We start from the raw sequence: 121896 nt of genomic DNA on the forward strand, positions 1-121896 counted from the left end.
AAAGTTTACTCTCCTGTATTAACGTTATTTTAAACTACACCCAAGCAAAATTTCAGTTCGCATTGAACCACCCACCATAATGATGAGTCAAAAAGTAAGAGAAGTTAAACCAGTATCCTATTCAAAGCACGGACGTTGTCGCCCCCCTGTGGCCACATATTGTAACTACAAGCATGTATAAAGCTAGACGCAATCACGCAAGTAATACTCCCGGTTAAACCTTTCAAAATAAAACGTTATAACACTAGACATATTTACATACAAGCAATACTTCCGATTGCCTGCCACTGTGTGTGTGTGTGTGTGTGTGTGTGTGTGTGTGTGTGTGTGTGTGTGTGTGTGTGTGTGTGTGTGTGTGTGTGTGTGTGTGTGTGTGTGTGTGCGTGCGTGCGCGTGTGTGAGAGAGAGAGTTTGTTAACGTGCATTTAATGCAATTTGTGTTCTTTGGACATTGTGCACGAGATGCCTTGAGCATTCTGACTGTAGGGAGGATAATTTTTTTTTTTTAATATAAAGATGTATACAATTAAAATGTACTTCTTTTTTTCAGTCCATTTATATCCCACATGTTTGGTCGATGTGTACTGTAAAATAAGCCATGTTTATATTCCAATTGGTGTGTGACCTGTTTGTATCAAATGTGTGTATAAGTGGTACGCATAATTTTTTAATATGAAATTGTATGCATGGTTGGGTCTTGAGAGACGCAGCGGTGCAATTGAACTGTTGCTGTTTTTTGGGTAAATTCTGGAGTAATGCGCAAGCTCTGTGTTCATAATTACAGCAATTATGACTATGACGATGCAAACAATAAAGGTGCGAACACACTAGGCATTTTACACGCGTAAGATTTACGTGCGTAACGCAGCTAAAATGTTGCTTGATCATTTTGTGTCAAAAATGGTTATACGCGCGTAACGTGCCTAGTCTCCCTCCCAATATTGTATTTGTATTGCTGATCAGACCCGACACAACAGCGTGCAGGTCCGCACAAAAACAACAACAACACGGTCAACAACTGTGCCAAAAGACAAACTGAACAGCACAAATAGCCTAGCATTAAAACAGCATTGCATATTCACGGCAGCTACATAACAAACACAGTTACAGCAGCATCGGTGCACGGCGGCACAATATAAAGGCAAGTAGCCAAAATTACCCTACCTGGCTGTGACAGGGGACCGTGGCTGGCGTAGATCAACACCGGTGCTTCGCTCTACTTGTCGTGAAAGTCCCGCGGACAGTCGTCATGTTTGGGTTCATAATATGAGGCGCTAGCCGCCCGCACACAACAGGGTGAGTTAACTAATGCTATACGGCGCTAACTTTGTTTATCGGCTAAAGCACAGCCGCACATATTCACTGAATTAACCAGGAAGTCCATTCTCCTGGTTTACTTTCCCCACGTCTTCTAACCCCGAGCGGCTTCATACAGCACCGGCCGCCCGCAATACATTTTTCTCCTCGGTGTCTCTCATCAGCCTCTGTGTACAGTACACTGTTCTCCGATCCTGCCAATGTATGTGACGTCGGGTCAAGCTCAACGCTGATTGGCCAACGCGGCTAATCGTCTCGCGTAGGAGCAACAAAAGTTACATTTTTTTAACTCCTCGCGTAGCTGCGTAATATATACGCGCGTAATATATACGCACGTAATATATACGCGCGTAAAAATGTTGCTTTAGTGCGAGTGAAAATGTTGCTTTAGCGCGAGTGACGCATTTACGCGCCATGTACGCGCGGCCGATTTCATACGCGTCTGTACGCGTGTAAAGTGCCTAGTGTGTTCGCACCTTAACAGATAATTATTTCACAATTGGGCAATTTTTTGTGAGTGCTTTTGTTACATGCAAAGATTTCAGCTCAGATGTTAAAGTTGTAACAATCTGATAAACAGAATAGATGGATTATTTTTTATTTTAAATATTATCACAAATGCTATATCTAAAGTATTAATAGTTCACTTAACACACACCCACAGAAAGAAAGAAACACACACACACACGTTTTAATTTGGAAGATTTAACCGGGAGTATTACTTGTAGCTATATGAATGCGTCTGGCTTTATACATGGTTGTAGTTACGGTATGTGGCCACAGGGGGGCGACAACGTCCGTGCTTTGAATAGGATACTTGTTTAACTTCTCTTTTTATTTTTTGACACATCATTTTATGTGGTTCAATGCGGACTGAAATTTAGCTTGGGTGTTGTTTAAAGTAACTTTACTACAAGAGAGTAACCTTTGAATATGTATAAGTTAGTGGCAATAGTTCTTGCTCGACTAAACCTGATTAGTAGCCAACTGCAATACAAACCGTTAGCTTAAGCTAGTGAAGCTAACAAATGTAGCCTACTCCTCCTTCTAATATAAAGTTTCTAACGTGTGCTCTGTCCAAATAAAGGTGTTGTGTTGTCCGCTTTCATTCACAGATATTAGACGGCTCTGTACATTGATGCTTTGAAACTATACATTTTACAACGCGAGTTTAGTAACACAACCAACACATGTTGTTTGTATGTAATTATGCCTGGCGACCAATTGGTTGTAGTAGCCTAATGATTGATGGCCATAGGAGGGCGCCTGCAATCACGCTCTCGGATTTAACCATAGATAGTATATAAAATGTAATCTATGAGGGCGCCTTTAGCTCAGTTGGTAAGCAGCAGACCCGGGTTCGATTCCCGCCCGCGGTCGTTCTCTGCATGTCACTCCCCTCTCTGCCCCATTTCACCTCTGTCTCTCTGCGCTATCAATAAAGCATAAAAATGCACAGAAAATATCTTAAAAAAAAAAAAGATTTAATCCATAAATTTCCGTAGGTGTAGTAATTAATTGTGACCACAGGCGGGCAGTATAGAGGCGTAATTATAAAAATATTTATGTCTTATAGAGACAAGTTCCCCTCTCTGAAAATAGACAATAAACAGTTCTTAAATATCCGAAAAGTAAGAATAGATATATTCATTTATTTTTCCTTTATAGTTTTTCATAAAGTTTAACTAAAGATAAATTAAGAAGTGCATTTATTTTATTTTATTACATTTGTCTTTGTATAGTGTGTGTGTGTGTGTGTGTGTGTGTGTGTGTGTGTGTGTGTGTGTGTGTGTGTGTGTGTGTGTGTGTAAAATGTTATTGTTTTTGATTATTCATCAGTTTTCTATCTTTTATCTATGGTTTCTATACGTGGTACACTGCCATCTAGTGGCCAAAGGGGCAAACAACACAAGTCACCTGTCAGCTACTACTTGACAAGTAGGCTACTACTTGACAAGTAGGCTACTACTTGAGATTGTGTGGACAATTTCCTCTCAATAAGTGAGCGGGATAGCATACAAAAAAAACATATATGTCAATAATGGTAGGCTACCGTAAATCCATATTATTCATTATTAAGCCTAATTCATTAGATATATGCTGTGATGGGGTGGGGTTTTTCCTCTCTTCCATTGATTGTAGGGTTTATGAAGTAGTAGAACTCAGTTGTATTCGCCTCAGGAGACGTGACATCTGTACGTCTTCAGGCGCAAGAATCCCAGAAGTTTTTGCCCAATCTGCGAGGTGTAATTTGACCGAACCTCAATTGTAAGGAGAACCAGTGATGATGAAAGAATGAGAAACTGTAGCGCATTTGCGTGACAACGTGGCGGTTGAAAGCCAATGGGAATTCGCAATAGTATTTCAATGCCGCTGTCCTACGTTTTATTGGTTAGAATTTCCTTTCGGGCGTTGGTGATTGGCTAGCCGAAGAACGAGGCCCGCCCCGGTGACGCTGTTATTTAAAGGTACAGAGTGCCAACGCGGACCGATCTGCTGTTCAAAAACCCCAGAAGGAGGTGTCGCGAGAAACTAAGGAGCCGAGCAAACTGGTGAGTTAAGTTTTTATATTGCCTCTAAAAACTTGTTTTAGAAGTAACACTGGCTTACGGTGTGTATTGAAGCGGTCATATCATGCATGCAGCGCAGCAACAGCAACATGTAGGAGAACGTTTGACTGTTATAATGATGGGGATCATAATCTGCAGGGTTTACACTTTGCTCATTCTCATCACTGTGGTATTTTATGACTTTAACTGCATTCTAATACCCTTAGGAAGTACTTTCATACTATTTAGTATACCAGAAAAGTATTTAAGATGTCCCAATAGCCTACATGCATGTCAAATGCAGTATGCCAAAAATACCCAGATTATCTAATAAATCAAATTCCCTTTTTCAGTATGGAAACTAGCATGTAGTGTAGTAAAAAATAAAAAGTAGGCCTATGTAATTTTAAAGGCAGGGTTGATCTCATTGAGAATGCCGTTGAGAAAAAAATGTCTTAGGCTAGGTTTGAGCTCAGATTGGAACTCTATGCGCACACACACACACACACAGAACATTTTGGGGTTGGTGACCTGCTTTTGTGGATTAAAGATTTTCTTCCAGTAGACCACAGGCAGAGTCACAATCAGAGGGCTGGTGTTATATTGTATATTAAACTATATGTTATTTTGGCTACACGTATAATCAAAGAGCAGGGAGTTTGTCAGTTGAGGTGTGCTGCTGACATGGTTCCATTTTTTTTCAATTAAAATACTAAATTTAGTTCAATTTACTGGGGGAAAAGGAAATGTAAAAAAAAAAAGTAATCTCTTCTGTAACCTCAACATAGTCAGATTGAGTCATCTGAACCTGGCATGATTTGAGTAGTTGTCATGGGCAGCAGAATGATATGCGTTCAGCCCAGATGAATGTGGGTACATGTGTGAACTGTTGGGGAGGAGAAGCTCTGCCCTTTTATTCCATCAGTTTTGACTCTGGCCTTTAGGAGGCGCTGTAGTAGGCCTACTTAATTCCATCAATTCCAGCACATGTCAGGCAGCAGTGGACATGATGCTACTCTGCTGTATTTCATCTCATATTGTGTTAGGGCTGAAAACCCTACTTGAGTAAGTAAGAGTAGAGATATCTACGCCTACTAGAAAAATGACTCTGTTACAAGTCACCTATTACAATTCAATGTAAGAAGTAAAAGTCCTGCATTAAGAACATTACCTTAGTAAAAGTATTGGCATGATATTTGAATTAAAACTGACAATTATCAAAACAGTCAATAGAAGATTTATTTTGTCTATCAACTGTGTGATTTATGGCCTAATGTTTCATGTGTTTGCTTATAGGCCTGGATTCTGTTGGATAGTATATAATATTTTATATCAATAAAGTTGTGTTGTGCCCTGCAGCCCGTCACCATGCTGTTGTCCCTAGCAACGCTGTGTCTCCTGGTTGCCGTGTCCTTAGCCGTCCCCGCTCAGGAGAAGCGCGTCCATCACCATGCCGACCTGAGCGACCGTCCCCATGACGATGCCGGCGGCTTCCAGTACGACCACGAGGCCTTCCTGGGCAAAGAGGAGGCCAAGACCTTCGACCAGCTCAGCCCGGAGGAGAGCAAGGCTAAGCTAGCGTAGGTTTATTATGCTAACAACACATTGTACCAGGATGACAGACATAAGCATATATATTTATATTTCATGTTGACTATAACCCTGAGCCCACAACCCATCTCTCCCCCACAGGAAGATCGTTGAGCGCATTGACCTGAATAAAGACGGCTACGTGACCCACTCTGAGCTGCACTACTGGATCAAACACAGGCAGAGCAGATACATCCAGGAGAACGTCAACAAGCACTGGGACGAATACGACCAGAACAAAGACGGAAAGATCTCCTGGGAGGAGTACAAGAACACCACCTATGGATTCTACCTGGGTAAAGAGCGTTTACTGTTAAGGTCAGGGGGAGGCTGCCTCTTCAAAAATAAGTTACAAAAGCAAAGTAAAACCAGGTGTATTTCACTTGAAATAAAGTTTAACATTTCACTTGGTAAGATTTACTGAAATAAGATGCAATATTTAAGCCTTTCAAGATAGAAGAGATCTTGTCATTATCTGGGAAAACTCATCTTGAAGTATATTTTACTAGTATTAGGAAGTGTCATGTATCATAATAAGTCTGTAACAAAAAAAAGTATCTTACCAACATATGTGGTAAGATTTTGAATTTGTTTGCAGAGTGTGAGTGTAGATCCCTCTATCTGATTTCTTCTCTGTCTGCGTGGCTGTATTGTTGAATAACTAAAAGCTTGTTTTTTCAGGCGATGAGTTTGCCGACCTGGAGGATAAGGAGACATACAAGGTCATGCAGAAACGTGACGAGAGGCGCTTCAAGAAGGCCGACAAAGATGGAGATCTGATCGCTACGCGGGAGGAGTTCACGGCCTTCCTCCACCCAGAGGAATATGACTACATGAAGGAACTGGTCATACAGGTGGGAGCTAACTGGCTAGCTAAAATACACCTTTATGTTTGTCACAGTGCCATTGCTGAATCTCCTCTTTTCAGCCTTTGTCTGAAACGCTGCAATTGAGTCTGTCTCTTTAAGCCCCGCCTTCCAAAGATCCCAGTCTGCTCTGATTGGCCCTTAATCTAAACTGCTGGTTTAAATTTAACTGCGAGATTCAGAGGGTTAGTTTTTGCATAAAAGGTGATCTTTTAAAAGTAACTGTAAAGTAATGTTTCTACACTAAATCATCAGCATGTTAGCATACAGTAGCACCACTGTACCTAACAACCAGATACTCTTGTCATTTAGGAAACGATGGAGGACATCGATAAGAACGGGGATGGAAAGATCAACTTAGCTGAATACATTGGTAGGTAATTCCCACTGTCTCTACTAGCTCCACTCCTGACCTGGAGGCCATAGGTCCTCAACGTGTGTGCGTGTGTGCGTGCGTGTGTGTGTGTGCGTGCGTGCGTGTGTGTGTGTGTGTGTGTGTGTGTGCGCTCGTGTGTGTGCTCTCCACAGGGGACATGTTCTCACCAGATGAAGGGGAGAGTGAGCCTGAATGGGTGCAGACAGAGAGGAAACACTTTGACGAGTTCAGGGATACCAACAAGGTAAAAAGGCTTCACAGACTGTTTTTGCTGTTAAGTGGCGTACATGTGTTTGTTAGTGTGTGAGCTGTAGCCATATGCTGCCATTAGATGGTGGTGACCTCATGTGTCAAAGAGGGTCCTCCTCAGTCATGTGTCTGTGTGTTGTACAGGACGGCTACCTGGATGCTAATGAGGTAACGCAATGGATTCTACCAGGAGAGGTGGACCACGCTGACAACGAAGCCAAACACCTCATCTATGAGACGGACACAGACAAGGTAAGACCTGCATCTGCTCACACACTCAAACACACTGCTCTCCTGGCAGATAACTAAAACCCATAGCAGAGCACTGTCAATACATTTAATTACATTGATTTATTAAGAGGTCAAATGTATACTACTTGGTATACTACTACATACTCAAGAGTTTTTTGGAGCTGATAGGCTTAAACAACTTTGTGTCAATGAATTTTTTCAATATCTTGAATGTAACATACATTAATTTATATGAAATAGTTACGCACTATAGCTCTAGAAGCAGAACCAGCCTTCACTCTCCAGCTCTAATACAGTACGTATTGAATAGGCACTGGGCATGCTGCAGAGTATAGTACAGATAGGTCAAATACTGTGCACTACACAGCACAACTATGTGCAGCGTGTTAGTGTATTAGATAAAATGGTAGAAATAATTGGGTTAATTGTGGTTTAATTATTCTCTGTCTGTCTCTCTCTCATTCTCTCTCTCTTTCTCTTTCACTCTCTCTCTCTCTCTAATTTTTTCTCTCTGTCTCTGTCAATCATCTACCAATAACCAATGTTGGATCAAAACAACAGGACGAGAAATTGACCAAGAAGGAGATCCTGGCCAACTGGAACATGTTTGTGGGCAGCCAGGCCACCAATTACGGGGAAGATTTAACCAAGAGACACGATGAGCTTTGATGAGCCAATCAGGAGCCTGTCTGGGTTGATAGGTCACTACTGTGGAGGGTTCAGGTCCGCTGGTTAAAGAATGGGGGGGTTGGGACTTGGTACAGTCGAAGCACATCCACACACAGACACACCAATCTATTCAAATTCAGCATGCGTTCACAGTACGCACACATACTGTGTATGTGAATACAGAATACATGAATGAGTTTTGTTTACATATCCATTGATTTGTTTTGATGCTTATTGTTGTCATAGATGGCATGTTGCTGTTGTGAAGTAAAAATTGTGCATCTTTTTTTATACAAAATTACAAGCGAACAAAAGTGGATAATGTTTGAAAGGTGAAACAATGCTATTGTTCTATGAGCCTCATAGATATGAAAGTGGTCCTTTAAAAATTAAAAAGCTGCCATATATGAGCCTGAATATTTTCCGCCCTAATAATTTTATTACACTATAGTGAGTCATTAATTTATGGATTTAAGGGACAATTGCTTCAATGCGGAGTGTAGTATCAATAAAAGTATTTTTTCAGCAGTTTTAATGTAATTCAAGGCTCAAATAGTACATAGACACTATGGGCAAAAAGGGTATGTTTTGGGCTCAGCATTTTATTATTACATTATGGGTCGCTGTTACATTTCAGGCTATTACAAGCCAGCATTGAGGATACAGAGTTTTTACGTGAGCATTTGACAACTGCTGTCTAAATGTGTATGAAATGCACCATTGGGAGGAGGGGACAGAGGTGAGTTGGTGACTGTGTTACTGAGTCTGACCATCAAATAAAGTCCTGTTTTTTCTACCAAGTTATTTTGTAACTAAATGTCCATGAAGTTTCTGTCATATTACTGTGTATTGTATTGATGATATTTCTGTGAATTGGCATCATATAACAGTGTAGCTCTTGCACTATAAGGGAGGTATCCATGTTGGAACCATAGATAGGCCTAGTATATAGTTGGAACTTGCTGTATCAGTGGTAGGGTGAGTGGTCAATTCAACATTAACAGTTACATGTAGAAGTAGTCCAAATGAATCATTCCAAGCATTTGACCTTTAGGAAGATTAGTAACGTAGCTGTTTTACACATGTGGAAACTTTGCATTCACTGCTTTAATTTGCTATATAATGATATCTTGTGATAGCTCTGATCATATCATATTATAATATAATGCCTTCAAGCCATAACCTCCAGTGGATTCCTGATCAAATTTACACTTAACTAGCGTTCAGTCAAAACAGCTCGGCAGAGAAAACCTCCTCAACCATCATGCAATATGTCTCCTTTAGGGAGAGTGAGTCGCTGATCCTTTTCATATTTTTACAGAAGCCTCATACCAGCAAGTGACACAAATTGTCCTTTATACAACCATATCATTCATAGTGCGACAAAATATTAAAGCTGCCAATATTCTTTAAGTTAAAATTCAAAAGCAGAGTTTCAGTCATATTCAAAATGAAATAAAGAAAGATTGATACCATTTTCTATAACTAAAATTTTGGAAAATTGCAGCACTTTGTAACTGTTCATGAGTTGCTCTGTGAGGGAAAAGTGTGTTACCCTTGAATGACATGTAGAATAATAGAATGTGTATTTCTTTGTACTGTGCGTGTTAGGACGGTCGTCTCACACTGTCTGAGATGATAGACAACTTGGACTTCATCAAGACCAGCACCATCACTGACTTTGGAGGCATGAGTGAGGACGAGCAGCATGATGAACTGTGAAACACTGTTATATTATGTATATTCAAACATGTGTGTAGCTCAGAGAAAACAATAGGACGTCCTATCAACAGAAATCAGTTAGGAGCCGTTTAAGAACCAAGAGGCTGAGAAAAGAACTTCCACAAGTAACACACTCTGTCTGACACTGCTGACTGATACCGAATTGTAACAGGGACACATGTACATATAATAAAACAGCCAGCTATTGGTTTTCCAAATGTTTAATGTTAACCCACGTGAAAGTGTCTTGGAAAAGAGATCCCTAACATCAGACATTTTGTATTTAAAATGTTTTATTTCCGTCCCGAATGCAGTCAAAGGAGTGGAATCAAGACATGCAGCAATGACCTTGCTATGGTCAGGTTTAATAAAATACTGGCTGCAAATCCTGTAAGAGAATAAATCCTATAGTTTCTAATTTAATAACATTTTTCATATGTTCTTTGCATTGTCAATAATTCTATGAAATCCAATAATCAGCTCTGCAGAAATAATAGATGGAATATTTTTTATCAAATCGTTTATAGACAAAGTCAGTCATTACCAACCTTTTAAGAAAACACTGACAAAACATATTTGCTAAGAAAGAAAAAAATGGAGAAGCTGTAGACAGAGTCTGTTACAAACACACACCAGCCTTTTACACAACAAAACAGTGAAAAAAATAGAAGTATTATTGACAGCGCCGTGCCCTCCTTACACCATCATCACTGGACGAGCCTCTTTGGCACTGAGGTCCACACCGGACGCAGCAAAGCCAGTTCCACCCTGTCAGAGCACACAGCAGACCAACACTTTAATACAATGTCATGATCACATTAACAACAATGAGGGGTAACTTGTAAAGTGCTCTGGGGAAAATGTGCTGTATAAATGTGTGGATGTGTGAAAGCATTAACTCCAATTTGGAATTGATTGAAACCGTTTGAAGAGCGCTACATACCCTCTGCATTGGTATGATGTCTCTGTCCGTGAGTTTGTCTCCGGTCAACGGGTCCAGCATGTCCTTCTTGATCAACTTCTCCACACATTCCATGGTCACCACGGCGCCCCTGCACACAGGACAGAGGGTTTTCAGAGTGCTTACAGCTAAGCTAACATTTAAAATGGCCCTATCTCACCGGGCTAGCAAGAGAAAGAAAATTGCAAGAAAGTATGCAAATTAGCATAAAGTTGCACGTGGAATCACACCGAATTGGTACTGATTTGGCATGATTGCGAATGTTGCACAAACTTCCCGTCAATTTTGGACCAAAATTGTTTTTCAATTTGTCGCTAACAGTTGCAGCCCAGTGAGATAGGGGCTTAACAGATAAACAGCTAACAAGAGACAGACAGTGTGGAGATGGATGTGGAGCTACTCACGAGGGCCTCAGGACAGCACAGGGAACACTGTTGCCCAGGGCGTCTCTGGTTACTGCACACACATACCGGTCCTGAAGAGAGAAGACTTGGTTAGTCCATGTGCTAGCTACCAAACACAGGACACAACCAAACCAGACCAGACCCCCACACATGGAGAAGGGGTCTGATGAAGCCCCTCTAAAACATGAACTCCAATTCAGAAGAATTTATTTCATTCAAACTGTCAATAATACTACGTCAGCATCATAGATAGTATATAAAAGGTCAGCATGAGGGTATTGGGGGGGAATCAGTTTTGTGTAAGTGATACAGTATTCTATCATACAATGTGGAGATTTTTTCAGTAATGTTTTCAGATTTTAAACCTTGAAAACACAATTTTAAAACAAGCATTTTCCAAACTTTTCCAGACTCTGTACAAAGCCTGCTAAATGCTAAATATTTATTCAAACAAATATGGTCTCAGCTATCAGGCTATGGGTGCATTATGAGATGAGAGTTCACTTGACTAAAAAGAAAAAGTATTTTTTGCCGTTGAACAGACCTGGCGTGTGAGCAGGGACGTGCGAGTCAGGCTGGGGTCCAGTGGGGTGAAGCGCACTGTAATCAACTCATTCATCTTTATGGGACGTCCTGACATGGGACACAGCACTGTCTTACTCTGACACACACACACACACACACACACACACACACACACACACACACACACACACACACACACACACACACACACACACACACACACACACACACACACACACACACACACACACACACACACACACACACACACACACACACACACACACACACACACACACACACACACACACACACGGACAAGAGGACAGCGGTTAGAACACACAATACATTCACATTACATGACCTCAGACAGTCCAGTGTCACGCTGCCTTTCAAACACTGTCAACAGTCAAAACAGAGAGATACACTAAATAAACAGGAGCTCAGCGTTCAAAGCCAACAGATAAGATGGCAACACTTCAACATGACTCACCGCTAAAGCCATGCACAATGCTCCAGGTTTAATATCAAAGGAATATAAAGTGTGATGCTGCAGTGGAAGAGCACTGGTGAATTTCAAGGACACTTTTCTTGCTGTATTGTCTGGTCTCTCACACACTCACACACACACTCACACACACGCCGAACCTTTTACCTTTCTAAAAGCTATTACCTACAGTAAGTTACATGAATAAACATTTATAAAAGTGGCTTTTGGGGGGAGCATTAAGGTTTTGGGTTTGAGGAAGAAGGCAAGGAGAAAAAAGTCATTTTCAGACTCGCTCACGGAGGTCAGTTTTACATTACTTTTTTTTTTTAGAGACATAATGCTGAATGTATCAACTTGTTTAACTTCTGCAGCACACGCCTCCCCTTCTCAGTCATCCATGTAAAGAGGTGACTGTCTGAGAGTCACCAACATGTGCTCAGTTTTTCTTCCCCTAGCCTTTTCATAAAGCTTTGCAGACAGTGTAATTTGGTGAGAAACAAGTAGCACAGAACAATGAATGAGGCTCCTCACTGGTTTCTTGATCTGCGTGGGCTTGGCCTCCGGTGTGAGCGAGGGGATCCAGAAGCTGGGCAGACTCTGGCTGGAGGTGGAGGCTGGAGCAGAGGTGGACGGTTCCTCTGTACTGCTCTTCTCTGGCCCTTTGGTGAGACCTGAAGAGGATCAAAAACACTTGTAGATATCATTTCTACTGTCTTTACATGGAATATACAATGATAAAAAGGCTGTATCCAAAATCTGTTATATAATAAACTTGACACAAATATGTTTTAAAGATAGAATAAATGTTTGTATGTGTCTTTATCCAACATCTATATTTTAGATTTGTAAGGAGATGCAAATGTACACATAAATGGTTAGATATTGCCAAATTTGCATATGTATTCAAACATTTCAGGGGAAAGAGTGGAAAGAGAGGGGAAGAGTATGTGATTTGGTACACAGAGACGGTGTGGCTCTCACCAGTTGTGAATGGATTGATGGGTTTGGACACGATGCTGTTCTCTCTGGTCTTGAAGCTCTCCACTCGCTCCCTCTCCTCTGACTTGGACTCCAGCTGGCTGCTGCTCTTCTGCTTCTGTTTCTGCTTCTCATACGCCTGAAGAAAAAACACACAGCGCAGACATGTCATGAAATAAGACACAAGTTCATTTAAATGGATCTAGATTCATCAAAGGAGGAGGAAAAATTGAAGAGAATTTATCCATGGAACAAAAACAAACTTTTTTTCTATTATCAAAATACACACATCGATTGTTAAATTGAAAATTACAATAAAGTTGCAGTGCTGATATCCCACTAATGCCAACACTGTAAACCTGGCGCAGTTACTGCTAACTACAATCTACGTTACTTTCCTCCACCTACAGTCCTACACCAACCTTACGTTCCAGTATGAGCAGCCAGTATTGGACGGAGCATACAGCTGCTGATGTTAGAAGTGCAGTGCTTACCTTCATTTGCTTGGCGATGTCTGTCTTCACGTGCAGAATGTATTCCAGAATGGCCTGTTTTTCATACAAGTATCCATCTGGACTGAAGACAACAACAGAACAGATATACAAAGCTTTCTTGTGTGCCCACATGTGCAAAGTGGAGTCAGGGATTCTGGATAACGCTTGCTGTCAAAATCCATTTTTGTCAAAATCCATGAATATCACATCATGATTTGCTACCTATACGTGATGTGTGTGCGATGAAAAAAACACAGCCTAGGCTCTGTAAACGGGCCCTACCGTAGCTAGCAACATACTAGTTTACAGAGCCTAGGCTGTGAATTAACACTGTATTTTCTTTCAGTGCACACACAGTACGGGCAGGTAGCGGATCGTGATGTGATATTCAATGATTTTGACAAAAGAAAATGTATTTTGACAACAAGCGTTCTCCAGAATCACTAAGTCCACCTTTAAAATAGTCCATTTTGTGTGAGTGTGAGAGAAAGAGAGAGAGACATACGTCATAACAGGATCCTGACAGGTCTGCAGGGACAGACAGCAGCAGTCAAAGTCTTTGATGGCGTCTTTGCCCAGGCGAAGTCTCTGTGTGCCATAACCAGATGCCGCTGAATAGGAGAAGAGGACAGACATTTCACATTTTTTTGTCCAAAAATTATGGCATTTCGATATTTGGGACAAATACAAACACTGATACCACATATTATATAGCATGGCTTTTATCACTTGTTGATGGTTCTACGAGGAACTTTTAAATATTTCTGAAACGCAACACTGTTGTGCAAATAAGGCGAATGAGGAATGCTGGCAAACATTTGCTAAATTAATATATTTATTCTACCACACAATGGTCTCTCAAGAGACAGCTGGACACATAAACACAGCATCATTAAAACCATAACGCCACGTGACATGTCGGAATAACTTTATAAGTAGTGGAATGAATTGTATTGATTGAATGTTATCTGTGATAAATAATTCATTTAAAAGTCAGTGCTGTGTGTGGATCTGTGAGTGACAAAAGTGGCCTGGCCTTTAAAGTGGTAGGCTACTATAACTCGAACTCTGAACCCTCCTCACCTGTGTCTTTGCGCTTCTCGTGGTACGTGTAGACAGCTCCGGCCGTGCAGTTCTTCCCGTGGCGAGTCATTGTTTATCTCCTTTATTCCCTTTATCTGCAAATGTTGAGAGAGGACTAACAGTGGCGTTGGTGTGTTGGTGCGAGCGCTGATGCTAAGGAGCTAACATTAGCTGCTAAACATACACACAGAAAGTAAAGGGTGACGTAAGAATTAGAGATAACGTGCTGTAGTTAAATCTCAATGGTGAAACAACTACCTGTGCTGCTGAGAAGGTATCAGAGGAAACAATGTGTTGTTGACTGTATAAAGAGCTTTACAACAACAGACAACAAACCATCAACACAACTTCTCCTACTTCCGCTTCTTCTTATTCGTTGGTGTTTTACGGAATCTTGCATCTATAATGTTGCACTATTGCCACCTCCTGGAGTTATTTCCCTGCTGGAGATTTTTTTCTGCCACCACCATCTAACTTTCTTCACATATAGATTGCTACTACAGTGAGACACATGTGTAGCCTTGTTCCGTTAAAATACTATGTTACAGTCCATACATTGCACCATTCTAAATCATTCTTACCTTTTAAAGAATATACGTTACATTTGTATTGATTTCCGTATTAAAAGTTAGTTCAGGGTTTTTTTTTTCAAAACTATCTTTAGACATGAATGAAGTGCTAATGATAATAGGTACATTGAAATAGATTTGGATCGCTGCTGTGATTGCTCTTCCTGTCCGTACTTTTTTATCTTCCAAGGTTATACTTTTTAATGGCCTACAAAGTAGGCTAGGAGTATGCTACATCCAGATTTCCCTTGCCGTGTCAGACGAATTGAAACACAAAGTGGGAATTTGGTAGGCCTATTCAAATTTTAATTTCAATCGCAATGAAAGGAGTTGATTCTGAGGTTTTGACCACTATAATCTGTGGACAGTCATGTTTAAAGCCATGTTTTGTATATTTCAGTGCAGTGGTATTCAAAAGAAGTGTGAACTATAGTGAGCAACAATGAGTGTATCTGAATGATTTGTGTTGCTATATATTGAATAAAGATTTGAACATCTTGTCTAAGGTCCACAAGAAAGCAATGAATCATTCCTTTAAGGAGACCATCAAAATGCTATTCTATTCTTTATTTATTTTATTTTTTATTTTTTTCAATTCAAACAGGTGTTTCATTGAGGTGAGACACTGCCGGTGGATAGGTTAACACTTCTAACTTGTAGATATATGTAAGTGTGTAGGCCTACTGTATGTATGTATGCATATATGTTTCATGACTGACAGTGATGTGCAGAGCAGTGCCTGTGTTTCCCTCGCATGTCTTGTGAACTTGTGTGTGTGAACAGCAGCATTTCCTGCCTATGTGACTGTGGATTTCCTGTGAGCAGATCCCATACACACCCAACGCAAATGAAGCTCCTGCTATAATACATGCATAGAGTGACATGTTGCCGGCCTACAGAAAAAATAAACTACAGCAGAGTGTCACTTCCCAATACTGCCGTATGAGGAGCATTCATAGCTAAACTGTTTTTTTTTTACTTACAGTATACAATAAGAGGTGTAACGAGTAACGGAAAACCAGACTTGAGTAAGCGTAGAGGGACCTTACTAGAAGACTGACTTTGTTTCAAGTTACAGGTCACCTACTACAATACCACTTGAGTAAAAGTACAAAAGTATCTGATTTTAAAAGCATCTAAGTATCAAGGGTATTTAGCTGGTATGGATTGTACTATATGCTCAAACATGCAAAAGTACAATTATCAATCTGTAAAAATAATCTAGTTCAAGGAACAGTCCTGCATTGCAAACAAAGGTAATCAGGAAAATGTACTTATAAAGTTTTTTAAGTAAACGTGACTTTAGTACAAGTCTATATGAGATCATTTTTACTCATGCATTAATGTATTGAGTTAAAGCAGGTGTGTAGCTGGATGAGGTGGCGCTCATTCTGTATGGGACGGCAAATACATTGGATTTTCATTGTTGATTTAAGTATGTATTCTTTTATTCATTAATTGATAGTTTGTTTGGTAAACATTATAATGATTATAAGGAAAAGCAGCAGATTCTTAAATTTGAGAAGCTTGAACCATGACATTTAGGCATATTTGCATTAAAAATTACTATTGTCAAAGCAGTCAATAGAAAATAAATTTTTAGTCAAGAGATAATCGATAAATTGACCAATGTTTCATGTGTGCTTGTAGGCTTACATGGGGTAATATACAACATTCTATAAGCTCTTCATGTGTTTTGTGTGCTAGAGTCAAGTTACTTAACCCATTGATGACGGCTGCTGCGCGATGCCACATTGCCTCTCCTGCCTGATGCTGCATCGTGCAGCATTGTTACTTTTTTTCTCCCCCATCTAATTTTGACGATTTTTAGAAAAATGTGTTGGTGTGTAATCGCTAAGGGAGCATGTTTAAATAAAACCTGTGAACCTTAACTTTTAAATGTATTTTATTTCATGTTTCTATGTGCTACACAGGCTTAGATATTAAGGTTTTGGTAGACTTGACAATTCGTACTATTTTTTCAGAAAACCCTCAGGCATTAAGGACATGCATCCTAGATTGCCATAGTCATCAATGGGTTAAGTTATCAGATGAATGTAGTGGAGTAAAAAAATAGAATATTTCCAACTGAATTGTAGTGGAATACAGTAAATAAAGTAGCACGAAAATAAAGTATTCAAGTAGAGTACAAGTGCCTCAAACTTGTATTAGAGTAAGTGCAGTACTTGAGTAATTGTACTTGGTTACATTAAACAAATGAATCCTTGATGTGCGTGAGCAGGGAGGAGCACACGGATGATAAACACTGCACAATTGTAAACACCCTGTTGACTCTAAAAAGTTATCATCTCTTAGTTAGTTCATAGCATGCCTTGGTCCAGACCTGACCATATTAGGTCAGATATTGTTGGGGTTGCCACGGTGACACAGTTAATCATCTCGGTGTGGGGTTAATGATGTGGTGGAGGATGCTGTGTGGGACTGTAGACCCTCCTTGATAAACAGCTGTATCCCCCATGGAGAGCAGCGCCCAGCCCCTTATCAGGAGAACTGCTCTTTATCTGAAACCATCACTATCACTCCATCACAACCCTGCCCCTCAGCGGCACAGCGCTCCCATCCTGACGCCTGACAAACATTCTTCTGTCTTCAACATTAAATGATTTAAAATCTTCCTTACACATATTTTCACATTACATTTAGCAGACACTTTTACACAAATCAGCTTACAACTGGAGGTAGGCAGTGAGCATTGTCAACTGTACGTACTGATGCTCTGCACAAATGAAGTTCATGAATGTTCATTGAATTGAAGCATTGAGGGTCAAGCACTTGCCAATTTTGAGATTTCTGTCTATATTGCTTCTACCATGTATTCTTTCATACTAGTATATATCAAAGGTCCAAAATGTATATTTACGTGTTTATTTGACTAACCCAAAAATCTCAACTTACATCAACTACATTTTCCATAATCATTCTTAGCCGATTCTTTTTTTATTAAAGGTTCTTGTTAATTGTCTGATCTATGAGACATTTTCCTCATGATGAGAAATGATTTTTAAGAACTGTAGATAGTGTCTTTTCATTTATGAAATGAATAAAAGGCTGTATACAAAATCTGTTCAGTAAAAACATTTCACACTAATATGTTGTAAGAATGAAATGAAGATTTGAACTCAGGCTTTCTCTTACATCTATATTTCTTCGTCTTTTTAAAGAGATAATACACATAATTAGACAGATATTGCCAAATTTGTATTTTTATTCAAATATTTCTGTCAAAAAATCTAATGCAATAAAAAAAAATCAATGTGGGTAGTCAACCGGCAAAGTTTCATGATGATACCTATAAGTTAAACATTTGACCATGTTCACCTGCAGTGTCTCGCCTTAATCAGTTGTCACTCATCCAAGCTAAAAACGTAAAAATGACAGATCGGTTCAATTTGAAGATTATGAGAATTATGTAGATCTTGGGTTAAGGGCTTGCGCAATACACTTTTTTGCATTGACCTTTCCCTGACCCCAGAGCTGCATTTTTAGAGCCAGCAAACATGGCTAACATCTGCATCTCTTTATATCTCCACATCTCATCGACCCCCCCTCCCCATTGGTTCTGTGGCTTCTGGGTGTTTGTTGTTTAGTTTCCTGTCACACAGGAAGTGCCTCACCCTGCCGCTTGGCCCCTGATTGGCTGCAGATTAACACTGATTCTTTATGGGGGGGTGAGACAGAGTGGATAGAAAAGGGAGGCCCGGAAGATGGGATTGGGCAGAAGGGCACATGATTCGGGGCAGAAGACTGAGAGAGAGAGAGAGAGAGAGAGAGAGAGCTCCGGTTAGAAGAATGAAGAGCTGGAGAGAAAGCACACACATGCTTCACTGCCTATAGGGAGGAAATGGCTTTGTGTTTGCAGGAGGTAAGCATGCATTGCACACACAAACACACAACTAAATTAACTCTACTGTACACTGCAAAAAAATTCTAAATCTCACCAATTATATTGTTCTAATTTCTTGTCAAAATATCTCATGACGACGCTTAATATATAAGGACACAATCGCCTAACAGGCAACATTTCAGTGAGCTATAGCAGGGACTATAAATTCAATGTGCTTGAATTGAAAATGAGGATTACGAGGCTTGCTTACTATGACACAAAAGCTCTTCCTATAGTGGCAAATCCTCAATATGATTATTTCTGCTTAGCTACAAGATCATTTTCATCTTAAAATCTAATGTAAATTTTTAACATATTTTTAAAGAGGCATTTTATTTTCCAGCAACTTCAAGAAACTCATTGAACTGTGAAGGAACAGCAGAGGGTTTAAATATCCTGAAGGTAACTTGTTGCAAGCATGTTTTGACTATACTGCCTTTCTCAGGAACTAAACATTTGACTAGTTTGGATAAATTTGTTTTATGTTTAAATATATAGCTATATATATATATATATATTTGTAGCGATAGACCCAATGACCCAATATAGTGTTCTTCCATTGGTGGTCGCTGCCATGTCTTGGTCTGGTCACTCCCAATCCTTGTACCAGTGTCTTCATAGCACTGTGACGCTGGACAGGTTTGGGGGGGGCTGTGCTAAGAACTGCTGCTGCTATCTGTGCTTGACCTCTTTTCAAGTCTATTTTTCTAGTAACATTAAAAAGCTTGTTTGGAAACATGTCTTTGTGATAACTTCTGTAATGCTCTTAGAATTGTTGTATATTCCAATAACTCAATGCACACAAAGACTTAAACAGGTCTAAACAATGGAGAAGATGACAGCAAGTCTACAGGGGAAAATTTTAATTTTTACTCGAAGGTGGAACTGCTTTAAGAGATACTTGGATGTCTGAGGAAGTGCAAAGGGATGTTGTAAATGAGCTGTTATAACTGTACAATAAACAAACAATTTCCCTGACATTGACCCTGCTCTGCTGGAGATGTCTGTCCCTGTATAAAATGCCTATTTGTTTAAATATTGTATAAACTGTATATATTTATATATTTTACCATTATATATATATTTTTTAATCATTAGATGTTCTTATTTTTTATTAAGATGAATTATTGTATGACTTATCTATTAGTTGACTATTGTCTTATGTCTGTGTATGTCTTGTGAACATTGTGAAAATAAAGAGTAAAAGAAAAACTTTTGTATATCGTTGTATTCTTGCTGCGACAAGTGGAAAAATCAACACACGTTAGAATTACATTTGGAAAAAGTTGATTCCAAAGGACAGTGTGGTGCTCAGAGAAATCTCTCTAACAACCCACAATGTTTCAATCTTCATTAAAAAAATTAAAATAACTGAAAGAAATGTGCAAAAAATAACATTTGGAGTGTACATTTCTCCTGACTGACATGACAAAATAAAAAGCTATAACCTGCTTTTTTATGACTGCGTTCATTTTTGTTCAATGGTGACCAGTGTGACCACTGTTATGAGAGATTCCCATTCAAATGTTTCTTTACTCTGATTGGTGCATGCTCAGCATGTGACATCACATTTTTCTCAAACCAATGAATAGAACAATAAAACAATAGGCTATAGAAATTCATCATTCATGTTACACACCATTGTGTTTTATATGAAAAGGTTGGGTGGTCCTCCCTTAAGGAGAGACGTGATGCACATTGGCATATTTTTATATATAAAGCTCTGACTGGAAAGCTACCACTCTATCTGACAGAAATGCTGCTTATTTCAGATGGGCTTTATCAAACCCGCTCAACTGACATGATCATGTTATATGTCCCCTATGCCCGGTCTGAGCTTGGTAAAACCGCTTTTAGCTATAGTGCCCCTGACTCCTGGAACAGCCTACAACATACAATTAAAATAAATACACTCATATCTGTTAACCAATTTAAAAGTATTATTTTGAATCAACCCCTCCACACTTGTAACTGTTTTAATTAGGCTATTATTTATTTCATTCAATTGATCTGAATGTTTTAAATTGTTGTTGTCTGTGTGTGTGTGTGTGTGTGTGTGTGTGTGTGTGTAAACTTGTTATGTATTCTCATTGTATATTGTGTATCTGTACTCGACGTCATTGTAAAAGAGGGTCACCCCTCAATTGATCTTTCGAGGTTAAATAAAGGTTACAAACAAACAAACAAACAAGAATCTGAATGGGAAAATCTTTTTTAATCGCAGCCTCGAAAGGATGACTGATATTTCTCAAAATATCGAACAGTAGTTGTCTGTATATGACCAGTTTCTTATAGCTCTTGACTGAAAATGCACCTGGTTTCACAGGGTCACAATGCCAGTCGTGACTGTAAGTTAACACTTACTTTGCACAGTTCAACTTAACCTTGTCTGTCTGCGTCTTTGTATTTCTCCTATACAACCTGGCCATTATCTCAACATTAGTTATTTTCAATACTTTGAACCAAAAATCTGAACTTCTAAAGCACTCACATCAACTAAACTTTCTATAATCATTCTTAGCGCTTTTCTGAAGGTTATTAGGATTTGCTCAAATGTTGATCACTGAATGATGTATGATACATGTTTCTTCATAAAAAAAACTCTGAAAATGCTTTTGTTTTTAGACCTGTATTCTTAATCAGATTTTTTTTTAAGAAAATCTGTAATCTTTGGACACTAATATGTTTTTGGAAATACATTAAGATTTTGACTCTGGCTTTATCCAACATCTTTATTTTTTAAGAGATGCACATCTACACATAGGCTAATTAGTTGATGATACAAAAATATCATTGTTCTTAGGCCTAGGTCAGTAATCAACTGGCAAAGTTTCATAATGGTATTAGTTACAAATTCGTTACATGTTTTACCTTATTCACCTGAATTCAGTGAATGCATGACAGCCCTTCTTCAGTTGATAAGGTCAACATAAAAGACAACTAATCTACTCAGAGGGAGACATCTAGTGGAGAATAGAAGGATGTGCTACAAACACGTCAGACCTTCAGGTATTTAGCCTACATTGTTGAATGCCAGAGTATTAGTAGCCTAGATACTAGATAAATACACTGACGTTCCTGCCCAGAAGGGTAAACGTCATTGAGCCTTCGGAACCTGTTTTCAGGAATTCACTGATTTGATTTGTAGATCGTGATAGGCTATCTTTTCCATTTTTAGTTGCCTTCATATAGGCCTAAAGAAAAATGGATACACATAATTTTGAAGAGAGCATGCTGGTTTTGTGAAGAAATTAGAATGCTTAATAGTGTCACTGAATACAGGATAGCAAATAATTTATTGACATTCACAATCAATGCGCATAGTAGCCCTGTATATGGACAATAAACTTCGAGGGGACATCTGTGGCAAAACAGCCGCGCGAGGGAAGCTGCTGTCTGGCTCCGCCCCCAAGCAGTTACCACGTTGTGCATAGTAGCGGCGCACACGAACGGGAGACGAGAGGAGAAAGAGGATATCTCGCCGAAACTCATGAAATAGAGGTACGAAAATACGTTTCAATGGACTTTACGTACATCTGACCTTCATTTACACACCATAAAAGTTACTGAAATGTTTTAGTTTTCAATATTAGTTCACGCTGAGAAGGTTGAAAAGTTGTGTCACACGTTCGCTCATTCGTTAAACATTCCTAGTCCAATGGAAGTCTTTATTTAATTGTAATGTGTTTGTAGCCCATTTAAAAAATTAAATTAAATTAACGTCTATGTATGAGCGTTTGACTGCCTACAACAGGTGGTGGTCTCTAAAAATTAATTTGAAAACAGACGGGTTCCACTCTTGTATAAAGTCTTGGAGTCGACTGTGGTTTTCCTCCACCCAGTCTGGCCGGCCGGTGTGGATTCCTCTGTTCGTGTAAAAATACTTATCTCTTCTTCCTCCTGTTATGTCACTGCTGCTGTCCTCTGCATGTTAACTCTGATAGTGTCTAGTAGTTTGTCTGATTTTACTGTCCGTTTCTGTGCAGGAAGCTAACCAAATAGCCTAATAGCCTACTTGCCTGCTTTGGAATCCCACAGTTGTTAGCACAAGTTCCTTTCAAGTTTCTTCTACCTGTCTGTGTTTACCAATAGGCTATAGGATGTATGCTTCCTTCTAATCATGTGAAGTTTGCCTTCCAGATGACCTTTTGTTTTTAATACAGTCATTACTTGATCCTGTTTGTTTGTAGGCTACTTCCTCCACTGTTCCTCACAACACCCACTCTAATGTCTGCCCATTTCCTCCCATGCCACTTTTAGTTTATTCTGGTGTCTATGCTTCTTATAGCCTGCAGCTAGTTTGTTCACTGTCATTACCCAACATGAGTGTGACCTGTGCTGTGCCTATTGTTATTACTCGTTAATACTAACCCACATAGTGTAGACATAACAGCTTTAGTCACTGTTTACTTTTTCTGACAAAAAGTGATTATGACCACACGCATTCTCCAGAATAGCTGACTCCACCTTTAATATGTCTGGCTAAATAAAGTGATTTTTCCCCTGTTAGTGATGTCAGGGACGGCAGAGCGCCTCTCCTCTGTCTCCTCCGTCTCTTCCATCTCTCTGCTGGAGATCAAGGCTGAGACTCATCTGGTCCTCAAGGCTTTCCTTAACCGGACCCTCTCCATCCCCCCCACCGAGAGGCCTGGCACCGTGGGAGGGGCCTATGCAGACAAACACAAGTACAGGTAATATACAGCTCTCTTTTCTAATGCTGTTGTATTCTGTTTGGGGTGGGGGTTTTGTTGCTTTTCTCCAAGCGAACACACGCACACACACACACACACACACACACACACACACACACACACACACACACACACACACACACACACACACACACACACACACACTCACATACACACATCTTCATTTGAACCATCAAGACTAGATGCTGATGTCAAAATCAAAAGTAAAACCAACTCCCAAATCACCACTTCATGTGTAGGGGTAGGGCTAGGTGGCCCTCCAAAACACCTGAATTGTGGTATCCAGGGGATCAACACTATTACTAATAGTGTTGATCCCCTGGATACCTTCCCCATAGCAGCAGCCCTGTTCACCATGGTCTCTTGCTTTACAGCTCAAAGCCACAACCTAAAAACACAGAGGATGGGTTGGATTCTCAGGCGGATGAAGTGGGTTCAGGGGACGAGAAGAAGACTGGATTCAAGGACTTCATAAAGCAGCTACGTCACAAAGATCCTAAAGGCTCATTGGAACGGGAGAGCAGGCCAAAACCCTTTAACGTCAGAGACCAATTAGAAGTAAGGAAGTACTCATATATGTATATAGTATACTGTATAAATGTTTCTCAGACATGTTAAGCTATTCAAACAGCAACATTAAGACAGTAAGAACATCTATCTCTATCACTATTTTATTGGTACTTCTTGATGCATGTTATCTGTCCAAAATAAGTATTTTATAGTATATTTAATATACAGGTGCATCTCAAACAATAAGAATATAATGGAAAAGTTAACTTTTTTCCAGCTAGTTTTATTTCAAAGTGAAACTATAACTTTATATCTTATATTATATTTATATTCCTGATTTTTTTTTAAACTTTTCAATTATATTCTCATTGTTTGAAATGTATACTTAGAGAACTTTATTTTCATGTTATCAGTATGGTATTAAAGTGACAGTCAGACTCTGAGTCTACACATGAGAGAAGAAAGAGAGAGATAGAGCTATTTCAACCAAACTCACTTCAGAATCACAACACTCTAATGTTCCCACAGGATGGTGTCATCTCGCCCTCGTCTACATCAGAGGAGGAAGATGGCGAGGGGAAGCAGAAGAAGCTCAACCCAAAGAAGATTAAAAGAAAGCTCTCCAAGTTATTCAGGATACGCTCTGACAGAGAGAAAGAAAGGGACAAAGATAGAGCTACTCCGCAGAGGCCTAAAACATTGCCAATTAGTATAGAAGTAAAACCTCCGCCGGCCATCGTCTCTCCAAGTAAGCTCATCTGTCATTGCACTGTAAACTACACGGACCAGTTTTATCTGTAGTTCTCCTTTATTGACAGATTGAAGGTACATACTAATGATGTTTTGCTTTCGTGTTTATATAGACCATTCTCCTGAGTTCTATCATGACGTAGCAGAGAAACTGGAAAAGATCGCCCAGAGGTCCACCAGCATAAAGAAACCACGTCCTGTAGTCCTGCCGAAGCCAGGTAATCAAACACAGACACACAAACGTTCGTACGCCTGTACAAGTGAGGACACTCATTGACATAATGCATTGCCTACCTAGACCCTTACCGTCAGAACTTAATGTCTAACCCCAAACCTCACACTAACCCTAACCTATTCCTATTTTATACCTGAACCTTACAACCTAAATCTGAACTCTCGAACAGCCTATTGAAGGCCTGTCCCGAAGTGAGAATCAGCCAAAATGAGCCCACACACACATACACACACACACACACACACACACACACACACTGTTATTGACTTATTGACTGTTAACCTATTGATTTTTTTCTTTTAGCTGCAAGTGAGAAAGAGACAGTGGTGCGGCAGCTTGTTGAGGTGCTATCCTTTGAGGGAGATTCTATGAACACTAAGGTAGGTACAGGTTCATCATAACCTGTGTAAAGATCCATTATACAGTTGTCAAATATTCTTTAAAGATTTATCTTTTGGCATTTTAAATGTTGTATCGATACTGCAGAGAGACAGAGAAGGGAATGACATGCAGAGAGCGACCCAGGTCGGATTCAAACCCGGGTCCGCTGCGACGATGACTGAGCCGTTTCTCACTTTAAGCTGCATCCATGTTCAACCTGGCACTACCTACAGTATATGGCTAAATGCAAACACCTTTCCACAGATCCAGTCGGACGCCTTCCTGCGCACCAACTTGGCCCGTCTGTCCTACGCTTCGTTTGCCCGGCTCCTGGACACGTTCAGCAGCAGTCAGCCTCCAGCGCTGCCTCCCGCAGCTAGCCCCACACTGCAGCGTGTGGCCGTCACCATGGAGGTATCACGCCGGATAGTCACCGCCACGGGGACCCAGCGCATGGAGGGCTACGCAGAGCGCTACATGGAGACATTCGCCCCCTGGGTCAAAAGCCAAGGAGGATGGGTGAGATATTTCATTACTTAATACACATATAGATTCAAACTTCATTGAGATGAATGCATTCATTATCATTTTGAAATCATAGTGTTTTCCTGCAGTGGGGAAAGGCAGGCTGCATAGCAAGTCTGGGCTTTTTTTTTGTCATGCATAAGAAGAAAATATACCTTGTTACACATGGTTTGAGGCATAATGAGCCAAATGTACAATTCTATACAGTATATACATTTTTACTTCCTACACTGTCCCGTATTTTTGTCCTGGCAGACATCGGCAGATTAGAGCTTTATGTTTCTGTGTTTTTTTCCTGACCTCAACCTTTTAATGTGTCTTTAGGAGAATGTAGTGGATTTGGAGGATAATGCAGAGTTTGACTGAGTTGTCAAAGCTCCTGGATGTTTTTTTTTTTTTTATTCCGACGAACCCCTGACAGTGGAAAGGGACAGATGGACTTTACTCTGCCTTTCCTACATATGGACAAGCTTTACCACATCTGGACTGGGACTAGAATTCCAGAAGCCTCTTTGAGCACGTACTGTAGATGTTCTTCCTATCTCACACACACACACACATCATGGACTCACCGGCTGCTGCTATCGACCCATTCTACTCATGGAGGTTCAAAACCGCCAGCTGGAGTTACTACTAGTGCAATGACAAGAACCTGATCCCTTGGCAGCTTCCCACGTACACACACTACCAGGTTTACTTTTATTAGTGTTGTTTGTTTTGTTAAAGGTGCAATCTGTTATCTAATGTGTGGTTGTTGTGCCACTAAAACACAAACCCTCTTAATCAAACATTCTGTCACTGTCAAATAGATTTTTGGTACACAGAAAAAACAAAAGGACCACCTCTATCCAAAGTGTTGATGGTGGAATGTAACATGATTTTTTTTTATTAATGGGACTGGTACAGAAAGGAGATTAAAAGGTGCACTATGTACCTTTGGGTGTGTCAGAGAAGTGAACATTTTCTAAGCTATATTCTCATAACTGACTAAACAAACTTTCCTCACTGGAAAATTGGATCCCTGGAACACTATCTGAAGTTAGAAAGCTTCCTAAAAAGTTACTGTTTCACTGTTTACAGTTGCAGGGCCCACCGTTGTGTTTAAAAACATATTCTAGTTTTACGTTTGGTACCAGATGCCTCGAAATATTTTATGTTTTGATACATAATGATAGTAGGCCTATAATACATTACCAAGAATTACATGTAGAGTAAATTTGTCTTGTGGACTTACTGCAGGCCCCTGAAACAGCACAGTGCACCTTGAACAGACATGGGGAAGCCATCGTTAAGGTCAAATCAACTTGATAAAGAAATGTCCAATCTGAAGAAGTCTATATTTTAAATGTGTTAGCCCTCGAATAGGTTGTGCTTCACTTATAAACTCTGTATCAGGTGTCTCAAAGCCATTGGTGGGCGAGATTTCTGTTTGACGGATTATCCCTTCAATGATAAATCAGGTAGTATTTAAATTCAAACCTCTGTAAAGCATTTCTGGATTGGGAAAACAACAAACCACTCCTGAAATCCTTAACATGGTTTGTCGTAAGGCCATATTTACATGGTATTAAGCTGTATTGAATATACTCTTGACTTGGGTGTTGGTATCTACTGTGTATTTACAAGTTATTTATTACAAAGGGATAGTCTGTTCTTGCTATGTTTCCAAAGGTTAAATTACCTTGGCTCAATGAAGTGCACTAAGTTACAAAGCCAAAGACTGGCATACTGTACACACAGGATATAAGGACAATGAGTTGATGTAAAGTATTGAAATGAATGTGGATGATTTTTATAAGATCAACTGTGATTTTTGAAGTTTTGTAAATGTTTTTCTATAAACATATTAAAAAAAAATTCCTTTGTCTGATGTGACTGTTTTCTATCCTAAAAATAAACCAGCCTGATTATGGTGTCTTAATACCGAAAGCAGACATTTGTGGTGAAGGAATGATTTCCAGTCCTTTAGTTTGGAGGTGAGGAAAAAGCGAGAGGGGCGCATTTTCCATTTTAATTGAAAAAGAGTATGGTCAAGGTCTACCATAGACAATAGATGGCAAAGGAACTAACTCATTTGTTGAGATCCGTCGTTATTTTGACATACTAACAGGTGTAAAGAGTAGAAATACCTTACTATAAAATATACCAATTACAATACCACTTAAGGAAAAGTACAAAAGTATCTGATTAAAAAGTTTTTAAGTATCAAGTGTATTTAGCTTGTGTTGCTCAAATATGCAATGGTATATCAATATCAAACTGTAAAAATACTCTGGTACAAGTAAAGGTCCAGTGGATTAGAAGTATAAAGTAGCACAAAAAGAAAAAATATTATACAGCGTGTCTGAAACAATGACTGTAAACTAAAATAGACAGAAGTCATTTAAGCCGGGACAATGGGTTAAACTCTGTTTTATTTCCTTCATATTTGTTGCTAGGAGATGATTATTGTTGTAATTCACTTAACAGAGATCCGCTGTCAATCAAACATTGTGGGCGGGACTTTGACTTATCTGCTCTCATAAAGCCTATAATGTCTGGCTCCTCTTCCTGGAATGAAGCAAAGTTCGATAAACCCTCCGGCTCCCTCTTGTGTCTGCTCTAAAACACAGCTAGCTTTAATCTGTCCACATATTTCCCTGTTCCCTCCTCTTTTAGATCTACAGTTTGAAAATGGGCGGACCCCAGCTGACACTTGCACTAGCACATGTTCAGATCGGAGCTCAAACTAGTTTCGGTTGTAGTGAAAAGAAACTCAGACAGTCGCTGACACAGAGAGGTGAAATGGCGCAGAAAGGAGTTCAGTTGGACCGGGAAACTTTCTCTTGTTCGATATGTCTGGATCTACTGAAGGATCCGGTGACTGTTCCCTGTGGACACAGCTACTGCATGGACTGTATCAAAGGCTTCTGGGATGAAAAGGGTGAGAAGAAAATCTACAGCTGCCCTCAGTGCAGGCAGGCCTTCGATCCGAGGCCTGCGCTGGTGAAAAACACCATGTTAGCAGTTTTAGTGGAAGAGCTGAAGAAGACTGGACTCCAAGCTGCTGCTGCTGATCTCTGCTATGCTGGACCTGAAGACGTGGCCTGTGACGTCTGCACTGGAAGAAAAGTGAAAGCCCTCAAGTCCTGTCTGGTGTGTATGACCTCTTACTGTGAGAAACACCTCCAGCTTCATTATACTGTGGCTCCCTTAAAGAAACACAAGCTGGTGGAGCCCTGCGAGAAGCTCCAGGAGAACATCTGCTCTCGTCACGATGAGGTGATGAAGATGTTCTGCCGTACTGATCAGCAGTGTATCTGTTATCTCTGCTCTGTGGACGAACACAAAGGCCACGACACAGTGTCGGCTGCAGCAGAACGGACTGAGAGGCAGAAGGAGCTCGAGGTGAGTCGACTAAACATCCAGCAGAGAATCCAGGACAGAGAGAAAGATGTGAAGGTCCTTCAACAGGAGGCTGAGCTCATAAATGGCTCTGCTGATAAAGCAGTGGAGCACAGTGAGAAGACCTTCAGCGAGCTGATCCGTCTCATCCAGAAAAGAAGCTCTGATGTGAAGCAGCAGCTCAGATCCCAGCAGCAAACTGAAGTGAGTCGAGTCAAAGATCTTCAGGAGAAGCTGGAGCAGGAGATCGCTGAACTGAAGAGGAAAGACGCTGAGCTGAAGACGCTATCACACACAGAGGATCACAACCAGTTTCTACACAACTACCGCTCGCTGTCAGCACTCAGTGAATCTACACAGTCATCCAGCATCGACTTTCGTCCCGTGAGATACTTTGAGGATGTGACAGCAGCCGTGTCAGAAGCCAGAGATAAACTACAGGATGTCCTGAGAGAGACATGGACAAACATCTCACTGACAGTGACTGACGTGGATGTTTTACTGTCACAACGAGAGCCCAAGACCAGAGCCGACTTCTTAAGATATTCACGTGAAATCACACTGGATCCAAACACAGCATGGACATATTTGTCATTGTCTGAGGGAAACAGAAAAGTTACAATAATGACAAAAGCACAGTCTTATTCTATTCATCCAGACAGATTCTGTGATGTGTGTCAGGTCCTGAGTACAGAGAGTCTGACTAAACGTTGTTACATGGAGGTGGAGTGGAAAGGGGAAAGAGTTGAGGTAGCAGTCGCATACAAGGATATCAGCAGAGCAGGGAATGAATGTGGATTTGGAGAAAACGATAAATCCTGGGCATTAAATTGCTCTCAAAACTGTTTTATTTTTTGTTTCAACAATGTCAAAACTCCTGTCTCAGGTCCTCAGTCGTCCAGAGTGGGAGTCTACCTGGATCACAGTGCAGGTATTCTGTCCTTCTACAGCGTCTCTGAAACCATGACTCTCCTACACAGAGTCCAGACCACATTCACTCAGCCGCTCTATGCCGGATTTTGGCCTCAGGGTTGTGGAACCACTGCTGAGTTCTGTAAATTCAAATAGACAGAAATCATTTAAGGGTCTGTGGGTTAAACTATGTGTTTTATTTCTAACTTTGCCTTTTTTCTGAGGTATGATTATTGACGTATTTCCTTACCGCATAGCATTGAGATCAGTGTTTTTGGCCACAGAGGCTATCACTGATGATGACTTTAGTTTACCTGAACTGAAATTTCTCTGCATGAATGTGTGCATTTCTCTGTGCTCTAAATGATTGTTGAATATTTGTATTTACGTATTTGTGTGTTGTGGGTCTTTAGTTTTGTTTGATAGGCTACATTTTTTAATCAGATAGAGGTAGAATGGGGAATTATGTTCTATAAAACTGAAATTATCATGATCATATAATCAATAGAGAGATTATTTTTATTTTTATTTTGCAGAGCTGAGTTTTAAGTGAAGTGAATCTGTGCATACAATCATTTAATCAACTTTACTGATGGAATGTGTGAAAAAACTGAAGGTTTAAATAAAATATTTGTTTCTTTGTTTTCCAAGAAGGAACAAAGTGTCTTCTTACAAAGCTGCTGGAGAAAATAATAAACTAATACGGGAAAGAACAAATGACAGTGTTAACGTTTAGAGCAGAAGAGCATTTAGTGGCAGACAGTAACAACAGTCTCAAATATTGTACATACAACTTTTGCTAAGAAAGTAAACAGTAATCTTTATTAACCAGGGGAATTAGTAATGATTTGAAATAAAATACCTGATGGTCAGAGAGAAACTGTGCTTTGTGGATCGTCTGTGAAAACACAATGGGAATACTGCTGGACCAGATGTGTTCAGATATGTGCTCATTTGGATCAGGAATAACAAACAAGGCTTGATATCACCTCAACAAAGTGAACCGTGCAACTCAAAAATATTTTCTTCTCTTTTCCATTGTGATGGGCTTACTCGTCAAAAGCATTCCAGAACCATTATTGTTTTAACACACTACTGAACCAGTAGGTAAGAAAGTTAAGGGTCTTTGGTTCTCTTCTTGACATCTCGGATGGATAATGAAAACAGGAATGGTGAGAGAAGACACGCTTTTTCTTGCAGTCCCTAGTAACAGAATGCCTCATTTATAACATGATTTACAACAAAATCCACTTCTTTCTGACGTGGAAAACAGTTCTGACATACTGTATACTATTATATAGTACAGCGTCTCTGTAACCATGGCTCTGTATACTCAAATAGACAGAAGTAATTTAAGGGACAGTGGGTTAAAATCTGTTTTTTTTCATATTTGTTGCTGAGAGATGATTATTGATGTATTTCTTCACTGCACTGAGATCAGCTGTCAATCAAACATTATGGGCGGTACTTCTGCTCTCATAAAGCCGCTCCTCTTTCTGGAATAAAGCAAAGTTTAATAAACCCTCCCTTGTGTGCCTGCTCTAACACACAGCCAGCTCCACTCTGTCCACATATTTCCTTGTTCCCTCCTCTTTTAGATCTACAGTTTGGAGATGGGTGGAACCCAGCTGACAGGCCCAATTCACTGCACAAACACATGTTGTTCAGATCAGAGCTCAAACTAGTTTCAGTTGTAGTGAAAAGAAACTCAGACAGTCACTCACACGGAGAGGTGAAATGGCGCAGAAAGGAGTTCAGTTGGACCTGAAGACGTGGCCTGTGACGTCTGCACTGGGAGAAAAGTGAAAGCCCTCAAGTCCTGCCTGGCGTGTATGACCTCTTACTGTGAGAAACACCTCCAGCTTCATTATACTGTGGCTCCCTTAAAGAAACACAAGCTGGTGGAGCCCTGCGAGAAGCTCCAGGAGAACATCTGCTCTCGTCACGATGAGGTGATGAAGATGTTCTGCCGTACTGATCAGCAGTGTATCTGTTATCTCTGCTCTGTGGACGAACACAAAGGCCACGACACAGTGTCGGCTGCAGCAGAACGGACTGAGAGGCAGAAGGAGCTTGAGGTAAGTCGACTAAACATCCAGAAGAGAATCCAGGATGGAGAGAAAGATGTGAAGCTGCTCCAACAGGAAGTGGAGCTTATCAATGGCTCTGCTGATAAAGCAGTGGAGCACAGTGAGAAGACCTTCGCCGAGCTGATGCGTCTCATCCAGAAAAGAAGCTCTGATGTGAAGCAGCAGCTCAGATCCCATCAGCAAACTGAAGTGAGTCGAGTCAAAGATCTTCAGGAGAAGTTGGAGCAGGAGATCGCTGAACTGAAGAGGAAAGACGCTGAGCTCAAGACGCTGTCACACACAGAGGATCACAACCAGTTTCTACACAACTACCGCTCACTGTCAGCACTCAGTGAATCTACACAGTCATCCAGCATCGACTTCCGTCCCGTGAGATACTTTGAGGATGTGACAGCAGCCGTGTCAGAAGCCAGTGATAAACTACAGGATGTCCTGACAGAGACATGGACACACATCTCACTGACAGTGACTGACGTGAATGTTTTACTGTCACAACCAGATCCCAAGACCAGAGCCGACTTCTTAAGATATTCACGTGAAATCACATTGGATCCAAACACAGCAAACACACAGCTGTTATTATCTGAGGGGAACAGAAAAGCTAAAGTAATGTATCAGCAACAATCTTATTCCAGTCATCCAGACAGATTTACTGGACTGTGGCAGGTCCTGAGTGCAGAGAGTCTGACTGGACGTTGTTACTGGGAGGTGGAGTGGAAAGGGGGAACTGTTTATGTGGCAGTCGCATACAAGGAAATCAGCAGAGCAGGGAGCTGTATTGAATGTGGATTTCGATACAATAATAAATCCTGGGCGTTATATTGTTCTCAAAACAGTTTTACATTTTGGTTCAACAATGTTGAAACTCCCGTCTCAGGTCCTCAGTCCTCCAGAATAGGGGTCTACCTGGATCACAGTGCAGGTATTCTGTCCTTCTACAGCGTCTCTGAAACCATGACTCTCCTCCACAGAGTCCAGACCACATTCACTCAGCCGCTCTATGCTGGACTTTGGCCTCAGCAGTTTGGAGTCACTGCTGAATTCTGTAAACTCAAATAGACAGAAGTCATTTGAGGGACAGTTGGTTAAATCTGTTTTAATTCTTACATTTGTCTTTATGTTTGTTGCTGAAAAACTATTGTTATTGTATTTTGTCACTGCACAGGGATTAGCTGTCAATCAAGCATTATGGGCGCTAGTTTGAAATCTCCATTAGTTTTTCTGTAAAATGTTTCCAGTGTGTGTTTGTCCATTGTCGATTGGATGTTTGAACAAACTGAAGGTTCAAATAAATAACCCTTTTTCGCTGCAGTGTGCGTGCATTTCCTCCTTTGCGTGTTCTTTGTAAATTGGAAACTATATCTTTCTCACTCATGTGCACAAGTGTAGCGGTCGCAAAAGCAGCAAAATCCTCAAGTGGATTTGGCCCTAAGTTTATTCATCTAAGCTCATCAAATTATAAAAGCAAATCAACACAGAACTGCATCCCAAAACATTACACCTGCCCGACGAAGGATAGAAATGCTTTCAATTTGTTGACAAAGTACACTGAGACCGAAGATGTTAACTACATTATATTCTCAAATAAAAAAAATACAAAGTTGGATAAGGCAAATAAAGAATGACAGAGAAATACCATGAGATGCTATAGGAATATTGTATTGGAATGATAGCACTGTAAAGCTCTAAAGTCCCTGGACCAGATTTGTTCAGATCTGTGCTCATTTGGAACAGGAATAATAAACAAGGCTTAATATCCCCTCAACAAAGTGAACCGTGCTACACAAAAATATTTTCTTCTCTTTTCCATAGCGATGGGCCTACTTGTCTAAAGCATTCCCGAACCAATATAGTGCTTGACTTAACACACAACCGAACCAGCAGGTAAAAAGAAGTTAAGGGTCTTCTGTTCTCCTCTTGACATCTCAAATGGATAATGAAAAACAGGAATGGTGAGAAAAGAGAATGGCGAGTAACAGAATGCATCATTTATAACATGATTTACAACAAAATCCACTTCTTTCTGATGTGAAAAACAATTCTGACATATCATTTTCTAGTAACTGAACATTGTATAATAACGAGAGATGGTTACATTGGAGCCAGTGTTTCCTCCGAGAGCATTGTGACTTGTTTTGTGTTAGAGGTTGACGGGTCTAAATGGAAAAAATCACATGACATAATGCAATGTTAGAGTGTGATGATATTACATTTATATGAATGGTACAAAGACAACCATGAGCCTCCCTCTGTTATAGCCGGCTTTGTCCATATCGCCAGAGTTGTTTGCTCTCATGGATGTTTTTGGTTAGATAGCGTTAGTCTTTTGGGGTGAATTTTGACAGGAGTTCAAATCCCTCTGGGTATTTAAAAACGAAAAAGGGGGCACCCATCCCAGGTCTGAAGCCCAAAGTTCTGGCACACAACAGTCTGGATTGGAGCTTGTGAACATGTGAATCCGTTTGGAGGGCGTATTGAGATCCCAGATCAGTTTGTGAGGAGCCTTCCCATCCCAGGCCAGTGAACGGCTGGTATGCTTTCATTCCATGTGCTTCTCAGCGCACAGAATCTGACAGTACATCATCATGGAGAAAATCAGGGCCAAGATCTGAGAAGAGGAGAGGAGAGGAGAAGATGGGGTGAAGGCCAAATAAAGTTATATCCTGACCTGACAGCGAATACAAACTTTAAAGTTGGAGTCAGCAATTCTGGAGAACACTTGTTGTCAAAGTTACTTTTTGTCAAAATGAATCAACTCATGATCCGCTATCTGTACATACTTTATGTGAGCTGAAGATTAAAAAAAAAGTGTTTATACACAGCCTAGGCTCTGTAAACTAAACTGCTATGTCGCTAGCTATGGTGGGCCTCTGTGTTTACACATATCCTTTGTCTACATATAAGTTTGCAGAGCATATGGCTGTGTATTAACAATTGTTATTGCTTTTTATTCTACAGTGAAAGAGTGCAGGCAACCCTCTTCAGACAAAAAAGTCAGAGGTAGAAGAGGTAAGATTGTCACTAAATATGTAAAGCTTAATAACAACAGTTTTTTCATAGTCTGCTGGGTTAAAGGTGCCCTGGATGGATACACAATCAGCGAGGTCAGTGATATAAGGATTTTAACTGACTGCATATGACAAAACTGAATATATGAATGAGTCAGTAAGTACTGGAGATATTTACCTGCACAACGCCAATACACACTCCAAACACCAGGACTGAGGGGATGTTATCCAGCAGCCACTGCCTGGCCTTCTGATAGCACGGCTGCAATTTAAATACAGGTTGACAGGATTAGACTGGAGTCTGGCCAACACAGACAATGTTCCATAACACCTCCAAATACACTGAGGTATCATCTCAGAAGCTAAACATTATTCCAGTGTAGTATTACAATGTTGTAATAACAGTTTTCCTTTGCAATGAGAGATTTCTTGCACTGTCAGACCACCACAACGAGAAGAATGGCCAAAGGTGTGACACAAGTTTTAAAGCTTTAGTGCGTAATCTTCTCATATAAAGGAATGTCAGTTACATTCAAGCCATCGCCAAATGAGTTGACACAAATTTGATCAAGCCTATCAGCTCCACAGAACTCTCTGTATTTCTCAGTAAGGCAGCGTTTACAATATGGTGTCACCCCCTGACACTGGCGCACTATAGCTTTAACTACTTGGAATTCCAACTTGCAGCGGCAAAGTAAGCACACATTCTTGCCTTATAGCTTTTTTTGAGAAGTTAAAGACCTGAATGATGTGAACTATTTTAATTTATTTTTTAAAGATGCCAAATTCTGCAGGATTCTTCATCCTCGCAGCAGACCCAGATCAAGTCCGACCCGGGTCATTCTCTGCATGTCATTCCCCTCTCTGTCCTATTTCATCTCTGTCTTTCTGCACTATCAATAATAAAAGGCATTGAAAATGCCCCAAAAAGATGCCAAATTCTTTCAAGACACTCTGAATTAATTCCAGATGTGTGAGTACATCTTTTTCTTTTTTTTTTACACACATGAAGAATGCGAGGAATAGTTCATTCCTGTCATGTGTGAAGGCTTTAAGACAAACTCACGCATCTGGTAAAAATCGAAATTCCATTACAGAGAAATTGGACCCCACTAGACTCTCTACTCTACAAAGCTAGCTTAGCATCAAACCTACCTCACTCCATCCGTCCACACACTGGTCGGTCCCCACAGAGCAGCAGGACGAGGGCAGCGTTCCATTCAGCACATCATGCCAGTCGGTTTTGTTGGTGACTCCGCAGCATTTGAACTGGGAGGCAGAGACAGTGAGATCCAAAGAGTAGAGGAACTCTGGTCAACAACATGTATAAACTATGGACCGGTGAGTATTGGAACAAGGCTAAGGAAAGCAAACAACAAAGGTAAAGGCTGTTGGAATGATCTATATATATCTACACAGGACAGACATTTCAGTTATATGTAGATGGTAAAAATGTGCCTCATACATGGTGTGTATATGTAGATCAACAGTGGTACAGTAACCTCACAGTGAACGAGAGCTAAAGGTAAACCCATGCTCATATTTAAGCATTTTATGTGAAGCATACTCTGCTACTGTATTCCCACAACATAAGAATGTATTATAAACAGTGTTCTCACCATTTTCTGGACATTGTCCCAGGATAGCTTCAGTCCAGGTTCTGATTGATAGATCTTCATTCCTTCCCTTAATTCATCTTGTGCATTGGAATCCAGCTAAGAGAAGAGAGAGAGAAGAACAAAGATAAATACCTATATTGTGAATGCTCAGGCATAATTTTATTCCCTCTCACACACAGTACGGACAGGTAGTGGATCGTGAGGAGATATTCACTGATTTTGACAAAAAGTGATATAGACAACAAGCGTTCTCCATATACGCTGACTCCACCTTTAATTGAGACTTCAACTGGTTCAGTCAAAATACTTCTCATGTGGGCAAAAACAATTTTGATTATAAAGTACCCATGAACTTTTCTGTTGTTATAACACAATTAAGAAAGGGTATTCATCTAAGAATTGGACTTTTCTTTATGCTTTTTTTAAAACTCTTTAAAATGTTCTGTTTTCATTTTGAGATTATTCATTGTACAGAAGTGATGTTAGAATCTTTATTTCTTCCTACTTTAGTCTTACTCTCTTCATTATCTATTATCTCTGACTGGCCCTATAGGTCAGAGCGTGCGGTAAACTTACCTTTTCATGGAAGATGTGTATAACCAGCGCTAGTGTCACCTCTGTCAGGACCAGCAGCAAGAGGATCACAAAGAACTGCACAACAGAGCAGAGAAGGTGGGCACTGGTGTTAGTGTCCATGCATAATAATGCAGAATGCAGAAAATCTATACATGCCGATATCGATTATATGTAGAAAAAAAAGTAATTGACCTAATAAATAATTTTTTTTCCCAGAAAATATATATTGGAAATATTACTTTTTTGAACCCTTAAATATAGATGTATAAACACTTTGTCAATAATGTGTACACCACAGGAACTTTTTCTTTGTTGTAATATGCATTGTCTGAAAAAAATCAAATATGTCTAAATTGACATGGGGCATTGTTAAACTCAAACATTAAGTATTTTATCTAACTGCAAATCATCAAACATATTACCTTCAAAAAAAAAAGAAAAAAAAAATCAACTACTTGCATGTGTCGTGGAGCTCTCACCATGAACAAGAGGCAGCGCTGCTCCTTCAGGGCTCCCAGACATCCCAGGAAGCCCGTCACCATGGTGATGCCCCCGGCCACCAGCAGCAGGTTGGCAGCGGAGAGCGAGGGGAAGGACAGGGGCAGAGAGGAGAACTCTGCCTGGGTGAAGGACAGCCACACGCCAACTCCAAACAAGCCACATCCTCCCAGCTGTGCAGGAAATAAAACGTCAGACCAACCAGTGTCACAATGCAGCATTCATCACAATGCAACGTCCTGAATATTGTGTTTCTAACAGAGAGTGAGGGAAAGGGCCAAATTGCGAGCGAACCATTCTGTGGAACTCAGTGTCAAAGGTCACATTTTCAGATGTTTTTCAACTTCAAAATTGTAATTTGGGTTTCTAGTAGAACATGTTTTCATGGTGCAGTGTCCAGAAAGACCTTACTATTTTTCAGATTGCCATTGGGGAATCTCTGCTTTTCAGCCTCTGTCTGAAACATTCTGTTTTAGAGCCTGTATTTTTAAGCCCCACCTTCCAAAAAGCCTAGTCTACTCTGATTGGCCCTGTATCTAACTGCCGGTTAGATTCAGGGGGATCTGGGGGTGTGGCTTATCACATGTGGAGGTCATGATACGTTAGGTTGGTAATGGGGGCATGGATTCTCCCCTTATGATGTCATAAGGGGAAAGAAATCTGACTGAAGTTTTTTAACACAGGTTTTCAGAAAGGTGGAGGTCCAGGGAAAAGGGTCCTTTTTCATACTTTGGGAACCTCTATCACACCGGGGACTAGACATACTGTACATACTTAATGTTGAAAAGCCATGAAAAAGTGCATTTTGCATTTTAGGTGACCTTTAAATCTTCACTTCTGAAGCCCGCACTGCCAGGATATTCAATCTAATCTCTCCACAAATCTTTTATTTGAGAAAAACGAGATTTGGTGGAGAAAAATCGTATATGATACCAAGTACTGCAAATACTCACCCAGAAGATGAGGTTAAAGACAAACATCAAGTATTTGACACAACACAGACACTTCTGAGACCCCGACATCCTGCAAGAGAAACAGAGGGAAACACAAAAGCAAGAAGACTATGTTTAAACAATCCTACATGACACCAACAGCTGTTTTTGATTTTGGCTATAGAAGGAGCAAAATATCCGCTATCTTTTTGTGTGATTGATTGATTGATTGATTGATTGATTGATTGATTGATTGATTGATTTTATTCGACCATTTCATATATAAAAACAAGAACAGCACTCTGTTACATTAAATACATAAAAAGCCAGGGATAAAAACACAAAAAAGCCCGAAGGCTTATTTCCTATGTGTTCATTCATGTGGTTCACTTTGGTTAAATAAGTGACTGGGAAATGAATGTACACTCTCTTTTATGGCTTTTTTTGTGGTGGGTTTCCTTGGTGGGAGGAGCAAGCCAGTCAAAAGGAGATGAAAATGTGTATTGTAAAGCAGACTGATTAAAAGTTAAAGAGTTCTTGAAGTCAATTAAATTTCATTCATACAGGCCAAAATCACTAAAGTATCTCACAGAACTCTACATGACCACAACATATGTCCTTTGTGTTCCCAAACTCAGTGTTGCCTTGCAGTGTGTGGTGCAGTGATGTGTTCTGGTATAGTCACATGTAGGTTTGTCACCGTGACACATCATGGCTGCTGCCAGTATTAACATACACATAGGATGTGTCTAAACCTGGACTGCTGAAGAAGCCAACTGGGGAAGTTGAGTCTTTCTGCATCAGATTAAAAGGAGTTGTATATTGTATATTTTCTTCAATTGGAATTATGTAAGGATGCGGCCACTTCACAGCCACTGTGGAATGACGGTGTGACTAACTTTTTCAATGTGTTTTAATTTTTACATGACTATTCTTGACAGTGTTGAAAATCATTTCAACCCAGAATGCGTTACTTGCTAAGCTATTTTCTGATGTTTTCAATGACCATGCACCAATTATATTTGAAGCCTTCTAAAGACACTTGTTAAAATACATTAATAATGCATGTGTGTTCAGCTTCATTTCCACTGAGCAGTACAGTTTGGTTTGGTACAGTACGGTTACCCTAGATCTGGCTTGCGTTTCCCCTGTCAACAGAACCCTCATTTGGTAGGCAGGGCAAGTGGCGATTCTGTCGACCAATCAACGGACTGCAGTTTCTGTAGCTCCACCCTCTTTGGACCCTGTGGTACCCCAACCCCATGTCCCAACCAAAGGATGACCAGTGGGCACGGCTTGCTTATTTTGATACCCTTCCAAACTATTGACAGCGGATACGCAAATAATTGCGTCCCGTGCCACTCCGTACCAAACCAAACTGTACCGCTCATTGAAAACAAGGTGTTTGTGTATACGTGAGCATGTTCACAGTGGAGGTCTGATTTGTCCTAACGCCGACCACTGACCCCACACAGGAAGTCAAACTGCTGACAGGAAGGAAGCTCCCTCCCCTCCTTAGTAAACCCTAATTATACTGCTCAAGGCATTTCCCATAACCACCACAAACCTGTGACTCACACAGCCATGCTTCAAAGCACAGTGAAGAGCAGGTTCACTTTGCTACTATCAATTAACTAAGGAAATTACATTTGTGTCGCAATTGTCACTTGCTCCAGTAGATCAAGTGTGTAAACTGTAAATATAAAAGAGATTGGGTGGTAAATCATACAGTATGTTCCACCCCTAATCAATGGCACAAATGTCTTTCATGGTGAATGGAGTGACTAAAAAGCATGATTCAAGTACGTTACCTGCATGCAACAGCCAATTGGTCTAATTGGAACCATTTGACCTTGTATAACTATATCAATATTTTTGATCTGATTTAGTCTGTCCTGTTTTCCATGTATACTTTTGCAACAATATTTATTCATCATTTATGTTGATGTTTCTTGTCTGGTTCATTTGTGCTAATCGAAAATCGACAAAGCAACGGGTGGAGGGACCAAGGCACAACATAAATTGTTACCACATGAGTTGACTTACTGCCATAGCTTGTGTGAGAGCTTTTGACCCAAATCATGTGGCCTTCATTAGATTCTTCTGCCATTTTTCCAACAATGGACTGTTAAGTTTGACTCGTGAAGGATTTCAAGATTCAACCAGTTGTTTAATGTCCTGCTCGCGTCTCGATGTAAGCATGGCGTTTGAAGCATTTGAATAAACGCTGACATCTTTCTTGTGAGTGAGGAAAACATGCCTTCCTGTTCTCAGTGCAGATGTTATAAACAGTACTGAAAGTTAATCAGACCTGACGGACACTCTTGTTTTATTGGTCGAACAGAGAAATACACCTAAACACCTAAACTTCAAGGGTTTGAGAGGCGACCATTGACCTGTATTAAGGCAAGACACTGGGTGAATACCATTTTTAACTTATAGTTTTACCCATCATGAAACTTTACTAGTTGATGACTTACATTAAAACTTTTATTTTTTGTATTACATTTTTTCCATAATGGTTTAAATTAATATGAAAATGTTGCAATGTCAAACTAATTATGTGTGAATTTGCATCTCTTTAAAAAACTGAAACCTAGATTTTTGATAAAGCCAGAGTTGAAATCTTTATTTTATTTTTCCAACATATTAATGTCCTACTTTTTACAGAACAGATTTTGGATACAGCCTTTTATTCATTTTATAAATCAAAATATACCTAACTTGTATAATGCAGCATATTTTTAAGATCAAAATGTATCATAAATCAGACTAGATTAACTACTAACCATCAGAATAGTGCTTAGAATGATTATGAAAAGTTTAGTTGATGTGAGTGCTTGAGAAGTTGAGACTTTTGGTTCTGAAAAAAACTAATGTTGAGATAATGGCTTTTAAAGATGGTTGTATAGGAGAAGTATACAGACGCAAACAGGTAAGGTTTAGTCAAATAAACACCTAAATATACATTTGGACCTTTGATTTATACAAAGCAAAATAGACAGAAATCCCCAAACTGACACATGCTTGAAAAAAAAATTTTTGCCTGCAGTGTCTCACCATAAAACCAAATACAGCAGATCAGTGAGTTGGTGGCAAAGTTGCTCTATGTACAGTATCATGGTTACATTCTTGACAAAGTGAAAAAACAGACTAGCTCATCAAAACAGCCGCACCAACAAACTTAAAGGGGTGTTTCTGATGTCTAGATTTAGTATCTGCATTACAACAACTGATATACAAACAGACTTTACCTGAAGATGAATTTCACTTCTCTTGTATCTTGTTTTATCAGGCTCCTCTTGGTAACCCCTGGCGCCTTTAGGATTTTCCCTTAGTTTTCCTTTCAGAGCTCCTCTGGATTGGTCAGTGAGTCAGCCAGCTTTCTCTGAATTGTCCTTCAATGATTGATTGGTTAACTTGTCTTCTTCCAAAAATCCAGAACTTTATATTAAGTTTATGTAACTGTCCATGCGGGAGGTTTTAGCCTTCATTTTGTTCCTATTGTTAACAGAACTGTGTCTCTCTCTATGTCCCTCCCTCTCTGTCTCTCTCCCTCTCTCTCTCTATCTCTCTCTGCTCGATTGTTTCCAGATGTCTGTGCTGTTGCCCGCCCCTTTCTGTAACTTCCCTTCGCATTTTTTTCCTTTTACCCCCACGACACACAGACACACACACACACACACACACACACACACACACACACACACACACACACACACACACACACACACACACACACACAAACTTACCCATTCTTTGCGTAAAGCGTACACACAGAACTTGGCCTGGCCACAAAGCTATTTTTTAAAGTTTTTTCAACTTCATTTATGAAATTAGACAAACTTTACTGAACAAACTTAGTAAAGATAGTTGAGATAAATATTTTGATATAGTTTACAACAAAAAATAATAATTTTTAGCTCATATATTTTTTTTACAGTGCAGCCTCTACATCTTGGCCTGTCTCACCAGTTTTTTCTCTTTGTTTCACATCATAAGTAATAATAAGTGGTGGATTCACTTTCATATTACTGCTGATCATTTCCAAAGCATGTGTTTTAGAGTTTCAAATGTTTCAAGTTAGCCCGCTCTTTCTTTGACTTTTACTACATTACACTGCAGAGTTTCAAACTTTCATAGTGAACACGTCAGTTTTATTTATCAATCCTCATGTCAAAAGTCATATTTTGCCTCAGGGGGACTTGTCACATGTACAGCATAGGACACCTTGTATGCTGTACAACTATCATAATATGTACACAAAATCTGAGTATACAAATAAAGATGACAAATTACAGATACATGTCGATTTTTTAAACATATGTGAATGTCAATGGGTCAGTTAAAGTTCGAGTTATGTTATCATTACCTAGGAATGAATTGGTGTGTAGCCATTTTTAAATAATTAGAAAAAGATATAGGGCTGTGGTTTCATGCATGGTTACGTATTTCTGAGCCAAAGTTTTTTTTCATCTCTCATCTGCTCAGTATTATGGTGAGAATGTTGCTTTCATGTGGCTCTAGAGAAAGTTCCACAGCTCAACGTTGCTGCCTGTAAACTGGAACACTGCCATGACATTCTGTTGATCATGTATGGAATCAGATCGCTCTCTATTTTAATAAATAGTGACACAGAAGGATACACACATATGCATTTTGTGATTTATATTAAATATATTTTTAAATGCACACTTAGAGAGCTTTGCACGCCTCTGCCACAGCATTTGGATTCAATCCAATATCAAATCAAACTTGGACCCGAATCATAAATATTGATATGTATGTTAAATACTCTAGTTTTGCGCTATATACAGGTAGCAGCAGATCATAGATATTCACTGATTTGGACCAGAAGGGATTTCGAAAAAAAGCGTTCTCCAGAATCTCTGACTCCACCTTTAATTTGGGCTGTGCTGATGTAGGGCGTTGTGGGCATAGACATGGATACTAACCCCTCATTCAAACCCACTTACTCATGCCTCATTGAAATGACTGGAACACAGGGTGGGTTTATTCATTATCACGTTTTTCATTTGTCAACAGTTTTATTTCATTATGTCAAATACAGGAATTTCATGTACAGAAGAGCAACGGAACTAGAGAATGAAACAGCTGTACAGTATTTACACGTCGAAACAAAACAAAACAAAAATGCTCTGCAAGAATATCCTCTGGGAGGTCAAATCATAACAAAATATCCATCAACAACAAACAGATAAAAATGACTTACATTAAACACTGACATTAATGCTTTTGGATCATTCCACCTCACACTTCCTTTAAGAAAGTCGTGCTTTATTTTATTTTTTTAATTTTAAATCCTCTCATTGTCTTTTGAAGAACAAACAGAAAGAACACAGCTTAGTTTTAAAATACATTACCCCTTTAATCTCCACTGTTTTTCTAACCGAAGCAGGTAGACACAGGGGACTATCACATAGTCCTTCTATTCGGTCTTATTCAACTCTAGCTTTACCTCTGTGGGTCTGATTGCAGGAGGGCTATTTTATTTATACCCTTTAAAACCTTTTTTTTTTTCTTAAATAATAACAGCAAACAATCCCATTTTAGGACAGTCATTTTAGAAATTGTCCTTTGTATAAATAATACAAACCATAGTCAATACACACTTATAGACGGCATGGCTGTGCCTGTCAATATTCTATAGTTCTTCATAAAAATCTGTTTGGTAGCGATGACCAAATTAGGTTGTGGCCCCTTTCTTTGACTTTTGAGGGAAATCCATCACATTCACATAGTTTAACCCCCCCCTCCCCTCCCCCATCTTTCAATGGGTCAAGAGGTACTTTTATAAAAGGGGCTCAATGATAAAACAAATACTTTTAAAGTTAAAGATCCCACTAACGAACCAACAGTGTCTGTTCTCACTGGAGCTAATGCTACTAGCGTCCGTTGTGTGGTTGGGGATTCTTTTGTTTTCACAAACTCCGGATGCCTCCATCTTTAATACTGCGCATGGCTGTGTGAGTTTGGTTGGTTTTGGTCGGCTCAGGCTGTGGTCCTCCTTCAGGCCTTGGCACTGAGGCTGAGCAGTTCCATGAAGGAGGTGAAGAGGGTCTCCAGCCAGCCCTGGTTAGCCATACACTGCTGCACCACCTCCTCCTGGCCGGGGTCCTCCGCTGCCTGCTCAATACTGTCCGTCTGGGCAAGAAACAATAAGTCAGTTACATGCAAAAGATTGGCCCAAAGTAAACAAAACAAGGACAGCCAAAGATGTGCAGCCTTAACAACTGGCCACACCATATTCCTATGTAAATGTAGTACAACCACATTAGGGTTGTTTTACACAGTCCCTGCATTAAAGGCTCTTGTATAGTTAGGGTGAGACTGTAGGCAAAATCTTTTTCTTTTCAAGCACTTTTTGTCTATTTTGCTTCCATAACATGGCTAGTTTTTTTGTCACTATCCCTAGCACTACCTTTATAGGGCTCTGGTGATCAATTAGCCAAAATGGCAGCATTTAATTTCCCGGTGTAAACATTTAAAACACAAGAAGGAAAGCTGAAATCTGAAACTTTTCATATGTTGTCACCCTCCAGTTCAACTCAACAAAATATGTCCACACCCTCCCTGGATAGGTCAGGTGATGCAATATGTTATCTACTCCATGCCTGGCCTCGTCATTGTGGATATTCAGCAATCTAGCAGGGCGTAATAATAATAATATAACTAAGACATCCTTACCTCCTTTTTGCAATGCAGGAAGGTGTGATACTTGTAGTGGTGAAGGGAATGATACAGACTATAGATCCGACAGGTTTCAATAGATATCTTCAGATCCTGAAAAGGTTTGTCAGACAAAAGAGAGTGAGTTTTGGCTTTCTAGGTTTTTGCTAACTAATGTCCAGAACATACACACCAAGTTTTGCTTACATCCAATAATTTGCTTTTTATTAGTCAATTAACACAGTGCTATATTGAGATTTGTCTATTTGCATTTCCTCTCTCACACCACACTCCAGAGGCGGTCTGTGCACAGCCTTGGTTGTACATACTAAGTCATATTGTGTGTTTGCTGTTTAACCTTTGTCAAGTCAAGTCACTGAATGGATGGTATATCTGCATCCTGTCTACTGCCAGTCTATCCTATTATGCATCTTGTCTGTTCAACGTGTTCTTGGGATTATCCACCATCCGGAACAATGCACAATGGGAGAAATGTGATGTCATCATAGCCATGCGTTTATTCTGACCTGTTGCTTAGGAATACTCTTCTTAACCCGGTTGAGGGTCTTGCGATTGTAACCTTCTCCACCGAGGTGAACTCTCACGGCTCCAGATTCCAGCGGGTCTGCCGTTATTTTGGGGAAAATATGTAAAGCCTCCTGTAGAGAGGAAATCAGAAATGCATGAGATAAAGCTCCAGTTCAATTTGGACTCAGAAAAATAATAAGTACTCTGCAGGAAAAGACCAAGTACAGCACCAAGGTATTTATTGTAAATCGTCATCAACAGACTGTCACTTATAAAGCTATAGTGTGTAACTTTTTCACATGAATGAATGCCGGTTACATTCAAGCCACCACCAGGTATGTTGACACAAAGTTGATTAAGCCTATCATCTCCACTAAACGTTCTCTGTATGCTAGTGTTAACAAACCAGTGTAGCTCATAAAAAACCCAAGAAGCACCAAGAAAGGTTTCAGTTGTTGATTCTACTGCTAAGAAAAAACCTGGACGTACAACAGAAGTTATAAAATCTATGCACGATCACCGAAAGGCTAACTTCATTAGGATGCGCCGACAGTGTTGTTTTAATTTCTCAGAATTCCTCGACAGAAGTTACGCACTATAGCTTTAACACAATGTTATTAGAGAAGTGCTTGTAAAACAAACGTGTAGATTTACCTGGTGCTGAGCACTCATGGTGACTCTCCTCAACAACCTCTTCTTCTGTTCACTGAGCAGACTGTCAATTTTCCTCATGGGTGGGAGGTACAACTCATCTGAGGAGGTCAAGCAGTACAACACTCATTTACAGTTTGCAAGGTTTTGCTGTCCAGTCCACTTGTGCCTCGTTTCCACTGAGCAGCATAGTTTGGTTCAGCAGGGCACAAATGTAAACGGACTAGTATTCATTTGTTTGTACCTTGACATGTTTCGACTACTTCCTGCAGCAACATTTAAGTTAATCTATCAAGTAAGACTAAAATAACCTTTTTGAAATAGCTATGTAACGATGGTGACATCATAGCAGCGGGGACACTGTGTAGATTCATTCTATGAATAGTAGAGGGGATTGGGGGGGAGGGGAGGGGCAATGTGTTCTAAACTCATTCACACTTTAACTGAAGCCTTTCATTGAGTGCTCACCTTCAGTGTCCTGCAGTGCTTGGATCATGTCAGGGTCGAGGGCTGTGCTGACCAGCATCTCCACGTAGCTCCTGAACATCTCCCTCGTGGCGCGGTTGTTAAGTCCACCCCGCACGGGCCCTACAACAAACACACGCCACAGTCAATACAGCAAACATTGACCCGGAGAGATTTCTGAATAAGTTAAGTAACACATATGCATCTCTCTCTCTCTCACACACACACACACACACACACACACACACACACACACACACACACACACACACACACACACACACACACACACACACACACACGTGAGGACAATCATTGACTTAATGCATTCTCTAGCCCCTTACCATACTCATCAGAACTAAATGCTAAACCCACTAACCCTAACCTAAACCTAAACCTAACTCATACCTGAACCTTAAAAGTCTTAAACCTCAAACTGGTCTTTGAAGAAGTGGTGAGGACCAGGCAAAATGTCCTCACTTTACCAACATATCCTCACTCCCATGGTTAAAAAGCATGGTCCTCACAAAGACGCATGTACAAGTACACACCAAACACATACACACACCCACACACGCTCACCTTCGTCATCACTGGGTGGAGAGGAGGAGGACTCGGAGGAGGAGGATGAAGGCACCTCCTTCAGCCACTTCTTCCTCTTCTTGGGCGGAGGCTCCGTCTTGTCCTGTGACGTCCTGGCTCTAGACGGACACTCCACCTTCTTCTCTCCTCCTCCTCTTACTCTCTTCTCCTCCATCGTCCGTGCAATCTCTCTCTCCCTTTTCTCCTTCTCCTGAACCCTCTGCTTCTCTCTCTCCCTCTCTCTCCTCTCCTTCTCTCTCTGCTCCAGCTCCTTCTCTCTCCTCTCCCTCTCCTGTCTCTCCTTGTCTTTGCGCTCCCTCTCTCTCTTTTCCCTCTCTTTCTCTCTCCTCTCCTGCTTTTCCCTCTCCTGTTTTTGCTCTCTCTCCTTTCTCTCCTGTTCTTTAAGCTCCTTCTCTCTCCGCTCCCTCTCTTTTCTCTCCCTATCTTTTCCCTCTCTCTCCCTCTCTTTCCGTTCTCTCTCTTGTCTCTCCTTCTCCCTCAGCTCCTTCTCCCTTTTTTCTCTCTCCCGCACCCTTTCCAGTTCTCTCTCCTTTTCCCTGCACTCCCTCTCCTGTTTCTCCCGGTCCTCTCTTTCCTTCTCCACCTTTTCCATCTCTTTCCTGTCCCTCTCTTTCTGCACCCTCTCTTGTTGTTCTTTCTCCTCCCTCTCTCTCAGCTCCTTCTCCTGTCTCTCCTTCTCTTCTTGTTGTTGTTCTCTCTCCTCTCTCTCCCTCTTCTCTCTCTCCTTCTCAGCTCTTTGTTCTTTCTCTCGTTCCCGCTCTCTCTCCTTGTGTCTGTCCTTGTCCCTTTCGTCTCGCGGCGGGGTTTGACTGTGAACACTGGGCAGCTGTTTGGGCAGGGACTGGCGCCTGGCAAATAGTAAGTCAAAGGAGAACGAACCAGTGAGTAAATAGAGTTCAGTTTTTGATAGCTATACTGTTGTTCAGTGTTGGGCAGAAATAAATATTATAGTAACGCGTTACTAAGAATTTGTAACTATTATATTTACTTTTTTTTTTTTATATATTATTTTTGTAATTTTAACATAGTATATTTCCAATTAATATCAGTTCATAATTAGGCCACTACCTCGGAAATACAATGAGAAACATAACAAAATTCTTACCTCAGAGTCAGACTGGCTCTATGCCACGGCTTTCGGGAACACACTCTGACGTAATCTTTTTTGTTGACGTTCTCCAAGAACTTCACATACAAACGCTGGTAGCGCATTTTGGCATCACCAAAGTAACCCAGATACTGAGGGAGGAGACATTGAGAATAAAACAATTACAGATAAGTAAGCAGTTCTATTCTATGTGGGGGGGGGGGGAATAAAAGACCTTACACACTGGATAAAAGTGAGGATCGATCCAACTGAACAGCACTATCTAATGTTCCACAGTGCAGTGAGAATGAATTGTCTGAATTCTGATCATTTGAATATTATGCTGTTTAGCTTCTAATGGTGAACACTGCTATTAAGGAAACACTGATTTATCTCCTGAAAGCAGAAATGAGTTTGAACCAAGTCAGAAACAACAGAGAACCATTTAGTAATGATCCAACTTGTGGGAGTCATGTGTTAAATGTATGCATGTTGGAAAACTCACATTACTGGTTGCACAGAACTGCCTTTGACCATCTTTGATCTCGGGGCTGAATTTCTGGAGCAAGGCTTTCTGCACCCTCCAGATAGGCGGGGGCTCCCGGCCTGTCTGCAAGGCCATCTGGTGGTACAAACAAACACAGTGTGTATATATATATTATTGCATCATGAGTCATGACAAGTTATTATATACTGTATGTAACAGGGTCAATCAACTTTTTTTTACCAGAGGCTTTTCTGCACCTGTGATATATGCACACAAAACACATAAACTTCTTGCGAGCTGGGGGGTGGGCGGGGGGACTCACCTTAAGTGTCCCGATGTCCTCTGTTCGAACCACAAACTCGTCCCTTTCGCGGAAGATTCCCTCTCCTCCGCTCTCGCTGTCCTCTTCTTCACTCTCTCCGGCGATGGCGGCGTCGGCCTGCTTCTTGGCCAGGTGCAGAGAGGTGAGGCGTTGGGACGCCGGGGCCTCCTCCGGGGTGGGGGGCGAGGGGGGAGGAGAGGAGGACTGGGAAGAGGAACAGGGTGAAGGCTGGCTGGCCTCAGGCTCCAGCAGCTCCTGATCAGCTTCAGGCTCCAGGTCCTGATCAGAGGAGGACGGAGGGGGAGTGGTGGTGGAGGGAGGGGGGATGGGCTGGACCAGGCTGGACAGTGGGGGGGAGGGGAGGGGAAGGGGGGAAGTGGAGGGGGGTGGGGAGGTGGAGGCCAGTTGGTAGGAAGGCTGCTGCTGCAGCTGCTGCTGCTGCTCTGAAGGGGCATACGTTGGATTGGCCTGGTCATCGTCCAGCTGCATGGGCACCGGAGAGGGAGCGGAGAGAGACAGGGGAGGGAGGGGCGAAGGAGAGGAGGAGGAGGGGGGCGGGGGGGAGATGGACCGGGACGGGGACGGAGGTGCAGGAGCCAGCACAGGTCCTGAAGGGGAATCTGTATATTCAGGACAGAGGTGGAATTAGAATCGTTATGAGGGTCATGGACTGTATATAAAGAGGTAAGGACACATCAAATGTGTTCATTACATCTGATAATGACCAAAGATGATAAAATAGGGGATGATGCATTATTCAGCAGCAAGCCATTCAGTTAACATTCCTTGTTAAAAAAAGTTGTAAAGAAAACTACAGAGGCATACAGACAGTAGAAAACAGATTTGAGATTGAACAAACAGACACATTACCTTCGACTTTAGGAACCTCCAAGATCTGCATTTCTGACATCCTTTCCTTGTTGTCATCCTCCTGTTCTTGCGAGGTGTCCTGCTGCAGAGTGTGTGTGTCTCTCATAAGTTCTTCATTATGGGCAGTCTCCCCTCCATCTTCCTGTCCCTCCTCTCCTCTTTGCACTAACTCCTCTTCTTCCTCCTCTGGTTTTTCTCTCTCTGACAGTGGCGAGGCAGACTGTGGTTCTTCCTTGTCCTGTGTGTGATGCTGGTTGTATGTGAGCGCATCCTCTGCCTGTCCGTCCTCCATACTGGGGACCAGCGGAGGCATGTTAGGGAGAGGGGGGCTGAGAGTGTGCTCCTGTGGGGTAGGAGGGGGGGACGGTGTGGACGGGGATTTGGCCATGGCAGAAGCCATGGCGGCGGCCAGCGAGTGCGGGGTGTCATAGAGGGCAGAGATGGCGGATGAGATGCTGTTCTGCAGGTCCTGGTTCTTGCTGACCTCCTCCTCCTCCTCGTCATCGGAGGAGAAGGATGGAAGCGTCTCCAGGTTCCTCTTCAGCTCCTCGTCCAGAGGTTTGCAGGGACTGGGGCAGACGCTGAGAGCCAGGTCTGAGCCCTGGCCCTGGCCCTGCTCGCCAAACGCTCCCACGGGCTGCTGTAGTGGGGAATGGCTCGGTGGGTTAGGGTGAGGAGGGGATAAGGACATGAGGGATGGAGCCTTCAGAGAGGCTTCCTGCTCACCAGCATCAGGTCCCAGCTCAAGGCCTGGCTGTTTCTTGCCCGTCTTCAGGAAGTCCATGAAAGAGGCCATGAAGCCAGGTTTGAAGTCGAAAGCCTTCTCATCGACCTGCAAAAAAGAGGCAAAATCTCATCAGTTTTATGATGGTGTCACTCTGTGTCTGGCATGGTTTGTCAGTTAGCTTCTCTCTACATTGCATAACAACTGTTTAAACTAGTAATTTGGTCTCATGTTTGTATCATATCTGTCTATATGAGTGCAACAGTAATTAAATTTTTTAAACACTAGGTGGCACTGGAGAAACAGTTATCATAACTTCATCAACTCATGAAGTTATGGTTAGGGGAACAGGTTAGAAAAAACTGTTGCCACTTTACACATCCAGCAAGACACTGCAGGCAAAAACATAGTTTTTTCATGCACTGGTCAATTTTGATTTTTTTTGTCTATTTTGCTTCCATAACATTTCTTCATCAAGGTCTGAAATTTACATGTAGGTGTTTATTTGACTAAACCTTGAAAGTGTGCGTCCATATATTTATCTTACAAAATCATCTTAAAGGCCAATACCTCAACATTTGATTTTTTCAATATTATATCTATTTATCTGTTATACACTTTACTAATGTTTGCAGTGATACAATTGCATCCAATTGTGTTGTACATGTACAATGACAAATAAAGACTATTCTATTGTACATTGTATTTTTTTATTCATAAAATTAAAGAAGGCTGTATCCAAAATCTGTTTTGTAAAAACCTTGGACACTAGTATGTTAAAAGTTAAATAAAGATTTTAACTCTGGCCTTATCGTTCATCTAGATTTTTTAAATGCATGTTTGCACATAATAAAGTTAGATATTGGCAAAAATTAATTAAAAAAAATTATATAAAAAAAAATAGCTTTAATGTCAGTAATCAACTAGCAAAGTTCCATGATGATATCTCTAAGTTTAAAATGTTACGCTATTAACCTGCAGTTGCTCACCTTAAAGGACTCATTCATCTTACATTTGTGAGTAGGAATAAAAGTGAATAATCTTGACTTTGGGGCGCCCTTAGCTCAGTTGGTAGGGCGTTCCCCCCATGGGCCTCGGCCAGCAGCGGACCCGGGTTCGATTCCAGCCCGCGGTCGTTCTCTGCATGTCACTCCCGTCTCTGCCCCATTTCAACTCTGTCTCTACACTATCAATAAAGCATAAAAATGCCCAAAAATATATTTAAAAAAAAAATTAAAAAAAAAGAATCTTGACTTTTACATGATGCTGACATTTCCCTCAAAGCTATTCAAACTATACTGGTCCTGGGCACTAAGCTGTAGGTGATAGAGCGTAGCAGACAGCAGGTGGCAGTAAGGATCCTGCACTGAAAAATTTAGTAACCGTGGCAACAGCTGCCCTGGTAACAGCTATCTCTATCCTCTCTCTTTTGTCAGTCAGAAAGAGCTGGCTGTCAGTCAACTATAACCTCCCTCTGTCTCTCTCTCTCTCTCCAAACCTCAAATCACAGAATCATGACCGAAAATGAAAATATTGGGATTTTCTTTCGACTAAAGACTGATCCACCAAATCATTTCTTGCATGTGGTATTAACAAATGCAAGGGCAAAATGCTTTCTTTTCACACAGGTATTGGCATGAGTGTCTATAGGCACCTGATGTGGGAACAAGGTAGAGAATGTGTGGCTCTCTCTACCAGAGGTTTGGGTTTGAATGGATGAGGCATGAATTATATATTAAGCTCCCGGCTTTGCTTTTTTGTAGAGAGTGAGAAGCAACTTACTGGACTGGAGAGTTTCTGCATAGTAGCCCAGGTTTCATGATTCAGGGGATCATCAATTTCTTTCTTCCACGTAATCTGTGTTATCATCAAAGAAAAAATGCTTTAAAAAACCTATTCAGCAAAGGTGAAGTATTTAAAGAGAGTGTTGCTTTAGTGTGCTTTTTTTATTATTTGAACATCAAATGTTGTTCAAATGTCAGATGTTTTAAATGTCATTATATTTTTCCTATTACCATAGTTAAAATAAAATATGTTTTCCAATCATTTACATTGCAGCATCCATATTGAACACATATTGAATCCCCCTCTTTACTGTTCAATAAACAGTAGAGAGGGGGATTGACAATGTTTCCCGAAGAAATCAATATTTATATAAAATCAATGTATTTAATGATTAGTTGAAAATCCATTGCAGTCAGTAACTGGCTGAGGTAAACATCAATAGACACTGGTGATGCTCTTCCATGTCTGTACTGCATTTTGCCGTCAGTCTGGTTCTGAACACATGCTCCATTGCAAATGGCCATTCAAAAGCATTACAACGTACAGTATGTCCCTACAAAAAAACCTTGTGGTTGCCTTGGCTGTTCTATATAAATTATAAGGGGTCATTGCTCTGCTGCATTGTTCTAAAATAGCGGGACTAGGTTTTGTAAAGGGCTGAGTCCTACAGATGTAAACCCCATCCAACATTCTCAAAGCTGAGTCAGCACACTAACCTCAGTCCATGGTTTAATGTAAAACCCAACTACAAAGACGGCACAAAGAGAGGATATCTGTTCAAATACCAGCTGACCGAACTGTATATCAGTTTGGATTGATTTGGAAACATAAGACACCTTCACTGTCAAACTGATGGACCACAGATACAGTTTTCCCACTGTTGCTGCGGAAACTAGCTTTCATTCTTCTCGTGTGTGCTCTTTACCTCTCCAGCTCTCTGCTGATGTTTTGTCATCTTGTCTTGAGAGTGGTTCAGCTCATTCCTGCTGATTTCCATGGCAGTGCTTGGTCCAGGACTCAGGCCCAGAGACGGTGCCGACCCCACTGATCCATCAGAGAGAACTTGCTCAGTGCTGGACAGTGAATCTGTCCTCAACAAGGATTCTGTTGGAAGCATGGTGGGAACGGGCAGTTTGATCTGGGAGACAGACAGGATGGACAGATTAAGATATTTAACAGGACTTCCAGTATAAAGTATGTCACTTTTTTTTAATTGGATTCTCTGTAGCTTGTCTTTTAAATCGAGTCTGAAGACTTTTCTGTTTCCATTTTAAATGTTTTACTTATTTTCATTCGCTTTTAAATGTCTTCTAGTGAAGTATGTAAAGCACTTTGAATGGCCTTTGAATTGTGCTATATAAATAAACTTGCCTTGCCTTGACTCCCTAGTATATTTGGAACAGAAGGCACTGTTTTTACCTGATTATTATCATAGAAAACAGAATCTGTGTAATTTGGACATTGCTTTTGACATTTCTGAATGTCATGAACTGTGATTTAATGTATCATCAGAAAACTACTACTTTTTGCAGATAAATGCAGGTAGGAAGTTCATTAATGTCATACTGAAATCAAATTCCCTGGGAGTGACTATATACTGCAACCCAGATGGTCTCGTTTATTACCTTGATAGGTCTGATTGGCTCCTCCTGCAGATGCTGGGTTGGTTGCTGTTGTTGTGGATGATGTTGCTGCTGTTGATGATGCGGTTGCTGTTGAGAACAGGGAATGTGCTGCTGCTGATGATGCAGGTGAAGTTGTTGTTGTTGTTGGTGGTGTGTTGCTTGGTGAAGGTCTGCCTGCTGTCCGTGAAGTTGGTGTGGATGCTGTTGAAGATGCGGCTGTTGGCTGAACTGTTGCTGTTGATGCTGCTGCTGTGGCTGCTGTTGATGGTATGGCAGGCTTGGGGCTTTGTTCATATCTTGATGCATTTCAACAAGCCCATCGTCCTTCCTTCCTCGCCCTCTACCCCGCCCACGGCCCCTTCGACTTTCTCCAGGCACGGATCCTGTCAACCCCCTGCAATAGGGGGGCTCTGGAAGAGGACGTATGCGCGGTCTTCCTCGTGGGCGAGGAGGGCCTTCGCGTTTTGGTTTAGTCGGCTTCCTTCCTCGTTTCTTAGGGCCATCATTTGGGGGAGGTAGTGAAGGGTGTCCAAGGGTAGAGTAGCTGGAGGGCTGGCAGAAGTCCATGTCACCCATCAATGGACTGAGCCCACTTGCTCCTGATGCCCCACCAGCTTTCCTACAACTAGAAACCAAGTCAGGGAGCAGGTCAGGGAGGCGACGACTGTTCAGGCGAATATCAGCTGGAACATCAGCTTTGTCCTCATCGTCCTCAAATTCATACTCCTGAGCATAGTTTTTCTTTGTTTGAAGTTGTGGCTCGCGCCGCTGTTTGAGCAAGTGAAATGAGCTGGTCTTAAGCAGTTTCTTAGGTCTAGAGGAGCAGAAGATAGGTGAGGTCAGACCAGGGGTGCTTGGATTTCCACCCACTCCAACAGTTCCCATCATCTTGTTAACCGAGTCATCCCCTCTCACCGCTGAACCCGATCCCATATTAGGGGTTTGGGATTGGATGAGGCCAAGCTGGTCAGTATTCACAGTGGAGGGAAGTTCATGGGTCTTCAAAGAATCAAGGTCTAGGTGAAGATTGGTGTTTCCTGTTCCTTGAAGGCCTTGACAGTACTGTCCATAGCCTTGATCACTGTGATGACCAACCATATCATAGCCCTCTCCAGCACCTCCTCTTTTTAAGGCTTCCATACTGTCTTGGCCCTGCCCGTGACCCTGGGTAAGGCTTTCTTGAGCAGACTGCCCTGGCCCAGATTCCCCAGCACAGCTTGACTTGTAATCAGTCGGACAAAACATGTCTTCCATCTCAGGAAAGAAAGAGCGGTCTTCATCATGTAAGAGGGAGTCTGGAAAGCAGATGTTTGATAGCTGCGCAAACCGCTGCTGATCTTGAGTCTGTCCTACTTTACCCACTGGGCTCACTGTATTAAACTGGTGTTGTTTGATCTGGTCTAACGTGGAGTGTGACAACTGGGTTGCGGGCTCTCTTGGTTGGGGTTGTTGCTGTTGTTGGGGAGTTCCCAGGTTTCCTGCCATCCGGTGGGAGTGGGGATGGGCTAACTGAGAGTGCGACAGCTGATGGTGAGTGTGTGCTTGCTGTTGATGATGAGCATGGGGGTGGGCATGGCCCTGAGACTGGTTGAGGTGGTGCAGGTGTGAACCCAAATCTGGTTCAGAGAGGAAATCATGGAGATCTGAGGCTGTTTGTTGGGGATGGTGGTGGGGTGTGTGCTGTTGTCTATGTCTGTCTCCACCACCTCTCTCCCCAACCCCAGTTCTGTCCAGTGGCCCTCCACTGTCTCGGCTGTTTGTTCGGGAAAGAGATTGTTCAAGCATGGCTAGCGGTGACACTGAGTTCTGATTGGGTCGGGATTGATCTCTTTGCTGGGCTCCCAGGCTATAGTGGGGATCTATACCCTGGCTCTGGAGCTGGAGTTGCAACTGTGAAGACTGGTTCTGTGGGTGGGATTCCACCACGGCAGACCCTGCTCCTCCACCGGAGCCCATCATGGCCTGCTGGCTCAAAGGATGAAGCTGTTGCTGTGGGGGGGTTTGCTGGGGGTCCATCTTGGTGCGAGTGGTGTGGGAGAGGACAGACTGCAGCATGTGAGTTTGCTGGGAAGGGTCTGGTGGCGAATCCATCATAGAGAGAGGGACCTGGCTTTGTCGGGCCTGCTGAACATCTGGTGTGTTACACATGTACGCGTTGTCATTTGCATCTGAAGTCTTCTTCAGATCCATGTGAGGATGGCTGTGTGAGTGGGGATGGCTATGCTGCGAATGTTGAGGGTGCTGTGTGTGTTGTGTGTGTTGCTGAGAGATTTGGGAGTGCTGAGAGTGTGAGGACACATGGGAGGTGTGAATAGAATGTTGGGAGTGTGAGTGCTGTGTATAGGGATCCTCTCTTCCATAATGGACCATCTCCGACTTGGTCTGCTGCTGTTTCTTCTGTGATATTTCCAACTGACTGTTTAACCCACTTTCATCATCACCAATTGCAGTTCCAGGACCCGAACTGCTGGTGTTATTGGTACGAATAACACTGTGAAGGTGGTAACGCTCTTCTGAGATCTTGTTAATGTCATAGTTCACCCCCTTGCCTTCCCTATCTCTAGCCTGTGGGAGTGGTTGTGGTAGTTGTTGAGGAGGTTGGTGATGCTGGGATGGATGGGGAGTTGAGCCCTGGCCATGTAATAAGTGGTGAATGAGGAAATCGTCATCGTCTTCTTCCTCATCTTGGGGTCGCTCAACTCCCAGCATGTTGGCCTCTGTTTTTGGCTTGGGCGGAGTCGAATGGTAGGACTGGCTCTGCCCTTGCCGTGTATCAGAGAAGCCTTGTGGCGACGGCATAAAAGCGGGAGAAAGAATGGAGGACAAGTATTTGGTGGCCCCTGAGCCTCCAGGGGACTGAACAGGGCGAGCAGAAGCAGGAGAGTGCAATCCAGGGCGACTAATACTAGAATTGATGGAAGGCGAAGGACTGGACTCAGGCAGGTGATAAGAGCTGCTGCCACCATTACCAACACTAGCAGGCCCGCTCCCTGATCCTGCAGATCCAACCCCACTGCCAAGAGCAGAAGCTCCTGATATCTGTCCACCTCCTGTTGATCCTCCAACACCCCCATACCCTAATGAAGGGCTGTCTGCTCTTCTGAGAGCAGGTGAGCCAAAGCTTGAGTCCCCATAGACTATCTCTGCAGAGAATGAGCGTCCCCCTGAGCCTAAACCAGTAAAGGCCTTCCCTCCAGTGCCCCCTGAACCAGAGCTTAGGTCCTGGGCATTAGGTGAGTTGAAACCTCCATAAGACTGGGCCATGTGTGTAGGTGGAGGCTGGTTGGGAGAGCAGGACTGGGCATGTTGCTGGGGAGGGGTCTGATTTGGTAGGCCAGTGCTAGATTTGGCCACAGATGGAGGGACATAGGAGGAATGGCATTGCTTGGGTGCTGACTGTTGAACCAGGGCCGATGACGCCACTGGGAGAGGAGGGGGTGCCAGTGCGGACTGCGGTGGGGGCTGCTGACGAGAGGGTGCAGACAATGAGGCATTGGTTGTTTTGGAGCTAGGAGAGGATGAAGAGGAGGCGGGAGAGGCTGACGGTGGAGCATGCTGGGTACGGGACGCGGACGATGCTGTGACCAAAGATGGGTAGCCACTACTGGAGCTGGAGCTCTTGGCTCCCTTTGTGCCAGACGCGGAGGGGGCTGTGGAGCTAGAAGATGAGGACGTGTACGGAGTTTGAACGCTAGGTCGATAGGTCTTTGACTCAATCCGAGGTGAGGGCTTGGGGTCAGAGGATGGGCTCTGCTCCCCAAGGGGACTGCAGGACAGTCCAGCATGTCGGTGGTGGCTGGCTATCTGTTGGTAGCCCGGTGACCCACCACAACTGACATATTGCTGTAGGGGGAGTGGTGTGGACTGAGCTGGCGAGGAGCGTTGGTAGTGCTTAATGACACTGTCCTGTCGGGAAACTGCCCTCTCTGGAGGCTGAGGTGGAGGCGGGGCAGTGGGCGGCAAGGCTGGTGTGGAAGAGAACATTGAGGCATTATAAAGCTGGGAGGACTGGTTATGGAGCTGGGAGGACAACAGATTGAACTGATGAGGGGACAGGTGGCAACTGGATGAGGTGGAAGAGGCTTGGGTCTGAGGAGGGGCTGTGGGCTCCTGGGAGCCCCGGTAGGCAGCACTTTGGGAAGACAGCAAGCGGTCAAAGCCCAAGCTGGACTGGGAGGGTGTTTTGATGTGTAGCAGGGGATCATGGGGGGATAACAAACCGTTGGAAGTCGGGCTAAATGTGGGCGTGTCCTGCAGGGATAGTGATGGAGTGAAAGATCGTCCAGAGAAGGAACCAGGGTGCTGGTATGCAGAAAGGGCTGAAGAAGAGGGGAAGGAGCCGGAACCTTGAAGTGCCCCTGACATAAACAGCTCCGCTGGGGCCGGTGTATGCATTGCTACAGGACACAACATTAAATCAACAGTGTTGGTTAATGCAAGCCACTTTTCAAATTTAACACATTTCCGTTTGAGACTATAGGCTTTTTTTAAAGCTAAAGTGCATAATTTCTGCTGCCCCCATGAGGAATTCTGAGTAATTACAACAACACTGTCTGTGCATCTACATGAGTTAAATCTTCAGTGATTGGCATAAATTGTATATCTTGTGCTGTAAGTCCAGCAGTTGTTAATGCTAAGTCTTAGCAGGATATTCAACATCTGAAACATTTCTTGGGCCCTTGAGATTTCTCTAAACTCCTGCGCCAGTGTCGGGGGGGCAACACCAGTTTGTAAAGGCTGCCATACTGACAAATACAGAAGGTCAACTTTGCGTCAACTCATGTAACTTTCAATAAAAAAAAATACGCACTATAGCTTTAAATGTATTTTCTATACATGTTTTGGTGCAAACTTCAAGGAACAGACTGACACTCACCAGTCTGCCAAGAGGGAGTACGAAACTGAGAGAGAAGGGAGGAAGCTGAGTGTGGGGGCTGTGGACCTCGGGACTCCAGAGCTGAAATCAGATTCATGACGGAGGGGTCAGGACCCGAAGGGCTGGCATGGTGGAGGCTGGCATCAAACAACCCCGACAGGCCTGACAACAAATCAAAACACTTATTTAATTCAGACAAATCATATCATAGATCATGTAATAATCATGGAACGACTGTTTAAAAGATATCAGATAAGTGATCTCAAAAGTGGTTGAAAGATTCACAATTAATCCCCTACCCTCCACACTAATGTGTTCATCATTTTTGACTTTTGCAACTCCATGTTATTACACCACATCATAAAATCAAACTTACAGGCATTAGTGTTGAAACTAACGTGAATCAAAGTTTTTTTAGTCAGTTGATGTTAGTTTTCTATTCTAATGATTACAAATTATAATGATGTCATAGTAGTTATAGTTAGTTAAGTAATGTTTTAGTAATCAGTCATATTTTGATTTTGGTCAAGAAGCAGGGTACACCTTTGACGGGTTACCAGTCTACCATAGGGACGACACTTAGAAAGGCAACCAATCAATCTTATCCACAGGTAATCAAAACACACAGTGATGTGTGTAAGAAGAGTTCTAAAAATATCTGACATCCAGAATGTTAATAAGAAAAACATCTGATATTAATGAAATAGTTCTTCAATTAAGGCAGACATTTTGCAAATATCACTGTCTGAATATATTATACACTGTATATAGAAAATAAATACAGTTCTTCTTCTTCTTATACCATTCAACAAATCCTTACCAAGCGTGCGTCCGGGAGCACCCCAGGCCGCAGCCTGTCTGGAGCTTGCTGGGTGGTGGTTGGTTGCGTAGCCCTGGAGGGGGTGATGAGAGCCATAGGCCTGCCGGTGGAGAAGCTCTGAGTCTGGGTGGGCAGACCTGGAGCTTCCATACACCAGGCTGAGGAAGACATTAATTAGGTCAGAATGTTGGACCTACAGGTCCTTAGTTGTTACCTGTTAAGGTTGTATCCACACACCACTCTTACTCTTCATCCACAATGTGGAAAATAAGAATACATCTTGCTTAGGTGTAGAATTATTTCCACCTGAAATTGCAGCATTTGTCCGTCCCTTCTAAAAAGCTAAATACTCGTCCTGGAGTTTTCTGCACTAGTACAATTGGCACTTTTGTATTGTCATCCAAACCAATTTTTTTTTTAAGAATATGGAACTAGGAGTTTCCTGAAATCTAGTGCAAACAATATTGATGTCTCAAATAGGCCAATGCATGTTACTCCTGCATATAAACACTAATTTAGAAAACCTATTGAGACATGCTTTAAGATAAATTATATAATTTGCATACAAACATTAAGTGTATATATATATATATATATATATATATATATATATATATATATATATATATATATATATATATATATATATGATTTCCCATTAAACATGTGGTATATGGCTGTTATTGTGATTGTCACAGGAAATTGATCAGCACCATTTTTAGATTGTTCATCAAGGTATAGATTGCCTTTAATATTCATCGGCATCAACAAGGCTTCATGTCACCGAGGTCAAATAAAAATTAATTAAAGCATTTTATTTAAATAAAATGTGCTTTTCTGAAAAGGAAATACAATTAATAAACATATAACAAAGATATAGTTACTAATTTATGAATTAAGCAAGTATGAGAGGAATGTACTGTGACCTAAGAGGACAGAAGTCAGGTAAGTTAAGGTGAGCTCATGTGTAATACAATTAATGATAGACACTTTGTGTGTCTGTGCCCTTATTATAAAGTGTTGGTGAAAAGACCAGAGGCCAACGCGCGCCTGTTTACTTCCATGTCCGTCTTCTCAGTCAGCCCAGCAAACCAATGCTTGTTGGCAGAATTTAAACGCTTTTGCGATACAAGATTTGCTTCCTCTGGATAATAATCATAGTAAATTCTGTCAGTCAACATGATTGCTACAGGGAGTTCTCAGTTTATGTGAGTGCCCAGATTAATTGTAGTTTAGCCTGATACCTCTAACTGAATTCAACCTTTTTAATCAATTAGGCACTTTCCAGCATGGCAGTTCACCTAGGCTGCAGCCAAAAAACAGCAAACAGAACAGGCCCAGTCGTGACAGCGCAGCCACAGTAAACACGGCCGCACCATCGTTTGGGTGTTTTGCCTTTTTCCCCACCAAATAGATTCTGCTCCTGTAAATTTGCAAACAACAGCGTAAATGCTTCAAATAGATGCTGTTTCGAATTTATAGGCTACTAAAGGCACTGGTAACCATTCTTGATTCTGATTGGCTGGCATGCTCTGTTGTTTTCTTCTTACATATTAGAGTATTTAAACAGACACCTCGCTCTGACACAGGTATTTTACGGACATGCAGCTCATTGCATCAGTTAATTGCACAAGCTACATGCAACACTTTTTGAAGTCAACAGCTATCTCCCAACATTAACATTTATAAAACGATCAAAACAACCAAAGAGAAACAATTTCATAATAAGGACAATAACAATGAATTGTTTTTCATAGGGTGCACATCCTTATATCTTACAGGAATGAACCAACGTTTCTGAATATGCCCCATTACTTTTGTGTATTGTACAATACACAACATGAAAATGGGGTAATGTTGTAATATCCATTGCGGATAAATCTGAGCACCTCATAATTTGTCACTCAGGGCTGTTGAACACATGACCTCCAGATGTAAATAAATAAATGAAATGAAATAAAACAAAGGTGTTGCAGTACATTCAGCTGTTGACTAGCTATGGTTGAACTTGGTGACAGAATACCTGGAGCAAATCGTATATCAAGCATGTTAAATCTATACAGTGCCACTAATGTATTAGGCCTAGGCTAGGCTACTTGAAGTAAGTGATAATACACTTGACATGAGGCTTGAGACTTGCTTTCCAGCATTAGGCTACACACACAGGCATGCTTATTATGATGTAACAGTTTCCTAATACATGTCAAATATCATTCAAAATCTTTTCAAGATCTCTTCTATCTTGAAAGGCTTAAATAGGCCTATTGCATATAGGCTTATTAGGCTATTTCAAGAAATCTTACCAAGTGAATTTTCACTTGTTCCTTTGGCAGAACTTATTTTTGAATAGGCATTTTTTCCAGTGTTGTCTTTTCTGACTTGTATTTCAATTAATTCCATTTCATTTTTATACTTTTGTTTCATAAAGTAGAGTAGGCCTATGCCCTGTGAAGTAGCCTACTAGGTTGGGCACTCCTCCTGACATTAGAGGACAACTCGTGGAGCCTGTCGGAAGACTGATGTGGTTGTCAAGGCGACCGCTCTAGCTAACAGGAGCTAGCTAGTTTAGCAGCGACCGAGGCCGCACTTAATTCCCACACACAACAGCGCCGTGAGAGGAAATCCCGCTTCATATGTCATGGAGGGCGGCAGTGTGGAGTGGACAAAGCGTGCTAACAAATAACACCGCCCTATCCTACCGTAGTGGATAATAAGCCTTCTTGCTAGCAGCAAGACGGGTATAGAGGAAAGGAAGTGATGCATTCACTTGTCACATACTGCATAATGCGCGAGGTAACTGTAAATGTAGCCAATACTTGCTGTGGGGATGCCTTTAATGTTCAGCTTTACGTTAGAGACGTATAGGAATTAGCTCAAGTTTAATTCGGTGACAGTGAGGAGGGCACGCATGTCAGTCACGTGACATTATTATTAAGTAGTGTTTACTAATAAGGGGGGGAGGGAGGACGTCGCCTTTGACGTTAGAGCACAACAAGTTCAGTCACGGCGTTAGCCACATTTCACACGTCCGTGAACACGCAAGCCAGTGACGCTGCTATATGCTTTTAGATTGAGCCACATTTCAATGAAGACTTTTACGTAAACTTCCTTCATACAACAGATTATCCTCTGTGTTTTCCGCTTCCCGTGGTAACAGGCTTTTTTGCTCTGCTCTGATTTGTAGCTCGTAGCCAGTTGTTGGTAGGCTACTGGCTGTACCAGCCATCCTTAGCCAGACTGTCAAGCATCTGTAAAGTGGAAGGCGAGACAAAGCAATGCGGTGCTGGAACCTACACATGTGATCTTTCATTTTATTCAATAACAGACTTAGCTCTCAGCGACCCATCCCCCTCGCAGAGCTCTGTCTCCGTATCACTATTAACCTTCCTTCGCATACCTACCATGCATTTTGGAGACAGCCCCCCACCCCTCACCCATACCCCTCCCCTCCTCCCGAATGACAATACGGCTGCTTGTACCTGAGACTGGTGTAGCAACAGCACCGTGCAGCCTGGCTCAATGCAGCGCTTTGCCCGTTGCATTGTTACAAGAACCACTGGTGCAACCCAAAACAGGAGCCCCATGCTTTTGCCGCGGCCGAGGCTTACCTTGCTTTGCCCGATCTGTCGTAACTCCATCCCGTTCCAGCCCCCAGATCTCCGAAGCCCGCCGCGGGATAATTCCTCTCCATGAAAAGCAAAGGGCTGGATGAAGATGGGCAGATAGCTGCTAAGGAGGGGGAGGGGAGGGAGGAATGTCTTCTCTTCTGTGTGCGCTGCTACTGCTGCTCGCTATTCTGTTTCTCCCTCCTGCCTGGCGAGCCTGTAGACTGTAGGCAGGAATGGAGGGAGGAGAAGGAGCGAGGGAGGGAGGGGAGGGGGGTTCACAGCAGCCAGGAGCACCTCCTCCTCCCTTATATTTCACTGTCTATTGTCTCCCGTGTTAAGCGGATGGGCCGTGAGTAGAACAGATGCTGCACATTCATTAGCAGATTTTAGGAAGCCGAAGCTATATTCACATTGTTCCGACTTAAAAGTAGCTTCTCTGTGCCGCCGCTGCTCACTCACTCACACACATCGTAGTAAAGCTATTTTCGCTCATTTTGTGCACAAGACGCCATTTTTAAGAGGAATGACTGGGCTGGCTGGCGTTCATCCTCTCTCCTTCCCTCCCTCACACACATGCGCGCGCAAACACACACACAATTTGTCATGCACAGCAGCGCAGTGTGCAGTAGCACCGTGGAAGAGAGTGAAAGAGCTCAGCCTGTAGCCAGCTGTATTTCCATAATAAACTGTGCAAAGCAGCAGCAAACACACAATGATGTGCTGACGTCCTCCTGAGCTCCAATTCACACACATTTGCTTTTCTCTAGGCCTACTGCCTTGGCAAGTTAGACGGATGAAAGACTAAATGGATAGAAATGAATGGAGACACGTGTCATTGCTTTGTGATTTATTATATAAAACATGTTTTCTTGATATTCTCTATGAACGGATTGCCTTTTTGTTGCTCTGTTCAAAAGTATCTTACAACCAACACAGTCGAGTGTAGCCTACAGTGCAGCCCACCCTAAGCTGCAGCCCATCTGTAGTGGACAGACAGGGTCCATTCTGGGATTGTGCTGCAACTTCATTTATAAATACAATATATCAAAAAACAGCAGTGCCCGTCAAACATAAAGCAGAGGCTGTGCCTGCACTCATTCGTTGTCTCCTGGATCAGCAGGCTCTGATGGCGCTCCCCTGTGGTCAGAGAGAGGAAAGATCTTTGTGAGCGTCACGGTCCAACAGTCTGGGTGATATATTTATTGTTCCTAGAAAGATGCTTGTTGTATAAGAGCCCAAAATGTAACAACGACCCATAATGGAAAAAATACTAATAATTAAACCTATAATGTAGTTGGCTTACTGGTCCATAATCTAACAAAATGCTGAGCGCTTAATGTAATAACTTTTTGTCCATAATGGAACAACTTATTGCATTTTGGGACACTCATTACATCATGGTAGATAATGGCTGGATCTTGTAGCCTACAGATATGCTGACCTGGATTCATACGTAGGCCTACTGGAGCATCCACTTACCCTGAGTATGGTGGTGGTGGGGCATCGTGTACCCCGCTGTGGTGCAGAGCCTCGTTGTAGCTGGGTAGACCCGGGGCAATGATCCCACCCAGGGGCACCGTCTCTGGGGCCGGACGCCCATCTGCTGCCAGCCTCACTGGAGCTCTGGATCAGCACAATGAGCAACACAAAGCAATCAGAAGAATTCAGAAAACTAAGTTAAGTTGCCGTAAATCTGATCATGTCTGAAGCAAATATGAATGGGCTCAGTAAATCTGGTGGAAATATATTTGTAAATGTAAAGGTGGAGTCAGCGATTCTGGAGAATGTATGTTGTCAAAATCAGGTTTTGTCTAAATTAGTGAATATCTCCTTACGATCCGCTACAGTGGGCCAGCTGACAAAAAATCCTGTGATAACACAAAGCCAAGGCTTTGTAAACGGGCATTATGGTGGCTACGTTGGGCCCCCTTTGTTGATATACCAGTTTACAGAGTCAGGCTATTAAGACTGGATTTTTTTTCAGCACACACACAGTACGAACAAGTAGCTCTGATTGTGAGGGGATAGTCAATGATTTTTGACAAAAAGTGGTTTTGACAACAAGTGTCCTCCAGAATCGCTGACTCCACCTTTAATTTCCACATCACAGGTTAAGTGAGCTTAATATGGCTGACCTTCGTCCACTCTTGTTCCTCTTGGCTTTGTAGCAGTAGATTCCCACCACAGTGGCTAAGACTGCACACACTAGGATAGCCACGATGCCGGCCACCAGCCCCGACACATCCACTTTGGGACTGTATTCTTCAAAGACAAATATCATCATTAACATTAAGGAGAATTCTCATACCAGGCAATCAGCAGGTCAGTCACGTCTCCTTCTTGTGTGGGTCCAATTGGCTTAAAGGTGGGGTAAGCGATTCCGGAGAATGTTTGTTGACAAAATCACTTTTTGTCAAATCAGTGAATACCTCCTCACAATCTCCTTCCTGTCTGTACTGTGAGTGCACTGATTATAGGCTACAAATGTGAGGAGATATGATTTGGCAAAAAGTGATTTTGTCAAAAAACATTCTCATGAATCGCTGACCCAACCTTTAAGTCATCAGTATAAATGTGTAACTGCAACATATTCCTACTGTTTGGCGTTGTATTCAGTATTCCTAAATATATGACAGTTTGCAGCAGCATGTTTTTCTGTAGTAAGGGATGTATTTTGGCTACACTTTGACAGAGCATTTAAGGCATTAAGCATACTTTACAACAACCTATTCTAAAATGACAGATTATCCTCTGAGAAAAAATGGCAGCAATGCGGAGATAATGATGTATTAAGTGTTACTCATGTATTTTCAAATACGACAATGGATCAAATACATTTTTTAAGCATTTACCGTGACTGCTGATATAGGCCTCCCAAAACACTTTCTACAAAATGGAGAAAAATCAGATTAGAGGACAAGCAGTCCTGGTCCCTGGTTAGGCATTTATCACATAATAATGTAGTCATAGAGACAAAGATTAAAACAACAATGACAAAAAAACAATAAAGAACAACAAGGCAAAGTTATAATGCAACATACACCCATACATCTCAGTCTTCACAGATGCACTTGTTAAGCTAAAGTTTTGCGTGGTTTGAATGACTTTGGTTTAGTTTAGTTTATTTCGGTCAATATTAAACTGATTGACTATTCACTTAGTCAAGACTTAGATAAAGAATAAATAGACATTAAGGTATTGCTGTTCTGGCATTGAAACAAAAGATATACAAAAGACAAAACAGAACCAAAAAGGTATAGCCTGAAGCCATAGTTTACTATGCCGACCCTTTTATTACCCATTATTTTGACAGCTCCCTTTCAAAAGCAATGAAAGAAGGAAATCTCTTGTTTCCTTTAACAGTGTACCACCATGGTTCTCCAAATCACATTTAAGACTTTTTAAAGACCCTTTAATACCCCTTAATCCCAATGTAATGCCAACTGCACTCCCAGATAAGAAATTGTATTAGTAAGGCAAGGCAAGGCAAGGCAATTTTATTTATAGAGCACATTTCAGGCACAGGGCCACTCAAGGTGCTTCACAGGGTTAAAATCAAATAAAGAATACAAATACAAAAAAAAAAAAAAAAAAAAAAAAAATGAACAAATTTAAAACGTGGATAAAAATACAACATTTAAATAAAAGAATTAAAACATTTTACCAAAAAAAAAAAAAAAAAAAAAAAAAAATTACAGGTTAAAAGGGAAACAAGAACGTTTTGAGACCCGATTTAAAAGAGCTGAGAGTCTCAGCGGACCTCAGACTCTCTGGCAGTCCGTTCCAGACATTGGGCGCATAAACGCTGAATGCCGCCTCTCCCTGTTTAGTTCTAGCTCTGGGGACTTTTAAAAGACCTGTCCCAGACGACCTAAGGGCTCTGGGCGGCTCATAACGTATCAGCAGATCAGTAATGTATTTTGGCCCTAAACCATTTAAGGCTTTGTAGACCATCATCGATATTTTAAAATCAATTCTTTGAGTGACAGGAAGCCAGTGTAAAGACCTAAGAACTGGGGTAATGTGATCTACTTTTTTGGTCCTAGTGAGGACTCGAGCAGCAGCGTTCTGAATTAGCTGAAGCTGTCTGATTGATTTTTTAGGAAGGCCTGCAAAGACACTATTACAGTAGTCAAGTCTACTAAAAATAAATGCATGGACAAGTTTTTCTAAGTCCTGCTGAGATATTAGCCCTTTAATTCTCGATATATTTTTAAGGTGGTAGTAGGCTGACTTAGTAATTGAATTACAATAGTAATAGTATACATTGAATAGTAGTAGTAAACTAGTATGGAATACTAGTTTAGTATGTACTGTACTACATATGCCAGGCAGTCCATTTTTAACTCTGGCTTTGCAGATGCATATGGACAGTAAAATCTCCCAAAATAATTTTACATTCAACAGGGCCATAAAAATCTTCTGTCAAATGAATTTCCATGGAAATTTTGGATTGTTCATGGGCACTTCGCCCCGAACACCCGCCTATTTCCTTCACTGCTCTACGGTGATACCAACGTCAGATTAGACATAATTAAATATTTTAAAAGGCTGTGGAGTTCTACATTCAACATGGCTATGTATATGGAGGCAGCATTACCGTCTTATCATTGTCTTCAAACACCTCTCTGGCCTCCTCATAGCTGCAGATCTCCTCCCTGCATTCCCTCTCCAGATTATCAGACGCCACCACCTCAAAGTCCCAGCTGTTGTAGAGCAGTGTGCGGGACAGGAAGGAGGTGGCTGCCTGCTGGTCCAGCAACACTGGAACTCCTACAGCAGAGACGGGCCATATTATATATACAGTCATACCGTATGAGTGATGAACTACAGTATATACAACCCCCGCACTCTGGAACACAATACAAGAAACAATACTGTACTGAATAGATTGTTTTTCTCTCTTGTGTGGGAGGGCAGTACAATGGACAAAATGCCTCTTAAAAAAATAAGTGTAACAAAACCAGGTGTATTTCACTTGTAAAAAGTAAACCAACTCTGCCAAAGGAACAGGTGAAAATTCACCTGGTAAGATTTCTTGAAATAAGATGGAATATTTAAGCCTTTCAAGATAGAATAGATCTTCAAATTAGCTGGGAAAACTCAAGTTGTAGTGTATTCAATACAGTGACTGTATTGTATTAGTATTATGAAGTTTTATGTATCATAGTAAACCTGTAATGGTCAAAAGCAGTATACTTCCCCCGACTTGTCAATGTCAATCTCATCATTACATTAGTGGCACTGTTCTAGATTTAAGATAATCACCTACTTGATATAAGATAATGATAATAAATTAGACAAAATAAGACATAGAGATATATCTTGTAGCTAGCTGGAAATAATTATGTTGAGCATGTTTTACTACTATAGTAATAATAGGAACAGCTTTTGTGTCATTGTAAGCCACAATCCTCATTTACAAATCAAGCGTATTGAATTTTTAGTCCCTATATTTCACTGAAATGTTGCTTGTGAGGTGATTGTGTCCTTCTATTTTTATAGCGAGATGATATATTCTGACTAGAAATTAGACCAAATACAGTTGTTAAGATTCTAAAATTCTATAGTGTGTGTCTTTTAAGTGTGGACTGACCAGCTGTGCGTGAGAAGAGGTGTGTGCTCTTACCTGGAGCGTGCCTGTCGGTCACATAGCATTGGGCCAGCTGGAGCAGGGACAGCAGCACAATCCACAACACTGACACGGTGGAGGCCATCGACGCAATAAACTAAAAACAGAAAAAAAGAACAAGGAAGGGTTTCGGTGGGAATGATTCCAACACTTCCTGCCTGAGGCTGTGTTGTGTATGTGTGTGTGAGGACCAGCCTCCAATACACTCACTCACCTGTCCAAAGCTGTGGCCAACTTACTCTGCTGTAGTTTGAGAGAAAAAAAAACAATTATTCCTTAAGATTTCCAGAAAACATGGAGGAACCAATATTCCCCTCAAAGTGAGCTTCTTTAGTGGAAGTGTAAAGACTCCAGAGTTGTGTGCTGTTTACCGAGAGAGTGTATCGTCTCATCATAAACCTGTTGGACAACATACCGGCTGAATGGGAGGAACCCCCACAAACCTGTCTGCCTCTCCATCTGTCTGTCTGTGTGTTTGTCTGTCTGTCTTTCTCTCCTTCCACGCACAATCCAAGGGCGTGTTATATTAGGTTACTCCTGCAACTGTCTCCAGCAATCATTCCGATCCAATCAAATCATTGGTATCTATTAGTGTTTTTCTGTACTCAAACATGTCCCTAACCCAGTGTCACTCACTAAAAATACTTATGTTTTGGTCTGTTAACCTTGTGATTAAACATTGATCACATCCAACGCTAATGACAGCAACCAACTCAAGTCGACTGGATGGTGAACCGAGTTTCACCCGCCCTTTAAAGGTGCACTATGCAGTTTCAGGGGAGGGGGCTTGGTTTACATTTACAGAGCCTGCAGTTGGTTTACAAAACATTTCTTCTCTACATGTAATTCTTGGTAATGAGTCATTTTATCATCATAATTTAAACCAAAAATATTTTGAGGCACCCAGAACCCCGCCCCCTCTCCAATGAACTTCACAACTTGTCCTGACTTGATGGAACAAACAAAACAAAAGTAGGTCAGTAGGTTTTGGTTGTAATATCCTCATTATTAACCTAGTCGGGAGCTACTTGCCAGCAATCAAGCTAGATTAATTTACATTGAAACGTTTTCCCTGTATTGCAGGGCAACTTACAAATATGAAATTCAGTTCTGAAGAAGATTTACGTTAAGCAAAGTTTTCCAACAAATTTTTTTTTGTAATTCAAGTTTTTATTATAATTATTTTCAAACATGCTACAGATCAGTATCAATTCTAGTGCCCAAAATGTTGTGTTATGGTATGGGTTTTTTCAGTCCTTTGATGACAACAGAAGCCTTCAATAGCCTGCCTGTTACAAAACGGACCCATGTTCCCACTTGTTCTTATTTCAAATCAATGAAGTAGAAGACATGAGCATAGTATATCCCTGGGCTATGGGTGTAGCCTGCCTGCCGAAGCAACAACTGAAATGAAGATGCCTTTAACTTTTAAAGCCCTGTTTGGCCTCGCTCACACTTTTATCTTCAGGTGTAAACCTCCTGACTAGCTACAAAAGTGTACAGATGATTTTCTGTCAAAACCCCTTGACACCTTACCCTAGGTGATTACGTCGGCAAACTCCCTAACTTCCTTTAAATCTCTGTTTTAAGCTCATAGGGTTTTTCCTGTGACCTCAAACCAGTGTTGTGACCTAAATACAGTATGTCTGCATAGTCAACCCCAAAAGGTCCATCCCGAGCCAGGTATAACATTGTGTTTATCATCAGAAGGCCTTTTTACCTTAGAATTTTTTTAGATGAATGTCTTGTAATTTCACTTAAATGTTGTAAATACGTTCACACACTTTGTCCTGTTATAAACACTTTGTTTTAATGAATTTCTTGCTGCTTGGACTTTGATTTTGTAAATACATGTTTAATGTGACCAATATCTGTCACAACAGAATACAAATGATGAAACTGTAACATCGTCTTGGAAACCCTAGAAAAAAAATTCTGCTTCAAACAGTGTCGGTTTGAAAAGTCAAAACACAACAGAAAGAAATGATTCAATGATGTATAAAAGTGATTTGACTTTTATTTCAAAATAAAAATTGATGACGTGAATTGCAGGCTGCGAGATAGATATAAATATGAATTAACATTAATAATAAGAGAAACCAAATTGTCTGAAACATTACAAATGGCAGGAACAGTACGAATATTTTTATACTTTCAATTCCAAAAAAGAAAAAGAAACCAAATACAATTGGTCGTTGTGGGGAGGACTGCTGGCTGCTCATCCCTGTATAGCTGCAATAGTGTTCTCTACTGGTTAGCATGGGCCACTGCACAGGGGCAAAATAGTGGCACAAATGACTTTTGATAAATGCAATAGGGAGAGAGGGGGGGGGGGGGGGGGTGTTACAATACAAATGAAGGTAATATTGATTGAAACTTCCAATGTGATATGTTGGACAATACTGTAATATTACACATCCTAAACACTGAAAACAACTCCATCCGATTAATGAAGAGCATTGGCTGCAGTTGAAATCTCTGGACAAAGCTAGTAAGAGGACCTTGAGTTGAGGATTATTATTATTATTTCAAACTGTATTCAAGGTCAAGAATAGACTTTTCCCCTGCTACCAGTTCACCATCATACATACACATCATGTTAAGACACTGATAAAGTACATGTAAAAAAAAAAAAAAACTTAAAAAGTGGAAAGAAAAAACATCAGTACCACAATGCAGTCCACCTGTCACTGAACACATTTGTGTCAACCCAACACGTTGCCCATTGCAGGTCAAAAGTTAAGACGTGAAAGCACAGAAACAAGTCCTTCTGTCTTGAATACAGCACAGACTTCCTCATTCAGCTTGTGTCAGCAGGGAGCAGGCGTTCCCACACTGTAATAGGACCAGACCAATTTTTAGGGCCGATGCCGATTCCAAAATTAGGGAGTAAAAATTATCTGATAACCAATATAACAGCCGATTAAATTCAAAATCTTCAGAAAAAAACATATTGTAAAGAAATAACTACTTTTATCATTACTTAAATATAGTTCAAACACTTTGAAGGTAGATCATTTTACTGCTTTAGAACACTTTACTGTCAGAAATTGGTGCGGGAACTTTTCTTTATTGAAATTTGCTTTGGCAGGGGGGGAACAAAACGTATTACATATATGACTAATGTTAGATGGGGAATTTTGAAACTCAGACATTAAGAATTGTTTTCTTACTTCAGGGCATGTCTACATGAATATAGCTTATATTTACAAATGATGGTCATCATTTCTAAGTGAAACCAAGACATGTTCCTTGCAATTATTAGGAAAAATAAGAAAATTTAACATCGGCGTCTTTTGTATTTATAGATGGTTGTAATAATCTGTCTGTATAATATTAAGGCAACGCTGGTGGAAAGATGGGTAGGGAGCAACACAGCAGCGACCTAACCCTACGTCTGTGTGGCTCTGCTGCCCCCTGCAGGAAGGCACGGAACATGACAGCACATGGGCGTTAAAGGGATAGTTCAGTATTTTTGAAGTGGGTTGTATAAGGTACTTAAGCATTGTTACTCTTACCTAGTCTCAGTCTTAAGTTACCTTATGGAGATGGCGGTCAACGCGGTCATTTTAAGGGGTTTGGGAGAGATTTCAGCCTTGTACTGTTGTAGATGGGGCAAGCAGAGAAACGGTGTTTCGCCAAATATAATAATGCTAAACTAAAAAATGAATATCCATTCAATTGTACACTAAGTAGTATATTTTCACTGTTGATTTGTGGACTGATATGCTCCATAGGCGCAGTAATACATGGCCGAACTAGCTTAAGAAAGGGCAAAAATAAGCAGCAGTCTGCTGGTGCAGTGCAGCGAATCAGTAGCCTACCGAAACAATCCTAAATCTAGCATACAATTGAACTGATTTTTTTTTAGGTAAGCATATATATAGTTGGCAAATTGTCATTTTTCTTCTGACCCCCTCTGCAACATTACAATGCTGACTTCTGCTACAGCGATGTCCCCCCCTCAAAAGTCCTTAAAATTACTGCGCTGATCCCAATCTTCATAAGGTAACACACTAACTATGCATGAGTACCTCATACAACCCCACTTCACAAATACTGACCTATCCCTTTAACGTCTCATCCTTGTGCTTGCCACTTGACACAGGCTAGTTAGAAAATGTTACATCCACATTTTCCTGCACACTTAAGACACAGTATTGTAAATAAACTGTCCATGGCGATTGTTTCCTAAGACAGTCAGCAGCGTGGCGGTGATGTCACTACAGGAAGAGGCGTCCTGTTCTTAAACAGCAGTTTGGTCATTTCTACAACAGGTGACGGTGTGGTGATATTTGTGGTTGTTCATAGTAAAGGCATTATTACTCCGTGTACGTCGGCCCATAGCGCTGACTTTCTGTCTCTCCTCCTCCGACACCACCTCTGCTGCTCTCCCTTTAACATCCTCTCATTCAAACACAAGATTACACTGATTTAAAAAGGTTGCTTTCGGCAAAAAAGTGCAAATGAAAAAAACATTTGGAGAGAAAATGATGCACCTTATCTCTCGCCCACTCACTCACTTATACATACACACACACACACACACACACACACACACACACACATACACACACAAACTCACATACACAAACACACACACACACATACACTCTCTCTCTTTGGAAAGCAGTATAGGGCTGAGGCGTTGGTGTTAGAGCACAGCACAGTGGGCCCTCTTCTTCTTCCCTGTGTGGCTAGCCTGAGGCGGGGGACACTCCATCTCCTGAAACCGTCTGAAAGAGAGATGCCCATCATTCTACAGTCTGTACACATCACAGTGTTACTGGAGTTACTGTTGATATCCCAATTAATAAAGGTGGAGTCAGTGATTCTGGAGAACGTTTGTTCACTTTTAGTCAAAATCAGTGAATATTTCCTCACAATCTACTACCTGTCTGTACTGTGCGTGGGTTGAAAAAAAAAGTCTGGTGTATTAATACACAGCCTAGGCTCTTTAAATGGACATGTTGCTAACTATGGTGGCCCCCCTTTTATAAATACTCTTTGTTTACATGCCAGTTTACAGAGCCTAGGCTGTTTATTGACACTGTTTTTTTTTATTGACAGGTAGCGGATCATGATGAGGTATTCACTGATTTTGACAAAAAGCCTTCTCAAGAAGGGCTGACATAGGACACCAAGCACCCAGGAGAAGTTACAGACCGGCATAACAAACCACAAAAGTCTCAAACAGCCAAAACAATGAACTGGAATAAAGTTAGAGGGGAAAACACAAGAGCACAACGTGTGCAGCGACTGATGGGACCTCAATACAGGTGTCTAAATGAAAGTCAAATAAATATATATATACGGCCCGTTACTGTACCTGATAATTTTCACCAGCTCCAAGAAGACCTCGTCCACCATGAAGCGGTTCTTGGCTGATGCCTCCATGTAGTGGATCCTGTTCTCTCGGGCGAAGGACAGAGCGTCCTCTTTAGAGATCTGCAGACAACAGAGCAGACGGTCAAACCCTCCACCATTCCCTCAGGCTCTCCACCTGTACAGCTAGACACTTCAATGACCAGTGCACCAGGGTCTTAGAAAAGGATTTCCCAAGTGTGCTGCATGAAAGACTTATATTGAAATAGTCTTAATAGTCCCCCTGATTCCACACTTTGATTTTCTGATTCCTCCTTATTTTGTAGGGCTTAAGGTTTGTGAGTTTACTTTGCTGTGTGCAGTAATTTGCTGCTCCTCCTCTGACTGTGGCGGCCTCACCAAGCTGATCATCATATTAGTTTGTTTAATTACTGGGATCAGTATGAACACATAAACAATGCACTGGTATCTCCACGCCTTGCATCCAAAGTCAATACAACTTTAAAGTCAATTTCTGCAATATGTGCCAGGCATACAGAGGAATCTGTATCTCCAACCCACAGTGCAAGGGGATCAAATAAGATAAGTTATATATACAATAAATACATTCTAAATAATGCAAAAAGTAAGGCAAAAACAAACAGTATAAAAAAAATAAAAAAATAAAAATTTGCAATATACGAAGAACATTATTTACAACATTTGCAATATGCAGTAGACTTAAGAAATAGAAAATGTACAATATATGGGCATAACAAAGTGCAGACAGATTATAAATAGACCAATGTAAAAGGCACTGCTCTAAGTGGAAAGTGTTAGCTCATTGACAACATACAGACAGACGCAGCAGCAGGCAGTTTGCTCACCACTCTCTGCTGTTCCAGGTCCACCTTGTTCCCCACCAGCACCATGGGGAAGTCGTCCCTGTCCTTCACTCTCAGGATCTGGGTGTGGAACTTCTGCACCTCGTGGTAGCTGTGTGTGTGTGTGTGTGTGTGTGTGTGTGTGTGTGTGTGTGTGTGTGTGTGTGTGTGTGTGTGTGTGTGTGTGTGTGTGTGTGTGTGGAGGGGGGGGGGGCAAGAGGAAATAGTTAGCGAGCACAGTATCAACAAACATGGACAGATCAACTATAACAATCAGATAAGCACAGCAAGACATAGCTACATGTTGATCAGCCAGTCATTCATTATGTTCTAATGCAATGAAATGTGCTTCCACTATTACTGTCTGCTTGTGTTTATTCATATTATTTGAATATCATGGTAAAGTCCATTTCAGAAAGTGACACACACACACACACACAAACTTTTCATTACCTGCCCCGGTCGTTGAGTGCAAACACCAGTAAGAAGCCTTCTCCTGAACGCATGTACTGCTCCCTCATCGCCCCAAACTCCTCCTGACCTGCTGTATCCAGGACTGACACACACACACACGCACGCACGCACGCACGCACGCACGCACGCACGCACGCACGCACGCACGCACGCACGCACGCACGCACGCACGCACGCACGCACGCACGCACGCACGCACGCACGCACGCACGCACGCACGCACGCACACACACACACACACACACACACACACACACACACACACACACACACACACACACACACACATACACACACACAATGATTACTGGCCATTCATGGTGCACAGACTGAGCAAGGGACTAGACTGAGCTACTGTATCGTGTGTCAGATGTGTTAGATTTGCTGCTCCAAAGACACACACACTGCAACATCTGTGCACAGTTATATCAGTAATATCAAAGTCAGATCAAGATCACGTCACGTGGTTACACTGATAAAGACTTCCTGAAAGTGTTGTTTCCTTGGATATATAATACTGTATGTGTGATTTTAAAATTACACTCAGTGCAGAAATGTGCCGAGTAAACCTGTTTACATCTGATGATTCACGTGTTATTGTGTGGAGAAATGGCAGCTGCAGCAGTGAGTGGCTGTGTGTGACCCAACACACTTCAGCCTAGTGCAAGTCCTAACAAGGGAATGAAACAAGCAAGAGAGCAAACACGCTGCCTGCAATCATATCACGCCCCTCAGTTTCACACACACACACACACACACACACACACTTGTGGAGACTTACTGTCCAGCCGGGTCTCCTTCCCATCCACAGTACAGGTCTTGGTGTAGGAATCTTCGATGGTGGGGTCGTAGTCTGACACAAAGTAGGACTGTGGGATACATACACACTCAGTTAGTTAGTTAGTTAGTGAGAAGCTTCTGTCAACAGTGGAATATGTCTCTTAAAGGCAGTGTGGCTTGTCACACAATGCTCCCAGCAAATACCTGTTTCTATTGGACATGGATGAACATGATGAAAAGGCCTTTTTAAGACATCTACATGGTATTCATCTAAAAGGCTGTATCCAAAATCTGTTGTGGAAAAACTTTGGACACTAATATGTTGTAAAAATGAAATAAAGCTTTGAACTCTGTCTTAATGCAACATCTAGATTTAGTGCTATGGAGCAGACATGTGGTCAGCAGCGGCTCATGTGTTACATCTCAAACCTTCCCACACTTCACTTCACTGCTGCAGCAGACAGAGAGCAGTGTCACTGACTGTGAACATGTGGGCTAGCATACATATTTTTAAACATTTGTTCTTTCTATTTGTATATTATGTAATAATAATGTAGTACAGTGCACACATGTTTACATATTATCTGTTGCTATACTTGTAGCCTATCTGCTACATATTGCACATAACTCACAAAGCCTACTTGATAAAATATTTTTATTTTCTTATATTTCTCTATGCCTAAGTATACAGGTGCATCTCATATAATTAGCACATCATGGAAAAGTTCATTTTCGTAATTTCCGTAATTTAATTCAAAAAGTGAAAGTTTAATCTACTCTAGATTCAAAATGAAATATGTCAGGTCTTCCTTTGTTTAATTTTTGCTGATGACGGCTTACACCTCTTGAATATCTCCATGCCACACCGCATGGATGCAATAACTCATGCAAAAGGAGTCCCGACCAAGTTTTGAACATACTTTTCAGAAAAGTTCACATTTCTGTATTATAAATCCTTTTTTAGTTGGTCTTATGTAATGTTCTAATATTTTTGCTGTAAGCCGTAATCAGCTAAATTAAACAAACAAAAAAAGGCCTGACATTAATGTGTAATGAATCTAGACGTATTTGAAAGTTTCAACCTTTCCATGATGTTCTAATTATATGGAATGCACCTTTATTTCTACTCGGGAATTGCAACTGTAAAGTGAGGTCATCGGATGCAGCCAGCATCATTGAGTCTGCATGCTTATTACTGTCTAGGCTATTACTGTGCATTTACAGCATCACTTAATGAGATGCACCCTTTGTGAAGTAAGCAGACAGGCTTTATGAAGCAGCAGGCCATGCTTTATAGGTCAGTAATAAAAAGCCATTTATGTGAACAACACTTTGGGTTTGACAGGTTATGAAAAAATCCTCCTTGTAATTGTTTAGCTCTTCAGTTGATCAGAGCTTTTCATGCTTCTTTATACTTACAATTCAATGAGAAATATTAAACTTTTTACTCCACTACATTAATCTGATAATAACCCTTAGTTCTAGTCACTTTTTGAATGAAGAAGGTTGCAGTGAAAACATATGAAAAGTTTATACCCAGACAGTATATAGGCCTACAAGAACAATTTAAACATTAACTGCTTTATCGATAACCTTAAATGTGAGAATCTGCTTTTCCTTTTAATAATTAAGTGAAGTAATAGCCTATATTCTTAAATAGTAGAACAGTCACTTTTACTTTTATAGCTTCTTTAGGGCTTTTTTCTGATTATATTATAGGCCTACTTTCACTTAGACAACGTTTTCAATTAATTTATACTTGTACCAGAGTATGTTCTATATAGTTTTTAGGCCTATTAGTACTTTTGAATCTTTAAACCCACATTCCATACCAGCCAAATGCTCTTGATGCTCTCTTGGCCTACTTAAATACTTTGAAAATCAAGATACTTTTGAACTTTTACTCTAAGTGGTTTTATAAATAGGTGAAGTAACTTGCAACGGGGTCATTTATTCTACTAAGGTATGTCTAGCCTACTCTTTTACCCAATCGACTGTGGTTTTCAGGTAGGCTACTCATTGCAACACTGTACGCTACAACTTAAAATAAGACTAAATAAGTTTGGCTCGTGACGTGAGTCGAGCTGTGCCTAGCCTTAATGACTCACAATCCAGATGTTTTTCACAGGCCCGGCCATTTGTTTCTTGTTAAGAGAAGAAGTTAATAAAGCGGTAGTAATAACAACACAGTGTCCCCTGATGTAGTATGTAGCCTATGTGTCTGCTATGCGGGCTAACTGTGGTGGCCTGTGTGTGTCGCAGACAGATGTGGACCGTACCTGGATGAACTGGATGGTCAGGGCGCTCTTGCCCACCCCTCCTCCTCCCACCACCACCAGTTTGAATCTCTCCTCGTCTCCGCTCATAGCTGCTGCAATCGGAACTGGGATTTTTTTTTCCTCTCTCGTTTTTTTCTCTCGCCTGGTCGGAAAAAAAAGCGCTGGATCTGGAACCTCGCAGCACCGTCTCTAGTTGTCCAGCAAAGCTCAAGCCCAACACAAGGCGAGATACACGGGTCCAAAGCAAGAAAAGCAGTTTTCTGTCTGTTTTCCTTTGCTTGGCGCTGATCTTAACTCCACACTTCCTTTCACGCAAACACGTTCCAGGCGTTTGACTTGACGGTGTGGAGCGGAGCGGGCCGCTGCTTCTCTGCTTCTCTCTCCTCGGCCTGCAGGCTGCTTCTTTCTGAGGGCGGAACTGCTTCCTCTTTTTTCTCTTTCCTCAACAAAGTCAAGACGCACACACACTCACACACGCGCGCGCAGCAGAGCAGAAGACCCCAATAACCCGAGCTGTGTTGAGATTAGATGTGAGAGATCAGAGGCTACACACACACACATACACACAATCACACTCTCTTTGCGTTCGTCTCATTCAAACTGCAAAACGGAACAGAACTAATTCCACTTTCATGTGTCACTCTCCTTATTTGGTCATTTGGAGGATCCGTGACATCACCACTTCAACTTCACAGGCTCACACAGCGCTGGTTTTAAAAGCAGCGCTATCAGCCTACACTGTGATTGTTTGAGCCCTTATAATAGGCTAGTGCATTAGATAAGACAGATGTTGTCCTGGTGGGTTCTACCATCCATTGATTTATTGGGTTGTACGAGCTCCGGTTGTTCAGCGGGAACCGGAACTTCCTCGGCTCTCCTTCAGTGTGGAATGCGTTGGAAATGTGCGCCCGGGGGCGGCAATACACGCCTCTGTAGCTGGCCGCGTGCCACAGAGTTCCTAGCCGGGAGGAGCCTCTAGTCTAGGCGGCCACAGGTAGCTGCATGAAGGCAGCATGCAGACCGGCTGCTCTTGGCATTACACAATGCATAGGGAGACATTTCCAAATACATTCCAATGCACCAGGATTGACAGGCCTACCTAACCTGTGCAAACACTTTTCACACAAATTATATAAAAATAGTTTTATTTTGTGTAATATAAACTCATTTTAAATTTTCCCTAAAATGATCAAATGTAAAAGTGCCTCATGTTGCCTCCTAAGGTAACATACTGAAACAAACAAACCTGCATCTCTTTGACTTATGGGTCATGAGCTGCTCCGGACTGAGAAAAAGCCAAGAAGACATACAGTAGTTGACAGCCATCTTTAATCGTCAAAAAACACACATTTCAAGCCATCGTGCCAACAGGATAGGCTGACCAGTGTCAACATGGGATAAACAAGGTGTGGAGGTTTATTGTATATTAAAGCTGTACTATGTAACTTTGCTTTTTGGAGTGTATTTTGCGCCCCCTCTGGTAGAAAGTGGTCGTTACAGCGCATTCCCGTTCAGCGTGTTTCCCTTCTTATGATCTCCTTACCCTTTTTAGGGGCAACATTACTGTCTTAATTGATTGCTCCGCCATGTTTTTTTTCTTCCTGTCACCAATACATTAACGTATTTAGAGAAGAAGTCACAAAACAAATTGAAGTTGAATGTTTTTTTGTTTTTTTTTGACAAAAAGCCAGTAAAAAATATGTATTAAAAAATCTTATATAGTACAGCTTTAACTATGATTTATATTCAGCTCTGCAATAAATAAATAAATAGATAGAAGACAAACATTCTCTCAGATCCCCTGTATGTATTTACACCACATGTGCCGCTTGTTGTTTCTGTTTGACAACCATGCACAGACTCATATGCCTCTTTTCCACTGAGTGGCACAGTTTCGGTTTAGTTCAGCAGGGCACGGTATGCAAAGTATATACAGTCTATGGGCGCTGGCTAGGGGCAATCAAAACCAAACTGTACCGCTCAGTAGAAACATGGCTTTACACAGACACATCCCTTTGCCCTTCCTCAGCACCTGTAGGGCAGTGCGGGCGTTCCCATCCTGACCGGTTGGACAGAGAGCCCCCCCAGCAGCAGCCTCTCCCCCCAGTCCAGCAGCTTGTTGAGGCTGAAGCTGAAGGGAGACATGAGGCCCTGCTCCTTCCCTTGGTCCTGGGTCTGGGTCTGGCTCTGCTGCCGGCACCAGCCACTGTTCCTCCGCACAGTATTCGACTCCTCAACAACAGCCGGAGCCATTGGGCCGGTCCCCAAAGGCGTCAGAGAGAGGGTGAGACTTTTGCGTTTGTCCCGTAGAGAGGAAGCAGAGAATGCTGGGAGATGTAGTTGTGTGGGCTTCTCTGCTGCTTCTGCTGCTACTTCTGGTTGGACCGGCTCACAGGGGCTCGGAGCTGAAACGCCACACTGCTGCTGTTGTTGGTTCAGATTCAGATTGAGAGTCAAATGAAGAGTCTTATGTTTCCCAGAGAAACTGCCGATGTCTGAACATGGCCTTCTGGGCTGAGCCGGGTGTGTGTGCAGGGTGTTGTCCATGTGTGTGGCCTCCTGATTCATGTTGTGTTGAATGGTGTTGGTGTGGTTGACACTGTGGTTGTCATTCAGCTGGATGGGTAGGTGGGCAGCAGAGGACTTGTGTGTGAGAGTGCCCTGGAACTGCTGCAGCTGACCCAGGAAGTTGAAGTTTGGGGAAATGGAGGGCCGGCGCTCTTTGACAAACCTTTAAAGAGGAGGGACAGACCAGAGGGGGGGTTAGGGGCTAGTAGTAATAAGTCATCAGATGAAACTATCCGAACAGTTATCCATTTGTTTTCCTTTAAGGCGAAACACTGCAGGTGAGTCGGGTAACATTTTTATCTAATAGATATAGTCATGAAACTTTGGCAGTTGATTACCCACATTAAAATAAAACAATTCTATTACATATTTTTTTCCAGACACGTTTGAATAAAATTCGGAATAGTGGTAAGAATGATTATTGAAAGTTTAGTTGATGTAAGTTGATGGTTGTATAGAAGAAATACACAGACGCAAACGGACAAAGTTTAGTCAAATTATAACCTAAGTGTACATTGATTTTGGACCTTTGATTTATACTCGAAAGAAAACATCATATGAAGGCAAAATAGACAAAATGCTCAAAATCGACCAGTGTTGGATAAAACAAATGTTTTTACCTGCAGCGTCTCGCCTTAAAATGAATAAAAAGGTTAAACGTGTTAGACAATATGATGATACCTGTATGCTTGGTCCATGTCCATGCCCAGACTGTACATGATGTAGGCCACAGCCAGGGCCGGAGAGCGGGAGATGCCTGCTGCACAGTGAACCAACACAGAGGCTCCGGAGGATATGGCTTCATCTGAACACACACAAACACACACACGTCAGTCAAACAATCAGAGTGATGCAATGTCTGGACTAGAGGTAGTTCCTCGTAGCTTTGAGTTCAATGTTTTAAGTGAGTGACGGCTATATACTGACCGATGAAGTGCAGAGCCTGCGGTATCCATGGCAGCAGATCGGCCCACAGTGAGTCGTCGATGGGGATGCGCATATATCTGGAGGCAGGCAGGAAGGAGGGCTGGGGGCTGCAGCGACTCACACTCAACACATAGGAGATACCATGGGAGGCAAGCCCGTCCTACAGAGAGAGAGAGAGAGAGAGAGAGAGAGAGAGAGAGAGAGAGAGAGAGAGAGAGAGAGAGAGAGAGAGAGAGAGGGGGGGGGGGATTAATATTTGCACATTGTTTTTCTTTATGTGATTGTCAAATTCCAATTTTACAAAACACGAGATCAGTTTCTAAAATGTAGATGTAACCAGACAACTGTATAGCCTACATGAACTGCATGCATAAAACAAAACAGTTTCACATTTAAAAATAAAATAGTAGGCTACAGTAAACAGTTATCATGAATGAATGCATCAGGAATAATAATGTAATAATATTTAATAATAATAGGCTGATCATTTTAAGATAAATCAGAATTCTGTAGGCTTGTGTTACATGGTTTGCAAATGACTTTTCCGTGATTCCGGGCGGTGAATGAATAGACTTTCTCACCTGCGTCACGTCTCTCTCCGCTCCGAGGTAGAGCCTCGGCAGGATGACGGACAGCGGGGGCTCCGCATCAGTCTCCATGGACCACACCATATCTGCAGCACAGCACCAGAGAAACACATGTTACTACTCCACTGATAAATAACACAATAAACACAATACTATGTCACACTATCACACTGCAACTTCTCCTATGCATGCAGGGAAAAGATTCCAGCACAGAAAACAGCACTTTGCGTCACTAAATATGCAGGTTTAAAGCCTTTTTTCTCATGCAATGTTACTCACTGTTAATGTTCCTGTTGTAAAAATCGCTGTAGACGTCCTCTTGTAGTGTGTCAGTGAACGGTTTGCAGAGTCTGAGTCTTTCTGTCCCGCTGCCTGCTGCTGTATGTGCTGCGTCCTCGCTCTGCTCTGTAGAACTGGCTTCTAAACGATGAGCTCATCCCCTTACCAACAATAGATCTCCACTAGGTGATGTCATCTGCAGCCAATCAGCGGCGCCCTGCTGGACTTCCACACAGCGCAGCCGCAGATCTGCTGTGTTATCATCAGCACAGTGTATATCCAGCAAGCACACAGTGCAGTTCACCGTGCAGGGTTGCCTCATCAACAACATGACGTAATGTTCACATTTTGTATAGGACTACGCACTGTTAGCAATGCACTCAATTCGATTCAATTAGCTTATGGGCATGCATGTGACAAAATAAAATGTTGCGAAGCATCATGCAAAATTAATATAGGCCTAGCTAGCCTAACAATTCAACAATAGAAAATAGGCCGACTCAAAATCCAAAGCAACAATCATGATAATAATACAGTGGTAATAATCAAATTAATAGGAGAGCCTATGTGCCCAAAGCCTAGGCGAATGTGCGTTGTGCGTGTTTATTCATTTATTTAAAATGTATATAGCCTGTGTGTGTGTGTGTGTGTGTGTGTGTGTGTGTGTGTGTGTGTGTGTGTGTGTGTGTGTGTGTGTGTGTGTGTGTGTGTGTGTGTGTGTGTGTGTGTGTGTGTGTGTGTGTGTGTGTGTGAGTGAGTGACAAGACAGCAAAGCAGTAACAGACACCAAACAGTAGGAGGCTAAAGTAGGACAGACATAAGAAAGTCAATCTAGGGCTAGGCCATGCTTTAATTCACCTCCGTACACATTGAAAATACGTCAGTATTTTACGTAGGCCCTATTGATACGTGGAGTTTTAGACCAAGCGCGTGACAACTGCACTGGCACTGAACAACAGCCTACAGACATGATGTCATGTTAAACAATATTAAAGGGGCACTGTGTAACATTTGAAGTAATTCATTAGCTAAAATCAATATTCCCATTCATAAATCTGTCCTCATTGGTGTAAAATCACCTCTGCCAATAATCTGAATTATCCTCCTGAGCGGAGAATTACAACTATTAATATTACATTTTGTACATTGAGCAGGCAAGTCTTATGGAGGCATCCATGTTTTTGGAATGTCATCAGGTGCATTGTTTAAAATTTAGAATTGTTCTTGTCCCTGAAGGCCACTGCAGCTTCTGTTATTATTCAAAAGGGGTGGGGTTACCCAGGGAGCGTTGCATTCTAGAACTTTCTAGAACCTTCTAGAACTTTCTTGATGATGTCATATTACACAGTGCCCCTTTAAAACACTTAGTGCTGTGTTCTATAGCCTAGTAGCCTAGGCTTTGTCTGCAATTAATTTTATCGTGCCCTTCTATCCCGTTGACATTGGAATGTTCCTTCAGTGTTTAGTTTTAAGTTAATTTATTCATACGTCATCATCATAGCATTTAGCGATATTTTCATGATACACTTTATGGCAATGCAGTGAAATAGGGAACCCTAAAATAAGCTACTAGAAACATTTGGGAGGGGGCCCTGGCATTAGCGTTGCATCATTGTGCTTAAATTGAGGGCTGAGCTCTGACAAGCATCGAAGGATAAAAACGCAGAGCAAGCTTTTTTTTCTTTTTACATTGGCAGGTTTGTCAGTATGAAACAGAGATGGACAGACATCCAAAACCTTAACTTGTATTTACATTGCCATTTAGTTTATTATCTTAAAATGTAGGGTCAGCGATTCTGGAGAATGATGTTAAAAAATAAAAATAAAATCTAGTGTCTTCCAGCTGTTAGATTTTCACATGGATTTTCAATGAAAATATTAATTGATATATACAGAGGAGTGTCCGGTGTAGTATTAACTCCTGGGGCTGTGGGTCACATAATATGGAAGCTATGGAATAAATATTTCTTATTTCCTATAATATAATTGTTGAAAATGAATGAATTCCACATTATGAATCAAAATTATTGTACTTCATGAGCCCAAATTAGTAAAATTGTTTGATTATGCTTGTTGAAAATATGATCAGGACAGCATGAAGGTATTGAAAAAAAAAATGACAGTATTTTATTGACTATTTTAAGTCAGTCATCCATTTTGGAGAAAATTCAGCATTTTCCAGTAATGTGTTCAGATTTCAAATCTTAAACACCAGATTTAAAACCAAGCATTTCCCAAACTTCCCAGACACAAGACAGGAGACGTAACAGGTCGGATATATGGCATAGTTTTACTTTCACATTTTTTTTTCCATTACAGAGTAAATCTTAATTCTAACACAGGTATTGGACAGGGTCTTAACACCGATACATGAGGCTGCATTAGCTAGTGGATACTGCATAGACACACACACACACACACACGCACGCACATACACACTCACAGAATGACAAAATAAGAAGACTACATTTTTCCACTACAATGTTCAATGTCCTGTGATTGCCGTGCAGTCACACAACGTAATGTGACTATATTAGAAATGTCTTTCGGCATCTTTTTTTTCTCTTTTCATTTTTTTTCTTACCGGCTATAACAGTCACACTCACATTCTCACACACACAAACACACACACATATACCCAGTCCCCTTTAGTTGTAATGGACCTGTTGGTGTCTTTAACACCCTGTTCCTCTCCACAGCACACCAGCGCACATGTGTGTGTGAGAGAGGAAGCCCAGGATGCGTTATAGAAAGCTTGTGGAAAGCGGTGGATCTCAACATTGACTGTAGTGGTTGTGTGCACACATCACGGCATGGATCTTGTCTATTAAGTGCTTGGCTAAAGAAGCAGCGATGGAATGTGTACATATGTATTATCATCAGACTGATCTGTGTGTGTGTCCAGCCTGGGGATTGGACTACAGAATACATATGTTGGCGCCTGATTATTAAAACTGTTATCGTGTCCTTTTGGAGGATTATGAACCTGCCATTTTGTGCCTATTCTGATGAATGAAAGCTAAAGCTGGGCAAAGTAAAAATCAAAAGGTAAATTCCATATACATAAAGACACTGGTGCCGATAGCCAAGCCAGAACCAGTGTCTCCGTTTGGGGTTGGACTCTTCCACTGTCCCAGGGTGTGTGTTCCATTGAAAAGCTCAGAGAAGCAGCGGTGCACTGCCCTGTATTAAAAGGTGGAGGACTCAACCTTCTGTTGACATCCACTTAAAATGTACATAGTCAAATTTGATCCATATTCTCATTTGCGACATTGACTTCCATTTTCTTTCTTACCCAGACAAAATGGTTGAAACACCAACCTACAGTTTGTCTTCTTGACTCGGCATTATCATTTATTTCATGGCGACCTTTAGTCTATCATTCACACACATTAGGAAGATTGATAAAAAGCTCATGAGTTAGTTACAAATTTGTACTAACAGTATTTTTAATAGGCTGATATTTTAACAATAGATGACGTATCGTGACCCACATATAGCCGGAATGGAATGGATCCTTGTTTCATAACCATACATTACCACTATTCGACCTAGTAGTACGTATTATGTTTCATCACAATATGGTTATCTTAGCAAGTCTACATCTGATAAACCTCCGCACCCCCAGTTCAAAAGCATCTCAGATGCCGTTTCCTGAGCTTTTCAACAGCGAGCACATGGAACCATCTCCCAAGCAGTGGATCAGAGTCTCCCCCCTCTACATAGTGTCCATTCATTCCAGATAGATACATCACAGGCATTCTTAACAAGCATGATGGGAATGTCTCAGAAAGCAATAAAGTCATACACGCACCGCCACATATTTACATAAACAACATAAACTAGTGTACTAGTTCATTGAAATGAAGGGCTTTACTCAGAGAGGGGACAGTTAAGGGGGCTTTTCAATGAGTATCCCAACGCCTTTGTTAAAACGAGTTCTCATTGGTAATGCTTGATGGGTATAAGAGCAGAAGGGAGGCAGAGAGCACGGTTCTGGACCCTAAGGTCTCACTTCCCAAGTGGGACCCACCAGAACCGCAAAGGAATCATGAAGGCCTTATATACCTGTTGGTGTGTGTGAGTGTGAGAGTGTGTTTGTGTGTGTGTGTTTGTGTGTGTGTAGGAAGGGGATAAGTAGAGTACATGTGTGCGGAAAAACAGCTTCACCCATTTGACTTCAAGGAATGTTCTACTAATTTAAATCTCTCTCTCTCTCTCTCTTTCTATATATATATCTCTCACACACACACACACACACAGCATCAGTACTACAGAGCTGTCAGAATGGAGCAGAATGGGAACCCAGCACAACCAAGGGACACATACGCACACGCACACAGACACACACACACTTCTGGCCAAATATGTCCCGGCTACACAGGTAAACACCAACAAAAACAAGAATGTAGCATCATGTTAATAAACAAGTAAGGAGATGAACTGGAATCAGAATGTGGGACAAAGATAATGACAATAATATTGCCTCTGCTGCTAGCAGTGGCTGACTTTTCCCTTATGTAGGTTACAATTTGTTTTTGTTTTTTTTACTCAAAGACTGTTGTTTGGAGGGAGGGAGGAAGGGAGGGAGGACGAGGAGGGGGCTGGCAGGAGGGCTGGAGGGAGACACGGTGGTTCACTCTAGAACTGTTCGGCCAGCAGCTCACACAGACGCTTGGAGACAGTGTCCTTACTGGAGCGCAGAGTCAGACGGTACATCTGTAGACACAGACAAAGACACAGACACATCAACAAAGACACAGAGACAGACAGTTAGGAGAGCCATTATTTATTGCAGGTCAAATACATTTGAAGGGTCCGATTGTGAAAGCAGTTTGGTCCTTGTTAACTTTATTATTGTACATTGTCCAGGCTAATCAAAGGTTGAGTCAGTGATTCTGGAGAACGCTTGTTCACTTTGTCAAAGTCGGTGAACTTCCTCAAAATCTGCTACCTGTCTGTACTGTGTGTGCGCTGAAAAAAAATCTGGCGCTGAAAGAAAATCCCAGCCTAAAACGGCATGTTGCCAGCTTCAGTGACCCCCTTCGTCAACCCAGTTTAAAAGAGCCTAGGCTGTGTAAGAATACTGGATTTTCTTCAGCCAACACAGTACTGTCAGGTAGCTGATAGTGAGGAGATATTCACTGATTTAGCCAAAAAATTATTTTGAAAATAAGGATTCTCCAGAAGCGCTGACAACACCTTTAAAAAAATAAATAAATAAAAACTCAGTTTAATATGAAATGTGAAAACTGGCTGCTGTTCCTGCATTGGGGTCAAAACTTTTGCAAACAAGACCGGTAACTATAGAACAGGACCCAGTTAGACAGGGTGGAATTTGGACGTGGCCCTGGGTCAAGTCACCACTGCATTCTCACAATTAGACCAAACTGGAAAGTTGATCAAATCAGCAGTCGCTTTCTTCAGCTTTGTTTAAAAGGCACCAAAGAGTATTCTCCATGTATTGATTGATTCATGGTTACTGACTAGTGAGACTGAGGGGGCGTTTACACAGCAACACTTTCACCATACTACGCAAAAATATTTATACGTTTCGAGCCGCTCGTTTTGGGGGAGTGAAAACAAAACTTTTGAAACCGGGTTCCTGAGTAAAATCTTATGAATACGCAACTCCAGCATCGCCATGTAAACTAGCAAAGGCAGTCCCTGTTAAAAAGATGACATCAAAGCCCCTATTCGCATTACATTCACAGTCAAATAGCCGCACGTGAGATAGAAGGCAACATTAAACCTGCAGTGTGTAGAATTTTGGGTTTTATTTCCTAGCAGATTTTGTAGAAAGTAATTATAATATCCATAAGTACATTTAATTTAGTGCATAATAGCTGAAAAAAGTGTTTTGAATTATTATTTTTTCCCTTAGAAAGGGTCTCATATATGTCCATATTTCTGCATATTTTGGACCAAGGCCTAGTGCCGCCATCTTGAAAGTGTCATAGTTGGAATGTCATCAGGTGCATTGTTTAAAATTTAGGATTGTTCTTGTCCTTGAAGGCCACTGTAGCTTCTGTTATTATTCGAAAGGGTTGGGGTTACCCAGGAAGCGTTGCATTCTAGAACTTTGTAGAACTTTCTTGATGATGTCATATTACACACTGCACCTTTAAAGGATTAGCGGATTTCCGAGCTGTGTTTGTCTTGTTAATGCTCCTCCAACAAAGTGTAGTTTTGCTGCACCATTACTGTGATCGGTGGAGATTTTCATTATTTACATGTGCCAAATTGCACCAGAAGGGCTATCTATCACAACGTTTTACCGCCAACTACTGGCCTGGCATGCCTACTGCAGCGATTTAGCTCCTTTTTGTGGATCCGTGTGTATGTGGAACGTATCAGAAACCATGTAGTCTAACCGCCGATGTTTTAAAAAGCGTTAAAAAAGAAAAAAAGGTTCCCGTTTGTATCGATAGCATTGTGGTGTAAACGTAGCCTGAGCCATAATTATCTACCTAGTCCTTACATTTACCTGTGCCTGGGCGTTGGGCTCCAGTCTCAGCAGGCAGCCCACCTGCTGGCCCTTGGTCTGGATGACTCCAGCACACACATAGTTCTCTGGGTTTGGATCCACGTTGTCCAGCAGGGCCGATCCCAGGCCCAGGAGCTACACACACACACAAACACGCACAGAGACACAGACACACAGAGACACACACACACAATGAAGGAGAACAGAACAAGATTAAAAGGTGCAGTAAGTAACTTTGGGTGTGTCAGAGAAGTGAAACATTAACTAATGCTGGGCTTACACTACACAACTTTTCACGCGATTTGACAGTCGCAGACAATCTTCCAATGTCAGACTGAATTCACGGGAGTCGTGCTGGAGTTGTGGCGTGCGCACGTAATCTCAGTCGTTTGGTGTATGGTGGTCTTCTGACCCGATTTCAGCCAGTCTTCTTCCCGTCTTGACGTTCCGACATTATCAAACAGGTTTGATATTATCGCTAGTCTTAGGGGGTTGGCTCAAGTGAAATGACGTAAACACTGTCACACTCTCGCATGAACCAAGCACGATGCAGGAGGAGCGGCATTAGTCGCGACCTGTGTCCGCCTCAGGTGAGGCACTTATTTCGGATACTTTTTCATAGAAGCCTCGTGGAGACCCAGGTTGACAGCCGCGCAACCTGAACACTCTACCGTCAAATACAGGGTTAAGAGTTAAAGTTATTGGGGGATGAGATCAGCAAATAAAGCTGGTCAAATAACTAAAGGAAGTCCCCCGCTCGGAATATTGAATCAACTTGTTTTTAATTAAATAATCACATTCGCGTTTGCGGAAATAATATTAATCTCAAAAGGAATCCAGTTGTAGTCTTGCAATATGAGACCCCCTGTCTTTTCAAAATCTCACTCTGTGACTGAAAACTAATGACTAGTTGTCTTCAGGTGTGAGTTGATTGTCTTTAGATGTAAGAGGGTTTCAGTCTTCAGTCTTTTCAAAGTCTTTTAAAAGTCCTCTAGTGTAAACCCAGCATAAGGTGTATTCTCACAGCTGAATAAACAAAATGCTCCTCACAGGAAAATGTGATCCCTGGGAACACCGTTTGAAGTTAGAAAGCTAACTGAAAAAATTACTGTTTACCCGTTGTTGTTTACAGCAGCAGGGCCCACAATTTGGTTAACAAACACATTCTAGTCTTCCATTTGGTTCCGGTTTCGTCAACATAAAAAAAAAGCCCCTGGATTTATGAAAGAGTTATTCAATACTAAGAAATACATGTAGGGAAAATAGGTTTTGTGAACCAACTGCAGGCTCTGCACATGTCAACAAATCCCCTTCCCATGAAGCTGCATAGTGCACCTTTAAATACATTACAAAAAAGCACAAGAGGAATCTTGTCTATATCCTCTCAATATTTTAACCATAAAGAATCATTGGTGATGAGAAACAAAGGCAGGAGAACAAGCTGTTGAACGTGGCTGTACCTTGGCCTTAAGTACTTCAGTGTCCATGCCGTGGCTGGCCTTGAATATCTTTTGTGCTTCTTGCTGAGGCCTGAGGAGAGTACACACACACACACACACACACACACACACACACACACACACACACACACACACACACACACACACACAGGATAAGTCAGCTTTACTAGGTGAACCTTAATGCACTGGCATAACACAACACTCACTCTCTCTCACACACACACACACACACACACACACACTTACTGGCTAAGCTGTTTCCAGCGAGAGAAGAAGTCATGGGAGGTCATCTCGGTTGGCTGGAAGAACTTGTTGATGGTGACGGGCAGCTTGAGGGTCAAGTTCTGCAGAGCTCCACCATATCTGAACCACACACACACACACACACACACAATTTGTGTTTCAGTACACAATAAAGTACATTCAACGTCTATAGCTGCAAACCATTGACGTATTATAAGAGCTATTAACAGCTAGAGAGGTCATTGCTTTTATACTTCATCAGCTCAAAAGTATTTTGACGACAAGCATTTTCGAGAATCGCTGACTCCTACTACTCACATAGTTCTTCAATGCTCACCATTAGGGGGTTGGTTTGATGGATCTTACCTGAACTTGATGTTCATCAGCGGGGCCTCAGAGAAGTCAGTGATACACTCTATGTTGAGCACCTGTTGGATCTGGGCTCCTCCCTCCACCAGCGGCTCCACTGGTTTGGTCTGCACATTGAGCTGTGGCTGTCTGTCAAGGTCTATACAGTCTCCACTACAAAATGAAGGTTTTACTTTGAAATAAATTGTGGCTCCGACATCTCTTCATATGTCAACAAACAGGGCACGGTTGCTCTAGTTAAGTTTCCAGTTTCCTGCATGTTTCATAAATACCATTATGATAGAAATGACTATTGTATTTGAATGTACAATAGCCTGACTGACACAGGATTTTTGAGGCTGACCGATGTTAATATGGAGTTTAAAAATTCCAATTTTGTTATATGGCCCGATAAGTTTTCTGTACACAAGCCACATTATAAATAAACTTTAGATAACTTTCCATTAAAATTATTTATATTGCGACCAAAATAAAGTACTGGACCGGATATGTAACCGCTGGAGAATAAGCTTTAATCTCTTTAATAAAACATAGTGAAAGAGAAGTGCAGAGAAAGGATATGAGACTGCAGCTCTCCAGGACAGCTGACTGTGGTGGTGAAGCTGGCAAACTGCGCCGACGTCTTGTTACCGTAGAATAAATACATTCTCCCTGAGAGGGACACACACACACACACACACACACACACACACACACACACACACACACACACACACACACACACACACACACACACACACACACACACACACACACACACACACACACACACACACACACACACACACACACACACACACACACACACACACACACACACACACACAGCTGTTAAAATATATTCTGTTCATGGACATAACAGTACAGGAGTGTGCTTCTTAGTAATAGTATCACTCACAGGTGTGGTCAACGCTCAAGGCCACACCCACATGTTATCAAACAGTATCATACCGTGCCCAGCGACAGTGTGTAGCCAAGTGTGAACACAGATGGGCTATGCAATGCTAATGATGAGCCACTTGATGAAGACATCTTACCCAAGTTCTGACGATACTCTGACTTGATCCCGATCTGGAGCAGCTGATTCTCAAACAGAACCCCGTTGTTCTTGCACACAAACCTGTAGGATGAAGCGTTTTAAAACGGGTCGGTCAACTTTCAAACCTGACTTTTAAAATGGCTGTTCTATCATATCCACAGCCACAACAACTGAATTAAACAATAGAACAACAATATCTGATATCAGTCATATCTTGGGCTGCCCCCTTGTAGTCGACCATTAGTCAGACAAGATTTCATTGGTCGCTTAGTAACGGAGAAAAAAAAAAACGGTATCACGTGGGAATGTAAATTGTTAAAGGACAGACACAGGAAGTGGCTGGCTACACTCCGCAGCAGTCCACATTAGCATTATTGTTATCTGCGGATGGATTTCTTATTGTTAATTTAGTTATTATGTCGGGAAGGAAAAGGGAGGGAGAGGCAGACAGAGGCAAAAAAAAGAGAGAGTGAGAGAGAGAGAGAGAGAGAGAGAGCGCTTTTTTTTTACAGTTTTGTTTTTTTACTATTCGTGATCCTCAGTGACTTTATTAGACATTATCAAACATTGCGGCGCGTATCATGTCTTAAATAGGTGGAGTCAGCGATAGTGGAGAATGCTTGTTGTCAATCTGTGAATATCTCCTCACAAACTGCTACCTGTTTGTACAGTGTGAAGGCTTTTGTTGTCAAAATGACAATAAACATTCTCCAGAATCACTGACTGGGGCAGCCCTAGTCATTTCCTGGTTTAGACTTAATAGTGTTCTTATCTCAACATGTCTTGGGTACTCCCGATGCTAGTGGTGTAAAAGTCAAAAGTTTGCCACAAACAAGGCAAGGTGTTTGATCTTGTAGCCAAAGTTATGACAGCACTAAGTTGGTCAGATTGAAGCACTCCATCAACAGTCCATGAGAGGATGGATGGAGCACATTCCAACTTTAAATGCTTTTTCTTTCATACTTTGACAACAAGGCAAGCATGTAGAGCTGCAGTTATGCAAACACGCAAACACACACACACAACAAAGCGTCCACAAACACAGGGAAAGAGCTTACTTGTTGAGAAGGTCATCTGCCTCAGGCAGAGGAGGAGCAGGATCCTCAGAGGGAGGAGCAGAGCTGAGAGAGCGATGGAGAGAACCCACAGCATAGAGGAGGGATAGAGGGAGGGATGGACAGAGCAGAAATGGAGATGAAGAAGGTGTGTGTCCATTCACCACATGGTAGCCACAGAGTGATTTAGATTGGTTTAGAGAGGGGTAGAAAGAAGAAAAAGGAGAAAATGCAGAGGTTAGTAAAAGCAGTTTGTAAAAAAAAAAAAAAAAAACATGATATCATTATTACACAATGAAAGCTAGCTGCTGAATGCAACACATTTGTAACCAGTGCAGTTCATGTATTTGAACAATTTCTATTGTTTTGGTTCTGTATTGAAGCACATTTAAAGAAACAAAAGCAAAGCCATGAGGAGAAATGTACTGCAGACATGAATAGAGTGTACATGCAGGAAGGATTCAAACTGCCATTAAAAAACAGCTTTAGGACTAAAGTCAGCACTTTCTCTACAGTAACCGGCTCATTTGAAATCATATGTTCAGAGCCAAAACAACAGAAAACGATACATTGTTCAAATACATCCAGCCTGCACTCTACTTAAGACACTGTTCACATGTTGAGAAGCACAAACTGTGGCTTCATAAAGCATTCAGACACCTGCGATATATTGATGAATGAGTTTAAATTGAATTGCAAAAAAAGAGGCAATAATATCCATTTAAAAATGACAGCTACTGCACAAGTTTGCAAAAGGTGAAGGGTTCAGAATACTTTGTGAAGCCACTGTTGTAGTCTACACATAAAGCTTGATGCCATGAACATTTTTTTGCCGTGAAAAAGGTCTGCTTGTGTGTGTGCGACATGTTACCCACTACCACTGCAGCACAGCATCAAGACTAACATTTGGATTTCAGCTAGGTTTTAACAGTTGGTTAATGGTAAAAATGTACTTTGCACATTAAAAAAAGAACTTTAAAAAAGGTTAATAGGTAGCAGTTTGTTGATGCGCTCAACTCCTAACATTACCATAACAGTAGTGGAGAAAAACATTCATTAAGTTGCATTAAAAGTGTGTGCTACAACTACAGGAATTCTTAGCACGGTTGTTCTTCTTTTGAGAAAATGTCTAAGCCCCCTTGTGACACACAACCTGATGCATTGACCTACTCATGATGGTTTTCTGCCAATTTGTCTGTCTGTCTCTATTTGATGCAGTTATTTTACAGTTCTAGAGTTATTAATAAAAGTTGTCTCACTGTACAAGTTGCACCAATACTCGCAATGCCCTTTATGTCTTGTGACAATTGACAAAATGTGACAAAATCTATTCTTTATACACAAACTGTACAGTTGATGAGAGCAAGAGTGGTTGTGAGCAATATAACCCAAACAATGAGCTAGAATGCAAAAAGCTTTTCAGTTCTGCATAATTCTACTATTTGCAATTCATCTGATTGGAATGGAAGTTTGTGTTAAAGTTAAGATTCTGAAACTGTAAAAAATAAAAAAGGCATTATAAATGTAGAGCAAGTCAGGTGCTTTCACGTAAACCTCAATGGCTCATGTGTATCAAGCTACCCACTCAGTGTAGACATATTATGACATGTACACAATCTATGTCCTAGAAAAAACAATGTATTGTATTTTCTAGCTTCTACTAGGTCTGTAGTTTACTACTGGGCCCTTACTCCGAGTCACCAGAACCCTCCTCCACCAATAGGGAGTCAGAGGTCTCGGTGGGCGGTTCCAGATCTCTGTCAATGTCCAATCACGAAAGAGGACAGGAGACGGACACACATTCAAATCCACACACACAACACACATACGCACACACAGGAAAATGGAGAGAAGGGTGGAGAGAAAAAAAGATGAAAGACAGTCACATACACAGCAAGATAAAAAGAACAGACAAGTGTAGCAGACCTGCCAACCATAAAGTAAAGCCCTCACTGCCTAACTGTGCTTTCCTCCTTTGCTACCACCAATACCAGGCTAGTTACTTGCTACCACCAATACCAGGCTAGTTGCACTTCCTCTGCTGAGAGCTCTGCTATGCTAGGTTCAGGCTACATAATATCAGCTGATAACAGCACGATCTGACGCACGCAGGGATTGGCCGTGACGACTGATTTTTGTTTTGCTAAAATATCGATACGGCAATATATCGCAATATTTATTTTCATCATTTCTATATCGTCAGCTCCAAAAATCTAAATTTGGAAAACAATTTATTTTCAGGATTTAATGGGGAAATGGGGAAGACATGCAGCAAGGGGCCCGGGGCCGGAGTCCAACCTGTGACAAGGCCTTATGGCTCTGTCCAATGAGCAGTACAGTTCGGTTTGTTATGGTACGATTTGGTACGGAACGGAACCCTAGATATGGCTTGTTTTTCCACTGTCGACAGTACCCTTACTAGCCACGGTTAGAGCCGTTGAACAGCACTGACCTATGGTGAAATCGTAGAAGCGCGACAAAGCGGATTCATTCAATTAGGCACTCTCTCCTACAGACTGATTTAAAGTTACATTAGCCTGTTGTATCTGATCCCCAGGTTGACAGTTCCATGTTAGACAAAGATAGAGCGAAGAAAGACAGAACAGATCACAACCAGCACAGACACATTACAACTAGTAACACAGTAGTCAACAGCGCAAACACACCACATACACCACAGCTATTGAGACTCACAGTTAAAGACATGAAACACAAGCACATTTGATATCAGGCTGCCTCCTCTTAAATTTCTAAAAACAGTTCAGTCCAGTCTAGTATCAGAGCCACTATTTGATCATTCATAGTGTTTATAACCGCTTTTCTCAAATCAGCCGATCATTGATAACATATATTGATTTCTACTATTTTAGATCAGGTTTCCAGAGGCTTAAAACTTAAACAAGGTCTCTGTTATTAGGGTAAGACAGAGGACAAAACCTAATGCTCCAAAGAGCAGTGCATGTCAGTTTCAGGAGTGGCATTCTCCAATTTATACTTTCATTTATGTCTTTTCGATAAACTAAGGTGATCCACTTCGTAGTTTTGACATTCGATGTATGTCTGATTAAGTAGGCTATTTTTCTATTTGACAACCAGATACTAAAATAACAGGCAAGTCATCTTTTCAACTAGTCAAACAAGTCACATAACTGATGGTGTTTGTATCGGTTAAAATGTATTTTTTACTCATATTGTCTCAATGATATTCTTATTGTGTCTTATTTAATATATTAAGAAGTTTGGAGTAGGTCTAGCTGGATTTTGCACACGTCTCATTTAATCCCTAGGAGGTTTGTGTTGTCAGTTAAGCTAGACACCATTATCCGCCACCTTTGTTGCAGCCACTTATACTGGACTTTGGCTCAGAAGATTCTACACATTCTTTCACCTTAGGAAACCGTCGTCGTTCACGGCAGCAGAAGGCGCGGCTGGTCCCGCCTCAGAGAACACATCGACCAATAGGCTGCCAGCGCTGGCGGGGGCTGCACCAATGGGAGCGGCCGAGCGAATACCAAGAAGGTCTGCTGACGGTGACGGAGTCGACTGGAAAAAACAAGCACCAAAGTGTTTAGTGTTTGTTCCGATCCACTATTTTTCAGTACGGCCCCATTCCGATATCTGGGTCTTGGGGAGAGGGAGAGAGAGACAGAGACAGAGAGAAAGAAAGAGAGAAAGCGAGACAGAGAGAGCTTACGGCATTGGATGCAGACATGCCCGCTGTGTCCGGCCCCCGGTCTCCCCCTCCGTTTAACTCCCCTCCCTCCCTCTTGCTGTCGTCCAGTTCGGGCACAGACACGGCACCAGGGCCCTTCTTCTTCTTCAGCTTAGCCAGGATGGAAGACTCTCTCTCTGGGAAGGGAGGCATCTCCTCCAGGACAGTGGCCTGAGGGAGCACACAGGACAGTCAAAATACTGAGAAATCCAAGCACAATGTAAACGTTTTAGTAGCCCTCAAGCCTTAACATTCTTCTAGACATTACTAAGCTATAAATGTAAGTCTAACGTGCACCACGCCGTTTATTATTAAGATGGTGCACATTAGAAAACATGACAACTGACTAAATAAAACTTAAGTGCTGCAAAGATAATGGCCTGTCATCGGACACAAGTACAGGACTGATTTATACACAGCGATAGCTCCGTGAAGCCATCAACGTACAATTTTGTTAGCGCTGCACAATCCAAACCACATTAAAGTTTATATGCATGCAAGAGAGACGATTAAAAAACCAGCACAAAAGTCAGTTATAATTTTGACGTTTAAGGTGGCTTGATTGATTCTCGACACTCCACCTTAAAATGTTACCGTTAGCTGTCCCATAGCGGCACTGTTCCACCTGATGGGCGATAAATTAATCATGGACTAGTATTTCTGGTGCCGACTAGTGAGGCAGTGGACGTTTAAAGGTTTAACCGACGTATTATATGCATCCGTACTAACAAAAAACACAACCTGCAGGAAACAAACTGCAGGGATCCAGACTTTGGACCATAAAGTACTACATGTAAAAAAAATCAGTTGAAAATGTAATTGTATTGTTAAATAATAGGCGTGAGCTGCGATTGGTTGGTTTTGGTTGAAGAGGAACTGACCAGGACATCAGTGCTAGCGATGGAGGAGAGCTTGAGGTACTCCACAGCCCTCTGCTGCAGCTCCACGTCTGAGTTGCGGATCTGGCTGTCGCAGCGCAGCACCTCCTGGATGGTGGCCTTGGTCTCCGGGAACAGGTTGATGAACTTGATGTAGGCCGACAGCAGCAGGGCGCGGGTCGGCACCGAGCACAGGTGGAACTTGGAGTGGAGGAGGTTGAACTGGACCAGGGGGCTGCAGGAGCGGGACAGCACAGTTACCTTTTTTTTTTTTTTTTTCACAATATGTTTATTGTCTTTTTTTTTTTTTTTAACAACATACACAAACAGACACATGCACAATCTTAATAATGACACGAATTAAGTAATTACTTTTAAAAAATTTAACAAAATTATAATAAAATACATATTGAAATTCGATTAAAAATAAAGATAAAAAAAAAAAAAAGGCAAGGGATAGCACAGTTACTATTGATCATTTCACCCTGTCCCAACACACACACACACACACACAAACACACACAGTCCCTGGGCAGCCAACTCAACCTACCTGGAGCGGGGGTCCCCAGCAATAAGATTACCAAACTCTCCCAGGATGTAGCCTCCAACCTTCACCATGTTCTCATGGCAGGCAGGGGCCTGTAGAGCCTGGAGGTGACACACATCAAAAACTTACTGCTACTGTGCTTAATACATCCCATCACGAGTACCAGCAATTATTCAATAAAAAAAAAGACAAGCACTACACCACTGGAGCTCTCTCAAGCAAAACAGTAGAATCCTACCGCTGTCTACAGTGTGCAGTTGATGACTTTCTCTACAATAATGAAGTAAATAAAACAAACACTGTTTCAACCTGCTTAATTTTTTTGTTTTTAGCCATGAATCCAACAGTTTTTTTTTCTTCTAAACACACAGCCATGGAAGAACATGGTCTTAAAAAAAATACTGTATGTGCTAAGGAACTACCTGATCTGAGTCAACAAAATTATTATTTGTGAACAGTACCATTTTAGTTGGTACTTAAAAACATACTGTGCTTTGATAACCATCCCATCTTTCTTAAGCAGTGCAGCAGTGTCCCTCTCTTGTGTTAAAGCTACATTCACAGCATTGCGTTTGCAGGCACCTCAAAGACGGTCTTGGCGGCGTAGCCCTGCACGTCGTCTCGGTTGATGACGATCTGAATGACGCGATACCAAACCTCTTCACTGACGTAGTCCCCGGCGATGCGGATGAGGTTCAGAATGGTGTCCACGTACCAGGAGTAATCCACCGCATACTTCTCTGCAAGGATGGCCACTTTCAGCACCTGCGACAACACATTACAGCTCCATCAGAATGGGGAAATTGTCCAAAATAAATCAAGTTAATGAAAGAAAGCTGGATTTTTTTTTTATGTTGATGAAGGCAATATGGAGCTGGTATCTTCACAAATTGTCTGTTGACGTTAAGAGTGTAATATAATAACATGAAGTGAAAAAAAAGAAGGAATATTATATAACAGAAAAAGGTTTTTGGCACACTGTCACACCCACCATCTCCTCTCTGATGGAGTAGTCTGCTGTCTCCAAGTAGCTTAGCATCTCGGCCACGATCTGCTTAGCATTGCTGCGGTCACACATGGCATACAGCAGGTCAGCTGCCCTCTGTCGAACACTCACGTCCCTCTCAGTCTGCGCATACACACACACACAATGGAAGAAAGTTATGACAGGTAGAGACCGACCCAAAAGACAAGAACTCTGTGTGGCCTGTGCTGTGGTCCGCACCAATACACCACAATTATCCTTCATTATTTTAAAAGCTAAGGTGTGTATATGGGCTTTTGCAACACTTAAAAGCCACACAATCCTTCTAACTATGTCATTTGGGGACTTAGTTGCATGATAGTGAATCATCTGAAAAGAACCAATCACGGCTGTTCTCTTCCCGGAATGTTCTAGAAAAACAATGATTGTTGCCATGGAGACAATTTGAACGACGGCCCACGCCTACACAGTCCTGTCATACAGTTTCAATCTAGATTTTTTGGGGGAAAACTTTTGATTTCATTTATTGATTTTTACTATTTTTAGACCAGGTTTCCTAAAGCTTTAACAATAGAATCTAAATATTCTTCAGGCCTGACTGTCTTGCTCAATGAGGTTTAGGGCTGGGGGGGGCCCACCTTGAGTGCGTTGATGACGGTCTCGATGTGTGTCTTGACGGCCTCGTGGGAGAACTCGGAGCTGGCCAGAGTGCACATGCTCTCCAGGGCCAGGTAGCGCAGGTTGGTCTCTCTGTGCTGCAGGAACTGGCCCAGCTGGTTACACGCTCGCACCAGCAGGTTGGGCTCACTGGACCACCCACACAGGCGCACACACACACACACACACACAGGCGCACACACACACACAGGCGCGCACACACACACACACGGATTGTATAGGATGAGAGTCATAATGACTTATGTAAGGTAACCTCATTCTAAGCTAATAAAAAAAATTAAAAATGTACAAGTCATAATACACTTAATTAAAACATGCGTATGAATATTATATTCTATTTCTACACAGTATGTCCTAAAAAAGGCCAAACAATTCTTCACACTGCACCTTTAAGTCATTTTAAGTTCACGCAGATAGTCTGAGGATATAACACTTGACTGTGTATCATCAGCAGTATTGACTTAGTGCAGAGTCATGGTGTCGATAGAATTGCTTTGCTCACCTGTCATAGTGAATGATAAGTGAGATAGCCTCGAACAGGATAGCGTTCTTGGCATTGGAGTGCTGCACTTTCTTGGACTTGGGCGGCTCCTGGGCCTTGTTGAGGATGGTCTCCAGACACTCCACCAGACGGCCCTTGACGGCTCCGTCCTCTGGTGGCGGGTAGCACTGCAGCAGGCGCAGCAGCTTGCACGAGAGCCACGGGGCCGGGACAAAGTAGTAGGTGTAGTCTTGGAGGTCCGTAGAGGCCGACGACACAATCTGGGAGAACCAACGCATTTGGTTTTTAGGTTTATTTTAAGGAATTGTTACTGAAAACTCAACTGGAGGGTTAAGAATGGCATCTTTGGATTCATATATTTTTGAATGGGAAAATGCGTTTTAACCGTTTCTTGTGGTAAATTTATTTAATGAGCAGTGCTGTGTGATTTTTTTAAGGAAATTAATAGTATTAAGAACCATTAATAGAAACAATTGTGATAATAGCATAACGGTGACAAGAAGAATTTCTATTTATATAATAAGCTGCCTTACTATATGAAGCAGCGCTGGACCAAAAAATTAAATAAAAAACCCTAACACACACTCACCCTGCTGAGTCGGGAAACGGCAAGGGAAACGCAGGTCTTGAACTCATCTGGATTCTTCTGGCTCAGACAGGTGATGAGAGAGATGGCTGCAGTCACCACTCCCTAAACCACACACACGAATTAATGATCTCACTCTTAGTTCACAACTCGCAGAATACACAACTGGTCAATCAAACATCAAATCAAATCATGTTTTAATGGAAAATAATCAACTAATTATTTTGATTGGACATTAATAGTAAGTCTTAATCATACAAACTCATTCTACATGTACACACTAACAGGCACAACAGCTTAATTTAAGAACTCCATTGGGGGTGGGGGTGTGTGTGTGTGTGTTGCGTTCCTACCATGTGTTGGTCGTTGAGCAGATGCACCACGCGTGACGTCCACTCCCCCATCAGCACCAGGTCAGGAGAGGTCTTGTAGAGCCGCAGCAGACACAGGGCCGCAGACTGTTTCACACTGTCCATGGTATCACTGTAACGCAACACATTCACATTAACAGCAGCTCAGCAAAGTCAAAGTCACCTCCTACAATATACTGTATGTCAATGGCTTCATCGCTAACAGCAACACATAGGGAACTAATGCAATGACAAATAATTTTTTTTTAAATTATTTTCATTATATTTCAGTGTTTACTATTAATTAGCTAGACTTATGCTGCCCGACATAGTCTAAATTGATTGAAGGTGGAGTCAGCAATTCTGGAGAACAGTTATGGTCAAAATCAGGGACTATCTTTTACAATCTGCTACCTTTCGATACTGTGTGTGCACGCTGAAAATAAAGCCAGTGTTAATACACAGTGTAGGCTCTGTAAACCGGTATGTAAACCAAGGGGGCCACTCCGTGGCTAGCAACATTTACGTTGACAGAACCAAGGTTGTGTATAACACTGGATTTTTTTCTCTCCAGCGCACACACATAGCACGGACAGGTAGTGGATTGTGAGTCTGATTTTGACAACAAGCATTCTTGTGAATCACTCACTCCACCTTTAATATCACGGCTGATCTACAATATCAAACTACTCTTTTCATTTTAAAATGTAACCTCCTCAAACCCTTTTAGAGCAGAAGTCCCACACACACACTCACCCAGCAACCAGGATCCTGGGGATCTCACTGGCAAAGGCCTCGGCCATCTCCCTGCTGCCCACGTTGGCGATGCAGTGCAGGGCCAGGCACATGAAGGTGGGGTTGCGGCTGGACAGGTCATTCTTGATGGCGTTGTTGATGAGACGGATCAGCTCACTGTTGCTGTTGACCAGCACTGAGATGAACAGGTAACCCTATGGAGGACGAGAGGACACCGATGAGGCATTACAACATCCGGTACAATACAGTGTACAGTGTAAATCCTCCTTAATGGCCAGTTTTTGTTTAAACTGCCGATAGCTGATGACTCAAAATGCTCATTTAGAAACTTTAGTTTGTGCTTCAAGTGTTTCTAATATATTGTTCATGCATGAATGAGAAGTTTGGCATAAAGGCCTTAAGATAGGTTAAGTCTACCTTTTTTCACCCTGGTTGGTGCATAACTCTTTAGCTTGGCAGTGTGTTTTTATTGGTTAAAAACAAGTTTACCGGATAAATTTTATAAACACAGCTTTAAACTTTAAAAAAAACTCTGGCTCTCGTCAGTGCATTTGGTCTCTGGTTGCTTTTCTAAGGCCCTCAGTCTCTTGGATAGAAGGGGTCCACATCCTAATTCATACACACTGGAAGAACCTTGTTGGAAAGGCAGTTCCACTGTCTTTGGGTGGAACAGAATTCAACCCTCATACCGTTGGCTGTACAGATCCTGACTCAACATTATTCTGCTTACTCAACATTTCCTGTTCCTGAGAAAAACAGTCCACTATACACTATCTGGAGACATGTGAAAGCAGCAGAGCTATGAATGCTCAAACATTCAAAGCATTAAACTAGAGATCTTTATAATTGCATTCAATGGGACACATTCATTTTGGCATCATATTTAAAATTCCAAATTCATTCAGATTCATTCTGCATAAACTAAAATAGTGACGTGACATCTATGTGCTTTATGGATTTCCAACCTATCACCACAATGTTTGGTATACAGCCTAAGGGAACTGACATAGGCTACACATGAAATTGTAGCATTTTAGCATTGACCAAAACGTCTTTGCAAGGGTTGGGCTTTGCTGCTAAATTGCCATTACTGTTTGACCAACTGTCCAATCATCACCAAACTTGGTACTTATCTTCAGAATGAGTCTAGCAGTAGTTACAGCGAAGCATTCTTAACCCCGACCAACCAGAGAGGGGTGTCGTAAATTCCCTGTGTTGACCCCAACACTCGGTCAGAGGCCATCAGACACATTCAAACTTTGTGAGGGAATTGTTCAAGTTGTAATTGTATTATTCAAAATCAATTATAGTTGGAGACTAAATTAAAGAAAATATATAGCACACTCTAATCTTCATGTATCAGTGTTTCCTTACCTGCATCTAACAGGATGTTTACAAGCCAAACCAACGCATTGCTACAACATGCTGTGCTTGTATGTATACACAGTGCCCCAAATATATGGCCAGTAAGTTAGAAAGGATAATGAATGGGGGTTAGGTGGAGAAATATTATTGTAAGCATTAAAACACTGTCTCCTATAGCTGGTACTGAGCCTGCTTTAATATGTGTGATTGTAGTCAGTGTGTGGGTAATAACACACAGGTCATTGATCTGTGCTTCTGTCAACAGTGAGACAGACATCCACCTGAGAGCGGCTGTGCTTCAATAGCTTCAAACAACCAAGGTCAAGTGGTAGAATGGTGAAATGATTGCATGTTTAGATTATACTGCCACTTAGACAGGAAAAATGTTATGATATGTAATCATTGTTAACTTCAACCACTTGTTGTAAGTATTGGCTTACAAGCATGGGTCTCTATAAGGCAAATGTCCCATAATGATTCTATGGTCTGAAAATTGCCTTACATCAAAACTGACTGTGATTGTTATGGAAGCCAGATCGGATGCTCAGGGGATCCTATTAACTTTATTTTTTCCTTCTATTATTATAATTTATGTATTTGTGTATACATCTTTATTTTAATTTGCATGTTGTTGTTCATTTGTTCTTTTCATTGTATTAGTCCGGTCATCAAATTGTATGTGTTAAGTGTATCTACTGTCTGTATCCATCCATCTGTAATTGTTTTGGTTCACCCATTTGATCTGAATGTTTTAATAGTTTTTGTCAGCTTGTTGTATTTGCATTGGGTTTGTGTGTGTATTGCAATTTTACTCGACATCATTGTAAATTAGGGTCACGCCTCAATTGATCTTTGAGGATAAATAAAGGAAACACGAAAAATGAAAATTAGTAAAAATAAAATAAAACAATTCACCCAACCCGGCAGCAGTCAGTGTGTAGGACTTACAATCTGTTTCTCTGTGTACTTGTTGGAGCTGAGCAGGTTGACTGCCTCCATGTGTCCAAAGTCGATGTCATGTCCCAGCAGGAAGATGAAGAGCAGCTTGCAGACATACTTCTTCTTGCTGTAGCCGTCCAGGGCCTTGTCCCCTTTAAACTTGGAGCGGATGTTGGCCAGCTCTTTATTGATCCGCTTGATCTCCGCCTCCTTGCTCTTACCTGATGAGAAAAGGACAAAGTGCAATTTCAGCATTTACAATAGAAACAACCAAGGCTTCTATTCTATATCACTGACTGGAGCTGTATTATTATTATCATTTGTATATTAGTTTCGATTTTAATTTGAAAATATTTGTCTGTGTGTATTCTATTTATTTATTTTGAATGATATTACCATTCTTATAATTCCTCTTTTTTTAAATCATTCTCTTTCAGAATTGATCCATGTTATTAACCGTTTTTGGTTTTGGTTTGCTATCATCTGTTGTGTGGCTGACCCGTCTCTGAAAAATGACTTGAGTTTTGAGTTTGCCTTAATATTTTGCATATTCATTGAATTGATTTTAAAATTGCTCAAAAACATTGCCTCAAAATCCCACCAAAAGGTCACAGCTTCACAGTTAATTTAGTGTGTGCTCATTTTTATATTAAATAATTATTTCAAAAATTGTTATGTGCACCAAATGAGTTCTTCTGACTAATAGTTTTGCAAAATACCTGGATCCACTAAGCTCCAAGGTCAAATCTTTTCACGCCCTCCGTCTTATGAGCCAAGAGCAATGAATGTACAATATAAAAACCATGTTGGGCAGGCTTCTCATTTTTTGCCCATTGCAAAGACAAATAGCTGGCTGCAGATCATATGAACCATATGGATTAACATTCCTTCTATGGGTAACAAAAGTTCCTTCAGATGTGACTAAATACTAGTCAACCCCAACACTAACGGCAGGTTTGTAGCTTGAAATCCACATTTAAAAAGGGTATTGCATTAGTGAACCTAGTTAATGCATGCTTCAAATGTGAATATGGAACCGTGGAAGACAGTATGTTTTGTGTTCAACAATACAGAATTATTAAATAATTTCAGCTGTTTCAGAATAACTGTAATTTTAAACTGTACAGTCACCCGTTTGTTTTCCCAGCAGCGTACATGCATCGACTGTGTTCTTTGCATCACACTGACACATACTTCTTGACTGACATGCCTGTAATTTGTTTTTCAATTACTACAATTTAACTATATTAAGAAACCAGTGTTATTGCCATATGATTGATCATTTCTATTCAGGCTTGACAACGAACAGGAGGTTCTGCTTACAGAGAGATTTTATCCAATGACTCAGTCAGTCAAACCATGACACACTAACAGACAATGAAGCAAACGGCAAGACTCCATTCCCATACATCTCCATGTGAACAGGCCGGATCAACTGGACACTACAGTATTTTGCTGGAAGAGCAATGCGTTAATACCAGGCATTTAAGGCGATTCTGGAGAACGCTTCTTGTTGTCAACATCACTTTTTGTCAAAGCCGGTGATTATCTCCTCATGGGTATGTAAAGAAAGGGCGCCCACCGTAGCCCGTTTACAGAGCCTAGGCTGTGTTTTAACACTGGTTTTTGTTTTGTGTGACTATTGTGACTAACGGACACATGAAAACCCAAGAAAAAACATTACATTCATTGTGCTGGAAATTGTCCTGAAAAAGCATTGGACAAAGCAGTCCCAAATAATAACAGCACTTGAATAGCAATGGGAATCTATGGGATTTGAGACACCTGATGATGTGCTACAAAACACAGTTATGCTTAGCGGCCCCATCACGCAGCTCTACGACGAGTGGACGGACGGCCAAAAAGCCCTGTCAAAGTAGTGATGCTTAAGCCCAGTCTAGGAAAAAACTACTATTTAAGAGTGCTTTGAATATAACTCCATATGACAAGGGCTCATGAAAGCACCGTGAGATAACCAAAGCCATAATACACAACTTCAATAACACAGGAAGTGTATTAAATGATATTTACTACACATGTGTTATGCTGTTTAACCTTACTTCCATATCTGGTCTCAATCCAACTGGAATAATAATTAAAAAAATATCTTATTTACATAATCAGTGCTCACACCAAACTAAATAGTTGGAAACACTGTAATAGCAAACAAGCATCAAGCCTGGGAAAGAGAAGAAGGTATCCATTTGTATTCCCAGCTATTTGAGTCAACAGCCTTAAGCTCATGGTCCAATGCTTAGTTCGTAGTAATTACTGGCTACATTGCTTCACAAAAACAGTTGTCATTGTGAGAGGTTGTATGGTACGTCACTGTTTATAGAGAAATAAGCAAATGTATTGTTTCGCTTCAATAGCTGGATACATGTGTTGTCCAATTCCTGCTCGGCAAAAAGAACGGATGTATGAAAATAAGTCACAATAGAGAATCTTAGAATTCTCCTCACCGTTTCAAAGAGGCTTGGCTAATATGAAAAATGCTGCTTAGTATATAGCCTACAAATATAAAAAAAAAATCATAACATTTAAAAGCATTTATCTTGGTATGACATAGTAGGCAATATTTGATAATAATGTAGACGTTCACGTTCAATTTTTCAAATCTCATTTTATCATACAACATTTTCTCAATAGATTTTCCAGAAATGTATTCTATTCCATCACTCACTATACCATTTAAATTATTTTAAATTCCACACACGTTGAAGAAGTCTTTATTTGGCTCATATTAGAGACAGGTGTTTGCTCAAATGTCCTGTTTCTGTTAATTCCACCTCATGCAATGTTTTTTTTTTTTTGCCCAACCTATATTTGATCTTGCTGGCCCAGTAGCGGCCATTACTTGTCGGTTTTTATATAATCATTCATGGTATGCAATTTCACATTCCTTGATAGAGGAAGTTTTAGAAAGGAATGAAGGAATTTAGGTGCATCAAAAAGAGTGAAGAGAGTTATTTGGACTTAAGATACCCGCTGACTGATTCATGTCAATTGAAGTAGTTGGAATCAATCAATTAATCCATAAGAATGTCCTATCAATCATCTACCTTATCGGCTTAATAGTTCGGGAACCTTCATGTACAGCAATTAGGTCAGGCCAACACCGTTGAAATCGATATCAGAATTTTATAGACAGATACATATATAAAAAATATTGCAATTGTATGAGAAAAAGTAAAATAACTGTCGTGTACTTGTTAATGGATTATGGCGGGGGTTTTGTCTAATGAGGGGTCGGGTTGAGTGTCCATAAATCTCATAATTCTGTGTAGCCTACTGTCACTTTACACTATTGACATGCGGTAAACACCACTGTTTAACAACGAAAATGATCCTCCGTTTCCAGATTTGGTTTGGATTTCTCACATAGTACAGGTGTTAGTGATCATAGAGACAGCCAACAGCAAAATAAATAATTAAAACGGCCTTTTTCTGCTTCCAGACATCAGACCATCGGTTCCGTTGCAGCTAATGTAAAACGGCCATGACTCATGTCACACACATCATCCAAATAGCCTATACATTGTTTCAATATTGAGTAGTAAGCGGCTAGTAAAAAAAAATCCTCTTTTTGCTTTGCTGCCTTCGAGACCTGTCACTACGGCACGTAAACCAGAAACAACACCAGTAATGTCAACTGCATCTAATGGCGTTAAAGGACACATTTGAGCAAGTAGCCTACAGTGAAAGAAAGTGTCACTTACAATTTCTGATGTCCGAAATGAAAACAGCTAATCCCCGCATTCCATCTCCCTTCGACACAGCCGGCATTTTTGCAGGTTTCTCTCCTCAGTCCGGCCTTATCCGTAAAAAACGAACTGACGTCGGTCAGCTTTTTCAAACTGGGCTGGAGTGGAAGACGGCCAATTTGACGTTTGGTAGTGGCTAGCTACTTAGCAGTCCCAGGCGCTCGCTACAACTTTATAATTGAATGTTACCTTCCAAGTTCACTTGATGTTTGTGTGTGGCTAGCTGAGTTAGCTTACTAGATTAGCTGGGTGGCGGTGGATCAAGCAGCCGCAGGATAAGTTAACGTTATCCCTGTTAACTGGCTCGTTTCCGCTGGCTATGGCGAGCTAACGTTATTTCATTCAATCCTTATCTAGCTAGGATTAGGAGCTACGCGCATGACACCAACAGTAACAATACCCTTGTGTTAAAAATCACCCACTATTCTGGATGTCTATCGGACGAATACAGTCTGATGTGTCAATGAAGATAAAGGTCCAGCAATATAACGTTAAGTTACTTCGTGTCACGCAACGTAAAGCTAGCTTTACAGCTAGCTAGCTAGCTGGCTAGCAATATCATTCAAATACTGGAATACATCACCGGTTGACCTGAATAACTAAGGAGAGTCTTAATTGTCAACCATCGATAGAAAATTGAAGCCCTGCTTTCTTTATCACGCACTAAATTTAGTAAATAAGATGTCCTGTATGATTGATGTCCGTTCTCCAGCCTCCACACCACGGCTTGGATAAGGCTCGTGACAGAAGAAGCAATAGCGTGAACGCGCGACGTAGCCGTGCATGCGCACGCTCCTTGCCTTCGGCCGGGAGGATGCATGTGTTGATTGGTCCATGCAGCTGAACTGGGCCTTAATTCATTGCACTCCCAAAAAACATGTCACTGTTTTTCTACACTGAAGTTCACCATGAAATTAATAAAACGTTTACGTTTTGGAATTAACACCACATCGACAGTTTCGCTTTGTAGGCAGGGGTAGGCATGAGGCAAACGCAGGCGCCTTTCACATCCCCTGTTTAATTGTTATCTAGAAAGAATCTCAAATGGCTTTATTGGCATTGAAATGTAAAAAACAATGTTGCAGAAATATCAAAATACAAATTTTTCCAAATAAGCCTACATAAAGATGAACTTAAATTAACATTTGCACGCACGCACACACACACACACACACACACACACACTAAAGTAAAAGTCTGACACTAACAACCTTCACAAGGCCAGGGGTACGTACAGTATACTACATTAATGTAATATGGAAGCCTTCTAATAGGGTGAAGACCCTGAATAGAGGCTTAAGTCCTCAGAAGCAGAAGACCAAAGGTTAGAATCCGGCCCGTGGTCGTTCTCTGCATGCCATTCCCCTCTCTGCCCAATGTCATCTCTGTCTCTCCAAACTGTCTAATAAAGCATAAAGATGCCAACAAAAAAAATCTTTAAAAAAAACTAAAATTCCATAGCTAAATATAAAAGCAGGTGGTGTTAGAGAAGGGTGGCTCAAGTCACAGGCTTTAGGTGTGTCAGGGACTTAGCAGCAAGGGATATGGGGGTAATATAACACAACAATAACACAAGAAGAACATGTTACAGTAACAGACTACTTTTAGAAGGCTACAATGCTTTATAGGCTACTACAGTTATGTTCTGATTTGGTTGTATAATAAGTACATGAATGCTTAAACTGAACAATTTAACAACATTGTACGAAATATGTTTCTGAGAGTAAATGTCCATATAGCAATAGCCAACAAGCAGCATATATTTAAACATTTCTCTCCATGCCCAATTCAAGACCTGCATGCTAAAATAAATATCTAGCGACTTTATATCTGTCAGTCATGTTATACTACATTGATAAAATAATTCTGTTGAGTCAGACAAAGGGGGAAAATCAAAAGTGACCGATCATGCCTGAGTGGACAGTCATCCTATATATCCTCGTATGAGAGTTGTCCCCTCAGACGGGACAGAGATTTTGTCTAGTATGCATGAGGCTTATAGGTTTGGGACACAGCAACTTAAACCGAAAGCATCTGAATTCTTATCTCTTGTGTGAGGGCGAGACAGTTGAGGGGTAGGCCTATAACATGATAAATGGTAGCTTAGCCTAGTTGTTACAGATAAGGATTTGTGCAAGTACACAGGTGGCAAATACACCACATTTACACACTGATGATGGTGGAGCATCCCACAAGGTCTGCACTGGGAGTCTGCAGTTCAATGGTTTGGCTCAAGTAGTCTACACTTTGACTTTAGGGTATAAGAAGAGAAGCCAGGAACCAGACTCCGTGGTTTGTAAGGTTTATATTTCTGATGTAGCCTTAATTAGACGTGTTCTGCATACTAGTTTATCAGCCTATAGGCCTAGACGTTTTGCAATACTCATGGGAGTAGTTGTAAGAAGAAGAACATTATTATATCTTTGTTGAAATGATGGTGTAGGCCTAATAATAAAATGTTCTCATCAAGCATTAGGACCTTTTTTGTTTTAAGATTTAGAGTCAGTTGGAGTTATAGGTTACTTATTTGCTTAAGCATTTTTTGGATGAAAGTGAGTTCAAAATGTGAGTTGTTTCCTCTTGATTTACTATTAGGCTATTATTATTATTATTATTATTAATGCAATTCATATCCTGCACCGTGTGTCGATCATAGGCTGCAAAAATCAACTTGTGCGTGGCTCATGGCGTGACTGCGTTCAGTGAAGTGTGTTCTTGGTGATACACACTCTTTTATTAGGTCCATGATGCACATCATAGATATCTAGCCTATGTTGAACACTATTCTCCCACAATGCATTGCACATATGAATTGAAGGAGCTTCTCGCAGCTAAGAGAATATTGCATTATAATGAGTTGGTAATGGTCTTTCCCTGATCTCAAAGAAGAGTAGCCTGGAGGTGTCTGCTCAAGGCCAACTCCGACCACTGCTGTGTTGATAGACTTCTACGTAACGGAAATTATGTCATGCGGCGTTCATACGAGTAGGCGGCGTCTATATTCCTATCCAATCATAAAGCAGAGCTAGCTGTCGTGGGCGGGGCTAGGGAAGAGTCTTACCAGCTCACGCAGTCGGGCAGGAGATCGAAATGGCGGCGCCAACTGAGAGGATGGAGGTAAGGTCTTACATTAGGAACTACAGTGAACTAATTACGTGTGTCCTTGGGAACCGAACTCGTGTATTTATATTATTTCGGGAAAGATGTCTGAAAGGGTTGCAATCTTATTTTTTTCTGTGATTATTTAGGTACGAGGTATCCATGCATCCATTTTAACTTATGATGCTTGTGTCGTTGCCGCTCATTCATTTATTCATTTATCAAACAGCTACGATTTGATAAACAATTTAGCCATGGCGTATTTATTTGGCAGTTAAAATGTGACCAAAGTTGAAAGTGTAGGCAAAGGCAGAGACATTGTTTTAGTGTGTGCGCCAGCCGGCCGGCTATGTGTGCCCGAGCCTGTGGGACCGCATGGGAACTAACGTGTTAGCATCCGAGCTAGTTAGCTGCTTCAGGCATGGGGATGCTGCCTCATTCTCCCACCGGCTCTAGTCTGTCCCCCCGCTAGCTTGCTTTAAACAGTTGCTACAAATCTGCAAATTCATTCTCACTTCTGTGTATAAGTTCGTTAGACAACCAACATCAAAATTGTTGACTGAATTACCTTATGTTCTCTTTTTGGCCGCCTTAATTGATGGCACAGCACGTACAAGCCAAACAGGCTACGTTAATTCCAACAGTTACCTGTGAGTTGGAATTACCGGGAGACGGCCTTGCTAAAACATAAGTCTGCCGATTGACGGTAATTCTGAGACGTTTGATAAGTCGGTAGTAGACGGGGTGTGTTCAGAGATGGTGTGTAGGGATTTCTCGAGGAAGGCCAAGATCATTTCACACAGACCCATTTAACCATGTGCTCCCACCTTTGTGCTCAAGGGAGGATGGCCCCATTCATTAAAATCAGATATGTCACAGTTCTAGCACAGTCAAACCTTACTATCAGAGCTTGTAATAAACGATTCGAATTAAATAGTGTGCAATATTTATGTTCTGGTTGACCGGACCTACTGACATGAGCTGTAGAACTTCAACTTGTATAGTCTCTTAGTTGGCCATTTTCAGTGCTCCCCAAAATGTAATAGATTTTGTATTTTCTAAACACTCTTGGTTTTTCTTGCCTTGTAATGGGTGAAGTTGCCTCACCGAGCAGCTGCTTCCCTCTTAAATTTCACACCTGCTCAGCTCTACTTTCCCCCCCTTTTTCTTACATACACTGTCGATGGATGAAAAATGTATGGAGCCTTTGTCCCATTTCATTCCCACAATGCTTGCAATACCACGCAGTATTTAAAGATGCCACACTTTGAATGCACATTACTTTTCTAAAGGAAGGCCATATGTATACCTTCAGATATTATAATTATCGCTTTGATAACTTTTAAGAGTTGTAAAGTGTGGTCTATTAGGCCTAATGCTATCAAGTCAACATTTCCTTTACAAGAAAATGTATTGAGAAACAGTTATTGGACCCTTTGTAATATAAATTATGAAAATGATCTGTTGCTTTTAGGATGTATAAGCTATTTTTCACGCTTGTTAAAAATGTAAAAAAAACGATTCCTTACACTATGTAACACACATGCAGAAGAGCAGGTTGTAATTGTGTGTCTCTTTTGTTGAGGTTTCTCAGGGGGAGAGCTCAGCCAAGCCTGCAGCAGAGGATATGACATCAAAGGACTACTACTTTGACTCATACGCCCACTTTGGCATCCATGAGGTAATCTAATTGAAACTAAACAAATTCAGCATTTCAATATTCACATTGTCATAATGTCTCAAACGTTATTCCCCCTGTCACAAGATTACCCCTCCACCCCATGGAGTTTTTGAATTCATTTTTCCCCCCCTCTGCCTTTCGTAGGAGATGCTGAAAGATGAGGTCCGTACTCTGACCTACCGCAACTCCATGTTCCACAACAAGCACCTGTTTAAGGACAAGGTGGTGCTGGACGTGGGCAGCGGGACAGGAATCCTCTGCATGTTCGCTGCTAAAGCCGGAGCCAAGAAAGTCATAGGGGTACGTATCTGTCTGGATCACAACTAATCTCTTACTGTGCCTTTTTCTGGACTGGCTGGACTTAACGGTTGCGTCACTGGTCGGTAGAGTTTGATCAATGTGCATGGCTCCTTTTTTATAAATTGTCATTATACATATAGTTATTTAAATTGTTAGTTAAGTCTTGTGTCTGAACGAAGGTTTCCAACGTCTTTCAAAATAATTAAGCTGGACCCCCCTCCCCCAAGTTGATTCACACTGTTTTGTTAATGTACATTTTAAGTGGCAGCACTGGTGCTAGCAAGCAAAAAAATCAATTCGGTAGCACACAAAGTATGATCGAAACTCATTTGAGATTCTCAATTAATATTATATCCTAGGGTGTGCAGTAATAATTGTAGAAAAATGAATAGGGGTGCACTGATTGCAATTTAGACAAAATAATCTAACCTGCCAATTGCAATTTTTTGCAGAATTATAACTCCCCATAAAACTATAAAAATATTTTTGTATACTGGTATACAACATATAATTATTATATTAATAATAATAATAATAAACATTTTTAGAAAATGTCCTTCTGTTAATTAAAACCAAACTTTAAAACATTTGGAGAGTGTTAATGTAGAGCCCTCTAAGCAGTGTTGTGCAGCGCTCCTGTGTCTCAAAGAGACAGCATCTGCTCGTTAGCAACCTGTCGCGCTAGTGCGAGTGGAATTGTATTCATCATCGCACGTGATCAATTTCAGTATCAAATGCGATAAACTGTTGCACTGTACAGCCCTGCTAATTCAAATGTTGTTATTTGTCTTAATAGATCGAGTGCAGCAGCATCTCAGACTATGCTACGAAAATAGTGAAGGCCAACAAGCTGGATGATAGTGAGTACATGGAATTCAAGTGACACATCTGAGGTTTCCCCGGCATTTACACTGTTAACACCAGAAAGTGAAATGTGTGACTTTGTTGCTAACCTGTTGCTGTGTCTCCAGTTGTGACCATCATCAAGGGGAAGGTGGAGGAGGTGGACCTGCCCGTGGAAGGAGGAGTAGACATCATCATATCAGAATGGATGGGCTACTGTCTCTTCTACGAGTCCATGCTCAACACAGTCATCTACGCCAGGGACAAATGGCTGGTATGTGTATTTGTGACATGAAAAACAAATTAAAACTTTATTTTAGTGCTGCACAATTTATCTACTAGCATGTGCGATGTGCTTGTGCATGGACATAACCGTGCAAAAGGCCGCTGTTTGCACACAATAAATGGCTAAATATTTATTAAAATATATATTTTATATATATTTTATTTTATATTTTATTAAAAATACAGCAATTGTCACGCAAAGGGAGTAGTCGTCTGTGACTGTTTGCAGATATGTCCAGAAAAATAAGAACCAGTTAATTTAGCATTGCAGCAGTCAGATGATGAAAAATCTCCGGAATCTCTGTATTATCTTGATGAATATTTTGAACCTATTTTCTGATGACTGTCTTTTTGTTATACAACATGGTAAACACAAATTAATTTCTGAATAAATGTCTCACATATGACATCAGTATCTTAATCATGTCATGTACAATAAAAGTCTCTTCATCACTATGGCAACACAACCAATCTATATGAACAGCGAAGACAGCACAGAAAAGTAATGAGAATGTGGCCCCAGGATAGTTTCAGTAAGTTTAGACACTGCTATTGTCATTGACTTTTGGAGAAATACATTTTTTTAAAGGACATTTTATTAAAACCGTTTGAACCAAAACGATCAATAACCTGGCAGTATTGTCTACAATAGCTCAGAAATAATATTTTAATATTGCCTTTTTTGCGTTGGCTTTTTCGGTAGTAGAGGCCCAGGCCTGTTGTCACACATCTGAGTCTTTTTCTTTCTTTCTCTCTCTCAGAAACCAGATGGACTTATTTTCCCTGACAGGGCAACCCTCTATGTGACGGCCATCGAAGACAGGCAGTACAAGGACTATAAAATCCACTGTGAGTAGTTAGTCACTGGACCCATTCTGAGCCTGTGTATGACAGTCATGTGCTGCAGTAGTCCAGCTGGATGTTTTTATGTTAACCACTCGGGCAGGATACAAGTGGCTTGTAACGCCAGGTGTTCGGTGTACTCACTGTTTCTTCTTTTTTTTTAACTCGTGTCAGGGTGGGAGAACGTGTATGGATTCGATATGTCATGTATCAAGGAAGTAGCGATAAAGGAACCCCTGGTTGATGTGGTGGACCCCAAGCAGCTGGTCAGCAGTGCTTGTCTCATCAAGGTAGGTCGACGCAAAACCGGCTTTGATATTATGTTACTGGAATGATACCTGGAGAGGTCAGTCTCAGGGGTTCCAATGCAGCATGGAATTTTATTTTAGCCTTTGACTGAAAAATCTACTTAAAAGTCTGCAAAAGTGTGGAATTTTGTACTGGGAAAATGTGTAGTAACAGTGGAATCTCTATAGTCCATGCTATAGAGCCATGGACTTTGTGTTTTCTACAAGCCCAAACACTTACTCAGAGTTGTTAAAAGAGAGGGTGATGTAACGCATCGGTAAACATGCCTCTGTGCCAACTTTCTTGAAATGTTTTGCAATATTTTTTTTATTGCAAAAACTATAGTTTCAGTTAAGGCAAATACATAGGATGTTTTGTACAGTTTATTGAATACATGTCACAAAATGATCACATTCTGTTTGATTCACATTGTACATAATGTCCCAACTTTTTCGGAATTGGGGTTGTAATATCTGAATTTCTTATCGTGTGTGTGATTTTAGGAGGTGGACATCTACACAGTGAAGTTGGACGACCTGAGCTTCACCTCACCGTTCTGCCTGCAGACCAAGAGGAACGACTACATCCACGCTCTGGTCACATACTTCAACATCGAGTTCACTCGCTGTCACAAGAGGACCGGCTTCTCCACCAGTAAGTCTGCCCCTTCCATACTCTATACACACCTGTACTCTTTACAGATTAGGCCTGGTTTCATGCACTGTTTACCTGTCATCATTGGTAAGTGTGCTATGGAGCTCCGTAACATTGTGTAGGCTACTTTGTTATTTTGTCATACCTCAATAGTGCCAAGTTTTTAAATATAGTATGAACAATTGGAAACTTGTGTGTGAAGAGATAGGAAAGAAATCCAGAAGTTGCTTACGGCAAAATTTAAAAGAGCCAACACCAGGGAAGGCCAAGTGAATGTTATTTGTTTAATTTCACATTTTATTCATGTAATAACAGTTGTATTAAGTAAAAAAAAAAAAATCTCATCTTTTATTAAAATGTTGTATTTTATCGAAATCAACAAAAAAGAACGCGGCATTGGCCGTTAAAAATTGCAGCAGTCAGATGATGATAAATCTCCGGAATCTCTGTATTAACTTGATGAATACTTTGAACCTATTTTCTGATGACTGGCTTTTGTTTTGCAAAATGGTAGACCTGTTCTCTAAATATGGTTATTTGGCATTCAGTTGGTTTAAATGAGCTGCGTTGAGGCATCAGTGTATTCATAGACACTTTGTTCCCCCACCAGGCCCAGAGTCTCCCTACACCCACTGGAAGCAGACCGTCTTCTACCTGGACGATTACATCACTGTAAAGACCGGCGAGGAGATCTTTGGCACCATCAGCATGAAGCCAAATGTCAAGAACAACGTAAGCACAGAAACAAGCAGCTCTCCTAATTAGGGTTGCCAAGGGGTGGACAATTTACAGAATCTTTCATGGGAAAATAAGATGGGGAATTAGGAACATTTCCAAATTGGGAATTAACTGGAAATAAGTGTAATTTGAAATGAACTGTATCATATCCAAACATAGATATATATATTTTGTTATAGGCACACGTCTTTGCAAAATAATGTAAATTCCTGTATTACCATCGAAACTTTACAAAATTCCCGGAATTTTGCAACCGTTTTCCAAATTTTCTTGATTGAATTGTATTTGTATGTTGCCTCTGCTGACCCTGTTGCTCTCCCTTTACAGAGAGACCTGGACTTTACCGTAGACCTCGACTTCAAGGGTCAGCTGTGTGAGATTTCCAAGACGTCAGAGTACAGGATGCGCTAGTCTTCTAGTTTGTCTTTAGTAGAGGACAGATTATACTGTTTGACTGGGAGTCTGTACAATAGCTTGATACTCCCCCGCAGCAACTTTTTAAAGTCTTCTGTTTTTTTCTCATTTTCTTGTTCAAACGTTAACAGTATTTAAAAGTTCTTCACATCCCTGGGGTCAAAGTGAATTGGCGTGGTGATTTCATTGTGCTGTAGCCACTCAGCGAAACGCGTGTTGGTGTCCGACATCTTTTTGGGTTCTTGTCCTCTGCATGTGCAACATCCATATAGACGCATCGCAACAGCCTGCTGACATGACTGCATGGTCTTACTGTTCAGTTACTTTGGCCCCCGGGTCACATGACCCAAAATATTGCACAGCACACTCTTTAAGGTCTAGGAGTGTGTGTGCAATAATGTGCATAGAATTAGCCACCATGTTGCTGTTGGTAATAGACTGCTGCAGCAAAGGCTAAATCTAGATATTTTTTTGCTCAAACTGTGGGCTTTAGTGGAGTGGACACCCTCTAGGCGCCAGGCCTTACCCCTACTACAGGGTTGTTAAAGCTACACACAGTTTGAATGGCAATAATTATGAACTAAACCTAAACTATGATATGTTCAAAAGAAAAAGTAGTTGTCCAATAATAGTTTATTGTTGATCCAACTTACTTCATTCTGCTGGATTGATTTGTTCTACAATATCCGTCTCAAAAGCACTTTCTTTGTGGTAACAATGTTTATTGCGTTGCAGCCCAAAAGTGTCGTTATGGTGACTGTTTGGAATAACTGCAGTAAATGTGACGATGGCTGTGTTCACAAGCCATACTGCATACTTATTCTAGAGTCGGTGTACTACATAGTCATTGTATAAATAGTATGCTGTTTTAGCATTGAGTTAATATCCGAAACATATTTGCCATTTCCTACCAACAGTAAATGTTACATTATGTGTCTTTGGAACGCTACTGTCAATTTGAACACATGGAGATTTCCATGTTTTCTTATTGGCTCAGTCACCACAACCCACAATGAATTTGAATACTTGTCAGCTTTTGAGCAGCTCCTGCATTCCCTTTAGTGCATCAACAGCACACTAAACTGTTTGGTCTGAATACTGTCTGCTACCAGTGAACGTTATTTAGTCATCATTCCCCTGTGAACGCACTGCGTTGTTAAAAAAAACTATCGTAGAATCAGTTTGTAGTATGGGTTAGGGAAATGGCTGTGTAAGAGATGCTGCACACACATGCAGGCAGCACACTCAGTAAGCTGATCCTAACCAAAACCAGAAGTTAGCTGCTGCCTACGTCATATGGGTGGGCTGCAGCTCTCTGTAATGCACCAACTATTCTCCGTTATGTTGCTCTGAACCAGTCCCACCCTGTTGAGAACATTCTTACTGCTGCTTGGTCAACTGTCAGCCTCCATACGATTCCATGTGAAACAGTAGTAACCATGTTGGCTCTGACTCACCACACTTTGTTTTTTCTCTTTTGTAATTTGTTTGCTGCTGTTTTTTTTGTTTTGTTTTTTTAAAGAAAACTAATAAACTGTAAATGTAACTTCATGTGCATTGTCTTGTTATACTCTTGTATTTAAGAACATATTTGATAAGAACACAATCCATACAAACAACATGACAGCTACACTTAAAGGCTTTTGTGACGATTACAATGTGAACAGGAAGATTGCAGACATATTTCAGACAGGCTAATGACTGATAATCTTAAAAATAAAGGCTACGTATATTTAAATAACTAATTGTGAACAAGTCAGGTGTTTAGCAGGCTGACCATGAGAAAATAACATCATTGGAATATGTTTTTAACATCTGACAATATTCCTACATTTAGATAATTCACAATTTCCCCATACTGTGTAAAAATAGGAAACAACTTTTACAACTGATTTTACTTGTCCATAGCTAATGTAACAAACCTATTGGATAACTTACTGTTTTAAAGCAACAACTGAAATAATTGTTCCTGTTTTCGTTTGCAATTTATTTTTATTAACCTCCAAAAGCACATCAAAAGATGTCTCACTATTATAAATGAGCAGAACCCTGCAACGCTTTATCTGACACGTAGATATTGTTTTTTCTAAGCGATGCAAATGTATACATAGATATAGTGTAATTTGCGTATATATTCAAGCTTTTGTGGAAAAATGTATACAAAAAATGAACTGCCTAAGTTTCATGATATATTAGCTAAAATGTTTCACCCTTTTCACCTGCAGTGTCTCACGTTAATTGCAATACAGTTATGTTTTGCTTAGGGCTGTCAAACGATTACAATTTTTAATCAGATTAATCACAGGATTCTGTGGATTAATCACGATTAATTTTACCATTCGAAATATGCCCGAAAAATTCAAATTTTCTCTATATATTGTTGTATGAACGGAAAGATAAAGGACAGAAGGTGGATATGTACATTTAAAATGAGTATTGTTATTAATTAAAAATACAAATGATGGTTTTAATACTGAAAATAAATTTAAAACTAAACTAAAATATATACCTACCACACCATAATTCAATTGGTCTGTCTCTTTACTATGTCTTTGGGCAAATATAGGCTATATAATGGCATTTATTTTGTGGAAGGTTGTGCATTCTTGAATACAACTTGATACAGTCCGCGTGTGTGTGTGTGTGTGTGTGTGTGTGTGTACTCGCGTGCGTGTGTGTGTGTGTACGCGTGCGTGTGTGTGTGTACGCGCGTGTGCGTGCGTGTGTGTGTACGCGCGACCACGTCGTAGGGGACTGTTCATTTGTACCAGGAAGCCAACGTTATGTTGATGTCTACTCACACACACCTCTTAAAACTGCAGACGCTTGTGTCCTCGCGGGCTCTGAACAGAGCGGACAATGTTTCTCCTCCTGTTGCTCCCGACATCAACTGTCACCCGCGGCAGTTGATTTTATATACTATCTATGCCCCCGACACAGACGTGACCGTTAGCAGTTTAAAACACGGAATGGGCTAGCGTGCTGTTATGTTTGGCTGCGCGCAGCTACTGATCCTGGGTCAGCCACAACTTAGAGTGACTGTAGTACAGA

General features: G+C 41.3%; 11 protein-coding genes across 15 annotated transcripts; 4 read left to right on the forward strand and 7 right to left on the reverse strand.

The window, feature by feature from the left end:
* Positions 1–3813: 3813 nt before the first annotated feature.
* rcn3 (reticulocalbin 3, EF-hand calcium binding domain) lies at positions 3814–9093 on the forward strand. The gene is made up of 8 exons (XM_080043788.1): positions 3814–3869; positions 5226–5446; positions 5559–5752; positions 6138–6310; positions 6635–6695; positions 6851–6942; positions 7092–7199; positions 7761–9093. The coding sequence occupies exons 2-8, from the start codon at positions 5235–5237 to the stop codon at positions 7866–7868; spliced, it is 948 nt and encodes a 315-aa protein (XP_079899914.1). The 5' UTR covers positions 3814–3869; positions 5226–5234; the 3' UTR covers positions 7869–9093.
* A 183-nt stretch (positions 9094–9276) lies between these two features.
* On the reverse strand, positions 9277–14904 carry nosip (nitric oxide synthase interacting protein). Of its 2 annotated transcripts, none has more exons than XM_080043790.1 (10): positions 14784–14888; positions 14526–14699; positions 13948–14053; positions 13443–13524; positions 12952–13087; positions 12502–12641; positions 11500–11616; positions 10956–11026; positions 10534–10642; positions 9277–10358 (listed from the first exon to the last, which is right to left on the reverse strand). In XM_080043790.1, exons 2-10 carry the CDS (start codon positions 14593–14595, stop codon positions 10287–10289), a joined length of 903 nt encoding a protein of 300 aa, XP_079899916.1. In that variant the 5' UTR covers positions 14596–14699; positions 14784–14888; the 3' UTR covers positions 9277–10286. The 2 variants fall into 2 exon arrangements, with proteins under 2 accessions (XP_079899916.1, XP_079899915.1); XM_080043789.1 differs by having other exon boundaries at positions 9278–10358; positions 14526–14620; positions 14784–14904.
* A 7500-nt stretch (positions 14905–22404) lies between these two features.
* bcl2l12 (BCL2 like 12) lies at positions 22405–27892 on the forward strand. The gene is made up of 8 exons (XM_080043698.1): positions 22405–22499; positions 23509–23689; positions 24085–24268; positions 24749–24968; positions 25084–25188; positions 25509–25585; positions 25851–26105; positions 26436–27892. The coding sequence occupies exons 2-8, from the start codon at positions 23511–23513 to the stop codon at positions 26475–26477; spliced, it is 1062 nt and encodes a 353-aa protein (XP_079899824.1). The 5' UTR covers positions 22405–22499; positions 23509–23510; the 3' UTR covers positions 26478–27892.
* Positions 27893–28849: 957 nt separating this feature from the next.
* Positions 28850–33806, forward strand: LOC307262995 (E3 ubiquitin/ISG15 ligase TRIM25-like). Its single transcript, XM_080044014.1, has 3 exons — positions 28850–30560; positions 32006–32042; positions 32154–33806. Exons 1-3 carry the CDS (start codon positions 28896–28898, stop codon positions 33554–33556), a joined length of 3105 nt encoding a protein of 1034 aa, XP_079900140.1. The 5' UTR covers positions 28850–28895; the 3' UTR covers positions 33557–33806.
* A 659-nt stretch (positions 33807–34465) lies between these two features.
* Positions 34466–42677, reverse strand: tspan4b (tetraspanin 4b). The gene is made up of 8 exons (XM_080043847.1): positions 42385–42677; positions 39152–39221; positions 38180–38371; positions 37701–37775; positions 37125–37220; positions 36661–36774; positions 35684–35767; positions 34466–35105 (listed from the first exon to the last, which is right to left on the reverse strand). The coding sequence occupies exons 2-8, from the start codon at positions 39218–39220 to the stop codon at positions 35037–35039; spliced, it is 699 nt and encodes a 232-aa protein (XP_079899973.1). The 5' UTR covers position 39221; positions 42385–42677; the 3' UTR covers positions 34466–35036.
* Positions 42678–44932: 2255 nt separating this feature from the next.
* Positions 44933–64459, reverse strand: prr12b (proline rich 12b). The gene is made up of 16 exons (XM_080044454.1): positions 64272–64459; positions 60664–60821; positions 59844–60005; positions 54968–59364; positions 54268–54480; positions 53340–53414; positions 50834–51665; positions 49964–50583; positions 49660–49776; positions 49173–49306; positions 48047–48915; positions 47468–47587; positions 47003–47100; positions 46348–46479; positions 45839–45934; positions 44933–45295 (listed from the first exon to the last, which is right to left on the reverse strand). The coding sequence occupies exons 1-16, from the start codon at positions 64352–64354 to the stop codon at positions 45161–45163; spliced, it is 8241 nt and encodes a 2746-aa protein (XP_079900580.1). The 5' UTR covers positions 64355–64459; the 3' UTR covers positions 44933–45160.
* Positions 64460–65103: 644 nt separating this feature from the next.
* On the reverse strand, positions 65104–70295 carry prrg2 (proline rich Gla (G-carboxyglutamic acid) 2). Of its 3 annotated transcripts, XM_080043676.1 has the most exons (8): positions 70275–70292; positions 70118–70146; positions 69901–70000; positions 68872–69044; positions 67124–67157; positions 66407–66533; positions 65751–65894; positions 65104–65408 (listed from the first exon to the last, which is right to left on the reverse strand). In XM_080043676.1, exons 3-8 carry the CDS (start codon positions 69986–69988, stop codon positions 65366–65368), a joined length of 609 nt encoding a protein of 202 aa, XP_079899802.1. In that variant the 5' UTR covers positions 69989–70000; positions 70118–70146; positions 70275–70292; the 3' UTR covers positions 65104–65365. The 3 variants fall into 3 exon arrangements, with proteins under 3 accessions (XP_079899802.1, XP_079899801.1, XP_079899803.1); XM_080043675.1 differs by having other exon boundaries at positions 70118–70295; XM_080043677.1 differs by lacking the exon at positions 70275–70292 and having other exon boundaries at positions 70143–70265.
* A 1525-nt stretch (positions 70296–71820) lies between these two features.
* rras (RAS related) lies at positions 71821–80209 on the reverse strand. Its single transcript, XM_080044644.1, has 6 exons — positions 79625–80209; positions 77347–77434; positions 76545–76647; positions 76095–76203; positions 75233–75351; positions 71821–74639 (listed from the first exon to the last, which is right to left on the reverse strand). Exons 1-6 carry the CDS (start codon positions 79709–79711, stop codon positions 74558–74560), a joined length of 588 nt encoding a protein of 195 aa, XP_079900770.1. The 5' UTR covers positions 79712–80209; the 3' UTR covers positions 71821–74557.
* Positions 80210–80935: 726 nt separating this feature from the next.
* LOC307262325 (uncharacterized protein) lies at positions 80936–84109 on the reverse strand. Its single transcript, XM_080043162.1, has 5 exons — positions 83986–84109; positions 83701–83792; positions 83120–83279; positions 82874–82997; positions 80936–82355 (listed from the first exon to the last, which is right to left on the reverse strand). The coding sequence occupies exons 2-5, from the start codon at positions 83788–83790 to the stop codon at positions 81650–81652; spliced, it is 1080 nt and encodes a 359-aa protein (XP_079899288.1). The 5' UTR covers positions 83791–83792; positions 83986–84109; the 3' UTR covers positions 80936–81649.
* A 1978-nt stretch (positions 84110–86087) lies between these two features.
* ap2a1 (adaptor related protein complex 2 subunit alpha 1) lies at positions 86088–110435 on the reverse strand. The gene is made up of 21 exons (XM_080043779.1): positions 109656–110435; positions 105946–106157; positions 103633–103826; positions 102880–103009; positions 102530–102631; positions 101941–102200; positions 101399–101567; positions 100767–100904; positions 100358–100540; positions 99779–99876; positions 99232–99463; positions 98333–98521; positions 98027–98181; positions 94642–94704; positions 93582–93664; positions 93111–93195; positions 92542–92673; positions 92179–92295; positions 91933–92002; positions 90473–90607; positions 86088–88704 (listed from the first exon to the last, which is right to left on the reverse strand). The coding sequence occupies exons 1-21, from the start codon at positions 109720–109722 to the stop codon at positions 88627–88629; spliced, it is 2892 nt and encodes a 963-aa protein (XP_079899905.1). The 5' UTR covers positions 109723–110435; the 3' UTR covers positions 86088–88626.
* Positions 110436–112754: 2319 nt separating this feature from the next.
* On the forward strand, positions 112755–120396 carry prmt1 (protein arginine methyltransferase 1). 2 transcript variants are annotated; one of them, XM_080044742.1, is made up of 10 exons: positions 112755–112817; positions 114385–114480; positions 114625–114780; positions 115577–115640; positions 115752–115897; positions 116670–116757; positions 116926–117041; positions 117543–117693; positions 118304–118425; positions 118759–120396. In XM_080044742.1, the coding sequence occupies exons 1-10, from the start codon at positions 112791–112793 to the stop codon at positions 118840–118842; spliced, it is 1050 nt and encodes a 349-aa protein (XP_079900868.1). In that variant the 5' UTR covers positions 112755–112790; the 3' UTR covers positions 118843–120396. The 2 variants fall into 2 exon arrangements, with proteins under 2 accessions (XP_079900868.1, XP_079900869.1); XM_080044743.1 differs by having other exon boundaries at positions 112769–112817; positions 114394–114480.
* The last annotated feature ends 1500 nt before the right edge of the window (positions 120397–121896 follow it).

The sequence above is a fragment of the Ammodytes marinus genome, assembly GCF_949987685.1.
Source record: "Ammodytes marinus genome assembly, chromosome: 16".
In the NCBI taxonomy this organism is placed as follows: domain Eukaryota; kingdom Metazoa; phylum Chordata; class Actinopteri; order Uranoscopiformes; family Ammodytidae; genus Ammodytes; species Ammodytes marinus.

Bases quoted from the DNA above. Each gene is read 5' to 3' on its own strand.
- rcn3 (XM_080043788.1), top strand. From the start codon at position 5,235: ATGCTGTTGTCCCTAGCAACGCTGTGTCTCCTGGTTGCCGTGTCCTTA. The intron at 5,753-6,137 runs GTAAAGAGCGTT...TTGTTTTTTCAG, and splicing joins CACCTATGGATTCTACCTGG to GCGATGAGTTTGCCGACCTG. The intron at 6,696-6,850 runs GTAGGTAATTCC...TGCTCTCCACAG, and splicing joins CAACTTAGCTGAATACATTG to GGGACATGTTCTCACCAGAT.
- nosip (XM_080043790.1), bottom strand. From the start codon at position 14,595: ATGACTCGCCACGGGAAGAACTGCACGGCCGGAGCTGTCTACACGTAC. The intron at 14,054-14,525 runs GTGAGGAGGGTT...TCTCCTATTCAG, and splicing joins CGAGAAGCGCAAAGACACAG to CGGCATCTGGTTATGGCACA. The intron at 13,525-13,947 runs GTATGTCTCTCT...TGTTGTCTTCAG, and splicing joins TGTCAGGATCCTGTTATGAC to TCCAGATGGATACTTGTATG.
- bcl2l12 (XM_080043698.1), top strand. From the start codon at position 23,511: ATGTCAGGGACGGCAGAGCGCCTCTCCTCTGTCTCCTCCGTCTCTTCC. The intron at 24,969-25,083 runs GTAAGCTCATCT...GTGTTTATATAG, and splicing joins GCCGGCCATCGTCTCTCCAA to ACCATTCTCCTGAGTTCTAT. The intron at 25,586-25,850 runs GTAGGTACAGGT...ACCTTTCCACAG, and splicing joins GAGATTCTATGAACACTAAG to ATCCAGTCGGACGCCTTCCT.
- LOC307262995 (XM_080044014.1), top strand. From the start codon at position 28,896: ATGGCGCAGAAAGGAGTTCAGTTGGACCGGGAAACTTTCTCTTGTTCG. The intron at 30,561-32,005 runs TAGACAGAAATC...CTCCTCTTTTAG, and splicing joins CTGAGTTCTGTAAATTCAAA to ATCTACAGTTTGGAGATGGG. The intron at 32,043-32,153 runs GCCCAATTCACT...GAAATGGCGCAG, and splicing joins GGGTGGAACCCAGCTGACAG to AAAGGAGTTCAGTTGGACCT.
- tspan4b (XM_080043847.1), bottom strand. From the start codon at position 39,220: ATGTCGGGGTCTCAGAAGTGTCTGTGTTGTGTCAAATACTTGATGTTT. The intron at 37,776-38,179 runs GTGAGAGCTCCA...TCTGTTGTGCAG, and splicing joins AGCGCTGCCTCTTGTTCATG to TTCTTTGTGATCCTCTTGCT. The intron at 35,768-36,660 runs GTAGGTTTGATG...TTTAAATTGCAG, and splicing joins GTGTGGACGGATGGAGTGAG to CCGTGCTATCAGAAGGCCAG.
- prr12b (XM_080044454.1), bottom strand. From the start codon at position 64,354: ATGGAGAGGAATTATCCCGCGGCGGGCTTCGGAGATCTGGGGGCTGGA. The intron at 50,584-50,833 runs GTAATGTGTCTG...CTGAATATACAG, and splicing joins GGAGGTTCCTAAAGTCGAAG to ATTCCCCTTCAGGACCTGTG. The intron at 45,935-46,347 runs GTCAGAATAAAC...AAACCTTTTCAG, and splicing joins AGAGTATTCCTAAGCAACAG to GATCTGAAGATATCTATTGA.
- prrg2 (XM_080043675.1), bottom strand. From the start codon at position 69,988: ATGGCCTCCACCGTGTCAGTGTTGTGGATTGTGCTGCTGTCCCTGCTC. The intron at 67,158-68,871 runs GTAATGCTGCCT...TCCATTTTGTAG, and splicing joins TTGAAGACAATGATAAGACG to AAAGTGTTTTGGGAGGCCTA. The intron at 65,409-65,750 runs GTAAGTGGATGC...CTCTGACCACAG, and splicing joins CCACCACCACCATACTCAGG to GGGAGCGCCATCAGAGCCTG.
- rras (XM_080044644.1), bottom strand. From the start codon at position 79,711: ATGAGCGGAGACGAGGAGAGATTCAAACTGGTGGTGGTGGGAGGAGGA. The intron at 77,435-79,624 runs GTACGGTCCACA...TGTATCCCACAG, and splicing joins TGACCATCCAGTTCATCCAG to TCCTACTTTGTGTCAGACTA. The intron at 75,352-76,094 runs GTGAGCAAACTG...TGTTGTCTGCAG, and splicing joins ACCTGGAACAGCAGAGAGTG to ATCTCTAAAGAGGACGCTCT.
- LOC307262325 (XM_080043162.1), bottom strand. From the start codon at position 83,790: ATGGTGTGGTCCATGGAGACTGATGCGGAGCCCCCGCTGTCCGTCATC. The intron at 83,280-83,700 runs GTGAGAAAGTCT...CTCTCTCTGTAG, and splicing joins CGGAGAGAGACGTGACGCAG to GACGGGCTTGCCTCCCATGG. The intron at 82,356-82,873 runs GTATCATCATAT...TCCTCTTTAAAG, and splicing joins GACATGGACCAAGCATACAG to GTTTGTCAAAGAGCGCCGGC.
- ap2a1 (XM_080043779.1), bottom strand. From the start codon at position 109,722: ATGCCGGCTGTGTCGAAGGGAGATGGAATGCGGGGATTAGCTGTTTTC. The intron at 103,827-105,945 runs GTAAGTCCTACA...CGTCCTCCATAG, and splicing joins AGTACACAGAGAAACAGATT to GGTTACCTGTTCATCTCAGT. The intron at 93,196-93,581 runs GTAAGATGTCTT...TGTCCCTCTCAG, and splicing joins AGAGTATCGTCAGAACTTGG to GGAGAATGTATTTATTCTAC.
- prmt1 (XM_080044742.1), top strand. From the start codon at position 112,791: ATGGCGGCGCCAACTGAGAGGATGGAG. The intron at 114,781-115,576 runs GTACGTATCTGT...TTGTCTTAATAG, and splicing joins GAGCCAAGAAAGTCATAGGG to ATCGAGTGCAGCAGCATCTC. The intron at 117,694-118,303 runs GTAAGTCTGCCC...TTCCCCCACCAG, and splicing joins GAGGACCGGCTTCTCCACCA to GCCCAGAGTCTCCCTACACC.